The sequence below is a fragment of the Spea bombifrons genome, chromosome 2 (genome assembly GCF_027358695.1).
Source record: "Spea bombifrons isolate aSpeBom1 chromosome 2, aSpeBom1.2.pri, whole genome shotgun sequence".
NCBI lineage: Eukaryota > Metazoa > Chordata > Amphibia > Anura > Pelobatidae > Spea > Spea bombifrons.
The window spans coordinates 22251611-22395789 of record NC_071088.1 but is presented as its reverse complement, the minus strand read 5'-3'; the positions used below and the strand labels follow the sequence as shown (position 1 = coordinate 22395789).

The 144179-nt window shown below is 39.0% G+C and overlaps 5 protein-coding genes across 5 annotated transcripts; 4 read left to right on the top strand and 1 right to left on the bottom strand.

Moving 5' to 3' along the window:
• Positions 1-9127: 9127 nt before the first annotated feature.
• Positions 9128-33403, top strand: WDR81 (WD repeat domain 81). The gene is made up of 11 exons (XM_053457095.1): positions 9128-9240; positions 10370-13925; positions 15905-16012; positions 17009-17184; positions 18001-18182; positions 20037-20202; positions 21141-21306; positions 23582-24241; positions 27078-27223; positions 31203-31382; positions 32593-33403. Exons 2-11 carry the CDS (start codon positions 10436-10438, stop codon positions 32917-32919), a joined length of 5601 nt encoding a protein of 1866 aa, XP_053313070.1. The 5' UTR covers positions 9128-9240; positions 10370-10435; the 3' UTR covers positions 32920-33403.
• Positions 33404-44123: 10720 nt separating this feature from the next.
• SERPINF2 (serpin family F member 2) lies at positions 44124-53324 on the top strand. The gene is made up of 8 exons (XM_053457100.1): positions 44124-44247; positions 44671-44728; positions 47969-48407; positions 49507-49647; positions 50087-50290; positions 51223-51365; positions 51990-52194; positions 53006-53324. Exons 2-8 carry the CDS (start codon positions 44675-44677, stop codon positions 53320-53322), a joined length of 1503 nt encoding a protein of 500 aa, XP_053313075.1. The 5' UTR covers positions 44124-44247; positions 44671-44674; the 3' UTR covers positions 53323-53324.
• A 12815-nt stretch (positions 53325-66139) lies between these two features.
• SERPINF1 (serpin family F member 1) lies at positions 66140-86150 on the top strand. The gene is made up of 8 exons (XM_053457104.1): positions 66140-66296; positions 79223-79305; positions 80494-80677; positions 81046-81201; positions 82031-82234; positions 82691-82833; positions 84661-84871; positions 85134-86150. The coding sequence occupies exons 2-8, from the start codon at positions 79231-79233 to the stop codon at positions 85397-85399; spliced, it is 1239 nt and encodes a 412-aa protein (XP_053313079.1). The 5' UTR covers positions 66140-66296; positions 79223-79230; the 3' UTR covers positions 85400-86150.
• Positions 86151-86200: 50 nt separating this feature from the next.
• On the bottom strand, positions 86201-92943 carry SMYD4 (SET and MYND domain containing 4). Its single transcript, XM_053457106.1, has 11 exons — positions 92868-92943; positions 92078-92200; positions 91875-92019; positions 91156-91245; positions 88492-89464; positions 88025-88207; positions 87717-87871; positions 87497-87644; positions 86954-87070; positions 86744-86867; positions 86201-86547 (listed from the first exon to the last, which is right to left on the bottom strand). Exons 2-11 carry the CDS (start codon positions 92182-92184, stop codon positions 86403-86405), a joined length of 2187 nt encoding a protein of 728 aa, XP_053313081.1. The 5' UTR covers positions 92185-92200; positions 92868-92943; the 3' UTR covers positions 86201-86402.
• Positions 92944-93143: 200 nt separating this feature from the next.
• Positions 93144-115811, top strand: RPA1 (replication protein A1). Its single transcript, XM_053457099.1, has 17 exons — positions 93144-93311; positions 93909-93956; positions 94141-94219; positions 95788-95896; positions 97247-97335; positions 99046-99126; positions 100183-100303; positions 103009-103111; positions 105739-105807; positions 105935-106127; positions 106219-106358; positions 106865-107013; positions 108483-108615; positions 109217-109393; positions 111581-111688; positions 112635-112721; positions 114696-115811. Exons 1-17 carry the CDS (start codon positions 93276-93278, stop codon positions 114804-114806), a joined length of 1833 nt encoding a protein of 610 aa, XP_053313074.1. The 5' UTR covers positions 93144-93275; the 3' UTR covers positions 114807-115811.
• Positions 115812-144179: the final 28368 nt, after the last annotated feature.

Genomic DNA, 144179 nt, shown 5'->3' with positions numbered 1-144179 from the left:
AATTCCTTAATTTATTATATTCTCAAGGGTATGTTTTTGTCTGTGGTTACGCAAAATGGACTGTTGAATATATAGGCTTTTAGTTTTTTTTCTCTTTGATAACTATTTGTTACTGTGACAACTGGCATTCACACAGGCTCTCGTTTGGTATTAAGCCAAGTTCTTCAACTGATACAAACATCTACATTTTTCCTATTCAAAAGAGGTTATTGTCATTCTCAGACCCTAAGAAACAAGCAGTACTGACAGGTCATGGGGTTCCTTAACCACTTTGCCTAGCAGACACTGTAAACACACGCTAAACAAAATGCTGAATGTTTTGGTGTTCTTTGTGCAATGAAGTATGGGTACGCTTAATAACCCACTAATGAGGCCATATACACAGGATCCACGGCTGACTGAGAGCAGACTAGCTGTGTCAATGACCACAACAGCAGATGGTGCTTGGTGGAACTGAGCTTTTATCAGTCAGATGATCTCCTGATGAGCACTCTGTGGATTAAGTCACAGGTATCATCCTAGTAATAAGTCTGTATACTATTTCAATCATTCATACCCTTTTTCTAAGTATTAACAGTAATTCATGGTTGATTAGCTCTTGAATGCTCATCCTGAAAACGAAATGTTAGCCTGATACAAACGATTAAGACCTACTACCGCCATAATATGATCCAGACCCCAACGTGCCACCTCCCATATCACACCAGAGACAGGGGGGTGACTGACACTTCAACAGAGGTTTCTAATGATCAATTGTACTGGAACAAACACATAGAAAATAGGCACATAACTGTTTGATTGCTTCATTGCTAGATTGGTGTATGCGATAAAGTCCAAGACAAAACCTTGACACAATGTGGGGATCCAGGTATTTTTTGGCTCCAGATTGTACACCAGAGGACTCAGCGATATACCCCTACCAAGGGGGTTCCTTAAAATTGGGACTTTGTTATGAAGTGTCTGAAACACATCTGGGCTTCCGATTTGTTTTATTATACGCTATTGACTCTGATCACTGTACTGTTAGACATTCCAGTGGACAATCATACCAGCTACCATGGCTGGTCTCTGAAGGATGAAGAAAATAGCAGGCAGAGGGCCCAATCTAAATGTTTTTAAACTATTAACATAAGGCTTTATGCTCTTAGTTATATGTAGGCCACACGATGTCTTTATTTTGCATTTTAGAACTGGTTATAAGGATGTTTTTTTAAAAGTTGAAGGAGACAGACCGTTCTGTCCTTGAGATGCTTATGGCACAGTGACGCCCTTAAATTGTACTTTGGAAATCTCTTTTACCAAGGATGCCATTTAAGGCCAGTGGATGATAAATCACATGCATGCTGACACATACTACACTTTTACAGAGTGCGGCCCCGTGCAAACATTATGTGGAAGGCACTGCTGGGCACAAAATCACGGTTCATTTGTCTCAGGGGAAGATGGATATTTGCCATTTGGCCTATTTAAGAAAAAAAAATATGAAAAAACAGCCGGTGGGTGTTGAATAAAAATAATTCATGGGCGAAGTGACATTTCCTTCATAGCAACCAAAAGAACTATTGCACCTTACTGTACCAATCCATTGATTACTACGATGATAAGATACATTTTCAAACTAGAATTGTCGTACATAACCTATACATATTTAGTCAACACTTGTCCTCCGGACAAAATCTATGAATGATCTGGGCGCATTCCTTCTCACATTTCTTCTCAGCTTTGCGGCTGAATGTGGCTATGGAAGAGTAAGTCAATTTACTTTCATTATGTCTGTAGCAGAGTGTCTACTTTTTAATAAATTCCAAGGGCTAGGGCACATAAAAATAAGTAAGGGCCAGTGTTATCTACTGATTACCTTTGATAGTTTTAAAGTTCTAATGGATTTAAGGCAACATTTCATAACACTGCACTAGATTGGGTTTCAGATCATACTAACCTTTGTAAAGGTTCAGAAAATATGTTTTAGTTAATAACTTGTAGGTTATCAAGATAAAGATGAGATCAAGTTTCAAAGAGTTTGTAATGGTTTGATGAAAACCTATCCAAAACAAGTTGTTTTTATTACCTAAGGTGTGATGACATGTTTGACTTTGTCTTCTTTGATTTCCATATTTCAAATTGTTTTAGGTTTAGACAGCTTTGATGGTTGAAGGAACTTAATTCCTAGGTGTGGAATTTGAATGGCTGCTTCGTAGAGGGCTTTAAGCTTGGGGCTTAAGTGTTTGTTAGCAGCTTATGATAGATCTGGATGACAATGCCTAGGAGAGTTTTAGGTTTGGTGTTACAGGTAATGTAGTTTCTTTGTGCCTGGTGCTTTTCTTTCTTAGGAACTAGGGAATTAGGTGGTCGCCATATCATGTTTTATCTACTGTTATTCAAGAGAAGCTGGGCCGTCGTGGACCAAATGATACCTCGGACAAGTATATTGTATGGCACTCCTAGGTAGCATTATGTTTTACATAGTTAGTGTGTTTACACACAGCAAACAGCATACGCCTAAAAAGAAGTTAGAAATACCCTGATCAGAGACATGCAGTTTAACTTAATTGATATTCAGCGCAATATGTATTTTTGATATTTTGTTTCAACTAAAAACTATATTCTGTAAACCCGATAACCATAATTTTCTTTATCTGAAAATGAAAGTAAAGTGTTATACAACTTCACTACGCATTAAGAAAAGTCAACCCAAATTTTATACCGCAACAAGATCTGAACTGGCCCTGCAAGATCATTAATGTGTACATAGTTCAGTGAGTGAGTTGACATTTAAGAAATATCACTGACTAAACTATGCATTACAACATTAGCTCAGCTCATGTTGTGTGATAGCCCTGCCTGGATTAGTTCTTCATCAGGTAACTTTCCTACAAATACGCCAATCGCAGACTTTAGGCAATAAACCGTATTGTGGGAGCAGGGGCTATGAGCTTCCTCTGCCATGGCATTTTGATAAAAATATTGTTCAGGTTGGTTTGCAATTAATGTCTCTTATAGTTCTCCAAAGTTGATTTTTGGCACACAGCAGAAGATTCTCTGGTCCTCTTAACCACTCTACTGCCGCCTTGTGGGCTCACACAGGACAACTGAGCAGTAAAATATGTTAATTCTTCCGGCAAGGTACGTGGTATCAAAGAAAATAAAATACTGAAAAATCTATATGTCCAAATGTAAGCGTGACAGTACTCTTTCGTAGCAGGTATTTTGAAAACACTTATGCAAAATAAACATTCAGCAAAACTTTTCAAAACTAACATTGTAGTCTATTGCCACAGCATATAGAGAACATGTTTAAACAAATCTGTTAGATAGTACAATTAGGGGTTTGCCTAAGTGGAACTGCACCTTTAAATCTTGATACATCTTAAAGGATGGTAAAAGTATTAGTCAAAATTTCAGGTTAAAGGAATACAATGTTGGACTGATTTGTCCATTACAAGCTTTATGAATGTAAAGATAGATGAATACACAGGTTCGTAGTCATAACAAAGAAACTTGCAGACTGACTAAACCAAGGTCAGGCGTTTCTGTAGACAAGGGAGCTCACGGAGTCTGGCTGCTACATCATGTCTGAGAAAACAGAAGAATTTCACAATTATAGAAATAGACCAAGGCCACACAGGTATGGCAATAAAGTGACTCACAGATTCGCTGGATAAAAACCAGACGAGTCAAGGGGAAATGCTTTGGTGAAAGAAAACAAAGGCACTCATAGACAGCGGGAATGAGGTTTCATATTAAACCTATGTGTCTATGGTGCGGTAAACTGAATTGTAGTCTGGCTGACAGCAACCACAACAATTCTCCTGGGATTAAACACATATTTGTGCCTAGGTCATGAAATAGAAATCCATGTATGCATGAATGTGTTGCCGTCATAACCTGTACAATGACCCAAAACCCACTCCAAACCCCAGGCCTCAACCCCACCAAGAACTGGACACAAGACCTTGTTTGGTATAAACCCCCCTGCTGTGGCAGAAGATAACACATAACTAAAACTGCTTCTGAGTAGGTCAGGTAAGGAAATGGCTGCCTATGGAAGGGGCCCTATGCCCAAGTAACCTAGCCCCTAAAGACCCTCTCCCTACAGATACCAACCACTCCCACATGCCCCACACTCATACATGGCCCTGTCTACCAGGGGGCTGCTCTTTTTATAGCAGGACTTAGCAGCACTGTCAAGATTTTTGAGCGCTGTCCTGTGTCGCGGTCGTAGGATGGTTGGGGAGATCCTCTGATCTTCCCCGAACAGCCAAGGGAGCTGCAAAATAAATGAAGGTTTGTGAAGGTTTGTGCCATTTCTGCACAGCCTTCCACTGCAGCTCACACATGGCCCACTCGCGACGCTCTCAAGCCACAAGGCAGCTCTTTGAGTATGTTGGGTGGGTGGTCTAAGCCCCTTCTTTAACCAGTCACACTCTCAGCTCCCAGCTTCAGTCTTGCCCATACCCGCCACTGCCCACATCCACCAATGGTGTCTTTATCTGAACAATTGAAAAGAAAAGCTGAGGGTATGAACAGACTAAGCAGGCGCTTGCAGGCAACCTACGCAAGCAAAGCTCCTTCTGTTTTTTACAGGACAAGCTCACCGGGGTGGCCATTTAATGTATAGTTGGCGAGTTTGGATTTTCAAGTCGCTGTTACTTCAGTGAATACAAAAGAAAATACATAAATGCAAACTTAAATTTAATGCAAAAAATGTTTAGTTCTAACCACAAACGTTTTCTTGTATCATCTTAAGGTGCACCTTGAAACATCCTGACTACCAAAAGACCGGATAAGTGTCTGAGAAGCACATGTTTAACCCCTTCGCGACCTTTGCCGGTTCAGGACCATCATAACAAGAAGGTCACTAAATGACCTTTGACGGTCCTGAACCGTCAAAAAATTAAATAAGCTTAGAAAGTGATCAAGGATCACTTTCTTCGCTTAAACGGCCTTGCTGCAATGCCTCGATGTCGAGGCATTCAGCAAGGCCGAGATCGGCATCGGGGGCCATGTCTGGCCCCTCCCCGGGGCGTCAACAGCCGCCATACATTGTATGGCGGCGGACGCCTGTTTCAAAAGCGTTTAGGAGGCGATCAACGATCGCCTCCTAAACTTAAATGGTGTCGCTGGAATGCCTCGATCAGGAGGCATCCAGCGACACCAAACACTTAACCTCTGGGTGGGCTGTGACCGCTCCGGAGAGCGGTCACAGCCGCAGCTGCCGGTGATCTTCACCATCCGCAAGATGGCGGCGGCCCGGGAAATAAAACAATAAAGAAGAAAGAGTTCGCTAGACGGTCTCCAGACCCTCTAGAGAACTGGCTCCACTTGCTGGTTGAATACAGGTACTGCATTCAACCATGCAAGTCAATGGAGCCCAGCTTTCTAATCACTATGTGATTAGTAAAATATTCAAAAAAAAAATAAAAAATGGAAAAAAAAATTAAAAAAATGTGCTAACATTTAAAAATAATTATGCAGTGATGTCACTAGATGAACCATCCAGTACCAGCAAAATGTGTAAAAAAAATATAAAAAAGTATTAAAAAAATAAAATAAAATTAAAAAATAAAGTTTATTATTTTGAGCAAGTGCTAAAATTTCTCAAAAATCTCAACAAAGAGTTAAAATAAAAGCACTTCAAATACCCAAGGGGTGTCTAATATAAAAAAAAATGGCTGATGGGGTAAATTGGAGTGGCCTAGCTCAAAGATAGGGCATAGGTACAGACTGACCAAAATGGAGAAAAAAAGCGCACTTCCCAAATGTGGCATTTTAAATCTCAAACAACCCGACAAACCCATGCATGTGGGGTATCGCTGTACTCAGGAGATGTCCCTGAACACACATTGGGGTGTTGTTTGACAGTGGCATATACCAGGACCTGTATATCTATAACTAAAATACAATTTGTGTGAAAAAAAATAAAAAAAATTACTATTACAAAGTTTGACAAAGTGTAGTTCTATAATTGGTGCATGGAAAGGGTTAAAATAACAGCATTTGGAATACCCTGGGGTGTTTAGTTTTCAAAAATATATGGTTTGAATGGGTTAAATTGAGTTAACCGGCTTCAAAGATGTTCCAAAGAGGAGATGGAGGCAGAATGACCAAATGACCACCTGAATTACGCATGCCCCAAAAGTAGCCTTTTACCAGCCAAACAATCTGACAAACCCATGCATGTGGGGTATCGCTGTACTCAGGAGATATTGCTGAACACATATTGGGGTGTTGTTTGATAGTGACATATACCAGAACCTGTATATCTGTAACTAAATTACAATTTGTGTGGAAAAAAAAATAAAAAAAATTACTATTACAAAGTTTGACAAAGTGTAGTTGTATAATTGGTGCATGGAAAGGGTTAAAATAACAGCATTTGGAATACCCTGGGGTGTCTAGTTTTCAAAAATATATGGTTTGAATGGGTTAAATTGAGTTAACCGGCTTCAAAGATGTTCCAAAGAGGAGATGGAGGCAGACTGACCAGATTTGTTAAAAAAGATTTGGAAGTCATAAAACGCTGCTTGTACTTATTGCCCTATAACTTACAAAAAACAGCATAAAAACATTGGGTATCTCTAAACTCAGGACAAGTAGTAGAATCTATTTAGCTAGTTTTTTTACTTGCTTTTTTAGGTGAGTAAAAGATTTTTCAAATAAAAGTCATAAAATGTTTTTTTTTTCAATTTTTCACCATGTTTTTTTTATTTTTTTTATAGTAAATAAGATGATACGATCAAAATAATGGTATCTGAAGAAAGCCCATCTTGTCCTGAAAAAAACAATATATAATTTATGTGGGTACACTAAATGGGTGAGGAGAAAATTACATCTGAACACAAGCACCACAAAAGTGTCAAATCAGCCTCGGTCCCACAGGGTACAAAACGAAAAATGAGCCCGGTCCTTAAGGGGTTAATCAGATGCTATGTGTGGAATTTGACCTGAGGCAGTCCTACTGGTTCTATAAGTTATTAGTAGTGCATGCACCATACAGTCCATTATATATTATTCTCTGTCAATGGCCTTTACAACTTTTAACACACTTTAAACTTGTGGATACCAACCTACGCCTAGAAAAACTCATCTAACATGAGACACAATTTTAAGTGGTCCCTGCCTAACATGAGAGGGCAGGTAAAGGCTTTTTATTAATGTAAAGGGGAGCTCATTTTTCTAGTCCTGTATATGGCATATTTATATTATCAGTAACAATAATAACAATATAAAAAAATAACAAGAAGGAGAAGAGAGTCCTGCTTTTGCGGCGGGAGGTTACATGAAGCAGCAGCGCGTACAGGAAATACATGATGTGGCGAGACTATTTTACACAGATTGGGCATGAAATGCTTGTAAACCACATCCTGTGTCTTTCTTTGAAATAGCAAATGTTAAATTTGTTTCGCGCTGTCCAGAAATATGTTGGTCATACATATGAACCTACTATACAGTATATAATTATAAGGGAAAATCAATGGGTAAAACACATACAATGTCACTTTTTTTGTACTTAATATTAAGAAAGTTGGAAAAATGTCCAGATTTGTATAAATTTAGACAACGACGACTAGTGAAATGATTTAAAAGTATTTAGAAAAACCGAAAGACGAGCCAGTACCGATTGGGTTAAACAAACAGATTACAGAACTAAAAGGGTCATTAGTATTGCAGCAAAAGAATGGCGGACCACCCAACATTTTTAATGTCCAAATCGGGACATCTGTGCTGAGGGGTCGGAAGAGGCTAGGATGGAGAAGGTAAAGGTAGGAGTGGGCAGGGTCAGAGAGAGTGTGCAAAGTGGGTGGGGCTAGAGGCTGGAACACCCGCCCACTTTACCTGAAAAGCCACCTTGCGCAGAGCGTTGCGAGGTGGCAACATGGTGGCTGCATGGACGCGTCAGTGCATGATGTATGCAGCGATGTTACAGTTAAAGCGACTTATTGAATGCTTTCTCGCAGGAAACTGAAAATGTATTGTTTTGAGGAATTTCAAAATCAATCAACATCTGTGTTGCAAAAGACCTAAAGGGACACAACATTTTCCAAAGATTCTTTTAGAAATTGGAACAACTAAAAACTTCAGGGACTGGCAGTTGCTATGACAACAGAATGGAGCAAAATGGAGACGTGAGATCTGTCACATGAAAAATTAACAAAAGACTGACATTCAATGTGATGCTGGCTGGTTGTCATGACAACAAAACGTCATTGCAAATCCCTGTTATTCTCGCAAACAATTACCTGACGCACGATGACCCTTAGCCAGCTTGTCCCAGCACTCTCAGGACACACAGGCATAATGCCAAAATGTATCATCAGTTTAGAAAAAAACACCAAAAAAGTTGTATTCGTTAATAAAGTGCACTGGAGGAAAAAGATGGAAACTGAAAAAACTGTATTAATTGGTTATTCGAAAATTAATTTACTAAGAGGGTGACAGATAAATGGAACAGCCTCCCATCAGAAGTGGTAGAGGTTAATACAGCGATGGAATGTAAAGATATAGGCACTGCTCCTTACTGGTATCCCTTTTGTGGGATAGAGTCCCGACATAATGGGTAACTGATTTCAAATGTGTACGGAAAAAGGAGATACAGCCCCATTAACCGTAAATAGATTCTTTAGTTTATACCTTTTATTGGCCAACACAGAAAATTTTGTAAAGTTGCAAAAGCTTTCAGGACCTCAGAAGTCTCCTCTTCATTGCATCTGTGCGCTACATGTATTTCAATGGCCCAAACAAAAGTATACATTTTTATCTCTGTACAGCAATTCGGGAATGACTGCAGAGATAATGTGTCCTTTTTTATCATTTTGTACAAGTAACCCAAATAGCAGTTCCAATTCCACACTCAGACCCAACTTAATGATGCATTATATATATATGGATATATATGGATATATATTTATGAATATATATATGTATATATATATGTATATATATATATGTATATATATATATATATATATAATATATATTTATATATATGCACGTTGGTCATAGTTGCAATACAAGTAAGCTGTCAGTTACACTATTAGCAAATGGCTCAGCTCCCGCGATCCCCTCATCGCTCTCCGGAGCTCTCTGCCAACCACGTGACTGGCAGCCTCCAGCTGACGCTGCCCCGGTCACATGATTTGTGTCAGCTGATCCAACATGGCTGAGCCCAGTGTAGTTCGATCACGATTAGCTTCTTCTTTGCACGCAAGCTGAAGCTGCGGTTGAGGATAGGATCGTGGGGTAAGACTCCATGCTGCAATAATCCGGACAGGTGGCTTGTTTAGTACGGGGAGCTGTCAGTTGTTGCTCTTATCCGGTGCAGTTGTGTATTCTCCCCCACCGTGTTTATCTGTGATCTGTCAGTGAGGCTGATCCATCCAGCCTGAATAATGCAAAGTATGTATGTGAGCAATCATCCTTCTGTAGAAAAGTTTAAATGAACAGGTTAACAGGGTATTTGAGTGAATGGGCAGATTCTCAGTTCACACACTGTGGAGATGACTTCATCATATTCTCCCCTGCTGTGATGTTATATAAGACTCCCTGCCTTTGCTACCAGTGTGTTATGGTTGATACCCCTGCATGAATGCAGGTGACTCAATTAAATGTATCTTTAAATAATGACGAGTGGAGGTTTTAATGAGGACAGGCATTAGGGCCATTACATAGAATTATCACGACTGGCTATTAAAGGGTTAATATTTTAAGCGTCTCAGCGTCAGGTCATTTATAACGTTCCCAGACATGCTGATTACACTTCTTTATGAGGCTGTGCGCGATATCCAAAGCGTCGGACTACTAAACGTTTAATCCGCTGGACAATGAAAATGTTAAGACTTGTATTGGTTTTACATTTAAGGGATATTTATTTTTAACGTTTTCCTTCTTAGTTCGTTGGGTTTTATGTATCCTGATGCCTTAGAAAAGAGAATACTAACGTCAAAATGATCTGGCACTCCCATTCTATGCTATTTAATGCCCATTAAGTAAAATGCTGCATTATGCTACAGAGTACAGAGCGTCTTTTATGGTTCAAATATTAACAGCATATAGACCTTATTTAGTTTGTGGCGAGTTGTAGTTATTTTGTGTATTATATTATTGCTTAATTGCTGATGAATAAAAAAAATAGGATAGAAAGCTATTTATCAAAAAAATAAACATCAGATTAGATAAATCCTTTAAGCAGGGGTCTAACATATTTAATTTTAATATTGTTATTAAAGATATTTATCATGAGATCAGAGAAATACTTTTAACGTTTAATTATAATATTTTTGATATACGTATTAAATTTTTTTTTATCATGATATCTGAAAATTCCTTTAAGCTGCGGCCCTTAATATATTGTTCTTTTTTCTTTCTTCAGTGTGGGCCAAACATGAAAATGTTACACAAAAATAAAGTTGGACGCTAACTGTTATTCTTGACCAAAATGGAGCTGGCCATTAAAAGAGACTTGAACATTGACCAAAAACAGCTTATAGCTGCTGAAGATGGTAGCCATGTGATTGCATTTGTTTCTCAGAAATGGTTAGTTGCTCTGAGGGAACGGAAAGCGGTGCCTGTGCAATGCCCAAGAGCGGACGGCCTCAGCAATGTGGAAATACAGACTTATTTGCAACGATCGGTACAAAAGTTACCAACTGGTTGGACCAGAATAGAGATTCATGGCCTCAGAAAGGATAGCTTAGACTACCCGGTGGCTTTAAGCAATGACTTTTCACAAGGCGAGAATGGAGACTCTGAATCAGTGTTTAAGTTCATGCAGAATGTTGCGCAGCAAAATTATAAAAATTTGTGGAACAGGGCAAGGAGGACTTATGTGGAGCAGTATGAGACCACAAACAAAATGCCAAGTATCCAGGCCTTGGATGCACTTAAACTGTCTCTGCAGAAGGTTTATGGCTGTTCCTTTATTTTGATTAATAAGGTTTCAGCAAGTTTGTCTCCTTCCAAAGACTGCAGTGGTTGTGCTGTTGGTCCCCCGTGCTCTCCTAATGTTGTCCCAGCTGAAGCTCTTCTGGAATCTGTTGATATGTTGTATATAATCCTCCCGTACATGCAGTATTCTTTGTATGACGTTGTCACTTTTAGCCCGGCTAAACTTGCAAACAGTCATGCCAAAGTCCTCTTTATTCTTTACAATGTACTGCAGGCACTGAAGGCTTGTCACAAAGCAGGCCTGTCCTGTGGTACAATCTCTCTAAACAATGTTGCTGTCGATGAGAAACTCTGCAGTCGGCTGAGACCTAACTTTATCGATTATGAAAGGCAGTTTGATAGCACATTAAACAAACGAGAAGCACCGGCAGCCAGTCAAGAGCAAGCGAGTGCTGTGGGTCTTTGTACTACCTGCAACAATGAGCTGAAAGAGATGGTGATAGCCTGGATCCAAGGAAGACTTGATAACTTTGATTACCTTATGTATCTGAATAAGCTGGCTGGTAGAAGGGAGGGCGATCCAAATTACCACCCAGTTTTGCCCTGGGTTGTTGACTTCACTACCAAGAATGGAAAGTTTAGAGACCTTAAGAAATCAAAATTCCGCCTAAACAAAGGGGACAAACAACTTGAGTTCACATATGAAATGACAAAACAAGCATTCGTAGCTGGGGGAGGAAGCACAGATCAGTTCCATGTCCCTCACCACATTTCTGATGTACTGTCTGACATCACGTACTATGTATACAAAGCTAGGAGGACCCCAAAGCCTGTGCTGTGCAATCACGTACGGTCCCAATGGGAGCCAAATGAATACCCAGCAAGTATGGAGAGAATGCAGGGCTGGACCCCTGATGAGTGCATACCAGAGTTTTATACAGATCCCACCATATTTAAATCCATTCACCCTGACATGCCAGACCTTGATATTCCATCTTGGTGCAGCTCATATGAGGACTTCATCAATGTTCATCGTGCTCTTTTAGAAAGTAGGGAAGTGTCTCAGGATCTTCACCACTGGATAGATCTCACATTTGGATACAAGTTAACAGGAAAGAATGCAGTGAAGGAAAAGAATGTTTGCCTGCACCTGGTGGATAATCATACTAACCTGACTTGTTATGGGGTTGTACAGTTATTTGATCAACCACATCCAAAACGGGTTTTTGGCTCAGGATACGCTTTATTCGAAGCTCCTACGATATTTCCATCCAGTAAACATAACAATAAAGTTATTGTATGTGAAGATAAACAGATTGTCAATGGAAATGTGATAGAGGCTACTGTTTGTGAGACCCTTTGGACTGGTGACAAAGTATCCGCTGGTGATGAAGAATTAGAGCAAGGTATGGAGGCTCTAGATTCCATTGGTGGAACAGTGAAAGGTAGTGACCAGAGTTCTATCCCTTCTCTACAAATTACTAGCCCAACTACCTTCAGTGGGGAAAGCAGAATTCAGGCAAGTCGATTAAACAAGCAAAGCAGACCGGTAACATGCAATGAAGAGAGTGATGGAAAGTGCGCCCTTCCTGAGGGATTTAACCCTTTACAGATCCTGGAAGAACTAGAAAAACTGGACAACTTTTTAGTTCGTGGCTTGCACAGCACCATCCTGCCGGTGAACAAATGTCAAGATAAAATTCCGCTGAGTCTTTTAGATTTTTTTCAGAGAGATATCCAAGCTTTGGGCATTATGATTGCTGAGATAGTGTTTTCACCAAGGATCCGTGCCAGAACACCCAAACCTTCTTTGTTGGAACGCTATCTCCTAGTACGGAATCTTTGTAGGCACCATCACAAAGATATTCCAACTCCGCTATTGCAAATGCTAGAGTGTTTGCTGCAGTTACACACACCAAAAGATATGCTACTGAAGGATATGAAAGATGGGGCACGTGTTCACCTTTTTGAGTTCCCACATATTTCTAATGGCCTTCCTCCACCTTGTCCTTCACAGCTCCTTAGCCCTTTTTGTTCAATCATCCCTTTCCCTACATACTTCCCAAACCTGCACAGATTTATTTTAACGTATCAGTCAAGAAGAACAGAGGATGAGGGCCAAGGTCGTGAACTGGTTTTTCAGCTATGGCAACAAATGGATGGTATTCTTTGTGACATCACGCCTGAAGGATTAGAAATTCTTCTTCCATTTGTTTTGTCTTTAATGACTGAAGAAACCACAGCGGTCTATGCTGCTTGGTATCTTTTTGAGCCAGTGGCCAAAGCTTTGGGTCCTAAAAATTCAAACAAATATCTTCTAAAGCCACTTATTGGTGCTTATGAAAGTCCATCGTACCTTCATGGAAGATTTTATCTTTATACCGACTGCTTTGTAGCCCAACTAATAGTGCGTTTAGGTTTGCAAGCATTCCTTACAAATTTACTTACCCACGTACTGCAGGTTCTTGTTGGGGTGGAGAGCTCAAGTGATGAAGGCAAACTTTTGTCAGGAGCAGCAGAAGATGAAGAAAGTGGAGGTGACAGTCCAGTAACATGTGATTTTGAAGGAAGGCAGAACAGTGTAGATCACAGTACTTCTTCTCATGAGCTTCTGGACTACACTTCTGGGGTCAGCTTCCATGATCAGGTTTACCTTACAGAAAATGAAGATTTCCAGAGTGGACTGTACGTCAGTGAGCCACTACAACCTCAAGAGCCAGAGTCTCTGAGTTTAGGGAGGTTGAGCGACAAAAGCAGTGCCAGTGAGGTTTCCCTTGGTGATGAAAAAGTCACAGACTGTGATTCCCTTCGTGATAAGGGAAGTCTGAAGTCAGGAGACAGCAGCCAGGATTTGAAGCATAGCGAAGAATCTGAAGAAGAGGAGGAACAAGAAACTTCTCCAGGTCCATCAGAGTTGACGTTGTCCGTCATCACTGATGCATCTGTTGACACAATTCAAGCCAATGATAACCAAGACCTCAATGACGAAGAGCCTGACATAAGTAACCATAGTGAGGAAAAGGAGAAAAAGATATTAATTGGTAAGAAACGTTGTACTGTCTCTTCTGTGTGTCCATGTTCTGTTTAGTCTTTTTCCTCAGCGCTAGGCTTTTGCCTTTTAGATTAATGCCACCATACACTTTGTTGCAAAATATTCATGTATGGGAATGGTTCTTATCTGCCCTCCAATTCTATGTTTCTGACCCATCTGTATGAACCCAACTGTCACAACTGACAATAATGGCAACCTCTAGGTCTGCAGATTAAGGAAGTTTATTGACACAAAAAGATAAAAACCAGTTTTTCTGGTATGCAACTTCATTTTAAGCCAAAGGGGTAACATGTTTTAACGTTGGACTTCCCCTTAACGTTATACAGTCGAAAGACTGAATCAAATCTTAATTGTTTTACTTCTAACGGATTTATAGAGTTATCATAAACTTGGTCTGTATTGTCTTGGTAAATTGAGTAACGTTAGGGAAGTCTAATAAAAGATGTCTTCCGAAGCTTTGCAGCAGGGGTTGGTGGACTTGCCTTCACCTGCCTCCAGCAGCACTTCACTGGCTTATACCACGTAAAGCAGGTAGCTGTTTAGCAACCAAAGATGGCTGATGTCTCTTGCAATCCTTTATTGGTACCCAGAGAGATATATTTTGGCTGTCCTTTGGCTCATTCTGAGGCCTAGATAAAGGTATTTATAAAACAAATGTTGTTAGAAAAATGAACATAAACTATAAACCATAATAAAGCATCATGCTGTATTTATTTTAAAGCTGGACTAGTTTAGGACTTTTATTTGCATTTAAGTTAAATACCATACTGTATAATATACCAGTTTTGTCCTTGTTAGAGGAGAACCTTGTCTGGTCTCGTGCATCCTCATATTCTGGGGTGTTTCTTGTCTGATAAGGGCCATGTTAGCTTTGCATACTATATGAATAACACAATAAGACTTTTTGTTTAGCAATAAGAAGTACTTCTTGTAACGTCCGCTCTTGGTGTAGTAGATATCCTTCACACCCCATTTTTGTATCTCACTTCTACACAGCTGCGGTTAGAGGGCTGTTTTTCTCTGAACCCTGGTGCTTCATGATCGAGAGAACTTCTGTTTTTTAAAGATAGTTCTGTATTTGTGTGTTGACATTTGGAAGGGTAGTAAAATCATAACTGTTATATTGCACGCCGTCTATCTTTTTGTGAGCAGAAAAACCGCACCTACAAAACTGTTCAAGAAAACGCACTGATAATACATTTCTCGAAAATAAGACTGAAAATCAGGGTGTTAACTGCAACAAGCTCATTGGAATCATTACTACTAATCTAATTCAATATTTTTAGAAGAACATATACGATTATGTACTTGGAACCACATTATACGATAGATATTTTGGATAACTTTGTAAGCCTTGTTGCATATTCCTGTTTTATGATTTTTGCTATAGATCATCTCATCAAGGTTTATATTCTTTTTTTTTTTTTCTTTGTAGAATTGTAATAGAAACCCATAGTGTTGCGAGGCATAAACTTCCTAAAACAAAAAACAATCCCTTTTTTATGGCACTTAATAGTTTACTTAATATATTCCAGGTTCCGTAGAGCTAAATATTTTCCAATGGTCTGGGAAACACACGATTCGACCTTAACGTGTGATATCTGTTATGTAGATCTGGTGATTCTAGGGACAGTGTTTCCGGAGTTCTTCCTTTCATCAATCACTCCTACTTAACCGCCTTTCAGCATTGCTTTAACCCTTGTCATGTCACAATGGTGTACAATGTACATTTTGGCTGTGTTAGAAAACGTACAGAATGTAGTGTATTGCGTAAGAACGTTGGTTTGCATGGCAATTGTACCATATTCAGAACTTTTGCCCAGAACTTGCTCTTAATGTAGTCCTTTTTCTCTCTGTAACTGTACTTAGTTACTGAAACCCATTGTGAGTATATTACTGATGATGTGTGTATAATCAAACCATATTATCAATACTGTGTTTCTATCAAATTGTTTATTTTTGTTACAGATACTGCCTGTAAGATGGTCCGATGGCTCTCGGCCAAACTTGGTCCAACTGTGACCTCCCGGTCTATTGCCAGGAATCTGCTGAGGTTGCTCACGTCCTGTTATGTTGGTAATTCATTGTTGCTGATTTCCCATGGGGACCCATCATTACGATCATTTATCTAGTTTATTCCATAATGATATGCTAAAGTTAGACAGACGGAATTGTCTGTCAATTGCCTTTCTTTGTAGAAGTCCTTTGGGCTGTAAGAAGTTTTATTTTGTAGCTTGATACATTAGTGGGCCTTTGTTTCAATAAATGTTATAATAAATAACAGGGTTTTGGGGCTCGTTTCTGATGCTTTCACCTTGCTTTGCTGCTGTTTTAACCCTTTCCTATAGTACAACTCTCAACTACTGGTTGCTAGTACCATTGATTTGTAGCTCCGATTTTTCTGGCTTTTCAGAACTTATATAAATTGATAAATGTTGTAAATCAAATTTTTTTGCAGCGTTTTATTATGGGAAGGGTTACAGGTATGACTATTTCCTTTATCCTAACCAGGTCCCATGTCTGTCCTCCCAATGCAGTTTGTTTGGGGGAGAAGGATCCTTGTTCCTCTTAGATTCTTCCCTGGTCCCCCAGGCCTCTTTGTGGTTATCAGAGCTGTGTTTTGACCAATGGGACTACCGTGGGCTCTGTACATGTGGATTTCACTGTACAACTTACGGGCTCTATTCACTAAATAGCTTGCAGGATAGTGTCTTTACCTAATTGACTTCACTATGCATTGTGAAGGTCCAAACCCATTGAACTTCTGTTGCAGGAACAGCTTGGCCCTGTTTAATGTGGAGTTATATAATAGTAATTTCGTCAACATAAATGCAATATATTGCATTGATCAGTTGGTGAGGGAATTAATCTGCCCTTCTTGCAGCAGAAACTTGTCAGTGTTGGCCCTTCATAATAAATAGTAAAGCGATTGAGCTGAATCCACAGCTTTTTGCTTGTGCCGGTGCTTCACCAGCCGCATACAGGAATGTGAAACGCCATTCCCAGTAGCCCACTGGGCTCGTTGCCCACAAGAGTTCAGCTAACTTTTTATATACATTTTCTTCCAATCAGGTCATCAGAGACAGCAGTTCCTGCCTAATATAGAGGAGAATAGTCCATTAAATGTTAAGAGGCCAATATGTGGCGACCAGGTATCGAAGCCTGTGCTTGACTGTCTCATGTATATGGCCCACCTTTACGGAGAACCATTTTTAACCTATCAATTCTTGCCGTATATCAGCTACCTGGTGAGTAATACTGTTTGATACAACAGGTTGTAAAACCTCACCAATCGAGTAAATTGTATTTTTTTGCACTTCCATGTTATCGCTTCCTCTTTCCGAAACTTATTTTTGTGTACTTGTTTTTTTGTTTTGTTTTTTTAGACAGAAGTGCCTTTCGTACAGTTTGTTCTTGCGTACTGTGGGGATATCCTCTAATTTGTCTTTTACTGTACCGTTCCTATTAATATATCTTTCTTATCTCAGTGGAACCGCTTGGAGTGCAAGTCTAGCTGGGAGACAGGAAACAGAAAATTCCTGACTCCAAGTTTTGCGGTCGTTTCACAAGTTATAGCAGAGTGCTGTATACAATTAAAATCTTATTTTTTTTTTATCACTTAATTGCACCCTCCTCATTCCCATGTTACAATTCTTCCATAGAACCATACAATTATTTGGGTATAATGTTAAATTTGTGGTTCAAATCCAGAAAATAAATACTCTTAGGCTGTCCATCTGTGGTTCTTTTTGGCTGCCAAGTACCGTAACCTTTTTCTGCCCTGGCATTATGGGAGTATCAAGCTCCTCACACACTTTGTTCATTCTATTATGTAAATAGAGGTTAATACCCCAGTGAGGGATTTTAAACATGTGTAAGATAGGTATATAGCTATCGTGAATCTGAAGACAACACCCAACACAACACAGCAGGAAAAATGGCATCAAGTTGCGTGCTTCCATGTTTAAATATAATGGAAACAATATGTGAATAGAAATATCCAATCAGTTCATGTTTTTCATTTGTGACACGTGTGAAGACATGGTTCCGTTCTGTACATGCAGGTGGCTCCCAATAGCTTGTGCAGACTAAACAGCCGAAAAGAAGCTGGGCTGTTGGCAGCAGTGACTCTGACCCAGAAGATTATAGTCTACTTATCAGACACCACCCTGATGGACATTCTACCCAAAATTAACCAAGATGTGTTGCTGCCCGTTTTGGGTTTCCTGACGTCCACCACTGTTGGGTAATGTACATAATGTTTAGGTGCTGGGTAATGATTGCAGTCTTTATGTAATACCTTATCTGGGTTCTCCAAGCCAATCCACCATATTTAACATTATATTTAATATATATTATACTTTTTATGTTCGGATAAAAATGATTTTCCAGCAGATGTTTGACCACATCTCCTGCCATCCTCAACCATTCTTGGTATTTCAGATGATTCCTTACCGTTATCTGTGAATTAAACGTAATGTTTATATTAGGCATCCGGTGTATGTGCCAGCATGAGACATGGAGTTGTAATTAATACAACATTGTAGGTACTCCACTGGGATGTTTTGTTGTTATATTTGCAGCCAATAACATTGTGGCATTTTAGTGCAGGGGAAAATGACAACCGATATTCTAGAAATGGGCAAATAAATTAACATACCCTTGGTTGTGTTGATAGGTGTAATATATTTTGTTTGTCAGAAAGTGACAGAAGTGGTCTTCTACTACGCTAAACCAGGTAGAAGCTTTATCTCTCTACTTACCAAAGTCTACAGACCGACAGGGCTGCGTGGCGTTAGCAGGAGACTTGTGGTTTTTAATTTCGCTCGATTCATTATGCATTATAAAGAGCCATCCCTGGCAAATTTCTCTGCAAGAAGGGCTGCATAGTGCAATCGGTGAGGTGACTTTCAGGGGATCTTACTGATTTCATTCTGCTTTATACCGGGCCTTCCAAGCTGTACTTGGACCATAAGCTCACTTGGTTTGGCTCTTCATGTAAAGTGAAATCAGGCAGATGAATCTGCAGCTCTCCTGCCAACACCATCTTTAGGGAATAAATCACTCAATAGAGCACTTCCAGAAATAAGGTTCTGTATCTGCTGCTTTCCAGAAGTGCCTGCCATTTCAACAATTGTAAGGAAGCCACTACGGAAGCCTTACGGCGATCAACGTTCTACAAAGCCTTGTGGTTTTATGAAAAAAAGATGGCCTTGTAAATGAAATACTTTATTATTTTTGAAGCAGATATTTGAATTTGAAGCCACCGCGAATCAGTACTTGATATTTGGCATAGCACATTTTGTGTTGTTAGGTAGGTGGGTAGGATGGTGGCTGTTACTACCATTTATATTCCAATGTATCCTGAGTGCTTTATTTCTTAATTGATTAAGCACGTTCCTCCATGGATGGGAAGCTTCCGATCTGGCTGGTGCTCAGGAGTTGCTCTGTCCAGAAGATTTAATTGCATATAATGTTAAATGCAGGCTCCTATGTCGGTGTTCACCATTTAATATGATGATGCTTATCAGGGACATAGTGCATTCCCATTAAAATGAAAAGTAAGGTAATTTCCTCGGCACGGAGAAGCATCCACATTGCATAATGATTAGACCGTGCAGCACCACTTAATTTAACCTAATGTAACGCGTGAAATTTATAGCACACATTAGGAAGCCTATGTTCTCATCCAGGCAAATGTACTCTGACACTAATAAACTGAGTATTGTGGCTAAGGTCATGGCGGTAACATGTTTGATCTCTGCCGTGATTTTCTTCCTTTGAAAAAGATGTCATAAGCGTGCAAAAATATTTGCACAAAAATAATGCTTTAAGATTCTTTTTAAGGTATTTCATTTCCTTTATCCCCATTTTATGGGGAGAGATACACATCTTGCTTCGTTCTGCATCATGATTTATTTGCAGTGCCAATACTAGTTTTGTTCCCTGATTTGTACATCAGATTTGTACAATTTCAAGCCTACATTTTAGAAATATTCCTGCTTTAACACAGGTTCTCAATCGGGTTTATAGCCCTTTTAAAGCCTTATATTTTCCACGTCTGCCTTTTAAATACATTTAAACGATGGCTTGTTTACAGGTTCCCCAATGGTGCCCAGGCCCGGATAGCCCTGTGCGTAAAATGCAGCAGTCTCATCTCCCTAATCTGCCTTCGCATAGGACGAGAGATGGTTCAGCAGCATCTTGGTGATGCCCTCCGGATCTTCTTTAGTAACTTCACCTTACTTCAGGAACTCCGTGAACAGGTATGAGTGCTCCTTCTACCAATAAAGATATAGCTGTATTAGCCCAAAAGAATATGGAGTGTTTAGGTTGGTTCCCTTAATTGGGCCACTGTTTTTGGGACTCAGTCTACTTCTACCAATAACGCATTGCTCCGTATCGTTCTTGAAACCATTGCGTATTGGTGTCAGCCCACGCTGTTCTCCAGTATTCACATTGACCTAAATGAATGTCATTAGTTGAGGTCTATTTGGCAGAAAGGATTGTCTGTTGCGTTGATCCTAGCCAGTGGGAGCTTCCAGATGGGTAGTACCTGCTAAATCTCTGCTGTTAAAAGCTTTGTCACAAGTTTTACACTTTATTTCGCTGACGGGAATTATACACTGCCTTTTAAATAGAATATATCATGGTGACGGTGCTTTGAGCCCTGTTGGCTCATTGCAGGCTTTCGCAACATTTCATCATTTCTGAGATATACCATGAGAGGTCTGATCAAAAGTCAGAATGCCAGCTGTTTTTGAGCCAACCTCGGGTATCATTAAAGAGAACAGCGCATCCTTCCTTGGGACGCTTCCAGTTTTGCTGTTGTCATGCGGTTTTGTTTGTGTTTTTTTTTTTATATAGCTTTCCCTGATTTCAACTCAAAATAACCGAGGATCTAAGATAAATTATACAACCAAAGGGTTAAGGTACTTCAAAGCTTGGCTTGGGACAGAACAAATAATCTAATACAGTGGATACTTCTGTGTGCGCAGAACCCTTGTCTTGTCGAACATGCCCCAATGCCCATAGTGTATCTACTATATATATATATATATATATATATATATATATATATATATATACTATATGAATGCAAGCAATATAAGGACAGACCTTAGGAGTATCTGTACTGTGTGTGCCAATGGATAATGTAAAATAGTGTAATTTCTATCTGCTTATCAGACATTGTCTTCTTTAGGGCTTTTTTTCCGAGACTCCTAATAGCTCAGAGGCATCTGTACAAAGTGTGCACGGCAAAGATGGGACCATTTGCTCGGTTGATCTTGCTTTGCTAGAGGAGCTGGAAAAAGTCTACAATGCAGAAATGGCCTATGCCACCTTCGTCCCGTTCTCTTGTCTTATTGGTAAGTATCTTATTCTGACGCACTGAAATCATCTTTCAAATAGGTAGATCCTCGATAGAGGGGTATGTTAAGTGGACCCTGGTTACATCAAACATGGAAACAAGATTACACCTCTCTATATATGTGTATATAATTTAATTCAAAACATACAGAGATGTTTGTGTATTACAGACTCTTTACATTGTCTGGGTTTCTCTGCACCCAGAGCCCTCTGGATGCCTGTGTCTCCCCCACACAAGTTTGTTCCAAATAAAACAAATACCAACTTTTGTTTAATTTTTACCTCGGTGAAAAATAAGTTTTCTTTTCTGTAAATGGCAACAAATCCGTTACATATTTCAAATTTCTTCCGTATTATGAAATAATCCACAGGGACTAGTGAAGTTGAACATATTGCATATGTTACATTTGTTCCACCTAAAACAAAACCTCATCCATATCAAAAGTAACAACATTAGACACATTGTGACTTCAAGTTGGCAGAGGTGATTGGTCGGATACATTTCTTCTAAATGTACTGTATGCACTGACCCCATCGGACGCCTCGTTCGAGGTCTGACGTGCTGTTAATGCGAAAGCTCGACCCCACTCTAGCTTCCCGACTATATTCCAAAGCAAAACCCCACATCGGTCACTTTATTATCTGTACCAGAGACAGACTGCAGGACGGATATTGCATTTTATTCCTCTAGCACCAACAATTTATGCAGCGCTTCTTACAGTACATACGTTCAAGGGGTCTGACAATACTAGAACTTACTGACAAAGAAGGGCCGGTGCATGAGGTAAAGAAGGTCCCGCTTACAACCTAGAGGAAGTTTTTAAAAGGCTACAAATGACCTATAGTGCCTGGTAATACCTTGATATTAACTTTTTTCTGACTTAAGACCATTTAAGGTAGGTGTGAATTAACCATTGGAATCAGTTTCTATAAACAATATAAAGAGTTGTAGGTGGTGTGGAATGGGTAAAACTAGTCTGCCTTCTTTAGTTTGTCTAATAGACTAGCTAATCATTACCCGATACATAAGTATTGGCAATATCGTGTTTATTAAAGGGAACAATGTAATGGTTACACTAAAAATGCATTCAGACAAACCCTACCATTATGATTAAAAGATTGTATGGCGAGGAGTTTCAGAAATACCAAGGCATAAGGTTTTTGATATTCCTGAAGTAGCTCTGTTGGTAGCCTGGCATAGATCTGTTTGTAGCCAAGGGCAATCACTGTGAATTAAGATAGTCTTCTGTGCTGTAATGTACTTGAAAGATTATGAAATTCCAGCAGGGCTTTTGAATCTTGGTATAGTATTTTCTCATCTTGTCAGGCTTAATGAATGCAAGTGATGACTCCCTGCACTGTAGAGTCAATGCAAAGAAGTTCACAAGGGCAGAAAAAGAGAAGTAGATGTAAGATACCAGAAGGAAACAGAGGGTGTAATATCTATGTTGGACACTAGGGGTGCTCTTGTATTTGGTTTTGTTGATACATGCTGCAAGGAAGACCTGTTTTAGCACAAAAGACAGTTTGGTAAATTTTTATGTTTTTAATGTTTTATTTGGTAACAAAAATGCATGGCCACATTCAGACTTAACTCCTAGACCGTATGCTCAATTGTTCTTTGTTTTCCTTAGGTAGGAATCCTGCTTTAAGGAATCAAATCTAAGGGCATGTATAAGATAATTGTATTATTTTTGGTATAGTAGTATGATTAATAAAAAAAATAGGGACCATAATGAATGATAATTAGGCAGGTGTAAATTAACTGGCAAACTGAGTTTCTATGAACAATCTAAAGAGTAATACTGTGATTCCTTTAGCCTCTTGAGGGTTGTGTATTTGTATTGCAGGAATAGTCTGCTGTACATAGTGTCTTTAGTATACAGAATAATTGTGTGAAATGGAGAAAACTAGCCCGACTTCAGTTTGTCTAATAGAATTTGAAAAAAAGCTAGTCATTTCTCCGTACGCGAGTATATTTGCATTATCTAGTTTACTAGAGGAAACAATGTAATGGTTATCTTTTATTTTGAGCTGTTAGTCATGATTTCCTACCATGGGCAATGTTTAATCAGAATCCTACAAGCTCTAAAATCACCTTTGAACACCTTCATTCTTGTACCATTAGTGAGGCCAGATGAGACATACTCAGAACCAGTGACATGGAGTAGAAAACAAATACAATTTGGAATAGAGTGAAATCGCACAAGAAAGGCAAGTCAAATATGTCTGTGGTGATGCATGTTTATTTAGACTAGTCTGTTTCTTTTAAAGGTGATGTCATTGGTCAGTTGGTTCCTAACCATGCTCTGATTTGGAATCTGACAATGGCCTATCAGGAAGCTGTGGTTCCAAAGGAGATGGACAGCCATGTACAACCCCTGGAAACCAGCACCAGAATCCCACTGCACAGCACTGAGGAAGACACTCAGTCAGGGACTTTCGGCAGTGTCATGGTTGGTAACCGAATTCAAGTACCAAAAGATATCCACTACCCGGTATCGAAATCATCGTGCTGCAGTCCAGTAATGGAGAATTTTCAATGTGATGAAAACTCTTTTAAGCAGGACCTTGAAAAGAGTACACATGGACTATGTGGAAACTGGTTGGCCTACTGGCAGTATGAGATTGGTGTCAGCCAACATGAGCCTCATTTTTACTTTCATCAGATTAAGCTCCAGAGCTTTGTAGGCCATTCTGGGGCCATCAAATGTATCCATCCTCTAAGTGGAGAAGACTTCTTCTTGAGTGGAAGCAAAGACAAAACTGTCCGCTTGTGGCCTTTGTACAACTATGGCGATGGTACAAGAGAGATTGAACCACGCTTAAGTTACTCCGAACACAAGAAGTCAGTATTCTATGTGGGGCAGCTGGAGTCTGTGCAGCAAATAGTGAGCTGTGATGGGGGAGTCTGCATATGGGACCAATTTACAGGTAGGCATACATGTTGGTGAGGCAATTATAAAGGTAAATATGTATATGTGCTAACAAAACAGTTTTACCTTCTTAGTATTCATTACTGCCATGAACAAACTTGTAGCTTTGGTCATTTTTAAAACTATATTTGTTTGTTACCTTCTTGATGAAGTCTACCATACTGGTCTCAGAAGGGTCCTGACTTTTTGTGATACCTTTTACTTGGGACAATAAAACCACAGGGACACCATGCCATGACATCAACTACATGTAAGAAATTTGAACTAATAGATAATGTGAACATGGCTGGCGATCCTGTGACGTGGGGAAGACCTTTCTCCTGCATCCTTGCTTGCACAGTCAGGATTGGATGTACTGACCTAATGCTCTTTCTGCTGCACGCCAACAGAGGAACACATGTTCTGGAGCATATCTTTGTCAGTGATGTAACAAATCAGATTGCTGTCCTTGGCCTGATGCAGGGAGAGCCACCAGCCACCCCGCACTCTGCAGAGCACAGCCATGTGATGTCATATCCTGGCAGTCTACATCTTAGGGACAAACAGAAGTAGGTCTGTGCTATCTACCTGCGGCCCTAGGCCTAGACCAATTAATCCAAGGCCAGAATACGCTGCTGAAGGGGGTTGGTTTAAAAGACTAATGAACTTCACCCTCATTATTTCTGTCGGCTACTGTATGTGTATGCAATATTCCACGGATAAAGTAGTCGAGCAACAGAAAAATGGTCCATTATTGACCATACAATGTGCACATGATTGGCTATGCCTGTCTGGGGCTTTAAAATGTAGGGTTAAAATGTTATGGTTCTCCAGCAACTATTTAACCATCTTGCATCTTTCTTGTGGGGTCAACCTGCCAAGATATCAGCATGTGAACACTTGTGTATAGTCTCTGCTCTGCGTGATCCTTTGAAATTTGATCATGGTTCTTCTGAACTACTGTTTTAGGAATGTGGGAAAATAATATACCTAGCCAGCTCAGATTTTTTTTGTTGTTGAGAATAATAGGCTAGGGCTGATCCAGTCTTAGACCAGTGCCAGGGGAAAACTGGCAAGGCTACAGCATTGTACATGTTTCCTTTCTCAGTGCCCGAAGTCCAGAGGCACTGTAGTGTTAAAGCTACTTGAGTTGATTATATGGTAGAAAGAATCGAATTCATCATTTTAGCACACAATGTAAAGCATTTGCATGTTTGGGTTCAAAGAAATTTACAGTTTTGTCTGCTGGAAAAAAGTTAGTTGCAGACTTGCTGGCTTGATATTTGTAGACTTAATTAACCATTGCAAATTCATTGATGTTATTTACATCGGTGAAAACGTGTTTAAATGTGCTGATTTCCATAGTTTGTGTCCCTTTCCCCCTCCACCAGGGATTCTGCATCTTAAAATCAATGGGTCAAGAAATGTTTTATCAGCAGCAATTTAAATTTTTTACACACAATTTATTTGTGCCGTTTTGCTGGGTTTTTTTAACATGTTCATAAATTAATTTACTCCTAATGTACAACAATGCCCATTATTATAAGTATTATTTTACATGGGTCAGTAAACCTTGCTCTCAGCAGGCAAGCAGTGTTTCAGCTATGCACAGATATCTGGCAGTCCACCCTGACATGAGTCGGGCAACGATGTTGCGTGTCTACAAACATTGGCTGTGCTCAGAGTCAGTGGCATACATCTCGGGGTTCATCTTTGATGCCACTCATTAGGGGGGGTGTCACACTGGCACACAAAGGCCTCCCAGAAATTCCCACCTGCGGGAGAGGTAACAGGGACAGGGAAGTGGTTGGCGGAGACGGTAGGGAGACATTGAGTGAGCGTGAGTAAGAGTGTGGCTGTTTTATACATTTTTAAAGTGTGAGGGTGCAGGGTTGGCTAAGTATAGGTTTCGTCCCAGGTGCCAAATACTCTAGGTACTCTCCTGCTCCCAATTAACTTGTCTTACTAGCCTGGTAGACATGCTGGAGTGCCAGTGAGCACAATGGAGGGTAGCTGTCCAGCTTTTTCAAAACACTTTTGCAGCACTATTGTAAAACAAATTGCCCCTATAAGTATTTCTTTGTTCATCGCTTGTACTTGGTTTATATCCTACTTTTGTATATCTCCCTTCATATGAAGATGGAAATATGGAGGCAACCGCTACCCACAACGTGGATCAAAAGACAGTTGTACAAAATGCTGTCAGAAATACTTGTATTATGCCATTCTGATGCTGTTCTGCCATCTAGTGGGACAGGGTGTGTTGCCAGACATTCCAAATTAACCCATTATTATGTGTTAGATTGCTCCCTCACCCTAAAATATGTGTGACCATAATAAGAGGAGTTGCGTGGCTATAAGTGGTCTCTAGCGCTACAGGCTGATGCAGTCTGCTTAAACAATGTCAACAAAAACAGGTGCAAGTTTTCCCTTAGGACGTATATTTAAGTCTAGCCTTTTTTGCAGCAGGGTGAAAATGGCAAAATCTTTGAACTTTAGGGTCTGAAAAACCTCAGTCCTGAATGTTAAAGTGTGTGTGTGTGTGTGTGTGTGTGTGTGATTATATATATGTATCTATGGGTATATACACATACACATATATTTGATGTTTGATCATTTGCAATGAAAATTGCAGCCAAATCATTTTTGCCTATGTTACCTTCCAGTACTTGCATAGATGCCGAGATTTTGTAACTTGTGGTTTTGGCCTAAAAATATATATATGGGAAAAATTCAGTTCACTTTTGCTTGGCGGCAGAGATCTCATAGATCACTAGAGCACTGCATTGTTTCCAACACCATTACATTGCATATATAATGTCTTTGAAAATCTTCTTGCTCTTTATCACAAATAGGTAAAACTATTCGTACGTATGAGGCAGGGGATACCAAAGTGCCGGTCACTGCTGTTGCCGCAATGCCGCCTCCTTATTGCAGCGTGACCATAGGAAGCTCCGACTCTGTCCTTCGTTTCATCGACGTCAGGAAACCAGGTCTTCAGGTAACTGAGCGTTCCCTGTACGGGTGAATTAAAGTGAAGAGGAGGCATGAGTAAGCAGCGAGGGACATGGAAGGCCATCTGCCTATTCATATTAAGATTCTAAGTAGCTGCAAGCAGAAATAAATCTCAAACTGTTGTGAAGACACTCTCGTTATGAAGTTCCATCATGTTCCATAGCTCTCTACAGTAGGCACATGACTAACGAGGAGAGCATTGTTCTAACATGCTTACCCTAAGGTGTAGCTCAGTGATGGCGAACGTTTTGGGGTCAGACCCCAATTTTCCGCAGGAAACCAAGTTGCAAACCTCAAAGGAGGTTAAGGAAGAAAAGGGCAGTGGCACCAGCACATGGGTTCCATGTATCTTACATATATGTGCAAACACCTTGCATGTACCCTGTTTATCTACGTGTATATAAATATACAATAAACAGGATGGGTGCAAGGTGTTTGCACATATGCGTCATATACATGGAACTCGTGCTGCTGCCACTGCCCTTTACTTCCATGAGAGAAAAGAAATGTTGAACATAATGACCTCCTTGATAAATCTTCCCTTTCTTCCCGTCTCTCTCTCCCATTCTATCTATCTCTACCCTGTATCATGTCTTAATTCCTGAGGTCGTAGATCTGTTCCTGCAGTTCCAAGTGCTCCCTGATGTGTGTTTTTTTTTTAACATGATTATAGAATTGTTTGGGCTTTATTAAGGGTTTCAGACATTCAACTGTAGTAGCCATGTTTAGTTCCAAGTGTTAAATTCAGCATAGTAAGTGGTGGGGGAGGTAAAAGTAACAGAAGAAAGAGTGAAAGCCACAAAACCAGTACCAAAGAATAAACCTAGCTTCCATATAATTGAATTGATTTAATGAATATGTTATAAGAAGGGGCTGTTGACATAAAAGATGATGTCATTGCCACATCTACTTCATAAAAGGCTTCTGAAGACTAACTATAAATCCTTGCAATTATTGCTTGCAGTGTAATTGCTGGCATTTAATGTCTCTAAAATTAGCTTGTAATAAGTCCTGAACCCTTAAAGGATTCCGAGACATTTACAGGGAGAATAGCTGGGATCAAGAAGAAAGAATGGGGACGGTGAGATAATGCAGGCAAGATACAATATTGTAAACGTAAACGAAAGCGTTTTCTATTATATTTCTGTTTCTTGGAATCTCTGGCCATGTGAAATACCAGGAATTCTTAAATCATGTGCAGGCAAAGCTTCAGAACCAATGGAATATTGTATGGAACTGTCTGCGCAAAGGAGGTTTGTAAGATAACCGTCCAGAAAAGTAACAGCAAAAATAAACTTTTTGTAAATGTTTTATTTATTGAAAAATAAACCATATTGATGCTTAAGGAAAGCATGTTTTCTGTACCAGAAACTTGCTTTCAAATGCATTTGATTTTATTTCTCTTCCCAATGTCACTTGACATATTCCAAAAAGTTCATGGTAATGACACTTTCTCTTACTCACCATAGATCCCTTTATACTTGGCTCTTTCTGAAATAAAAATATACGTATGTATATGTATGTATACTCTCTCTCTCTCATATATATATATATATATATATATATATATATATATATATATATATATATATGTATATATGTATATATATATCTATCGTATACTAACAATTAATTTTAGGACTAGCTTAGTAGAACGTGTTCTAGAAACTAAATATTAATACAATGGCAATTATTTTACTACAACCCATACCTTCTAAGTGCCCTTCTTTCCTCACACAAAGTCCCTACTTTCTAGGAGCTTGTAATGTGTGTATATATACATTATATATATATATATATATATATATATATATATAATATATATATATATATATTGTATATAAACAGCAGTAAACATCTTGAAAAATGTATTTTGTTTTCACAATGAATTTATAATCTTCTAACTACCTTTCTTAATTTAAAGAATTGGTAATAGAACCCACATCCCCAAATACAATTTGAAGTATACTGCATTTATACCACCGGAAAAAAATGCTATCTTCAATAAGGGTGTGTTTTGGTGTTTAGCATATTTGCGTGTGTGCGATACATATATGTAAGCTTGTTTGAGCAGGGCCCTCCTCACCTGTTGTCTCTGTCAGTCAATTTGTTATGTTATATACTACTTATGTCCTGTCCACCCATTGTGCAGTGCTACGGAATTTGATGGCGCTATATAAAACAATTAATAATCATAATTATCAGGGGCGTAACTAGAAACCTCAGGGTCCCGGTGCAAGAATCTGTTAAGGGCCCCCCCACCCCAACCCATCTATCCCTTTTTCACGATCTACCCACTCCCTCCCTACCCCCCTCCCCTTCTCACGATCTACCAACTCCCTCCCTACCCCCTCCCCTTCTCACGATCTACCCACTCCCTCCCTACCCCCCTCCCCTTCTCACGATCTACCCACTCCCTCCCTACCCCCCCCCTTTGCAGGTCACTTACCGCCAACTCCTGTGTTGGGAGCGTGAGGCGTTTGTCTCGGGTGCCGGCGCTTCACTGCTGAGCGCCGGCATATGACGTAATTCACTCAGCGTGAAGCGCCGGCACCCGAGACAAACGCCTCACGCTCCCAACACTGCACTCTGGGCAGCGCTGAGGCAGGCAGCGCTGAGGCAGGCAGTGGCGGCGGCTGCGGCGGGGAGCGGAGGCATCCTGGATTTCTGTCAGTCAGGGGGGCCCAAGAGTTGCCGAGCGGTCGTTTTCAGCAACCGCTCGGCACCCCTTGGTCCCCCCTGACTGGCAGAACACCAGGGCCCGATCGCAGTCGCGACCCCTGTGACGCCGGTAGTTCCGCCACTGATAATTATATATATATATATATATATATATCTGTGTATTCTCCACAAGGCATCCCTGCACCTTTGTTTTTTGAGTTTTGCTAAAGTTTTCTTTAAGAAATGTGGCAACGTCTGCTTTTGGCAGCTTCTATATATTCTAAGGAGTGGAGAGCCTCCTTTTTTGCCTTCTACCCACATCTGGATTCTTGATGTGTGCGTATTCTGAAAGTCACACTTTTTATATTTACAGAGAAGTTTCCCCCCTTTGGCTGTAGAAGAAAAAAAAAAGCATTCCAAATCTCTGGTTTCTGTTTTGTGAAACACCTAAGTAAATAGAGGTCTAGTTTTAATAGTTTAGTTGTTTATAGTGAGTATCTGTTTTTTATATTAATTTGACATAAAGCCACATGTAGCAAGAACTGATCATATTTAAATGTGTTTTTATGTTTCCAAGATTCCAATGTCCTATGCCAGATTTTTTTTAAGGGGAAAGCATACATTCCTTGGACATTGTAGTGAAACCATGTGCTTTTTCTGTTTAGTTCTAAATATGTCCTATAAATATGTTGATAATATGACTGCAAAAGCCAGGGACTAGAGTCGTATATACTAATATATATATACATATGTATAGATGTATGTATGTATGTATGTGTATATATATATATATATATCTCTATCGTAACAAATAGTTTTTTTTTTTTGCCTCTTCTGTTCCAGTAGCGAACCCCCTATCTAGCTGTGAGCATTACTACACTTACTATGGTGAATACGGTCACAAAATAATTATCCTCTGGGGATACTTTGTAAGAGGTGAGATAGACTTCAGAAAAATGGCTAAATAACTTTTTGCCATCTTATATTGCTGTCTGTGGGTATGCCTCCCTAGCTCGTAAAAATCTAACGGCTTCCTAAATTATACCTAGATCCTCAATATGGTTAACCTTTAGAGCTTGAGCCCTCCAGCTGTCATGGAATTACAATCTCCATAAAATCCATCTGCAGAATGGCATAATACTGGTAGAGCAGTTTCACGACAGATGATCGGCTACATGGTGGCTCTGTCTGTTCTGAATATATACTCGATAGGGTCTTGGCGCTCTTCAGCTGTCATAACGTTTGTTTCTTATGTTGGGCTAACATGTCCCTGTCTGTCTTTCTTCCCCTCTTGTATCCTCCAGCATGAATTTAAGCTGGCAAGCAATGTCAACGCAGGGCTCATCCGATACCTGGCAGTTAGCCCCAATGGACGTAGTGTTGTGGCAGGGTTTTCTTCTGGGTTTATCGTGCTGTTGGACACCAGGACAGGCCTAGTCCTGAAAGGGTGGCCTGCCCATGAAGGAGACATACTGCAGATGAAGGTAAACCTATATTTAGGTATAGTTGTGTGACATTTTATTTGCAGCAGAAGAGACCTTCCCTTCCTGCAAAGGTTTTCATGGAGCCACACAATACTCTTATTTCATGAGCATTCTTTCAATGGGGTAAACTTCGGTTGTGCCATGTTAAAGAATGTTTAACTATCTTGTGTGGCCCTGCAATATTAGCCCCTGGAGTCATTTAAAGGACTTTTACGTCTGTTGTGTGCTGGATGTCAAAGGCCAAAATGCGTGGGCCGCTAAATCAATATGCAAACATTTTTCCAAGTTGGTTTGAACATCACCTCTGACTACACTGTGTTTTGTGTTAGTGTGATATTTTTGTTAAGTAAATCACATTGCCCAAATGGAAACCAATAATTTCCTAAAATAATTTGAACTCTACCATAAAATGTAAGGGTATCAGGGGGTATACTAGGGTATACAAAGGGTCCATATTCTCATATCATAGCTTTATTGTTGGGCATCCTGGTGGCACTTCATGGTCAGGCCATAAAGCTACCAATCACCCGAAATGTTTCAATAAAACATTTTATTGTACCAGGCCTTGTTAATATTTACAAATATTGTTGCTACCCCATCCTAACATGTTCTTAATGTGTAAGTAGTCTTCATCTTTACATTATTAAAAAAAAAAAAAGACATCCAAACTTTCTTAAAACAAAAAAAAGTGCTTTGGTGTATTTTACTGAGTTATACTAATGAGTAACCCTTCTTTATATTTGCTTGCCCTAGTGTCCGCTGTAACAGTTTGCTTAACCTGAGTCAAGGTGAAATAGGATTTATACCATGAATGCTTGTTGTTGCAGTTAAGAGATTATTATTCTGTTTTAACCTAAAGAAGATACCGTTTAAAATGGCTATTTATCCATTTATGCTGTTTTTATGAAAACATTTAAACATATACAACTACATTTTACGATCGTCAACTAAGTTGATAGTGTATACAGTTTTTCCTCTGCTTTAAAATTGTGATAGAATAGGTTTGTGTATTATAAATAGTTACACTTTTGACCTGATCATAATAGCCCATCACATAGTGAAGATATGTGTTTGCCTATCTAATCACTGTAACTTGCTTCTGAGTTTTGCCCTGGGTTTTTTATTGTTTTATTGTTCCTGTTTCTTCTTCTCTGGGTTAGCGTTTCATGTGAACATTGGTTACCCACTGACTATGCGTATTGTTCTGCAGGCAGCTGATGGAAACATTGTGGTGAGTTCTTCCTCTGACCACTCGCTGACTGTCTGGAAGGAGCTAGAACAAAAACCGTTGCATCACTTCAAATCCAACTCTGACCCCATTCATGCATTTGATCTGTATGGCAGCGAGATTGTAACTGGCACTGTAGCCAACAAAATCGGCATCTATTCCCTTCTAGATTCGTCATCTCAACCGAACAGCACCACCAAACTTAGCTCTGAGAACTTCAAGGGGACGCTAACACATTTAGCAGTTCTTCCCACAAAACGACTGCTTCTTCTTGGCTCAGACAATGGAGTTGTCCGTCTTCTGGCTTAGAGGATTATTGGTTTCATTCTAGTAAACCATGTCAACTCAACCGTGATCTCGAGCTGTTTAAAATTGCATTCATAAAAGCCATAGACTTGTAACAACCAAGTATTACTACTGTTTGTCTAGAGGGACCAGCATTTTGTGAGCAGGACATGGATAGATGGGGTATTTTTATTCATAAAGCATTATAAAGAGGTTCTGGCCGTGACGGTGCTAGCCTATGTCCTGTTTTATTGTAGATTGTTCTAAATCTCTTACTCGCAGGAATTCTGTGCATGTATCTTACAATACTGAGTATAACATCAGGCTCAAAGCTTCTTGTGAACTATGTTCTGTGCATTGTTTAGGATACACATAGTATTATATCAACAGTGGTTTTTATCCTTCGTCCGTGAACAAAGCTGCTGCCACTAGAGTTGAAATCTAAAATATGAGTTGTAGATTATGCAGATGATAGAAGTGCCTAAAGTAATAATAAAAAAGTATAAACTAATATCATTTTATCATAATTATGTGGGTTTTTTAGCATTAGTTTTTTTTGGTAATACATTCAATTTATTTCCAATGGATTTGATTAAAACACAAAGAATTTATAAAAATTGGAGAATCTCAGAAAATGTCCAATTCTCAGGTGTTATTCATATTTGTCTGAATATGACTCATTATCCCAGACCCAATCCAACCATCTTGACTGTTCTCTGGCATCTAGATAAGGTGCACCTAACTGTTAACAGGTTTTAATTTCTAGAAATTACTGAGAAGGAATCATGGAAGGTGTTGCTGTAGGTCCAATTAAATACAACATAAAATAAAATATGCCAAATATCGAATGTACAAATTATACAATTTTGTCTTAGATATGGGAAAAGTATTAATCTATTGTAGAACTGAATACATGATGTACAAACACACTGGAGCAATTCTAATACATATTTTCATTATAGTTTGGCATACATAATAGCTAGAGAAGTGATGCCCAACTTTTATTCATGCACTCAATATTTTTATTTTAGGCAACTTGGATACCCTTGAACCTTTTTATAAAGAGTGGAGTGTACATAATTTTTTTTTTTTATTTTTTTTTACGAGTTTGTGATTTGTCCTATATTAGATATGGAAAAATTGTTTGGTGCATTAACCTCAAAGCACATTAATCCAAATTCCAGACAAGCAACATATTTAAGTATCTTCTTAATTGAATTACGTAATCTCAATCCTAGAGGTTTAGTTTACATTAAAAAAAAAGAAAATAGTTTGAGTATTTTCTATAACTCGTTAATTATAAGGATGTTAGTTTTAATGAATGCATGAGTGAAATGCTCTATATAATTAACCTTATAAATCTCCTTTTTGGTGTATTTTTATGATTTACATTGAATTATAATCAGCCAAATTGTTAGTAAATGTATTGGATTCCTTGCATTAATATACCTGGGGCACCCCCTCCCCAATACAGCACACCCCCTCCCCAATACAGCGCACCCCCTCCCCAATACAGCGCACCTCCTCATGACTCACTTCAGGACCAGGAAAGCAACATGGGACCAGACCGAGGAATTACCCAGACTTATCTATTGTATTTGTATTGTAAGATAATAGTTGATCTGTTACAGGAATACAATAAGAAAATAAACCTGTCTTTCGATATCATACACACTGCAATACCTTTTTATTAACCCATTAAGGACAATGGGCAGTCCCTAAACCCATTGAAAACAATGCATTTTGAGCCCGTACATGTACGGGCTTTGTCATTAAGGGGTTAATATGATTGCTAGCTGATGGGCTAGCACAATATACAGACCTTTCTCAAAGTACAAACAAGTCTGTTGTGAAACTCTGAAGGGGCACTACCATGACGTATGTGTGAATGCTGTGTAATAGAGAGAGCAGTGTTACTTAACCTTTATTAGATCTAAGGGCCACGAGTAACCATTCAGTCAAGCTTCACAATATTAACTTTCAGTGCTATAAGAACCCTTAATTCAACTCTTTCCCAACAGCCTTTAATTACCTAAAACAAAGTGGGCATTGAAGTACCCCTTCTGATACCATTTTAATTGTTAATTTGTGTGTGGAAAGACTTATAAATACCAGCAAGTTGTAAAGTCAACTTTCAAAGCATTATTCTAGGATGACATTTAACATAGATATTATTAAAGTGACTGTGGTTGCAAGGTGTACTTTAATTTTAAATAACATCATTCTGTGTCTTTATTGGAATGTTTCCTATAGTAAATACACATCCAGCAGATATAAACAATGCTGGTTGTTTAAACTATTAAAAACATTTGCGTAGGTTATTCAAGTGAAAGCGTGAATGATTATCTTCTGAAAGCTATTTGAAACATCAAGTCAATGGAGGATTTAATCGATTTTAGACGTGCTTTATGTAGAACAACTTTGCGTTATCCAAAAGTAATGCCGCAAATATATAAACTTTACAAATATCATAACAAGTTTAATTTCTTGGTGAGTTAAAACATAAAAGAAACAAAACAAAAAAAAATATAACATATATACGCTACTTGAATAATAATTCAAATGAACCAATATGATCAGGTCAGGAAATGCTGTACGTCATTATTTATGATAGAGCAAATGGCCGCCTGTACAAAGCTATGTCCGTTCACGTTTTGTATTTTCATAATATCTGAAAGTGTTATTCGCAGGTTCTTCCTTCTTAAACGGAACTTAGACTCGAGATGCTAGTGCTGCCTAGGGTTCTATCAAAAGCTTATGTTATACTATGGTTGCACATAAGGCTTTCACCCATGTTGAAATGTTCAATGGATAAGAATATATTTTTATGTCTTTGTTTTGCTTACGTTAACATAAAGAAGGCCGTAAACCCACTTTTTCGACATGCTCTCCGATTCTGCTGCCTCCTAGAATATGTAATTTGCTGTAACATAGAAGCTTTTTGTTATCTACAAACTTATATTTTTATCTATTGAAATCCCAAGAATATGTTGTGTACGTTTTTGCTTATTTGTCTCGAAATCAAGGTTCGTTTGAGATATTCTTTTTCTGAAAGCCAATTAGGATTATGCAGTTTTCTTCGTTAATAATTGCATTGATTTATGTAATTAGTTGCCATTTGTGTGCCAAGAATCAAGTGTCGGATTGCATTTCACCTCTTGAATGCAGGAGGGGTAGGTAGGCCTAAGGATAAGGGTGAAAATATCCAAATTGCATGTGATGATCGAATACATAATATATTTATAAAGTTCAAAGATTAAATACTTTTTTTTATCATCTATTATGTTCTCCTTTGTGACTGAGTAATAAACAATGCATTTGATTGTACAAAATCATTATCGAGCAGTACTTTATCGAACATATAGTGCCGATTTTTTGCCTGTGCTCTTCTCAGATTATAGAAACGTTTCTGATTTTTAAGATCCTAGTTTAAACAACACTTGCAAAAAGCATCATAAAGAGGGGAAAAAAAAAGGAATCGGAAAGAATCTAATCTTTAACTTCAAATGATTAAAGAACGCGTATAGAGGTAAGCATGCTGTGAAACGCATTGGAATCCATGAAAAATGTGGTCCAGTATGCATTAAGAATAAAAATGAGGGAACTGACATATTAAGTTATCTGTGTGATATTGATGCCAAACACATCCTCTTATCCATATTATAGGTATGCATCAAAGGAACAGAATTATATACATTATATGCACAAGTTAAAATAAAAATCGAAATGCTGAATTGCAATAATAAGTAAACTGATTATCACATGATATTATTATAATCATAAATGTGTTTTCTATATTTACACTAACATTCAGAAGTTTGGGGTCAATTAGCCATTTTAATGGAAACCAAGGACATTTCCAGCTGTGCTAACATAATTGAAAAGGGGTTTTTCTGATGAACACAACGTGTCATTGGAACACAGGAGTGATGATTGCTGATAAAGGGTCCTCTGTACGCCTACGAAGATATTCCACTCAAAATTAGCCCTTTCCAGCTACAATAGTCATTAACAACATTAACGTCGTCTACACTGTATGTCTGATCCATTTCAGGTTGTTTTAATGGACAAATTTTTTTTCCCAAAAATAAGGAAATTTCTTATGACATTTAGTGTAGAGTTTTGTCAATTTACTCTCCAGACCTGAGGTTTAGAATGCATGGTTTGGCTCAAGTCTAAATATTCTACATCTTGTGAGAAGACCCCCCAGTTCCACTTAGAAGTATTTGTTCAGCTTGTATTCAGGTATTTGCAGGGTTGGCTTTTATTTTGAGAACATTCGAGATATTTACCATACTTGGGTTTTTAGGTGAATTGTGAAGATGTGATAGTATCAAGTACCAACCCCAACAAGAGTTGTCTTCTCAACCCTTCTATCTACCGTTAACGCCATCTAACATCCCCCCTCCTTTGAAGAGCCTTTAGGAACTGATTGCAGTGATTTCAGATTTCAAGTATCATTTCACATTTCAAAGGTTTATATAAAACAGTTTCCCACCATGAAAACAAAAATGCAAATAACTATAATTTCATAGAAAGACTGTCAATGCCACAGAAATATGTCACCATCTTACAAAAGATTTCATATAAACTTCAATTACAATGTCATCTAATGGACTATCTCTGGTATATTCTTGCAAATAGCTCCTTTGTATGCATAATTACAGCCTCCCGTTCTAACACATTACATTAAATTGCTCAGATTTAAATTTATATTTAAGAACCCGGTAATTGAAAAAGAGCTATTAAGTTTATTTACCAAAAGAGACTTTTTTCAGGTTACATCTGTATATCATACCGCCTAGCAATTTAAGTGGCCAAATGTGACATTTCTTGGGATGTAGCTGGAGGCATGGCTAAGGAAAGTGCTTTAATAAGGCCTGTGCTGTAATATTTTATGACTTAATGAGCTCTTTAACTTACCTGGAGCTTTAACATAAATACCTACCTACCCAGTATCCTCTGGCGCTCTCCATCCTCTTACTCTAAGACCTGGAGGTCTCATGGGGCTCAGAACATTGCATTGTCAATGCGGGCAAACTAGAGTGCCAAGCGCATATATACGGAGGCCATGTATTGGAGAAAAGGCCTTATATTTTGGCAATTTGTGACATCATGCAGGGGCTGTCCGGCACCCCATACAAAAAGTGCCTTTAATATCTTCAGAGGATGTCACCCTGTTTGGTATGTGGTCCAGCTAGAAGAGGTGACACGGGGGTGCTGTGAAGACTGAAGAAATGGCAGCATGGGCAGACTGAGGGAACAAGGATGCAAGGGCCGTCATTGAAAACCCAGTAAGCTTTCTAACAAACTGCATCACCTAACGCTAGTTAAGAACACAACACTAGGTATCCTGCTTACTACACAGCTATACCGCCAAAAAATAACTCCACTAGAGGTCTCTAATGGAAATATTAATATTGGAAAATGTTTAAAAATAAATGTGACTTTTAGGACTGTAGAATACCTAGCAAACTACCCTGAACTATTTTCTTCCTAGAGAAGAGCGATAGAGAACGAAAGGTGGATGGACTGATTTAGTTTGTAGACAGTTTGAGGGACAGTTGGCTGGCATGTTTGGCCCAGAAGGCCAAAGTGGCCTTAGTTAAAGAATAAAAAAATAAAACAGGTGAGAGCAAATGAAATGGATTAGAGAGGGACAAAATTTAAAGGACAAATTTAAAGGTCTTCTCCTACTGTTTCACCTCCTCTCAACCACCGACTAGATTGTAAGCTCAGAAGCGCAGGACCCTCTTCTCCTTTTGTACCAGTATGCTATTGTTTGTGATTTTAATTTATTTTACTTTATGTAACAGCGCTATGTAATCTGCTGGCGCTATATAAATAAATGTAATTCCAGGAACATTTGCCACAAGGACCAATGGTGTCCTGTAACACAGTGTGGTTTCCCTGTTGGTTTTCATGATTAAACCTTTAGCGAAAAATACTGTAATAAAATGAAAAATCTGCAGAGCATTATTTGCTAAACTTCCTAGAGAGTGCAATTACTGTAAGTGAAACAGGTTAATTAAATATGAAGAAATACTGAAATGGATTACAAAATAAAGAGGATGGGAAGAAAGCTCAACCACCTCTTGCCAGCCGCATATGGCTAGAATGAATTATGAAAAGACAAAACGATTTGGATAAAAAGAAAAAACGGCAGTTTCTAGGTAGGCTGACACAATTTTTACAGTTCCATATGTAGTCGGAGGCTTTTCTTGACCTCAATTGTCTAGGGCTAAGACACACGATACATGGCTTAGATTGTGCTATTCGGTGATCAGGCTCTCCAAGAGGCCACTGCTTTATAGACTGGTCGGAGACATCTCTTATTACCCTATGGAGTTCTGTTCGAGTAACATTGTATGAAGTTCTTACCATGAATCAATGCATGTAGACATTTAAAATATATTTATAAATGAGTGCTCTATAATTTCAAATACAATAAAATGGGCAGATTGGAGGGAAAAAAACCTACCTGTTATGCATGTTGAAAAAACACTCAATGTATAGGAACTGAACAATGCAATTTATCTCATTACATTGTAAGCCAGCGCCTACATGCCTAAGCTATAAATTAACTTCCTTTCCTTAAAGTTCTTAGCAAATTTTCAACTGAAGCAAATAATATAGGAAAATGATTAGGTACGTTAGTTTTGAAAGTCATGTTATTCTGATGACATTCCACGTGTTCCTCCTTGTTTTTGTGTCTGGATGAATAGCTAACTGATTAGGTGCAATTATTTAATCATATTTAAAAATCAGAAAGAACAGCAGACTGCATAGACCACCACCAACCCCCTGATTGAAGCCTCACTCAGTTCTCTGACAAAAGAAAGTGACATAAAGATTTAAACACTAGCTCTCTGGTACGTGGGCTCGTACCTTGCACCATTTCCAATAGGCAAACAAGAACAGGAGGACCCACTGAAGGCAGGATTTACTGACAGTTTTTAAGTGGCTTTGGGGTTTACTCACTAAAGGGAGACTTGGGTTTGTAGGAGAGTTGTGTTCCACGTCTTAGACTTCACTGTTCAGTTTTGAAGATGAGCCCCTGTTGCAGAAAGAGAGTAACTGGCCCTGTATGATCCATGTTAAACCTATGAGATATCTCCAAAGCCTTCTTATCTGTTGGATTATGTAGTATACAGGACCAGTTCAACCCTTCTTGCTGGAGAAACCTGCCAGTGTTTGTTCTTCATAATGAATAGAATCTTGGAAGATGACTCCCTCCCCTTGCCAGCCATCCTTTGGGAAGACAGTTTTTATAAAAGTGAATACGAGAATGTGTGTGACTATTGTGTGTAAATGTTTGTGCATATCAATGTGACCACGTGAGTGGGATCATTCAACAAATATATATACAAATATGTGCAGCAACTCAGTCCCCACAATCACAAAAACGTACATTACCGATAAATTGTTTAATACCACGTTCTATTATAAAGAGGAGGGTACATGATTTAAATCCTATGTGGATCCCTGAATGTTTAAATTATAATCTGATGTAGCACTTTGACATATCTGCTTATCACATTGTACTGTATGCATATCTGATAACTTGCCGGGTATCACAGAATCTCCGGGTAAATCACTGATTTCCCAGGGCACTGGATTACTATTTTCCATATGCAGGCTGTGGAGTGGCATTTAGTTACACCCACTCCTGATCTTAATTTCACAAGTTATAACCCACTCCTGATCTTAATTTCACAAGTTATAACCCACTCCTGACTATTCTCTGTCCACTTGCTACCTTTAGAAGTTTAACTGGGCTAGTCCTGTCCCACACTTGGCTAGCTCTGCTCCCTAATCATTGCCACATCCACCGAAAAGGGGATGATCCAGGGACGTTCCAAAGTATTGCCAAATCCAATGGAAAATGCAATGAATTTAGGGAGTCCAAACCTTTACTCAGCACAAGCCTACGTGTTAGTAATCAGTATGTCCTCTACCAGCCTCCCTTACAACCCTTAGTATGTTGGTGTAATACGTGAGCAGATGAAACTCAACGTGAGCTGGCGAGCGAATAGGTCCCATTGGCAGGAGACAAACTACACGAAAAATCCAGACGAGGTACAAAGGGAGAATCCAAGAGCAAGGTCGGGTCACGAGGCAAAGGGCAGGCTGCAAGTAACACTGGCCAAAGTCACAAAACAAGGCATGGTACACGAAGGGTCAAATAGAGGAAAGCTTGGATATAGGAAGAAACTTCAACTGATACCTGAGCAAAGGTTTCTGGGAGTGCAGGGCCTTTATTTATTTTAATTTGGCTCCAAAATGACGTCTCCGTGGTAACCTGTGGGCACGTCCTCCTCTCCACTGGCCTCCATCAGCAGCAGTGGGGGCGCGTTGCTATAGAGACCCCGCTTGCTTCAGGAAAAGAGGCGATGCGTCTGCCCGCCGTGGAAGCCTGAGAGCAGGTGAGCATGCGATTCATGACAGTTGGATAGGCTATATACCCCTAGTATAATAATAATAGTAAATGGTTATTTACCACACTGTAATGTGCTACTGTGGCCACCAGAACATAACTGTAACCACACTGGAGGCCACCACTGCTCAAGAGAAAGGGAGATACTAATAAGGTTAAAACAATTAGACTATGAGGCAGACAAATGGATCCATTAAGTAGTTTTTTTGTGACTAAGATGTTTTGAAAAACAATATTTTGTATTTTACTCCCTAAACAGTCATCAAAAAGACTGTAAGCATGCACACTTTATATAAATAAATAAATATTTGGCCTTTTGAAATAAAGGCCAAATAGTCTTTATCAGTCTTGAATAACATTTAACTTTAGATTCACAGTAAACTTAAAGTATATATTGCCAATAATGTCTCTATTGCATGTCTGTTGCAAAGTTGGGGTACCTGCATTTTAGAGGGGGTTTTATGTGTGGTGTGTTACTCACCATGGAGAGTATTTGCACCAAGATCTGATATCCAACCAGTTTCATCCAGAAGCCATGTTTACCATCCTCCCCACATACTACAATAGCGACCCCCTACGGGGCTGAGGTGGGCCCAGTGCAAATACTTTGCAGTGTGCAAAGGAGGACCTGATGGAGAACTGTGTGTGTTTTGCTGTTACTATTTTAAATACCTGTGTGTTTCCCATTAAAACAGAGTTCGTGATTTTACCCTCAAACATCTAGCCTTGGCTGATGTTTCTTGTAGCGGAGGAAGCTGACTTTAGCTGGTATACCCATTCAGGGTACCGAGATCCGTTACAATATCCCTAACATTTCAGCGTCCAAATCCAATCTCCTTATGCTCCAATGCTCTCTTGCAAAAAAAACAGGACTGTTGGGAGGTTGCTTTTGATTCCCAGATGTTAGATTTCTCATTGTGTTGACTGTCAGACAGTAACATTCAAGCATACTAACATGCACATATTTACATACATACATACATACATACATACATACACACATTAACATACTGGCACGCTCTACCCAGGCTGCGGAGCTGCATATCTCGGTCTTGCTTCAGTTTCTCTGATTTGCTACAATCCATTCCTGGATTTCCTTATGCTCTGTTCTGATCTTCCATTCCTTGCTTCCAGTTCTGCTCTTTGCTTCAGCTCTGTTTCCTTTATAAGGTGTGCCCCACCTGTTATGTTTGTCTCAGTCTGCAGTCTACAGGTATGTCTCTTGGTTTGGCGTACGGTACCGCTGTAGACAAGGTTTAGTCTTAGGACCCACACCGTATATTGGAGTGCTTTGGCGTAGTAGTGGGCTAAGCATGCTATGGCCATAAGATGTGATGACATATCTTGTGGTCCTAGGCTAGTCCTGTGGTTTCTGTGTATTCTTGTCTTGTGTAGCCTGGTTAATCCAGGCAGCTCTGTGCTTTGCGGTCTTGTCCTGTATCCTCGGTAGAGGGTGTCCTGTTCATGTTGGATCTTGAGTATTCCTTGTCTTGTTCCTTTTTGTGCCCTGTATTATGTATATCTTGTCTGGTTATGTTCCTTGCTCTGCCCTCCCTGCTTGCTATGTTTCTGTTGATAATCTGCTTAGCTTCCATACTCCCATCCTGCATGATTCCAGTGCTATGGCTCATGCCTGCTTCAGGGTGCCTGCCACAAGTGGTTGGCGGAGAATGGTGGGAGATGCTGAGAGATAGAGAGGGAATTTCTGGGAGACTTGGGACTTCTGTGTACCTGTGGTGCCCCCCTGATGCGTGGCACCGGGCCCCCCACCAAAGCACACGACTGCCTGTAGGATAAGGGGATACACGGAAACCTATCAGAATCACTTGTTTCCTATATCCAAATAACAGATTAGACAATTTACAAGTCTGAGATTATGCCCATGCATAACTAATAACGGCAGCCTATCTTTGATGGAGGCTTCTATCTCCTTTTGTTGTATCGTTCTTGACACTATGATATAAAGACTCAGTGTTGTGAAAGCAAATGGATGACGTGAATTGTAGACACATGAGCCATATGATATGATGTGATATATAATTATGTAAGAATACCTTTTTAATGCAATGTAACATAAAAAAATAGCTACTAAGAGTCCTTATTATCGTTTATAAGGACCAGCTCTTCTGACCAGCAACCAAGGCTGGGGGGCATTACTCCCCGGGCCAAACATGCCATTCACCTCACTTTTAAACAGCAATATCTTGATTTAAAATCCTTATATAAGGAAAGGCAAGGGGAGGCCATATTCCACTCACCCAGGGAAGAACACGCCCAAGAGATTGCTACTTCTGGGCCCTTTCTTAGAAATAAATCCTACATGTATAACGAAATATTTAACGTTTCTGAACGGGTGGAAACATTGTGTAGTAAAACATGACCACAAAGGGTTCTAAAATTTAAAAACCTAGTATTGGAGCCCATCAGCGGATGGGGGAGAAGCTTATCTAACACAGGTTTATCCTATTATATCATCCAAAAGCAATCTAATACATGGCCCAAAGGTGTGGTTTTTTTTCAATTCCAAATAACAAAGGTATATGGAAATTCCTGGCTGAATTCTGGCAGCCTAATGCTTTTTAGCCATAGATAATTAAACTCTAGATTAGTTGCTGAAATAAAACATGTTTAGATCCACTTGTGCAGTTGTGTATTCCGGAACACAATAGGCAGGTTTCATTCCTCTTCAGAAGCAATCAGTCCCATCGTTGTGTACATGGGGCCAAAGTGTACTCGTTTCTCAGCGTTCAAATGGATTTTTCAGGTCAATATTTGTTAAAAGAAGTCAAACTGTGAAACAAACAGGAAGTTTCAGAGAGGGTGTCCTCATAATTGGGAGGCAACATAGAGTGACTGGAATTTGCCCCTTTCTGGTTAGATGTCCCAACAGGCAGGCCAGAGCATCTTACTAACAGGTAAGTAATGGATTGCCTCTATTAATTCTGGGGCAGTTCCAATGAAATTGAATGGCATGATGCCTAATTGCTTATCATATTGGCAATGAGTTTTTTTTTTTTTCCTTCTGTTTTTTTCTCCCTAGTTTTGCCATTTCATCAGCAAAAGCACTTAAACGTAATTGGGTTTTAAACCTGTGTTTATTAAAAGAACTCTAACGCCCATGTGCAATTCAATGTTTGCTTGGATGTTGCATTTCAATGTGACGATTGATTAGGTTCCATTTGGTGGCATGGTTACTGTATTTTACTTGGCATAGGGAGCGGTTTCTTAATGTTAATCCATGATAGATTGTGCAAGCCAAATGACTCTCTCTGCCTGGTTCGCAGTTACCGAACAAAGTTACTTTGTACTGTGTTTCAAGCAATCCTCTTCTCTTCCAGGATCATGGAAAAGACGTTGATCTTTCTTCTGATAATACCTGGGATATTCTCTTCAGCTGTAAGTTTCCTGTTTTCACAAATCTATTTGCATTTTGGGAAGAAAACAAAAAAACAGAATTAGATTTTATGCCTGATCGGCATACATATGGGTGCATATGATCGCAGGTTTGTCATCAAATGTATTACTTTGATAGGTGATAGTTCTGTATAAACAACTATGTAGTGAATTTTCACATGACCAGGTTTAAAATATGTAACAAATGTTTAGACACAGAATTTATTACAGATAAGAATCTTTCGGCCCATCTAATTTGACCGTTTTTTTTCTGCTCTAAAGACTCAAACTTTAAGTCCTTGGTCTTATTGTAGATTTAGTATAGTGTGATAGTCATGTGCCTAGCTATATATCCTTCATTGTATTATCCTCTACCACTTCTGCTGGAAGGCTGTTCCACCTATCCAACACCCTCTCAGAAAAGTAAATGTTTGTCAAAATGTAGATGTTCTTAGTAAGGCAGACAGAAATATCACAAATGTGATTAGATTTTGTTCTGGATATTGCATATGCACTTAAGTCCTGCATATCATGTCCCTTTAGAGGGACTGTAGCACATCAGGACAGAATATTCTTGCATCCATGCATGAGGCCTCACTTTTTGATAACTGGATCTTCTTCTTGGTATTGGTAACTTATTAGAATTAGTTGTGGAGTCTTAGCAGTTGAACTGCATCTGGCGGTCTTAGTTGAAACAGAAAATTATCAACATGCTAAACATGTCCCACGTGGACAAGTGGGTTTTAATCATTTGCGAGAGATAATTCTGGAATTGTACAATGTCATTCTATAAATGTATAATCAAACCATCGTGTTAATGCTTTTATTGATTGTACTACAAGATGGTGATTGGGGAAGCTGGGTGAAATTTGACTCCGCTACTTGAGACCGACAACCCCAAAGCATAGCTAGAACAGTCTATAGATGGAGTAAAAGTAATATGTAAACCTTATCTAGAACATTATTGATGATGATTATAATAGTAGTATTGTTAGTATTGTATTGTATTGTGCAATCATATTCCTGCTGGGTAAACGGGAGATAACCGTGCATAACAACAATTTGGGTGTAGGGAAACAAAAGGTTATTCAAAGAGCTTACAATCTTAAAATCACATTTTAGTGGAAAACTATGTGTATTCCCTCCTTAGCCAGGCAGAAAAACATGTTTTGTGAGGGGTTAAGGTGGCTATCAGGGCAGATCTGCCACTTGCGCCCTCTAATGGCAGAACAGTGTTTTATGGGAGGCACTATGTGTGCTTTTCGGACCTTTGTATATTGATTGCTTAATAGACTGCGGAAGCCCTTGCAACATTCTAAATACAAACGAACAAAATAGATTAAACAAAGACCATAGGCTGTGCTACCACTTAAGCAGATTAAGCAACTGCTTAGAGCCTCTCTAGTGATCTAACTGGCCCCTTTAAAGAGCAAGGAGAACCTATGACCACCTATGCAAATGTATCCCACATACCTCTTAAAGTGTTTTATTTTGAAACTTGCGTATGAATTCTGTGTTCATTAGTTCATGCTGAATAAGTATTTTAATAAATTGTCATAAAGATGAAGCCAAGTTAAATCTTTTTCTTATGGCCTCTAAAAATTTAGAGCTGGCCCTGGCTAAAACGAGCTTGGGTTCCCTTTCCTCTCCACGACAATGCAGACTGTCTATAGATCCACACAAATAACGCATGTGGCGTATCCCACCACGTTACCATTCAATGACGCCATGCTATAGTTTTTTCACTTCTATATTTATCAGTCTTTGTACTTTTTTGGGGGTTTTTATTTATATTTTTGACCACACGGTACTTCTGGATTTCCTGCTACCCTAACAACCCCCACCATTTGCATGCTTTGGCTAAACAAATAATAAAAGAAAAAACATACATTTTCCATCTCGTTGCATCAAAGGATCCTTTATGCATGTGGTGCAGATGGTAGCCACTTGTAATTTTTTTTTATATTCCCTCCTTCAAACAAAATATAGTATAGGGGTGGGAATATACCCCTGGCTTACGTGAAAGTGTATTTTCTGTTCCACGCACAGATGTTGCCACATGAATCTCAAACTTTCTGGGACTTCTGTGATGTCGAAATGGATGAATACCATGCAATGTTTCTCAACAGAGCAATATGTGCATGTGTGTAGCCAGCTCAGCCTAGGCAGTTCCTGTAACACTAAACATTTTCTATTTTATGATCACTGTGATGATGGTACCAATTTTTATAAGCAATATGCTATAGTCTAGATAACCCTGCACATGACTAGACAACCGAGAACTTGAGGGTTTGGTGGTAGGTTAAATGGAGACACATTCTGCATGAAGCAACCCTACTGATTCATGGCCAGATCTGGTGCTTGTTGACATGTAATGCCTGTATAGTGTTTTTATTTTTTGGGGGCTGTAAGTGATCTAAGACAGGTTTATCATATCAGACTTGATGCCGCTGCATTGATAATATAAGACCTTTGTTGTCCTGAGACTACATGGGACAATATCTCATCCTAGGTAGTCTTTCTGGCTCTATGGCTTCTACAACTTCTTAAATCTTTGTCCTTTCATCAGGACGCATTCCCAAAATGTCTGGGCTCAGCTTCTTGATTGTATAGATTTGTACTTTTATATCGTGGAGAAATAGTGCTATGCTCAACAAATGTAGTTCTTGCATGTTAGTTGGACATTTTACCTTTTTTTTTTTTTTTTTTTTTTTTTTTTTTTTTTTTTTTCCCCTCCACACAAGGACTATGCATCGCTTATTTTCAGCCAGGTCACAGCTTAATTCCTTTTAGCAAAAAAACCTAGCAAAGGCTGCAGTTGAACAACATCATCAGTATTTTAACCTGCAACTCGCTTTGAGATCCATGTGTGTTCATCAGCATACATCAGCCCTTTGTGCCCATAGAACATCAGTGACCAGGCACAGAAAACTATCAGTGCTGTCATTAGGCGTTATGGCAGACCAACACCAATGGAATCTTCTCTATGAATTGCTGATTTTGCTCTACAAAAAGAATGTGTAGAAATAGTTCTGACTTTCATGCATATTTAATGACTATATTTGCAATGTACCATCTTCACATTTAACCTTATATAGCCAGATTGTTATTTTAATAAATCCGTAATCCATAGTAGTGTGGTAATCCCTTTTTTACTAAAGATTTGAAATAGAGCGGAAAGCAAGATAATTTTCTTTCCAAAAATCCCTAAAACTACACTTTTTTTTCTCTTTGAATCATAAGGAATTAACTTCAGGAGATGCACTTGACACAGAAATTTCAAGAACAACAACTGTTTGTACAACATGTAATACAGAAATTCCAAGCTCTGGTGTAGCAGATTCTACTTCTGACAGCTGGTCAGATATTCATCCATGGGTAACCACAGAGTATCCCACCACAGCAACCACCACCGAAGAGACAACCACCACTGAACCATCAGAGCATTTAGAGAATGAACCAAATAAAGAAACATCAAGTGAAGTTGATGACCAAGATGACTCTAAGGACCATGATGACCAATGTGATGAAAATGCCCAACCAGAAGAAGTAAAAAAGTTTGCAGAAGCCATGATGGATTTCAGTATTGACTTATTAAAGCATGCAGACCCAGAGTTAAAGAAGCCAAATGTGGTCATATCTCCTTTCAGCGTTGCCCTGGGACTATTACAACTTTCACTTGGTAAGATCAATATTTGGGAGCTATTTTTTTGTATGGTGTGATGGACAAATATTAGCCTCCCGTTTAATTACAAAATTTTGTGTAGTAGCACCAAAACTATTTGCACATAGGACCACTGAAGCAATGTTTGTCTGAATGTAAGGATAAAATGACTGACTAAATGTTCCCAGGATTAAACTGTACAGGGTCAATCCTCACCCATTCCCCTGCCAACAGCAAATACACTGACAGCTATCCAGAATATCTCAATTTAAGTCACCTGCGCTCAGCTCCAGATTCTAGGGCATATTTTCTAAAGTGAGACTTTGCAGGAGAGTAGACTATGTAATAAGAATAGTGAACCCCAGTCTATGACAAGGCCTGAGCTACCCTCATATTGCAAGGTTAATGTGAGATTAATTTGAATACAGTTTTACTGACTGAACTATGCATTATATAGGGTTAGCTTAGCCCCTATTGTATGAAAAAAAGATGGCCCATTATAATGCATAGAAAAAATCACTTCTGCTGTAGTGATTAACCCCTTCTGTTTCTGTATGTTTCTCTCAATTTTAAAGTCTTTGGCAAAGTAACCCTTATAGTAAAAATAATCAAAACTGGTCTGTGAATGAGTTCAACACAACTTAGGGATTGTACCCTTAAACTACTGTTAACTACAAACTTTTAAGAAGGCTATTAGTTGAATAAAATGTGAGGTTTTAGAGAAGCTTTGTATAGTCATTTATTTATTTTTCATTGCAAGTGGATCTCCATATTGGGTAAACCTTATGTATTTTCTTCTTGACTTCGCCAGTCATAATGCCATGCCTTGCTTTTTTTTTTTTTATGTAAGGCATGCAGTTCTTCTGTTGGTATGGTCTGGAACACCTGGCAAGGTGTAACGATTAATTTATGGCTGGTGACCAAGTGGAATTCAGAGATGGGAAGGAGTGAGACAGATTCTTGGTTTGAACCACGAGTGAATTCCACAGTACCCAACAATTAGTACTGTGACATCCTTCTGGACCTTCTAAGATCCAGTGGGGCTCCAGCTTATATTATGGTCCATCTGGCTCAACCACATCTATGTTGACTAACATTTGATACTCTGCATTTTTAGGAGCTGGTAAGGACACTGAGAAGAAGTTACTGGAAACACTCCATGTGCAGTCTCTGAAATGTCTTCACAACACGCTGAACAATGTTAGAGAAGAGTTGAAGAAGACTATGAAAATGGCAAGTCGCATATACCTAAAGAAAGGTCTGTAGAAGAGGAAATAATGGCCACACTATGACCAGTTGTTGAACTAAAGTTGCTGTTCCACTTAGACAAAATATAATTGAGCTATATAGTGTGTTAAGCAAACAAACCCTTGCAGATCTGTCATTTACCTAATCCCTCTGCCTATTTAATTAGATTGTTGTATGGTGAGAATCAGTTTTTGCATTTCTGTCGTTACTTGGAAAAAAAATTTTCTACATGATTAAAGAATTATTTTACAGAACTAGGGATGGTGTCTCTAGTTCTGCTTTGAGTTTTAGAATTGTTAGCTTAAGCAGAACAGCACACTTAAGCCCCTTCCTCTTTTTCTTCATTACATCCCCCAGAACCTTGTAGAACCCTGACATCTTATTATGCTGCTAACCTGCAAATGTACATCACAGTGATGCCCATAACTGAGCATTTTATTTATTTTTAGGCTTTAGGATTAAGAAATGTTTCCTGAAAAGGTCTGAAGAATGGTATGGATCAAAAACCCTAAATTTAGCCAGGAACAAGGACGATAATCTGGAATCCATAAATAAATGGGTCCGTGAAGTAACAGAAGGAATGATCCCAAAATTTCTTTCAGACATGCCTTCAGATGTTGTGCTAATGCTGCTTAATGCCATGCATTTTAAAGGTAAAGCATACTGTACACATTTCAAATGGGCCACAATGTTTTTATTTAAAAAGAGCACAGTAGGTTGTGGAGAAAGTAGATGATAAATCACTTTATAAACATTTTATGGATTCTAAAGGCTCAAATCTTACAAAAAGGATACAAAGTTTACATACTGCAAAAACGTAATCGCCACTCGAGGTACCCCAACATTTGAGCAGTGATCCAACCCTCGATAAACATTGGGGAATATGGAGCGGTGCCTGCCTTCTGTGCCTCTTTACTTAGTGTTTTGTTGCAGTATGTAAGCTGTGCATGCTTTTCTTGAGATTGATTTATTAAGTTATTGTACCAGATACGTATTTGGTGTTCTTTCTTTAGGTGTACAGCTCAATATTTACTAGATTTGGTACCTATTTGATTTGCAAGGAGACAGTTAGTTGTACCTTGCACCTCATTATTTATATTTGCCTCTGCTATCTATATATCTATATATATATATATATATATTTCTGAGTGCCCTCTGTATTTTTTGATTATACATAGCCCCATACCACCTGTTGTGTTCTGTGATCATACCTGGAAACGTCCCTAGTATGTTAGCCAGGAATTCTCCCTATCCATTTGGGAGCTTGGACAGGGTGCAGTTGGGCTTATCCATTTAGGTTGTGCTAGCCATGAGTGGGCCAGGGGTATTCCCCAAACCTGCAGAGGGACTGGCAGAGATGGGTGCACTGAGCTTCCCTATGCTAGGCTCAGTGAACCATTGCAAGCCATGCAAATTTACACCTTAGGATTGTGATCAATACTGGAAACAATATTTAAACATCTGCTCATTTATATCATTAAAGTGGAGGTCTCATTAACTATACTTTAACCCTAAATATGTTCTCTTGCTCTTTAATTGATCATAACACCAAGAATAAATAAATCACTTACTTTTGTATACGTAGGTGTTTGGAAGAATAAATTTGACCCCAACATGACTGTCCAGGATGTGTTTTATGTCAGTGATGATCTTACTGTACCAGTGGATATGATGACTGCCCAAAAATATCCACTCCGTTGGTTTCTACATGAGAATCTAGACAGTCAGGTAAACATAAATCAATCCAATATATATATTTTATAATCTCTTCATATCTTCAAATGTTTTTAGCTGAAGTTTTTTTTCCTCTAAGTGACCCCAAATCTCACCTTCAGATATACAGTATATTCCGAAAGGCCAAATATCAGCTTAGGGTATTCCTTGAAACTTTCAAAAAAATTCAGTGGGTTTCCTAGCGGTCTTGATTTCTCCCAAGTTTAATTGCAATTAGAATTGGAAGTGTTTCTGTTGATATTGTACTATTTACTATGACACAAACAACTGAAAATAACAAGCAGTCCATCACATAACAATCTGACCTGATGACGAAAGACTGCTCAAAAGATCTAGAAGCAAACAAGCTTACAATATGTATTCTGGAAGAAATTTGTCACCAACATTAAAGAATATTTCTAAAACTAAAAACAAAGGAGGAATAATAATGCTAATTGTGAAAAAGAAGTTAAGAATGCTTCCCCCATAGTTTACTTTACACATAAGACGGGCTATTAAAGTACATTACACATTTAAAGCTCTAAACACTATTATATGGCTTTATTTAGTGTACTGAGCGGAATACAGGATTTGGGAAAATGCTTTAAATTATATTTGTTTCTGTCTTTTCCTATTTAGGTGGCAAAGCTATCTTTCAAAGGAAACATGAGTTTCGTTGTTGTAATGCCACTCCATTATCAGTGGAATCTCTCCAAGATTCTCGACAACTTTAATCGGACGGAGCTCTATAGCAGATTTCCGAAGGAGAAGCAGACCTTCTTAAGAATGCCTAAACTACAGCTCGACTTTAAACTGGAGCTCAACAATGCCTTGAGTACCCTTGGTAAGTACAACTGACCTTATTAAAATCCTTCGGTCCAGGAGGGTTTCATAACCCAAGATATTCTTTTGTCATTTTTACAATGTTTGAAACCACGATTCCATATTTGATGAACCTGCACAAATTATACATAATTTTGTTCAGAAGTAGAGTCTTCTCTTAAAATCAGACTTATATAAAACATAATATTTTTAGTGATAATGAATAAAAAAAAAAACTTTTTGCAACTTTACTTAAAATGTCTTGACCCAATATATGTTCAGCAGCATATCCTTAGTCATACCCCCACGTATATATTTTTTTTATGTTCAAGAGGGCTACATCCATGCTTTACATATTACACTATATTACATATTTTTATACTATTGGCTTAAGGGGTTTGGGGGTAGAGAATTTTTTTTTTTTCTTTTTTTTTTTTTAAATGTAGTTTTATAGTGGTAGCGCTAAGGTGCAAAACAGTATTTTTTAATTTTCATTTCACAATGCAGTATGGCTCATAACCCCGATGGGGACCTCCCATAGTGACATCACTAGACTTCCAATTTTATTTTTTTATATATATATATATATTATATATTTTTCCTCATGATCTGTGCTGATTACACTGTGATCAGCAAGCAAGGCTTTATAGCCCTGAATTGATTGCAATATGCACGATCAGCCAGCAGAGGGAGAGCCTAGCAGAGGATCTCCTGTCCTCTCGTGAACTTCCAGGGGAAGTCAGCACTGACACCTCCCGGACGATCCTGCGTGATCAAATGATCAACATCAGTGCTCATGGTGACTTAATTCATTTACCCGATTTATATTGCAGGCCTTGGAGAATTGTTTCACCATCCAGATTTAAGTGGGATCTCAGATGAGTCCTTGTTTGTATCCAGTGTTCAACACCAATCCAGTCTGGAGGTGAATGAAGAAGGTGCCGAAGCTGCAGCAGTGACAGCAGTTATAACATCGCGTTCGCTTGCCTCTTATAGCATCAACCGCCCTTTTCTTTTTTTCCTGTTTGATGACGCAAGGGGTCTGCCTATGTTTCTGGGTTATGTCCGTAACCCTAGTCCTGGCTCATATTATAAGAAAAAAGAGTTCCGTTTCCAGGACAAAAATGGAAAGGGTTCCATACCAAAGTAGGGCTCATGTAAAAACGGGAGGCTGAGCATTTCTTGTTGGATTATCATCTCCATAGACTGTATCAATTTTAGGACGGGTAACAGTTTTGGAAATCAACTTTTTTATTTAGTTCCATTTATTTTAACTCTGTAAATGGTGGGAGTGAGTGTCGTATATTACATTGTCACTGTTTGTCTGCTTGATAGATGTTACAGTTCATCAATTCTATTGCCCGTCTCTGCCTGGAAAGTTTAAAAAATAATCTCTGAAGGTACAGGACAGTTTTAGGTAGACAAACTGGTAGTGCTTTATTTCATTCTCTTGTTCAGCGTTTTATATTTTGTTTAGCCTTCCCTATACCAACTGGAAGCCCTTTGGGGATATTTCATATTTATGATTTTATGTATGATCGACCTGTGGGCTGGTTGAATTTGTTTTTGACTTTTAATAAAATACTTGATGCAAGATGTATTTTATATATTTGCAGCCACTAATCGGTATTCTATGATGCTATGTTGGCATCCACATATTATGAAGCAGGATTTATACACTTCATTGACTGCAACAGACACATGTACATTAAACATTAATGTATTTATCGGTTGATTGGCGCAATTTTGGAACATCCTCCTAGATGTCAGTCAATCCTTTCGGTCTGTAGTTCACCAGCTGCCAATGAACTGCTCCTCAAATTATACATTACATTCCACTGGTCAACAACATGGGAGTATGCTTGCCCAGTAGGTACATTCTTCCAGTGTTTCCATGCTTAGTATAGTTCTGTTATAAAGCATTACCTTGATTCATTAACGCGATAAATAACTTTTGTAATAGTAACAAAATTGGACCATCTAGCATCAAATCATTTGAGGTATGTAGATGGAACACTAGAAGGTGTGTGTGCATTGCATGGGCAAACTAAAAAGGGGCAACATGACTATTTTATCCCCTGCAACCAAAGGAGAATTATGTACTGTCAAAAGTGCCTCACTCCTTTTAAGCAAACCCTGTTTTGTAGAGGTCTTGCGTTACCTGAATCAGGAAAAAGATGGCCACCGCTGACAGTATTTGTCTGTCTATCATCACCACCCTTGTTGTATTTATGTATTTGTATATGTTTTCTGCACTCCCATTAGGAATTCAAATTAGATTTAATTAATATCAGATTGAATGTGTTTTTGAAAATCGATAAATTGTAAGATCTGTATGCAGATCTGAGCATAACAAGAGAATAAAAGGGCTGTTCTCAAAATATGTACTAATAAAATAAAAATGACTTTATAATGGCACCCGAAAGAAAAATATTAATCTCTAAATTAAATTTTATGTAGAGAATGCTGCCAGGGAGTGAAGCGGTAAAATATACTACTTAGTTCATAATTTATTATGGAAAACAGTAAATGCACAATAAACAGTCATTAACATCCAAAAACCTATAGGGGTAATGCTGGATGGAAAAATTAATGTTCCTAATCAAATAACTTTATAAGCCATGAGAAAGAAATGCTCATTTCTGCAATAAAACATTCACAGATTGTCTTCCAGCAAGGCAGCGCTTACTTTGAATTAGCATTGAGGTATTTGTGCAGGCCGGAAAAATATCCGGTGGGCCGATGGAGTTGCACACTTGGGTTATTGCTACTCCAGTGGCAGGGCTGGGCTGTCGGTAGGTATTCGGACCCAACCAGCCCACCGCAAGTATATCTTGAAGTGTCAGGGCTGATATCTTCAGTCTGGTCTTGTATTTCTTTATATACCTATCCGGAGATTTAGGGTTTATTTAAGTGGTAAGAGAGTTGTGGTTTCAGCTCCCTGAATTCGCTTTGTCTCATTACGGACCATCTCTGGCACATTTCTCTGGAGCAATGGCTGAGCCAGCCCTGCAAAATACATAGTGAGGTGAGAAATCTCACCGATTTAAATATCATTCATACAGGGAAAGCCAAGCTATTCATGGAATAGAAGCTCACTGGGTTTGGCACGTCGTAATGTAAAGTAAGTATGAAACTGCAACTCTTCTGCAAACTCCCTCTTCAGTGAACATTCTATTGAGTGTGGCAAACTGTGGAGTGTTCATGGGGAAGGATAAGGCTGGCAATGGGGGCAGGAGCCCCCTTGGTCTCTCTATCCTAAAGATTTTGGGTCATGACCTTTTCTGTGTATTTTACTTGCGATACCATTCACCCAGTATCTTTATAATGACTATATCATCTGTCATATATTTTGGGTTGCTTCATTACTGGGTCGCTTTGCAGGGCTAGCCTCCTCAACTGAATGTTACCAGCCTGCTCATCAGTTAATTACAAAAGTGCCATCTACAGCAGACCAGGAATAGCAAGGAAAACAAGCCATCCCCTCCTAGATCTGATTTTAAATCTTGTATTCATTTGTGCAAATGTTTAAAATTCACATTGAAATCATATTATGGACATCAAATCTCCCTAAGCAACAACCTAATAGCCTAGTGTCTACCTACAGATATTCAACTTCAGGTTCTTTGTAGCAAGTATCAATGGACTTCTGATAAAGAAGCGCGTTAGGTCTTCTATATACTCTACAATCAGAACAAGCCTTTTATTGTATGCACATTCAATTATTTTTATATTTCATCTGAAGAGTCCTGCAGTTTCTAGCACCAATATTAGTTTTTTTGTTGCTAAAGTAGATGCAGCTGATGTGTAGTACGTGAACAGTGAAAGTTTGATCTTCGGCATTTGTTTTCTATTTGTTGACACAGGGTTTTCATTAGTGCTTGAGCTGGGAACCTGATTCCAAATGAATTTCAGTATCCATACAACCCTGCCAGCTCTCATCTCTGTGGCATACTTCTGTGCCAGCTTTTCCGGACAATGTTTGCGTAAACTGTGACTTTACTGGAAGGTTACAAATCATCTGGTTCACTGACAATAGCACTAACCCCAGGGCCAAAGATTACATTAAACTCAATATATTACTATTTTAGTGTGGAGACCATTACTTTAGAATAGGGACATAAGGAGATGCCACTGTTTATGTTATCATGATAATTTGTAAAACTTTGAATCTAATCTTATTGATGGCGCAGTACATGCAAATGGTTTATTTACGCTCTCAACAATTGTGTTCATTGTGAAATAAACATCATATAACATAATGTAAACATTATGATGCACTTAATGAAACTAGGCAAAAACCCTCGCTTTCTGGCATAGTCTCTGCAGGTTTAGTCCTGCCTAGAGGTACGAGTGCTAAACAACATCTAAGATAGCAAAAACAGTAATAATAATTTCCTCACTCGACCAAAAAAATACAAATGGACCATTGATACATTTGCACAGATATCTAAACAGTCATTTGTATTTATAAGGAGCTGAAAATGTAATTTGCTGTTTTTATGGAGGCCATAAAGCAGATCTATCAACCTATTACAAGATGGTTATTGGACCCAACAGAACCTGCAGCACCGGGTTTGCAGTGTACATCGCTAAGCCCTTCGTTGATTAACGGCATGTTCATTCAAATGTGCTTTGATTGTTCCGAAAGCCCTGCCAAAAAGCATTTGACAGGTCATCTTCTCGATTATTTCTCAGTCAGACATTTCCAGCCCAGATGACAGTTATATATATATTCTCTCTGTCCTCTTGGTGGTCAGTATATGCTACATTAGATGCAATATCGACAATCCAAATGTTTATTTTTTATGTTTGCGTGTTTATTTTTCTTCTCTGGTTACTTAGATGTGTTGTTAGATGTGGGAAGATTCATAATTTTCTTGTCTCATAACCTAAAAAATATAGCATCCAAGCACTGGAACTTTTTATAATGAGTTTGTATCCAAGCACTGGAACTTTTTATAATGAGTTTGTATTTTATGGATCCCCTATAGTTGTGCTGTGGGCTGTGTGTAAAGGTAAATATATGCAATAACACCATAAAATGAAAAAGGATTACTGTAGAATATCACATGCAATAATCCCACTTTGCATCATGTATCATGGATATTACGCATTGATTGCATACAATAACTAAGATTTCCAGATTTTCCATATATTAGATAGGGCACTAATCTCAGTATTCTGTATGGGTGCAGTGGGAGGTTAGTGGAAATAGGTTTAAGCAAAACCTAAACACCCTTTTGCATAATTAAATTATCAAACAAATCTATAGCTTGTGTTTTTTTGTTTGTTTGTTTTTAGGTTAGATATTTGGATTAACAGTAAGATATCTTGACCTAGAAATAGCAATCTAGTAGAAAACCTGAATGGAACACAACACGTGATCGTCTTCGTCTACTAATCTCCCTGCTCCCTTCCCCATCTAGCCTACCTTATCTTCGCGGCATCGCGGGAGTTGACGGAAGCGGAAATCCGTAGGTTCGCCGTCAGGGGTTACAGGGCAGTGCGAGTGAGCCTATTGGTCGCCTATAGGGACCTCCTCTGGCATCAACCAATTGGGTTGATAACGGGAGCGGAAATCCGTAGGTTAAAGGGCCATGCAAGCGACCAATAGGCTCACTCGCATGGCCCCTTAACCCCTTGAGGTGCAACAAGTTACGGCACAAGTCTGTAGAGCGACCAATAGAGTTTGGTCGATACTGTACTCAATGTAAGGCAAGTTAAAGCAAGGTTAAGAGTCAAAGGAACAAAGGTACGAAGGTGCAATCCCAGTTACAAAGTCCAAACACCTCTGTACCCCTACAACACATGCTAAGTGACTCCACTGCCCCACATCTGGCTTTAACTGGAAACCACCAACAGCCTGTGGTTTCCAGAACATAAGAGTAAGTCCAGGACTTGGGACTAAAGTCTTTATTCCTGAATTGTCCAGGTTACACCGTGACAGATGGCATCCCTAACTGATTGACATCATTTTTACCCAACTGTTTTTTTTATTCTAAATATTAAAGCACTGTTTGACCATCCTCTTTTTGTTACTTTTGTTACTTCCAAAAACCTGCTTGTTAGTGGAGAGTACACTGGGAGCATTTTCTAAAATTGTGCAATATGGCTTACAATGATTATTTTGATTTGTGTAGAAAAATACAGTAAATTATACCCTTAACTTGTAAACCTGAAATTTATATTTTGAAACATGTAATTTTTAAGAAAGCCACACTTTTTCTTTTGAACACATTATTTTTCTTGCAGTATAAAAGTATGTGTGTTTCATTTGTTTGTGATTTCTTGTAGTGGGGTCTGCAATGTACTTACTGGCTTCTTTTGTAACATGACACATACTGTAAGTGACAATTAGAGTCGCTCGTACAGACCTTTAACTCTTGGAGCGGGGAGACCACGGTCTCCCCAGGCCAAGTTCCGCCATCAGATGTTAAAGGTCAGTGTGAGCGACTCTATTGGTCGCCGTCAGGGGCCTCCTCTGGCATCAACCAATTGGTTGATGCTAGAGGAGGCCCCTGCCGGCGACCAATAGAGTCGCTCTTATGGACCTTAACTCCTGACGGCGAACCTATGGATTTCCACTCCCGTTAACCCCTGCGATGCTGGGGAAGGGACCAGGGAGATTAGTAAACGAAGACAAACACGAACATTCTTCATGTTGTGTGTCTTCGTCTTCATATATTTTTTGCCGCTGCCACATTCGCTTCTTTGGTATTCGGGCTGAACACGGAATACGAATGCACAAGTCTAATATTTACATATTGCTGACCAGCAGAAGTAAAGCTTGCTCTGCAAAAATATAAACTAATATATTGGAAGCAAGTGCTCATTTATAAATCTCATATACTGCAGAGGGCAGCACTTAATGGTCAACTGTGCCAGTCAACAATATGTGAAAATTATTTGTCTTCTCGACATGATTGTCAGTGTGAATGGATGAGTATTTGTGAATGAGTATGTGTGAATGGATGTGCACACATGCTAACACACAATTAGACATACACACTCATGGTAACACACACATACTTACACATACTAATGCTAACACACACACTCATGCTAAGGCATACTTACACATATACAATTATGGTCACACTCCCTCTAACATCCACATACACACGCATGCTAACACATGCACATTCATGTATACATACATACATACTCGCTTCCTCGCTAACTCCATTATAATTTCTCTCCCTCCTCCCCTGCCTGCCTCACTCCCTCCACTCAACCTCTTACCTTCCCACTTCCCACTTTCACTGGGGGGGGGGCACGTAACTCTGCCACATTCCCGCTTCCATGAGTGGATTAGTCCGGGCGTTGTTTTTGGAGAGTTTTGAAGAAGCCCAGGGGGCTTGATTTGTAGATACTGTCTAGTTAAATTCAAACCAACAGTCATCTTTTGCACTATAAGAGTCTGCCACTATTTTTAACATGTGATCACTTACCGTGCCAGGTATTATTTTAGATACAGACACAATTCTTACGAGTTTGAAGAAAATTGAAAAAAATGCCCCAAACACATCTGGAATGTCATGAGCTGCCAGAAACAGAAAAAGGTTTCATTTACTCTACATATGAAAATTATAATCCTGGAATTTTAAGGCTGCTCACCAACAACTGGCCAATACACAACTGGTCATTACTGGCCAATACACAATTATAGTCATTTTCTTAGAATGGAGTGTGCTTTCATGCTCTTTGTATAAAAAATCATAGATAAATCTTACAATAAATTTTAGCTTCTGATACATTAACAAATTGCACCTCCAATAATTTCCAAGAACAGGAGCTATTAAGGAGCTATTTAATTCAAACCAAAAATACATGTAACTACATAAAAATACAAAAAAATGCTGTATGACTAAGATATTACATATTGTTCACACATTATGTATATTTTCACTAGAGTTGGTGCTGGTTGATGGTGAGCATGAGTGCATACTAGGGGGGCGGGGAAGAGAGAAAATGCACTGGCGATCTGGCAAATAAGGCAAATGCCAGATGGGCTGGTGGCGCCACAAACTTACCTTTACTGCCGCTCAAACATTAGACCCAAATCCTCATGTAAGTCATTTATTTGTTGCTGGCCTTAAAGCGCCAGGACTGCTTTTAATCCTCATTCTAGCCCTGGTTATTAGATTGCTGCCTTTAGCCACAAGACGTTTGTGGTGTATGTTGCAGACCTGGCATCACTGGCATTTATAAAAAGCAGAGGGGGTGCAATAAATATACTATAAATACACATGTATTATTTAATAAATAACTAATCTAATAATAAAACATAAAATAAATAAGCCAGATATGAGTGCACTATTCAGATGCTATTAATTTATTTATTGATTCATTTATTTATTGAAGAGTGCACTCATGTTTGATTTATTTTATTGTTTACTTATTTAATATATGTGTATTTATGGTATATTACTTGTTGGTTTTTATAATTGTTGAAGTAAGGATCTTTCTTAAAACGTGTCAGCAGAAGATATAAGTATTATTTTTTAGTTTCTTTTATTGGTGATATACATTTGAGTAGGTTCTTATTTAGTTTGCTATGTATTAGTTATCCTAGTTATTAATTATTTTTGAATTATTATTTTATATTATTTAATAAGAGCTGGTTTTGTAATTTTACCTCCTGATTTTTGGCCTACCTTGTATAGTTATCACTGACATTTACACTGTTTAACCTGAGGACCTTTGATGCATAATTCGGAAGCAAGTTGCTATGTTGCATCAAAGTATTCACGGTTTTTGATAATAATGAAGGCTAAAAAAGGTGAGAAGATGGCTCCAATAATTCGAGATACTTGAGTTGCAAGCATAGTGTGCACTTTCCATTTTGTGTCCTCGAGTGAAATCTGACACATCTGGACATAAAAGAACACAAACTGATTTTGTCAGCAGAATGTCTAAGGCACCTGACAAAATCTATTTACAACGATGGAAAAGTAAGTTTGTGCAGGGGCGTACCTAGAGTATTTGGCACCCGGGGCTCCTGTATGTGGCACCCCCCCACACACACACTTTAAAACTACCTGGCCGAAACTGAATATGACCCCCCCCACACACCATAAAAAAATATAACACTTTTATTTAAAGTAAGTAACACACCAAAATAGGACAAAACAATTAAATAACAATATATATATATATATATATATATATATATATAATTGTTAACAGCAATCACATTCCTATCATGCCCAGGCATACCCAGATTCCAGGAGGCACTCGCAGACTTGGCATGATAGGAGTATGATTGCCCTATCTACCCCTTCTCGCTCCCTTCTGCCCTATCTACCCCTTCTCGCTCCCTTCTGCCCTATCTACCCCTCCTAACTATCTACCCTCTCCCTCTTTGAAGTTCACTTACCTTTCAGGAGTCCTGCGGTGGGGGTGCAAGGCCTCTGTCTCCCAGCTCTGCCACTGTATGGAACAGTATAGAGTGATGGGAGTTATGATGTACTTTAGAGCATAATTATATAATGAAAAATACATTGGAAATAGTACAGCATAACACCCATCACTCTCACACACTTACCAATCCACACGCATACCAATCCACAAACACATACCAATCCACAAACACATACACCAATCCACAAACACATACACCAATCCACACACACACCAATCCACACATATACTAATCCACACATATACTAATCCACACATACACCAATCCACACACATTCACCAATCCACATACACCAATCCACACATACACCAATCCACACACATACACCAATCCACACACACACATACCAATCCACACACACATACCAATCCACACACACATACACCAATCCACACACATACACCAATCCACACACATACACCAATCCACAAACACATACCAATCCACAAACACATACACCAATCCACACACATACACCAATCCACAAACACATACCAATCCACACACACATACCAATCCACACACACATACACCAATCCACACACACATACACCAATCCACACACACATACACCAATCCACACATACCAATCCACACACACACTAATCCACACATACACCAATCCACACATACACCAATCCACACACATACACCAATCCACACACACAGGGGCGTAACTAGAAGCCTCAGGGCCCGGGTGCGAGAATCTGTTATGGGCCCCCCCCCACCCCCCAAAAAACATGATTTTTACACAACAATTTTTTTTCCAACAAATTACATATTGAATCATATTTGTCAAATTTTTCAACTTTTTACAATAACAGAATACCACATTACAATCCCAGGAACCAAAAGTGTTAAAAGGCCAAAATAAGTAGCAGGGAATGGACAGAATATTAACTCCTCACCATCCATGTATGCTAGATAAAGATTACATCAGAGCTCGGCAGATGTATGAGATAGAATCTTTTGTGATGGGATTGGAAGTACATCGATACACTAAAAAAGTAATGTCACATCTGAAGCCACAATTTAGTGCCACTAATCATTTTTAATAAAATATGCAGATTGAATATTTTGTCCACTGAAGTGACTACAAATTCAGAAAGGGCGTTTTATCTCTGGGTAAAAAAAATTGCCTAACATTAGGGTGCAGTCTTTCCTCCTTCTGACCCTGACCATGGTACTCTCCCCCTTAATCATCCCCAGAGTCCCCTTGTCCCTCATTCACTAAACCATACCTCTTACTCCCTGTAGTTCGTGTATAGATCAAATAAACAACACATGTAAACAGTACGTTCATGTATAGATCAACTGAATAAGACATAAAAACCCTGTATTTACAGGTATACATAAATAAGGCTTAAAAACAAATATAGATCACCCTATCACGTGATATGTGTTCAAATTAAAAAGTGAAAATTAAAAATAATAAACAAGACTCCCCTAGCAATGCACTGCAGCAACCCGACAAAACACTCCTCAGGATGTTCAAGACCAGACGTAATCAAAGAAAAAGGGACGCATATACATAGGGCATAATCAAAGAAAAAGGAGCGCATGTACATAGGGCATAATCAAAGAAAAAGGGGCGCATGTACATAGGGCGTAATCAAAGAAAAAGGGACGCATATACATAGGGCATAATCAAAGAAAAAGGGGCGCATGTACATAGGGTGTAATCAAAGAAAAAGGGGCGCATGTACATAGGGCCCCTTTTGTACATGCGCCTCTTTTTCTTTGAATACATAAATAATGTATGGAAGCATAGCATAGCGGATATAGATCAACAGAATAACACAAAAACCCAGCATTGCAGGTATAGATTAATTAGAATTCACATAAAAACACGGCATTAAAAGGTATAGATAAAACCCACTAAATTACAGGCATAGATCACAGGTTGCACACCCCAAAACCAGCCCTGGCCTCCACACTGTCCACATAGAACCTGACCAGCACCCAGATAACACACGTAGGGTTTGCCATCTTTGTCCCCAAACAGCCCATCCTGTGCCTGGCTGGATGGGGACAAAGGTGACACTGGGGAGCTGAACTCGTGTGTCTATATATAAGTGTTTATATATGTGTCTAGACAAATATATCTATATAAAAAGAAGTCTAGTAATCTCCATTTTTTAAAATAATTAAAAAAAAACTTTATGCAGTTTGTCCCCCTCCACAGACACACAGATAGATTTCTTTTTATATTTATAATTTAATTAATAATTGAATAATAATTTAATGACATATACACACATACAATTTTTTATTTTTTTTAAATACATTATTTTACTGACCTACCTACTTCTACTTTGGGGCCCTGATAGATGCAGACTGCTGTATTATTTTTAAACAGAATGTCAGTGAGTGACAACATCTGGTGCTCCAGCTCCAGCAGTCTGTGTGAGGGGGCGGAGCTTTCACCCCTCATGCTGCTCTCATTACGGTGCTCCTGCAGTCTGAGCATGAGGGGGCGGAGCTTTCACCCCTCACACTGCTCTAATCACTAGGTGGCCGTTGCCAGCTCCGTGGCACGGCTTGCCTTATTAAAAAAAAAAACAAAAAAAACGTAAAAAGGTTTCGGGCGGCCCCTTGGCTTGGGCCCCCCTTCCACCGGGTCCCGATTTCGGGTGGCCCCTTGGCTTGGGCCCCCCTGCCGCCGGGGCCCGATTTCGTGCGGCCCCTTGGCTTGGGCCCCCCTGCCGCCGGGGCCCGGTCGCAGTCGCGACCCCTGCGACCCCGGTAGGTACGCCACTGCACACACACATACCAATCCACACATACACTAATCCACACATACACCAATCCACACACATATACACCAATCCACACACACACATACACCAATCCACACACACATACACCAATCCACACACACATACACCAATCCACACACACATACACCAATCCACACACATACCAATCCACACACATACACCAATCCACACACATACACCAATCCACACATATACACCAATCCACACATACCAATCCACACACATACCAATCCACACACACATACCAATCCACACACACATACCAATCCACACACACACACCAATCCACTCTCACTGTATGCTTTCCTACCTTTCCTCTTTTCTCCTTACAGCCTCTTTTTCCTGCTCTTCGCTCCTCTTCTTCTTCAGTTCTTCTGTCTTCTTCCGGTTCAGAGGGCACGGACAGCGGTGGGCGCGGCTTCAGTGTTGTGCGCCGGGATCTGACAACAAACCCCGGCGCACAACAGCTGTTGCCGCGCAGATCGCAAGGGAGCGGTATCGGAGGTCTTTAACAGACCTCCGGCTGCCTTGAGTGATTTTAAGCCGGGTTCAAGAGAGATCCTTGAACCGGCTTAAAATCACTCAAGGGAGCCGGTGGTCTGTAAAGACCTCCGATACCGCTCCCTTGCGAGCCTGCTCCTCCAGCGGCGGACATTACTGTCCGTCTCTGGAGGGGTGCCGGGTGCCGGCAAGTTGGCACCCCCCTGATGAGCGGCACCCGGTGCGGACCGCCCCCCCCGCCCCCCGCTAGGTACGCTATTGAGTTTGTGCCTTGCGTTCAGGAGCCTTTGGAAGCAACTGAATTCTATGTGGAAATGTTTGGTAGCGGTCATTTTATTTCTTCCAAGAGGGTATTACATCTAAAAAAAAGTATTCTCAAAATAGCCTTACTGCGTCCAGGTGGCCTTTATCAGGTAATCTTTATTTGTAGAAATAACACAATTACACCCCAAATTAATTCATAGTTTAAACTATTATTTTCAACCAAAAATTACATATAATATTATATTACATATAACTGTAATTACTTTCAAAATATTACCCAAGGATAATTCAATAAAACAGCTGTATTATAATGGTTTTTAAACGTATTAATGGTTTAGGATAAGACAGCAAATAATATGTTACATTATAATGTATGTAAAATGTATAAAATAATGAAACATAAGTTAAGCAATATAATTAAAATATTGTATTAGATTGCAGATGATGGTGCCTCCAGAATAAGGTTTTTTAACTTAAAAATGCCAATTCCTAACAAAACAGACAAACCAGAAAAAAACATATAGAGTTGTACCATGTAAGCTGTGGAAAGAAAAAAGAGCAAATTTGGCAAAGATGATAGCTCTATTGGTTCCAAAGGTTCTAAGCTATTGAGACTGTCTAGGCATTCTCTATATAAACCATAAAACTGGAGTAACAAGGTTTTTAGATTGTTGTAATATTATTATTGTAGCCATGTATAATGCTGGATCAGTAATATACACAGCATTGTTTCACTTCTCCCCTGGTGCCCATTGTCTGGTGAACATACACAGTCTCTCTTTTTCAAATAGCTCTGTTAACTGGTTCATGCAACTTGATCCATGTAGCAGAGTGAGCTTCTCCCAGCAGATGGAGGTCTGGGGAGCACACATCTGTGAGCTTGCTTTGTGTTCTTACCCTGTGAGAATTCCCTGGAATGCCACATAAGATCAGTTACATGAATCATTCCCTCCCATGCCCTGGGGATTCACTCCAGCTGTGCTGTCTTCCAGGGCTCCACCTCACTGCACACAGCAAAGCCCAGATAAAGAGCCTGCAAGGGGGCTCCCCAGCTTCAGATCCACACAGCCACCTCCTGAGGGTGGGAGCCAGGAGCAGGCATCCTGTCCCAAGAGACAGAACCAGTGGTTAAAAGGAATCATCCTTATTAAGGTATGGCTGTTACTTTATTGTCCAGTAAAGACCAGAAGTTCTGGCCATCATCTGCATACAGAACTTCAGAAAGTAATAACAGATCAGAGTTAAGGCACAAGGGAATTGTCAGGGACAAAGATGCCACATTAAGGATTTGGTAGTCAGCCCAAAAACCCAGATTTTTTAATTTATTTGTGGCTGAAGATGCATTCCCAAATGTTCCTATATGTCCCCCCCACCTCTGCTGGTAGTTATTCTTTGTATCTACCAATTTTTTTTAAGACATTGAAGTGGTTAAAGCATGTAATAGCTTCAGAACATCTTGCCACTACTCATCACACATAATAACAGCACAAACATTTGCATGCTTTGCTTTCAAAGAGGTTCCACAGCATCTGCAGACGCTCTTCTTTAACTTATCAGAGTAAATCTACAAGATGAAGATTGATTAAGAAACAACTGAAGGTTTTTGGAGATATTTGAAATCATAATAATCCTTAAACGTCAGATATGAAGTTCTGCTGTGATGGAAACATTTTAAAACACACTACTTGTATGGTGGTTATATTTTATTATTTAAGATTAATATTATTTAAGTGTATAATTTATACTTTTCATTAATTGTATTACTTAAGGTTCAGTCAACTGCAAAACAAAACAATGATATGGTACACAAGTTGTACATTTGGCTTGGATAATGAGAGTTGTTGAAATATTCTAGTAGTTTATTGGGCTGCTGTGTGAGGATTTGAAATTTTTATGAAAAATCAAATTTTCCATATTTTCATTGTACACAATCTATAAAAGCAAATTCTTTTCTCTGTTTTTTACCCTATATATTTATTTGCAGATAATGTTCTTTTACTGTGCATTTTGTATTTTCTTTTTTTTTTGGAAACAGTCATTTATCAAATAATGTGTTCTTTTCAACGCCTGTTTTTTTTTTCTTTCTCTTTTTTGCATTGAGACTTTGTAACTTTTCCAAAATATAGCAGTTGTAGGAAATACATTAATGTTGCACCTTTCTAACTATGATTTATAGTAAAAAATACTGGTTTGTGTAAACGCTGCGATGTTGCAGAAAATTATATTTACTGCTGAAGCAAAAGTGGAACTTTTTGAGTTTCTTGAGTTTTGCTCTTTCCGTAATAATGTGTGCATGGTGTTGTTAATGATAAATGTTACCAAGACGTATTAGAAAACAAGATAAATCATAATACGGTTTTAACTTTGAAAGTAATTTATTGTTGTAGGAGCAGCCAAAAAGGAAGTGTGAATTGTATTGATCTGCAATTTCTAATCTTGCTAGAAGTCAGGCATGATTCTGCTTGTCCACCATAAGGGGGCTACAACTTGTACATCTGTATGAAGCCCAGCCTCTAAAGGGGACCATGACAGTAAGGGTAGTACTAAACTCGTTCACTCTTCCCACACCCCTACCTCAAATAATGGGACTTGGTAGGGGCTTTTGTTTAGTCAGGGTGAGCTGTACTTGTTTAACATGGAAGTTAACGTGAAAGGCACCTAGGGGATGGGCTGTGTTGGCATGGGTGCCAATAACCTAAGGAGATACTGGACCTTAAATGATTCCTGATGGGGACCAGCTACCTCTGTGGTTAAATAAAAGTCCTTGAGCACTTCTGTGGCTGCAAGTGTGCAAAGGGTAATGATAGTATCCCACGATCCCTATTAGGGATTTGAGTAAAGGTTTATTCTAGATTTGGACCCCATATTTACAGTGCATTTTTTCCACTGCTGGTTTTGCAGACAGTCTGATATATTGGACGCTCTACCTGAGGGCACAGAGTAGCCGGTACCCAGTAATCCTTCGTTAGTGGACATGTTGAAGCTGTCCCTAAGCAAATACTTTCATGTTTACTCCTAAGAACTTCAAATTGTAATTATTAGTTTGGACATTCAACAAAACGCCATCATCAAGGAGTCCCCCACTGTAAATCCAATTTCTATCCTTCTACCTAGGAATCCTGAACCATTTTTTGTACTATATTTATAATACATAAATAATGTTGGGTGACAGATGCTGTCTGGCGTTCAACGAGTTTTGAAGGCTATCTAAGCACAACCGTATTTGCCTTGGGCACTACCCTAGGCTTGCCCCGGGGCAGTGTCCCAAGCTGCCCCCTCCATGGCAACCATCCTAACCGCACAGCGTAGGAATATGAAGTTAAATGAACTCAGATCTCCCATTGTAACAGCCATATTACGCAGCAACACAACACCAGGGGCCCTGATCACCCCATTGGAACTGACACACTAGGCCAAAATAATTTGCTGTATCTAGGTAATACAACTGATGCGGAAACATAGAAAGTCTAACAAAAAACAAATCATCTTTACTAAATTTGCTCTTTAAAGCAGATGATTTTAGTATGTTACACTTCTGGATTTTTGTCTTATTTATTACTGAATAAATCCTCTCAGTCAGCTAGATAAAACATTGAGGCCTTGTCTAACTACAAAACGCACATATTTCCATTCTTGAGAATGATGCTTTTTAAGTCCACAGGTAAAAGCAAAAAGCATAAAAATAGCTCCTTGTTGACTTAAAGAGTAGCTCCAGATTAACCCCTTAATGACAAAATGTTAAAAAAAATGATACTATATTATACTGTGCTATCAAAATAATATTTTCTAAAGAAAACCCTTGTTTTCCTGAAAAAAAATATAATGTCTGTGGGTACACTAAATGATAAGAAGAAAACAACTAAACACAAATAGCGCAGAAATGTTAAAACACCATTGTCATGAAGGGTACAAAATTTGAAAAAAAAAGTCTGGTCACCAAGGGGTTAATCCTCTTACATCTTACAGAGCATCGCAATTGCTGAGTATTATGCGCACTTCCATGTGATCTCGAGACAAATTAATGGTACAGAAAGCAGGGGTACGTACTACTTCTGCTGTTTAACTATTTTATCTCCACACGTCTAACGCACTGCTCCAACTGTAAGGGTTAAAATTGTGAGGACCAATCCTGACTGTGCTACACTTTCTAAAATGCCACAGACTACTTTGCGATTGCCTTTTTATTGATACATCACTTTAGAACTGTGTGAGATTGAAGATAATTATAGTAACATACTGCAATCCCATCACTACTAATTACAAATGAGTTAATCTCAGTAGGATCTTTTGAACTCCTCCACCTCTATTATAACCTACTGTTTAATGAACAGTAAGGGCTTAGACAAAGAAATCTATTTATTAGACTCTACTGTCTATAAAATGAAACTAATTCTTAATAACCCCAAAGCAGCAGCACTAAATCACGGGGAAGGATTGGTTTTATAAATCCACTGCTATTTTCTCTACAAGATTTTCTGCCATGTAGAGCCTTAAACCGGTTTGTATGGAGGTGGACACGAGAAATTATTTTTAAGAGTATATTATCTCATTAAGGGCTTTGGGGCAAACCACTGGGTGATTTTTCATTTTAATTAAGAAAAAAAACATTGTTCTCATTATAGAGACTTTTAATACTGGAAAAGGTGACACTTAACAACAAGTTTATGATGGATGTTAATGAATATTCTATACATATGGAACACATAGATACACACAATAACATTGTAAAAGTAATGCATTCATTTATTAGACTATTTCTGCTCTCGGAAGTGCTTAATTTTACAAAAGAGTGTTATTTTGTAATGTTTCCAATGGAAAGATAGCTAGATAATAACATTTATGATACTGTTATGGTTCTAGTGAAAGCTTTTCTGAGCTCCCACACTGGACCAATTCACAAATAATGGTCTATATTATTATAGATTAAAGTTATGATATCTTTAGGGGTTAAGTATAAAAAGTGATTCTCGTGCTTTCCAACATGATTTCGCAACATGATCCTACCCCATTGCAACCAACTGAGTAGTCCAATCATTCCTTCGATTGCCAGAGTAATAAGGTCACTTTTCAATTTTGACAGAATAATCATTGCCTCCCCCAGTTGTCGCTGTTTGACAACATTCAAGTTTGTGAAGTTCCAGATCTGGTAACTATAGCAATGATATCATTTGTTCACCCCAAGGATGAAAACCAAAAGCAATGAAGAATCTGATGGTTTTTATCTTGCGCCATCCTCTGCACAGCTTATTGATGGTGTAAGCAAGCTGTGCCGAGGGCAAGACAAGATCTTGGTAAGATCGAGACATGCCAACTCACTGAAGTTAAAACATTCAGAACCTAACGCATGAGGGAAGGGGTTGTAGATGAGGTACAATACTGGAACAAATTAGTGCAATTACCATAGCAACCAGTTGAATGTTCCTGCTGATTGTTCAACATTTATGACGTTTATTTTATGTGCAGCCTTAGCGTTTACGAGGCATGAGGAGTGCAGTTAACCTCCGCATCCATTGTGCGTTGCCCCTAATGTCTCATGTAATATGTGGTAACCAAAGTAATTTTTGGTACACAATAAAATATATTCACTAAGGTGGACCTTTTACTCTTGAGCATGAAAAGCAAGGAGGTTGCGGCTCATAGAACGTTACCGTTGGTCTCTAACATTTCTGACCTTTTAAATGTGAGACTCTACCCTGTCTCGTATCAAACTCAGACTGCCTCTTTAATAGGTTTGGTTGACTCCTAAGTTGTCTTTGCATTTATAGAGCTTTGTAGTAGAAGATAAAACGTGGTTGGACCACGCAGGCTTTCTATTCACATACCACATTTAGTCATTGTGTTGCCATAATACCAACATAATACCAACATTAGCTGCCAGCAGCACAACTCAGCAACAACTTGGCAGCTCACACAGATCCCACTAAGTTGCATTGACCTAGCATTGCACTCGACAGGGCGTAATCAGATCCGAGATGAGTTTACACGTCAAGTTCAATTATGGAGAGCACCAAAGAGGATTTTAGTAAGGATCGTAGCTTGAGTCTAGTGCCCATGTGGCATGTACTAAACAGACATTTATGTATATAGATGTGTAAGAGAACATGTGCTATACAGTTGCTGATCAGGCATCCTGTGAAGAGTTACAGTAGTTTAGGGGATTTTGTGACTGACCTTCTTGATATATTGCTTTTGAAGCGGCATTTTAGAGAATGGCAAATCAGCATGTTTTTGTTACTCTTGACCTTGTGTTAATCACTTTATCTACTTTATCATCACATAGCCCCAGGTAATACAAACCATGTCAGAGATTGATTAAAAATACGTTGTTCCAACATGTCCTAATTCACTCATTAAACCATCTGATGACAGATCAGCTTTCCTGAATAAACCAAATATCATTCTAGAATATTCCTATCCTGTTCAACTACATTGTTTTCCATTTATCAGTCCTTTACTTTTTAAATGCTCATTTTGGCTTTTGTTTCTACTTTGCTATTATTTCATATAGACCAGGGGTAGGCAATCTTCAGCTCTCCAGATGTTGTGAACTACATTTCCCTTAATGCTTTGCCAGCATTATGACTGTAAGAGCATTATGGGAGATGTAGTCCACAGCATCAGGAGAGCCAAAGATTGCCTACCCCTGACCTAGACAAACTCTTTCAAGCCCTACTCAGGGCCTACTCAGATACCCAGATCACCTATTTACAATTGAGATATTATAATGAGTTAAGAGCTGTAGCAAAAAATATTGGCTTGTGCTTTAATAAACACATTTTAATGGCGCATGGCAATGTAGTGTAGGAATATAGCACATTTTATTTCACTTATATTCTTCTAGTTAGAAAGGATAATTAATTAAATCATCATTGCGCCTCTTTAATAGAAAACTGTGATTAGAATGCAAGTTTCATTAACTGTTCATGAAACACTTCAAAATAATTAATAATTATACAGCAATTCACAACAATGCAACAACTATAACATATCAAGTATAATAATAATAATAATTTTTCTATTTTAGGACACTTATAAAGTACATCCGTCACGTACAAAATAGTAGGATACTGTGTAAACTTTTCCTGCAATGGTAAATTTCAAAGGAATAGATGAGCGTGTACTCAAGATTTTATGGTAAATGCTTAAGTATTTTGAGTGTAATATATCCAGAACATTAAGCTGGTGGGGGAAGCAGATATTCTTTGCACACTACATGTGTATCCATGTAGAACTTCCTGCTCAGTAACTTCCAATGGAACTTCCTTCCACTGCTTGTAGGGAAAAGACATAACACGGATTTTTTCTTTTCACCATATGGACGTATCGAAAACCTTTTCCTACACAAAACTGTGTATTTTATCTGTATTTGTACTTTTTAACTTAGGAAAGAAGACAGACACTTCACATATGGCCCTTTTGCACTCGATGGGTCCCTGGTCTGGAGCACTTTGATGTCTACAAATTGAACTGGGGTGAACCAGAGGTTCCAGATTAGACTAGTTTTCTCAGACACGAAAAAAAGATTTGTCTTGTGGCAAATTATGTTCTGGCAGCAGCAGAGAAATATGTGATTAAATGTAATACTATCTCCCCACTAGCATTGCAGATCTGTGCCTGACAAGTCTTTCATTATCACAGAAATAGTTTCAACTCTCTGACATGTTTTTTGTGGAATCAGCAAAATGATTTCCCTTAACTTGCACTTCTGTAGTGGAAAAGACTTGAAACGATGTCATATTCCAAAGAGACTGTGGGCTGCCTTTCCTGTGCGGTTTGGCCATCTCTCTGATACCATATTCGACGCACAGAAAGGAAATATATATTTTAGTTTTCATGTTTTTTGGCTCATAAAGCCAATCAGATCGACATATAAAAGTGAGAGTTTCCTGTCCGCCTTACAAAGGCAGCCTGAACCAATCAACAACAATCAGCAAATTAACAACTGGACAGAGATAACATAATGGTGAGGAATAATCATCCAGATCCTTATACTATGTAGCTTCTCTCATATAACCTGATAATATGAAGCTACAGTAGCTTCTCTCATGATTTACACATAATGCATCTTTTTAACATGGATCTATTGATTATTTTATTCCGTAAACAATATTACTCAATTGTATTTAATGTATAGAACTGTAGAATGTAGGATTTGGGAAAAGTGACATAATACTGGGCTACACTTGCCAAAGACTGGTGAGCGGCATATAGAATTCATAGTCCATTTTAAATGGCCAAATGCTAGTGGTATACTTGTAGTTTGGTATACTTGCGGTCAGTTTCATTACTAGTTGTTCTTGTCTAGCTTTTGTCAATCTAAAATATCTCATCATAAGGGCATTCAGAGAGTTAGATAAAGAGTCAGAATAGAGTGACTTGGCCAGAGGGAGATACATTACTCACAACTATATAATGATTATTTGGCAAATAAAAAAACATAAAATGTGGATTAAAGAAAAGAACCCATGTGTTTTTCATTTAAGGCATTTGATGGTAAAAGTAACCTCATCCTTCTGAAGTTCTTCTCTTTTATTTTAATCCTAAACAAACAAAAAGTTTCCGAGCTCATCTGTGTTGGATTTGCGCAACGAGTTTAAGCAAATCCAAACTGACCACAGCTCTGAAAATGAAATGATAAATGTCCAAGAACGATTCTCCTAAGAATAAGATCATAAAATAGCTTTCTATCCTAAGGCGGCCCCATGTCCTCTCTCAAGCAGATTATTTTATGGACACAAGAAAAGGTCAGAGGAAGCAGGGGAGACATTTTAATGCATGAGCGAGATTAAAACAAAATAACAGCTGGAGGCATGAGAAGGAGACTTTTTGGACAAGAAGATGAAATCATCTTTCATTCAAACCCCAGTCCCAAACACAGAGATGTATTGAGGTTGTGAAAGTTGAAGCCACACAGACCATCTGTGCGTTTATTAGGATTTTCCTCCCGGTTTAGTTTTCAAATGCATTTGAATTTTGCTCGGTGACCCGTAATGGAAAGTCAATACAAGTCAGGAACACTACAAAAGCAGCCGGAAGACTTATTTCTACCATGGATAATCCAAAGCAGGTATTTCCCCGAGAGGGTTAATGACCTGTACATTCATTGTAAAGAATGGCGGAATTTATTGCCCCGGCAATGAACAGAAGCAACAATAGTTAACTAGAATGTGAGGAACTTTAATGGTAGTGTGGGCTCCACAGGGGAAAAGTAAATTGCAAAACAGCACTCAGGGTGGATTTATAAATCACCTATGAAAGCATCGCAGTTTTTAATGAGCCCCGCTGATAAAAAGGAAATTTGCATAGGTCTAGAATATACGAATATAAGGTATGTGAGCTGCATGTAAACATGATGAATTATAAGAACACAAGGTGTCTGGCAATTGATGTCGGGATCCCAGCATGGAGGATGGGCATGTCAAGCATGCGCAACCGTATTCTGAAACCTCTATGCGAGTAGCACAATCTCACGCTAAGCCGCACAGAACTGAACTGATTCTTATGCATATATCAGTGCCATTATCTATAGGGAAACATCAGCTTTGATATCAGCTTAGCAAAGTATTTAGTAATTTAAAGGGTTAATCACACATAAAATCTACATATCACAATATATGTTTTTGATTGCTATGACAAGCATAATGTAATTTATGGGACTTTGGTGTGTCTTGACATAACTGGGGTGTAGTTAGAAGTGTGGCTCGGAGAGATTTTTATGAGAATTTTAGACCTATATCAGAAGAGTCGCTACCATATTCACAGAGTGTTTATAATAAGCTTGTCAAGGCCCCTTGAAGAATGAAACCAATGAAAGCGAGACAAATTTAAATATCTGTAATGTAATTTTGTTCCAAATAAATAAGTGGATTCTTTCTATTACTTATGTTAAAGATGGAGATCCATTAAATGTTTCCCCAAAACATATCCTCATACCCGACTACTAAACACCTGGATATAACATCCATGGTGTAAATGGACCGGTTGAGGAGATCAGTCATCTGCCTTGTAACTGGCCCACACTGGAGGGTCAGATCTCCCAAGAAGCGCTCGGCCCCCTAGTGTTATGATGGAGAGCTTGCCCCCTTTTGTTGACCTGCTGCTTTAGGTCTAGTCTGCATAGTCCAGAATAAGTTACTGTTACAGTGGTCAGGATCCAGTTAGTTGATTTCTTGTTTTGGATCATCTTTAACCCAGCTACAAATTGTAAAGGTTAGAACGTATATAATAGAATTCATTGTTCTTGTTGTACAGTGAGGGTCTCTGAAGGTCAGTATTCTACAGCCAAACATTACTTTACCCAGAAGAGTTGGTTCTACGTTCTCCTTACCTCTCTAACTAGGTATGATTGCTACACAGAACGCTTACCCACGGGTGTTACAGCCATAGGGTTACTGAATATATAAAATTGTTATTGTCTTCCCAGAAATGCACGATTAAAATCCTTTGCAAGTCCTTATGTCTATTAAAAATGATGGCAGTAAAGCAGTTATCATTGTAAAGCTGATTAATTATTGTGATATACGAAGACTTGATCCAATTAATATTTATATGTTCCGAAGGCTTTCTAGGTATAGTTGTATTTGTATCCTGTCCTACAATATCACAAGTCTTCTATATTATCGCTAAGCGTATAATTAGTGCCAGAAGGCTCTCTCTCTATTGCTATGGCTAGTCAGCTTATTCTGGCTGCTCTCCATGGTTCTGAAAAGGGTAATGGGACATGGAAGCCTGATAGCCACACATTTTCTCTCCTGTATGCAATCCCTTTTCCATCATCCTTATAAAAAGCCTCTCTGTTTTGTTTTTTAATTCTTATTACACTAATTATGGACTGCAGCTATTCCACTGTAAAAACAGACCGGTTCCATTAAGCCTTTAAATGGTTAGATGCTTGGGAAGCCATTATTCAATGAACCACCGCCATTTGCTCTTGATATGGAGTTCAATCTAAAATGAAAAATACTGAATGATATTTTAAAACTCTACTCAACGTTAGGCCACAGATAACAAAACAAGGTTTAGTAGGATTTTTTTTATGGTGGCTCGCAAAGGTCAACCAGCCTCTCAAGATGAGTCAACCTCCCAAAAAACCATTACACAACCCAAACAAAACAAAAATCATGTTAAATGCCTTTGCCATATAGCACCCTGCGACTACTTCAGACTATTGATGGCATAACTAACCTTGAATAACTAATATTAAATTAGGAAGCTCAAGATGGCTCAATTATAATACCATATAAATTATTAATTATACTGTATTTAACAGCATTATAATCCACAGTGCTGTATCATAATTTATTGGACAAGGATGTATGAATTTGCTAGTGGGTGGCTAAAGAGACTATTGTCTAATTTTTACAAGGAAACCCCAGCTCTCAGCAATATTATATCTAGAATATATCAGGTTGACAAAGATTTCAATGTGTTTATGGGGTAAATAATCAGCGTGGATAAAGTATTTTGTGGCTTACATATTACCGTATTGGCTCGGATATAGGCCGCCCCCGTATATAGGCCGCACCCTAAAAGTTTGGTGCTTTTTTAAAGAAAAAGTTTTTTTCTTTAAAAAAGCACCAAAAAACATGCTGCCACTCTGCCCCCCCCCGAGATATGCTACCACTGTCCTCCTCTGCCCCCCGAGATACGCTACCACTGTCCTCCCTCCCCGAGATACGCTACCACTGTCCTCCCTCCCCGAGATACGCTACCACTGTCCTCCCTCCCCGAGATATGCTGCCACTGTCCTCCCTCCCCGAGATATGCTACCACTGTCCCCTCCCCCCCCGACTTACCGGAGCAGACTCCCGGGTGTCTTGCGGGGCCGGCGGGGGACATCTACGCGTATTGCGTAGACGTCCCCCGCCGGCACCGCAAGACACCCGGAAGTCTGCTCCGGTAAGTCCGGGGGGGGGCAGTCCGCACGATGCGCTTAGACAACCTCCCGTGCCGGCACCCCCCCTCCCCCGTGGGAAGTGCTGGCAGGGGAGGCTGTCTGAGCGTATCGGGGAGTAGGATGCAGGTCCCCTGCACCGCTGCGGGGGATCTGTATCCTAACCCCGCTGCCTGTCCGGCGCCCGGGACTGCATGTCCCGGGCGTCGGGCGCTAGAACCCGAATATAGGCCGCACCACCACTTTAAAGACTTAAAGTGGGGGAAAAAAGTGCGGCCTATATTCAAGCCAATACGGTATTTGTTGGAAGTAAATATGAAGTCCATGCATTTCTATGGTAGAGCTTTTACAGTTTTGTTGAAACTTAGTATGGGCTCAGCCTTCAGATTTTGTATTAGCGTAGGAAAGCCCCTGGGATGGGCACAGCTCATATATATCCATATATGTGTGTTCCATTGTTAGCGGTATTTGTGTATCACGGTACATATACGCCATACGGTGTCTGCCATAAAACATATTGTAAAAGAAAAGCTTCTGGGACATGGTTGCATTTTTTTCTTTGGCTTTGTTCTTGGCAAACTTGGCAGTGCAATCAATCCATTATGTCGTGCGAAATTATAGCGGACAGCAGCATGCAATTAATAGATCTAATGTTATTTGATGTCAGGCACACGATAAACATAAATAAGTTGATTTCACAGGGAGGAAACAGACCATGAAGGATGAATATGGGTCACTGGCATTTTCATTTCCCCAGAAACAATAAATGTTCGCGTCATTGGTACATAATGCAGATGCTAAAGATACTCTTTAAACGGAAAAGGTTTACCTGTAGCTCATCAGCATTATGTGTATATCAATTCTACGAAAGTTCAGAGCTAAAGGGCCACAAATGGGCCGTCATTTTTGGACATCTCAGCTTGAGCACATGCATCTCTGTTAAAAAAAAACAACCCCTACCCCCCCCAAAAAAAAAACAAAAACCATGAAGTAACTTGTTGGTAGGGAAGAATATTTGTGGGCCGTGAGGACTGTAGTTGTATGGTGCTGAGCTAAATCCAGTTCTGGTCCTCGTGTTACTTATGGTTTGTAATCAGACTATCGTACGAAGCGTACTGCTTGGAGATACTGTAGATATCGTTGTGGTCATTTTTTAAGGAATAAAGCTATTTTAACAATATGATTGGACAGTCAGTGATTCTGCCCCTTTATTTTAGTAAAATAAACATTGTTGATTTAAAAGCACCGCTCATTTACTTCCCCAGTGGCTGCACCTTAACTACCACTGGTCATCGGTGCGCATGCTGATATCTTTTGGAAGCAGACACTCACCATCTCACATTGCACTCAATTGTGCTTAGAATGCACTCAACTGGCATTCTAACCTTTTAGATGGACGAGTCTATTAGCAATGAAAAGAGTGTCGTCGGATAATTGCAGTGCTTCTCATACAACAGAGAGCAACACTTCACCATCGCTCCTCATTTCCGCAAACAAAGAAAATGGAATAGACTGCAGAGAGATGGTTGATTGATTAAATTGTTAGTCACCTTTAAATCTAAATGTGCTCATTCTCTAGATGCAAAGGCTCATGGAATTAGATTATATGGTATTCAACCTAACAGGGGTGTAACTAGAAACGTTGTACACCGCTACGGAATTTGATGGTGCTATATAAAACAATAAATAATAAATAATAATTAATAAATAATAACAAAATAATAATGAATAAATAATAATAATAAATTGTCCTGGGGCCCCCAACTTTAACAGCTGGTCTGTGCCAGCATTGCGCCAAAACAACTTGTCTGTGCCTTCTTTGTCCCCTGCCCCCCCTTCCAACATACACTCTGGCACACACATGTAAACAAGCTTACACAAATGACATTCATTCATACTCACTAACACACACTCCATCTCTCCCCCACTTACACATACATACACGCTCACACACACAATTACACACCAGTGCGGTCCAGGTCGGAAGGGCCCTTTCTAAAGAATTTTGAACCGGTACGAGGAGACAGGAACAAGGGGTCACAGGAGTCGCACCGCCCCCCCCCTTATAGTTACTTGCAGCTCATCAATGCATGGGCCCAAAGAGCAGGATATGTTATAAAGTGATCCTTAGCCTTTGATATAGTTTTAATAGTTTTGAATGTGTCTCATTTTTTTTTTTTTACAGCACATACAATGCAGATATACTTGGTATTCCTCCTCGTTGGAACAATCTTCTCCTTTACCAGATCTCAAGATGCTGCAGAGGAGGTGAGAAACTCACTATCAATATTTTGCTTCTCCGCATTGTAAACAATCACAGATATCATTAAGTGAATTGCAAAAATTCGCACATGCAATAAAATTTGATAATTTTGATAAGTTGATACGTTTTGTGAGTTAATTTGCATTTTATTAACTTGGCCCAGAAGCCAGAGGAATAGGACATAATAATTGTGTTATTTACATTAATTACATTGAATGGACTCCGACTCTTCTTCATGATGGTGTTCCTTATAGGAAACAATAAAATAAATGGAATAATATGGATTATTTGGGGGAAAAATCATCAAAGGTGATTTGATGAAAATACGTAAGCAAATCTAAAGCAACGTGCTGTGTACCATTTAGGAACAAATAGTGAAAGCATCATGATCCTCATAGGTAATTCCATCATCTAAGTGCACGCTACAAATTTATTTTCATGAGAGAGTGTCTCGCACGGGAGCGCTAACGCGAGACATGATGAGGGAATTTACAAAAGGTCATTGTGAAGAGCTTAAGCTGTATTGAAGACCCGCAGCTTTGGTACTAATAATAAATTCCCAGAATTGTATAATGTTATAACAATACTGCCTCTAGACTGTATTATAACCGATACTAAAGAAATATCTCGGGTGAAGGCTTGTTGCCAAAGACAGGAACCACACGCTGTAAGAGTTAGATAATATCATAGATTTAAAGTAGGCCAGTAAACGTAAGTACCAGGGCACAGACAGACACAAAAGTGAGCAACGGTACTGAAAATGAAGGTAGAGATGAGGAACGAGGAACGTGCAAGACCCAAGGAGGTTCATAACGCTATGGGACACTAAATCGCATTTTCATCACAAATCCTTTTCCTGTCTAACCCTAAATTAAGTGCAGAGAGCGCTTATTGGAACCAAAAAAAAATAAAAAATCAGATTAATGACCTAATAGGAGGTTAGGATAGAATAGCCAGGAAAATTTACCCCTCCATTCTATCTAGATCTAGACCTAACATTAGAAAAGGTATAATAGGGAAGTGGACTATGTTTATAGCTCAATTAAAAAGCTTAAATGATATCACTTCCTATGAAAACCCTATCCTTCTGTCTTCGAACGTTTCTTTTGGCTGTAAATTTACATACCAGATTGAAATATGTTTTGCTGTAGGGTTCATGGGATTTTAATGTCCATCAATCTAAAATGTTACAGGTTCCCACTACCCCAGTAGAGGAAGAAGAAGATCCCTTTTACAAGAGCCCTGTTAACAGGCTTGCTTCATCAGCATCAAATTTCGGATATGACCTTTATCGTGCACAAGTGAACAAGTTTCCGACTAGCAACATTTTCATGTCACCACTAACTATTGCCAGCGCTCTGTCCGGTATTTCCCTGGGTGAGTTTTATAAATATAGGAGTAACGCAAAAACACGTGTATGTGATCCTAGAAATGCAGCTGTCTACATATTAAATACATAGATTTCATTGTGTAATCTAAGTGAAACCCTTACATATAATGTAAAACCATAAACCAGTCCATCACTAAAAAACATTCGTCACTTGTGTTATTATTATTATCCACTTAGTTATTTAGGTTTAAAAATTTCCAGTAGTCATAGTGATAAGCTCACTTTTTAAACTTTGCACCAGAACACTTTATAATAAATAACCTAGAGGGCCTAAAATTATACCGTTGGATGTTGCCCCTTTTTTTTCTTATATAAAGGCACTGTTATGATATTGTGTTTCATTCGGTATTTACAGGAGGTGGGCAGAGGACAGAGTCGTTGATTCATCGTACCCTCTATTATGACCTTCTCAGTGACCCTGAATTACATGCCACATACAAGGAGCTACTGGCAAGCTTCCACTCCGCTGACAAAGGATTTAAAAGCACATTCCGAGTTGTGCTAGAAAGAAGTAAGATATTCTCTCATAATGGAGTTTGAATGCAGTAATTATTACATAATTACATGTTATTGCAGTATTAGCGCCGGACTGGTGATGCCTTGGCACTTTAAGGCCGGCAGCCACCTGATGACGGCCGACGGCTTGATATGCACGGCTGCACGTCACGTCTATATGCTTTCATAGCGTGTGGCTGGGCATATCCATTTCGTGCCTGATATAAACTGCTGCCCCAAGGTATTGATGAACTAAAATGCCTATAACCCTTTTCTCAGCTAGTAGATGAATTGAGTTTAAGGTGCTGTTCCACCTTCCCTGCTGAATTTAACAATTGTGTAACTAAAAGCAGCATTAGAAACCGTGTACTGCTGAAAACCCCCCAAAAATGGCAATTATTTAATCGTGAACATTTTTCTCATTGATTATTTTTGCAAGGAAGACCAACTTGTCATGTGACGCAAAGGCAGGCACTGGAAGGGGTTGCAATACAAATAAATAAAGCTTCCTAAACTGTATTTTTTATATTACTAATCATCCAGAGAATAGGATAAAATGACACATCTCCTAGGTTTATTTCCTGATCATGCTGGAGGATGCAATTAATGTTTTGCCTCAGTGGAACAGCAGCTTTCTCTTGCCCCACCATGCCCCACCAAAATATATACATGTTATCATAAGATTGGCGGAACAGTTCAATTAAGCCCTTAAGGACAACGGGTTGCATTGTGAGCCCGTACATGTACAGGCTTTGTAGTGAAGGGGTTAATGTGCTGGGTATGATGTGTGCCAATTTTACTATATATACAGTACATTGACAGCACATTTCTGATTCTGTGATTAGGGCTCAGGATGCAGATGAGTTTTGTAACTCAGATGGAAAAGTTCTACGGTAACAAGCCAAAAGCTTTGACAGGAAGCACTCGATTAGATGTCCAGGAAGCCAACGATTTTGTACAAAAGCAGACTGATGGAAAAGTAGTGAAATTTTTTAAGGAGATTCCTTCTGGTGTTAGTATCCTCCTACTTGGAGCTTCATACTTCAAAGGTAAGTCTAAATGGACATTAATTAGTTTACTAATAACTATTTATATGCTCTTACAGGGTCTACTTGACGTCCAAAAAGAAATAAAAGTACTGTGTGTCCGGGACAGTTATTAAAAGTCAGGGATTTCACAGCTACCAGAGAACTTTGTAGTATAATTCTAAAAATAAAGGAACCATGCAAAAAAACAAAACCAATTCAAAATTAATAAATATATATACACAAACAGCAAGCAAGTGTATTGATTTCAGTGGGAGTGCTGCAGGGGCTTTGCGTAGAGACGGGCTTGGGGAGGTGGAACTGTTTTACAGCATTGGACCCCATGCAAAGTAGACCCCAATGTCCATTTTAAATATGAGTCCTTCTTCTTTCTTTGGTATACAGGGGACTGGATATCTGCAACGCAGGAGGCATATATATATATATTATATATAACATCTCATCTCTGAATTTAAACAGGTCAGTGGGCATACAAATTCAATCCTCGGGAAACCGTCCAGCGTGATTTCCACATAGATGAGCAGAACTCCATTTCCATTCCAATGATGACGGCCAAGAACCTCCCTGTGAGATACGGCCTGGACTCGGATTTCAACTGTAGGGTGAGACATTTCCATTCTCAATTTCAGTATTACGTATTATATCCGGGCTGGCCACCTAACTGGCTAATCTTCAAATTATAAAATATAAAGCTTTGGATAAACAGTTGCAAGCAAAGTATATTAAGGACCTCTTTAAATCTTCCATTTTCTCATACACAAAGACAACTAGGGCCCAACACATTTTTAAAAACACATAAATAAGCTTTAAAATATCTAACGCTGCTTTGTAAGCAGAAAATGCCAGGGCATTAGCACAAAAAGTATGGGGCATATTTAAAAATGGGCAGAGCGTGATGGAAATGGAAATTTCATGAGGGGTAACGAGAACTTTCGTGCTGGTGGGGTCTTTAGCAACCTCTGCTACATACAGAATTTTTATACCTATATACAATGCAGAACCTGGAGACCTGCATGTTGGAGATTTCAGGCACAAACTACTAATAGCACATAGGCCTAGCACATAGGCCACAGAATTATGTCAGGGCCGGGCCTGTTGCTCCATATTTCGCATTCCGACCCCGAACCTCCGTTTTTACTCGAGGCATTTTCTTCATATTCATGCCCAGCTATTTACTACACCGCTGCTTATATTTGTTAAGCTTTATCAAGGCCGCAAATTGCTAGCTTTTTATTATTTTTATAGCATAGTATGCTGTGTGCTTTCATGCACTCTCTGCAAATAAAATTGTCACATTTCATTTTTTTTTGCCTTTAGACTTTATGGTCGGAACAGTGCTTTTTTGAATTGAATAAAAGTACTTGGATTCCCAGTGTCACTTTATTGCTCATGGAATGTGTCACTTGATATTTTTTTTTGCCAGGGTTGCATTAACTGATTAGCATGGCAGTACATTGTGAACTGACAACATCCACATCAGCAATTCCCTACTAGTTCCTTTGTGAATACTACCACACAGCTTTGAGGAAAGAAAATGCTCTCTTATTCACATTTAATGTACAATATGTACTTGCTTATTATAGGCCATTACCAAAATATGTACTTGGTAGCGATGCTTGTAGAAAGCTGATTTTATTCTGTATATAGCTCTGAAAAAATAACCAATATGGATTACTCCAGCTATTTTAAATTGCCAGAATATGTGAAAAATATTTACCAGACAATATAGTTCTAAGTCTGAGAAAGAAACAAACTGTGACTTGAAAGAAAAAATGCATTAACCAACATAAAATAGAATTCTGCTAATTAATGTACAGCATATATTATATAAATAATACAAAAAATACAAGCAAATATATTGTTGATTTTTATTTTATTCACATTTTATTCTACCCTCATTTTAATAGCCTTATAGAATCTGCTGGGACTCTATAAAAAATAATTATAATACTAATACAGTACGGGAAAGATTTACCAAGTATTGAAAAATTGTAGAATATTTGCGTTACGAAAAAACTAAAAAAATATATGACGCCGTGAGGTCAGCTTAAAAATGTATTTATAAGGCAGAATTTCAAGTAATTGTCATGGACAAAGATAACAAGCATTTCATTTAGAAGAGACCTGTACTTTAATTTTTAAATTGATATTTATCTATATAAAGTGATGATTGATGAATTGGTTCTTTTTGTGAAATAAATGAGTGAAAGTATTATGAGATCTGCGACTTTCCATAAACATTGCACAATGTCACAAACCTTTTTCCTAAGTGAGTAACAGAAGTCGGCACATATATATATATATATATATATATATATATATAAATAACTTTAGTTTTGCTACCATTTTAACTTACATTTAATTAAGAAAAAATATTAATTCTATTAGGATACATTCATTTCCATGTGCACATCTCTCTCTCACTGCAGATTGTCCAGCTGCCACTTACTGGTGGGGTCAGCATCATGTTTTTCCTGCCCCTCACGGTCACCCAGAACCTCACCTTGATTGAAGAGGGCCTTACGTCTGAGTTTGTTCATGATATCGATCGGGCACTACAACCTGTCATCGTAACCCTCAGTATTCCAAAACTGAAGATGAATTACGAGGCAGAGCTTGGAAGTACAATGCAGGAAACGAGTAAGTTTTTTTTCCCCTATATAAGCCATAATGTCTCATTCTTCAAAGTAGCTCAATAACAATAATGAACCCAGTAAAACAGAAGCATTGCTTTTTCACTTTCTCAATCTCTCTCAATTGGATTTGTGCAAATGGACCAAAACCGATGGTTTAAAAATCGTTTTTTAATCCTTTCCTTTTCGAACAATTTTTGTTTGCTGCCCTTTTCAGTTTGGATGAAAATCAAACGGCTAATTTGTTTCATGCTTAATGTTTGTTTCAGAACTTCAGCCCCTCTTTGCATCCCCTGACTTCAGCAAGATCTCCTCCAAGGCAATAAAGCTAACCCATGTGGTGCACAAGGTTGCCATGGAGCTGGGTGAAGATGGCGCAGACAGTGCACCAAATGTAGACCCCAGATCTCGTCCTCACACAACTCTGGAATATCATTTGGACCACCCCTTCCTGTTTGTTCTCCGGTCTGATGATAATGGTGCTCTTCTCTTCATTGGAAAAGTTTTGGACCCAAAAGGACTTGCTCGTAAATAACGGCCTAGTGCAGTCCTCAATTAATGTTTGACTCTTGCCGGACTGTAACATATTGCTTTGCAATGTATTTTAGTTCTCTCAACAGTCAGGTTTTTAAATATTCCGCTAAAGTTTTCACACCAAGACTTCTGAAACATCTAGTCTTCCCTCCAACCCAACAAGGTAACCATGCCAGGTCCCACTGCTTTCTAAATTTCAAGGTGTGTTATAAAGTAAACCAAACCACAGATTAAGTAGTCACTTTAATTGGCTTTAAAGCAAATGGGCCACTTTAACTTTCTGTATATGATAGATGCAGGTCTTATGCATGCCATTAAAAAATGAGACAGAAAGCCCATATCCAGTTGAGAAAACTATGCCAAAGTTGCAGGGTTGTGTATGCTGCACAAAGTCTTCTTTTCAATCACAAAACCTTAAATGGTGCATAAAACAGTGTGACCGGATATTAGCAAAGAGTCCTACACTTACGAAACGGTGCTAGAGCTTTCACCAATGTGATATTCTTCTCTACCCTATGCTGAAAATAGGCCTCATTTTCTCCAAATGCTTTACCTTTACTCTTTGTCATTGGTACTGATGCCAAATTGAATAAAATAAAGTCACTGTCTGCATGTGACTTTTCCCTTAGTGTCCCGCTGGTTTGTTTTACTGGTATTTGTTCGAAGGGATGAGGCATCACGCTGTGATATTTCTCCACTATCAGCCAAAACAATTCAATCTAATAAAAGCTGTTTTATGTGCTGCTCAGGAATGATTTGTCCCCAGCTTTCGCCTCTATCAGGAAAATAACTCAGCTCCACAGATGTGATGTTTATTAAGATATCCAGCATCCTGGACAATCTAATTAGGTACAGACAAAGCTTTGTTATTTACACAAAGACACGTTAACTTCATAAGAGAGGCGTTTCTGTGGGGTGATAGGTCTATAAATAAAAGAAAATTTGTACTGGAAACTCAGTAGACATCTCGGTCCTTGTTCCACCTTTATACACAGTCACATCCCCTATGAATCGCTGAAAGCAGGAAGCTGTAATAGACATGTTCTCATTTGTTGCAGCTCCTGCACCAGAGAGTGATCAGATCCATAGTTTGTGGACAGAATTTGCTGAGCTTTCAGAATAGTTGTCATAGCATCAGCAACTTCACATCTACATAGGGAGGAAAAAAGAACCAAATGAAACTGAATTCTATTACTTATGCCAAATGTTGTTTAGCCTTTAGCTTATTAATTCCCAAGCAGAGTAGGGTTGATGATTGATGAACAGTGGAATAAACATCATACAAACCATTTTCTGCAGTCGTTTACAATTGAATATATCATACTATAAGTTTGGCTACTCTTACCCATTGAATAGGATCTGTGCCAGCTTGAAGAGCTCGTGTCCAAGCTCCAGGCTGGAGGAGCCGTAATGATTTTCGACAAGTTTAATACTTTTTTGAAGGTGCAGCGCTGCCGATTTCCAGTTACCTGCAGGACAAAACACACAAGATGGGGATTCACAATGTTTTGGCTCCGTCAGCTGCACAGCAAAGGTTACCAGAAACAACGCGTACCTTTTGTAGCTTCACATTGAGCAAGCTGATCAAAAATCTCTCCGAGAAGCATATGAGATGGGGAAAGAAAACGTGTTGCTTCAGACGAACATGACTTCAGTATCTTTATGGCCACATCTGCAGATAAAATAGTGAAATCTTAAGCAACATCTGGTTGTGTTAACTGCCTTGCAATTTAATGCAATTGTTCAAGTGCCAGCCTCTAAAAGGTGGTGGGATAATAATCAAACACTTATGATGGGAATTTTGATGAAATGGCCAGAGAGAATATGGGTTGGCCACCCATATTACAAAGCAGCAGCTACAAGGTAGAGTGAACAAAGCAGTATTCCAGTGTAACCGGGAGAATGAAGCAAGGTTATTTAGCTTTTACTGTTCCCTAGAAGAAAAAAAAGGACCCTATAAAGATCTAGTGTTTCAGAGTCACGCAGCCGAGAACATTATTTTTCACGTTATAGGGAAATTCATAGCATCACAAATCTCTTGTATTAACAGCAAACAAAAGTGCTAATACCCCCGCAATCACTACCTGTGCCTTGTTACCTATATGGTTATTATGCAGCTGATCTCTTGCCATATGAACCGTATGCTCCAGCTGCTGCAGCCTGACCAATAAGTGATCCCTCTTGATCTGATGAGATATGGATCCATTGGTGCAGGTTGCATTAGGACATTGTAGCTCCTCTTGTCCCTGAAGAAAAAGGAAGCTGGTTATGTTCACACATCACTACAACTTTGTTGCAAAGTGAAAAAAAAAACTAACCTTCAATAGGGATTGGCAAATCGCACAGCAAAAATCAGATTTTTTTTCTATGGAACAGAGCTCCTGTATACAAGCTTCACATTGACAGGCGAAGAAATACTGAGCTTTCAGTAACTTCTGACGTTCTCCTACAGCTAGACGCGAACTGTGAGGTCCTGATAGGCAAAAGAAAAGCAGAAAAACAGGCATAACTCAACGTAACACTGCTATATTCTATTTTTCATTTCCAGATTAATTTCCTTTGAGTGAGGAACTCTCCCACCAACCCACACACATAAAAAAAGGCTTGTGTTCTCCAAACTTCTCACCGTAGCAGTGAGTCACTTCCTCGCCTCTCCGGATTGGCCGGCTAGCTCGAACTACAGCGCACCTGCCTCGGAAGGACACATTGGTGTTTGGGTCGCAGGAATGATTAAGTAGGCTCAGAACTGGATACATTGCCGTGGCAAGCCGTGACCTCCTTGTTCTTTCCACAGGGGAGGAATCCAGTGCTAGGTGAAAAACAGGGCAAAGATTTACAGGTGTTACTAAGGCTTAATAATAAAAGAAATCACTATAGAAATAAGAATGGGTACTCAAGCTTGTTTCCAAACACTGTAAAAAATCAACTTTTTTATAAGAATGACCAGATTTGTGTTCAAGTCATACAAAGCACCCTCACTGCTGGTTTAAAAAAAATACAATACATTAGATGGAAAACAAGACTGACACATTTAAATTACACAGGTCAACAAAACAAGAACAAAAATATTGTTATATAGCCTTAAAGCATTACCCTCATATTCCTCATGTAGAACAGTCACAGCCTGTGCATTGCACTGAAGTTGAAAAATATGTCGAAGGATAGCAGGTCCGAGAACCCTCAGCTCTGGGTACGAGTCGTTTTTGGCACCTACTCCCGTTGTGACTGGTTTTCCATATAAAAGCAGTTCTGGAGATTCTCTCAGTTTGTCAACACATAGCTTCTTGCATAAGGCTGCCGCTGTGAATCCACATAGAAGTCTAACCTCCTCTTTGTGCTGTTCTACATGCGGCAGAAGATGAACTACAGCTTCATAGTTGCTACAGTACTTTCCATCAGTTGTACCCTTGACCGTTTGGTCTTGTGTTCCGCAACCTGCAGATTTAATGTCTTGTATGTGCTTAGAAACTTGTCTGATACCAGCCACCAGGACCGCTCTTAGCGCTGTTTGGCAGAAGACACCCAGTGCAAGGAGGACTCCTCCCAAGGAGCACTCGGCATAGTGGTAATTTTTCCAGGCATTGTCCAAGCATTTACGACTGCAATATTTAGCAAAACTACAATGCTGACAAGGAAGGGAGGCTACAAGTCTTTGCAAGCAGTGGTGACAGTACAGATCACAATTTGTGATGGTGATATCCCACTTAGAATTCTTATTCAATGCATCCCTGTCTGGAATAATCACACTTACATAGGCATCTTCCCAGATCATGGTCTCTCCCTGCTGAATGTCTTGAGAAGCCACTAAATGCCGTCCTTTAGAAGTGCTGAACTGAAGCGTTAGGGAACTGGAAGAATTTGTTAACCGTGAATTGCTGTTAAGATGCAGTTCCTCCAGTTTATCAACCAGGTCATCTGTACAGAGTCCTCTATTGGGCTGATCACACTTGGTGGAGGACGACTGCCTCAGCCTTTCTAAACATTCAGCCTGCCGATGAATAATTTTGTTCCTTATTCGCTCAGGAATTCCATGCTCTTTTGCACGTTCAATGTCCTCCAAACATGCCTACATGACAGAGGGAAACAAAAGCATTGCAGATAAACCTAATTGTTTGCATTAAAAAATAAACTGCAGTTTACCATCTACCCTCACCCATGGTGGGAAGGGACTAATTACACTTACATACATTAGCCTGTCAGCACAGTAGTTATTTATTTAAGGACAATTACTGGCATTAATGATCTTAAATGTCACTTGGTTCCTCCAATAAACAAGAATAGTTTTAATTCTTAATGGAATTAATTCATACTTATCACAACAAATGTTAAACTGATAACAAAGAATCACACTCTGTTGGCTGTTCAGGCCATTGCAGCTCTACCTGATCACCTTTCCTACTGTGATCAACAAGATTGTATGTACAAAAAAAAGGACTAAGACAAGGGTTGTATGTAGTAGTATGCCCTACAGTGAGCTGAGGCTGGTAAACCTCTATGCATTGAAAGCAACATTGTCCACATGTGGACTCGCCTTTTACTTTTTGGGACAGCCTATAGCAATATAGCAAACAAACTTGCAAAAGGAACAAAATTATTTCAGGGTATAGCTACAGTTAGATCAGAAGCTAAACAGGCATGTTATATGAGAAATGTTGGGATAAGAGGTCAAAGTATAAAACTGAAGGATCAGAGGCATTGATGTAATGTAAAATATGGTCTACTTCACATAGAAGGTGGTGGGTATATAGGACAGCCTTTCGGGAGATGTTAATTCCTCCTAAGTATACCTCATTCAGCAAGTTGCAGTTCCACAACAGCCTGAGAGCTATCTGTTAGCAACCCTATTATTCTTCTTAAAAGAATGGTAAGAGTAAAAGTATCAAGAATCCACAACTATTACCATACATACCAATAATAAAAATGTGATTTACAAATTTGGTCATGTGAATCAACAGCCTGCTTTTTCCAAGATGCAGCGATAGCCTGAGGAGAAAGCGACCAAATTCCGATAGGTGGTTCCTTGCGAGCTGCAACATAACCTCTTAAATTGTTTGAATAATCCAATGAGATTAACAACCCTGGAAACCATATCTAGGTCCTGAAAAGGTCAGCCTGTAAACTTGTACATTTTTCTAGTCCCCCAAGCATACTAGGTACATATCTAGGCATCTTTTCAAATCCAAAGCACTTTGCTTGCTCATTAAAACGAGTGCAGATTGTAGTTAATTAATTTTTATAGAATCTGTGAAAAGTCCAAAAGCACAACGGTAAGGAAAAATTTAGAAGCCTAGTGAGAGCTGCTTTGTCCGGAAGGAAACAATGAATGTTTGGAGATCGTTATTACTGAAGCTTTATTCGACTTTTTCTGGTCAACTCTGGAAACCCAAATGAAAAGGAGGGAACACCAAGCCAGATAAAAGTTCCAAGTCTGGTCAGGTGTCTCAGTTGTAGCTATTACACGAGTTCCCCATTTAAAGCAGAGAAGTTGGAGGTGTACTTCAGCCCAGGAGAAGGTCTTCTGAGAGGTATCCTCCAGATACTTGCTTCTTGTTCCTTCTAAACGGTTGAGATGATGTCTGCTACCACAGTACGTTTGTTGAATTAAAGGCAAAGTACAGTTTATGGCCCCAGTGCTCACCAAACCACCAGTAACTCTGGAATAGGCAGGCACAATGGATTCTTCCGGACTCCGTGTCTCCATCTAAGCCCATTTGGCATTGTAGAGCCACAAAATCAGAAGAAACAAAAAATACTCACAGAATAAAGAGAAAGGTGAAGAAGAACTGCTGATCGATTGGCATAGCATACTGCCATGTCTTCAGTGCCAGGGTTGGCATGTGAGATAGCCTGCAAAAAAGAAAAAAACTTCAATGCCTCAGAACATATTATATAAGCAGGTCATGTGCCAGGATAAAATGTAGTATCATTTATAAAGCCATTACTATATAAGCGATTGAAGGGCCCCTACATGGTAATTCTAGTGAACTTCAGCCAGTGATTAAACTAAACTTTTAAGCAACTATTTCATTTATGGTTTTAAGTCAGTAACATTCTCATAATGTAGAGGAAAGTAGAAAAAGACATTGTATGATGGTCCTACACCAATGATATTGGGGAAAAGGCATTTGAACATGATGCTATAAGAAGCTTTAGTCCAAGGGGCTCCCTCGGCCGCCTTTGTCTATCTGAGCGTGACTGGTTTTGAGTTCCAGCTGGTGCAGAACTAGAGGTCGTGTATATTTCATATAAAGATGTGAAATAATTCAGGTACTTCTATATTATCCAGGCACCACCTATGCACAAAAACCTTTAAGGTACTCACTAGGTGGAGTCTGGATAATACACAGGTATAAATGGCGCATGGATAATACCCATAATTCAGTTTTGAAAACCTATGCAGACCCTGTAAGCCAGACCGATGGAGTTTATGAAGCATGTTGTGTCATTGGGATTCAATGCATTTCCCAGGAACGTACCTTTGAATACAGAACCGCTGCAGCCGTGTACTGCTTTTTTCCAAACCTCTTATTTCCCTCCTGCTTATAGAAAAGTACAGCACAAGGGTCTTTCCTCACACTTAGATCACGGGACAGCCTGTCTAAAATGTCCTCTTCTGCTTGCCTGTGAAGAGAAAATAAAAGTAGGTTGTACCGCGTACGCTCACAACTTTTCATTATACAGTCTCATTGACCAGCACCACTTCCCCTTCTCGTAGGAGTCAAGTTGCGACCACTTCTGATGGACCCAGTCTTGCCACTCTTGAACGGGATGCTCCATTGCGGACATAAGATCGGTTGCCACACTAAAGTAAAGTTACAGATTCAAAAATTATTAGGCAGAAATACAAAGTAAACTACTGGGGGTTTCTACACATCCAAGAATCCAGATGTTTTCTTAGCGCCTAATCCGTCTGACAGTTAGCGGCATCTGTGTATCCTTTTGTAGTTGTCAATATTCAGAAATATGTGACGTTTGTTTTATATGAAACCACAGACTTTTAGACAGCCAGAAAACCAGCTGCAATAAGGATTTTAGCAGAATGAATATGAATATACTTAAAAAGCATTCCCAATGCAGTGTGACAAGAGTGCAGGGCTGCTTAACAGAAGCTCAGGCAAATGCACTACCATCTAAGACAATTATAGAAGTCACAGGTTAGAATATGATGGCATCCATAGCATCCCTGAATACATTATACACATCATACACCATTCCATCGGTTGCCATGGCGACAAGAACACTGTTCAATACTTGGATCACCTAGACTTTTACACATAACTCCCGAATAACACACTTCGGGGGAAATCGGGCACGCCATATAAAAACACCAGACACGCTTCTGTAATGTGTTAACGGAATTAATATTCCAACAACCACAAAACCGCGAATAAGCCAACTGCATTTCTTTTTTGCGCGACACTGATCGCTATCTGGCGAAACGCCAACCCCGTAGGGTCTGCGATACTCACATTATGCCCAACTTCGTGTAGCTGAAATCACGTGGCTACTTTGGCGACAGAGTGACGTTTGTAACAGAGCAACCGCCATCATTGATGCTGGCACTTAAAGGACCATTACAAACATATAGTAAAACGAAACGATTGATAGTCCTTAGCAAACAATAACGTATATATAATACATTGCTGAACTTGTTCTTACAGCACTAACATATTCTGCCAGGGTCTAAGAAGGACGCCTCGGCTTCATTCTAGCAGGTCGTATTATGTTGACGTCGAGTCCTGCGACGCTCGGCGTGGAATTTGGCGCCAGGCAGTTGAGGGTGAAAGTAAGCGCGCGGGAGAGTTGGACAGCTGTCTGTAGGTATCATTGTCATTGCACCGGCGCGAATACTAAGCAGGTCCGCAGATCGGAACGGAATGGCGATGCCACAGCTAAGTGAAGGCGCTATTGGGGTGAGTAGTTCGTGAATACGGTGTCTGTATTTATGGCGCACTTATGTTCATGTTCATGTTTAGCGGGATGACGGAGCACTTTAGGGGCACCCGCCGCCGAGAGCGCGTTTAACTTCAAAATCCGCGCGGTTCAGTTTGCGTGTTAAAGGACCAATGCCCCAGTCAGGGCCGTATTTATTTCTCTTATGTCGCACTTTCTTCCCGCACTGAGTGCCATCTGCTTACTAAAGAAACTTGACAGAGCTTGCAGGAGAAATAGCTTCGTTGTATTCTTTATACTTCAATATCGTTATGAAGAACCGGCCCCAGTGAGCTTTTCCTGGATAATGTATCGTCAAATCAGGGAAGGTTCCTGAAAGTTTCCTCACTCATTTAACTATACATTATGCAGGGCCAGCTCAACTCTTTTTGCTGGGGAAAGTTGTGAGCTTTGGTGGATATACCCCTGTGTGTATATAAATAAATCTGAATTTATATATGATGCGATGCAGCGAGAACCCCACATGGAAATTCTGGCTGGTTGTGGAGTGTACTGTTTGCATAGACATGTAGCAATAATACACATTACATTGCATAATATGTTTATGCTTATTTCAGGGTATCCTGCAAGGAGATTCTGTCTCGAAACCAATCCTGCAAGTCATAGTAAGTATTACGTTGATGTAAATTCGTGTATTTGCAGATTTTCTTTCCTGGTTAATACCCTGGCATCATTCTCTTCGTGGGTAAATTTAAAGGGGTATTACTTTCAGCGCTGGCCGATGTGTAAACATTTCATCTATTCTTTTGTTATTGCATAGTAACGGGTTTTCTTTTTTTTCCCTCTTAGAATATTCGTCCTATTAATACGGCAACCGGCCCCCCTCGTTACCGTCTGCTGATGAGCGATGGCGTAAATACACTTTCCTGTGGGTATTGGTTATTGTTTACTAAATGATACGTGTGATAGTAGTAAACATTAAACGCAATTTGAGGCAGAAAAAAGAAGACATTCTGAGCATTTTCGATTCTCACTTTTCCCCTTTTGGATAATTATGTTGCACAAATGAATCGAACATAATGTACTAAATAACTTGCTGTAATTTATGGCTTTTCAGATGATAAATTACATCTTTCAGGGGGGGGGACTAAATAGGTATTATTGAATCCTACAAAATGATGTATTTGCCATCTATGAGCATTACCATCCCGAGTACTGTAACTTCCCTACAATCTTGGTGCATACAAGCTATTCATAAACGTAAGCCTAGTTTATAATGGTACGCTTGTTTGTAGTTCTAGTGTTAGCGTGTGTGTATGGCCTTAGCATGAATATGTGTGTCCGCATATAGCATTAATGTGTTGGCATGTGTGCACATGAGCATAGAATGTTAGTGTAAGGTGTTTGGAGCATAATATGTTAGCGTGCGTCTGTTACTGTATGCTGTTAGAGGGTCTAAATGTATGTTAGTAAATGGCAAGGCTCGACAAACCACCTCCGTGTAGCATATTCATTATTTTAAGCCTCCTGGCTAAGTGATACAACTAAAATGCCTGGATGTGATGCTAGATGGCACTACAGCGTAAATAAAAGATGCATAATGTCTTGGTAAACGGCCGTGGTGCAGTATATAAAACACCAGAGACAGGACTTATTTTACCTGTACGTCACTACTGTGTACATTCTGTTTTGCTATTAATACCAGGAAAGAGTGAAGAGCACCAATTAAACTCATATTTGTGACCCATCGTTAAACTTTAGTTAAAGCATAAATTAGAAATGAACAATTCTAGTAGGAATCGTGTTAAAATTGTTTTGGTAGTGATTTCACAGCTGTTTGCACTTTAAAGTGCATCATATTGAAACACGATTAGCTAACGTTTGTATGGGCAATAAACATTTTTAGGATACAAATGGAACCACAGCAATTGAGCTGGCAATATACAAAATTATCAATAACTTGGACAAATGGAAATGCTGGTCCAGTTTTTAATTGGCACAATGGTTACCTATAAACCTTCAAATGTTTAATACATTTGCACTCACTTGTCAAAAGGTCTTAGGCTGTGGGGGGGGGGGATGTATTATCCTTCTACATATGCTGATGCGATACCAACTCATCAACTTGCTACGCAGGCTGCTGTCTAAGCCAGCAGCGTCACCCACAGCTCCACAGCACCCGGGTCCTCCTCCGCCGCCTCCCCTTCCCGTTTGAGGCTGCTGTTTCATCTCAGAAATGTTATCTATTTTTAATTCCTGCCATAATAGTATACGTATTTTTCTTATGTGTATATCTCTTCAGACCCGTCTTGTTTTATAATAACAGTATTTATATATTTTGTCTGGTGTGTTTTCATGTTTCACTGATACTTTAACCCTTGTGTAAGCTGCGGAGAGACAAATATGACTATTGGGAGTCCAGTGTATCTTTTTTTTTTATTTTGTTTTTTATTTTTTGTTATGTAAACCTCATGTGTTTCTGCTTTTTCCTCACAGCCTTCATGTTGGCAACCCAGCTGAATTCTCTGGTGGACAGTAATCTCCTCGCTACCAACTGTGTCTGCCAGATCTCCCGGTACATTGTAAACAACCTGAAAGATGGAAGGTATTTTTCCTTTGGCAGTGGTCACGCCATTGCTATTCTTCATATACTTAGCTCTGCCTCTTTTCACCTACTTTGTATGTGTACAATTTCACGTACAGGTGTATTGTTCTCTGAGGGATGTGCTGAAGCGTATCGATTCTTCTAGTTATTAATATTGTATGGTTAGCTGGATGCCTCGTGCTGCATGTCAATGGTGTATGTGCTACTCTGTAATTAAATTAATTGAACACAGTTCTTTATTCCTTTTGGGGTTTTATACTTGCTTATGTGGGCCCATAAGCAGCCTTTTGACTAGTGATGTTTTGCATGCCTCCCTCTTTTGAGCGGGGATAAAATGAAGTAAATTTAGAAGATGGATTTAATAGTTTCAGGGCAGTGGGCTTGGGAAGTAATTAAATATAGCTTTGAAATTGAAAAAGCACATTTTCTTTTGAGGCGAGTAGTGATTTTTTATTTTTTATTTTTTTTTTTTATGGCACAGTGGGACAGGATCAGTATAATGCAATTATTGGTTTCCTGTGTAATATTTACTTGCTACCAATGGGCCCAATCAGCAGCATTGTGTCTGTTGAATAATAATCTGACCATCTGGCTTCCTTCATTAAAGAGTTCCATGCTAAACCTAAGTCACTAAAATCTTGGGGGCTTGCATTCAGCAGTGTGTGCTGTCTGGGGTAGTTGGAATTCTTGACACCTTTCCTCTTTTATGGATTGTAACTCTTATGGCTTCTGTCTTCTTCTTCTGTTTTTTTTTTTTTTATAATCTTTATTACATTTTTAATATAAATATCCAACAATGTTGTGATGCTTACAACACATCATAAAACAAAACATCAACATTCACCTAAGATCCATTCGAACATGTATAAGGCTATCTTTTTAAGAAAGTATCTACATTTAGTTTGTCAGTTTATATATGCAACCTTCCTAGTATCTAAAGCTCAGGCAAGTTATTAGTGTGGCAAGGGCTCAATTTTCATATAGCAACCATTAACTTGGCTTCTGTTTTGTGCAGAAGGGATATGATGTAACTTCTAAATGGTCTCAAATTACTTAATCCTAACAGTGACCCCCAATGTATAAGCTTAATGGCTAACATTTACCTCAATTTGGATAAGGTTCTGCTTTCTAAAATACTGGCTATCACAGAGAACATTTTTCTACTTGATATTAGTGCTTTTTTATATCCTTATTTTTTAATTGGGTACCTTGAGAGATCCTCAATTGAATTGAGTTGACAATGGAAGTATTTGTCAGTCACTATCAGTCAGTCTGATATTACTAGTGTTTGCACTTTGTAGTTACGTGAATATTGCTGTCTATTATTTCTCTTTTGATTGTCGCCACCAGACGAGTGATCATAGTGATGGAGATGGAAGTGCTGAAGTCTGCTGATGAGGTTATGGGGAAGATTGGTAATCCTCAACCATACAATGACGGTACAGTAAAAACTGCCTACATTGTTAATTTTTGTTTTCTGTTCTATAAGATGTGTGTGTGTGTGTGTGTGTGTGTGTATGTGTGTATGTGTGTGTGTGTGTGTGTGTATGTATATATGTGTATATATATATATATATATAATTACACACACACGCCACTTTATTAGGTACACCTGTTAAATTGCTTGTTAACACAAATAGCTCACCAGCCAATCACATGGCAGCAACTCAATGCTTGTAGACGTGCTCAAGGCAACTTGCTGGAGCATCAGAATGGGAAAGAAAAGGGTATTTAAGTGTCTTGGCACTTTTTGGTCCCCTTAGTACCAATTGATTATCGTTTGAACACGACAGCCTAACTGAGTATTGTTGCTGACCATGTCCGTCCTTTTGTGACCGCAGTGTACCCATCTTCTGATGGCTACTTCCAGCAGGATAATGCACCATGTCACAAAGCTCACATCATCCCAAACTGGTTTCTTGAACATGACAATGAGTTCACTTTACTCCAATGGCCTCCACAGTCACCAGATCTCAATTAAATAGAGCATCTTTGGGATGTGGTGGAACGGGAGATTGGCTATAATGGATGTACAGCCGACAAACCCACAGTAACTGTGTGATGCCATCATGTCCATATGGACCAAAGTCTCTGAGGAATGTTTCCAGCACCTTGTAGAAAGTATGCCACAAAGAATGAAGGCAAAAGGGGGTCCAACCCAGTACTGGCAAGGTGTACCGAATAAAGTGGCCAGTGAGTGTATGTACCCACATATAATGTGTGTTTTCTCAGAATAAAAACTTGCTTGTGATATTTGGTACCTGTTCAGAAAAATGATTAGGCCCATTAACCTCATTTACAAGTTTGATGGAATTGTCATCTTCATGCGGTGAGTTTTGTTTACCCGTCAGTGTTCCTGCTACTGTTCCTGGCAGGTTAACGGATGTGATTATGTATTGATTCTGAACCCCACGATAACTCATCTGCGATTATGCCGTCTACGTATTGCTACATCTGTTGCTCAAAGCCATCTGCTCCCTTGAAAAATGTTACAGAAATGTATCATTTCATATGTCAGTCCCATTGAAATAGATTGTGACGCAGCAACTGTATGTGGTATAGTTTTGCACCATACGTTTTTATGAGGGAGGAACAAGGCCTGCTTCCAAGGTGTGATGTGCTTGTTTTTAGCACCCGAAAGTCCTATACTAGAAATGTCAACTTATTTTTACTATTTTAATCTTCGTAATATATGAACCTTATGATTCATATGCAAAGTGTTCAGAAATAAGCGTTTTATGTTTAACCGCTTGCTTAATCTGTTCATCTGTAATTGTAAAGTAGTTTCTTTGTAAGATATTGGATGCAAAGAAATGCTGGTGTAGATTTAGTATTTTTTGTCTTTTCATGCTACAAGTAGAGCAGATGGTTTTGGGGAAATTGTTAAATCTATTGATTTGTTCTATATTGTAGTAGGTTTCAAGTCTTTATATTTATATGCTATGGCACTAGGCCTTATGAAATTGTGTTATGTCCTTTATCTTTTTTGATTTACAAAGTTCCCCCCCCCAACACATTAATACATTATTTGAGTTCAGCAGCTCCTCTCTGGAGGAATTAAACATAAAAAGAACATGTGAAAACATCTGACAAATATATAATGGCTATATTATGGGGTTTTTTTGTTTGTTTTATTTTATTTTTTTTAGGGCAAGCTCAGCCCCAGCCAGCAGCCCCTGTCCATACCCCTGCTCCTGCCCCACCGGCTAGCAAGCCAGTGACAAACTCCGGTGAGTGTCTGCAACTGTTATTGAAGTGGGCTGTGTCTTTGCACCCACCCTTTAAACGAACTGATCAGCAGGGAATGTCTAATGCTTACAATTGCAAGTATTCATCTGCACAGTGTAATAGGCATTATGATCCTATTATGTATGGGATTCACCAGAATGAGGAATCTCCACACACACCAAAGGAACTCAGGTGCTTATGATTCTATTATGTATATGGGATGTCTATTATATAGTTGGCTTCAACCAACACATTCTCAGATACCCCTTCATTAGCTTTGGTGATTTTTGATGTTAGTAAATTGAACCCTCTGTTTTGCCCTGCAGAACTGTTATGTCCTTTCTCTTTTCTTATGAATTTTGCTGTGTTTTAAGGGGTGGGGCGTTCATTTAATGGTGCCTGGGTGTCCTATTCAAAAAAAAAACAGGAGTATAAAAATGTTATTTTTCTTCATGCATAAGATAAGGAGTAATAGTCACAAGCACATGAATAGCTCAGATATGCCAACTGCCTCACGCCTTTCATGAGGCACTTAATATAATAGGCATTAATGTGCATATGATGACCAAGGTGTCTCGAGAAAAATAAATGTGTATCAGTTAAGTGACAAGGAGAGGACAAGATTGCTATAGGGCACTACGGGTTCTGGTGCTGCCCCTTCTCATACGTAATTTCGTTTCATAATTTTAAAGACTTTTTTTGATATTTCTGGATGTTTTCCTTTTGGTAAGTGCATTGCAGTTTGTGTCATAATGTGTGTGCTTGGAGGGGGGGGGGTGTTGTAAGCTTTTCAGCAGTGCAGACCCTTGAAAGCTCTTCATTTTATCTGCATGTTTCCTCTTGGGTCGTGTGGATTCCAGTTATTTTTAATTCAATATATTATTGAGGCTTAAAAGCATGTGTTTTCTGACTTCACAAGGAGGTTGAGCGCTACACTTAAGTTGGCCTATATGTCTCTAATAATTCTGCATCCATGAAGTGTATGTTCTTTATTTCATTACCTATAAAGAGTTTTCTATAGAATTTTAGTTTATAACTTTTTTTTCCTCCTCCCACAGCCCCTCTGGCTGCTATGAACCGATTTTCAAAACCATTTGGAGGTGGGGGTTTAGTGAATACACCTGGCGGATCTCAGGGGAAGGTGGTACCGATTGCCAGTCTCAATCCATACCAGTCAAAGTAAGTGCCAAATCACTTCCAAAGAATATGCTGAATACATAATTTTTATATGTTTGCTATAATTACTTCTGGACTGGACGATTATTGCAAGAATGCAGCCCCGAATCAAATGTTTCTTATGCCGATGAGCTAACAAATTGAATGGTTGTGTCACTGACAATGTTCCTTTTCACGCTTTTATGGTTTCTCAAACATGTTATTTCATTTTAATGTTCTCGGTATTACCCCTCATTGGAGCAGTCCCGATATATATCTCTATATCACTGCATGTGCCCCTTGACGCTTTGCTCGTTTAGGAAACATGCTGACAGTTTATTGTGGCTAAAGGCTGCAGGTTTGTCCATGTTACAGAATAAACCAGAGTTGCCAACAGATGTTGAACCAATTTAATTTAACATGGATATAGTTGGAGTTGAACTCTAGGGTGCTACTTTTTGGTGTCCCTTGTATCAACAGGTTTTTGTCACTTTGTCTGCTGTTTGCACTCTGGAGCTGAAGCCTTCAAAGAAAAAAGTGGCAATAAATCTATTTTCATGAAATACACTCCTGCTCTGAAATTAATATAAACTCTTATGTTCAGATCTGCTCCTGTTAGAAGGTAAACAAAGTAAAAAATAAATAAGTCATATGGGGAAAAAATAACCCAAAACTTATTTTAATTAGTTCTAGTATGCACCCAGCTCTACAACTCATCCAAAATCTCGCTCCATTAGGGTGCGGGGAGACTTCTGCAGTCCCGTCTTTCTACATTGATCTAGACAAGCCACTTCTTTACAGACCTTTCATCTTGTCGTAGAAGTGTTGCTACAAAATTGGAAGCATAAAATCATCTAGAATGTTATTTTAGGCTGTAGAGTTAAGATGTCCTTTTGCTGGAGCTAAAGGAAAAACAGCGGCATGCAATTACTTCATGCATTTGCACTTCCCAGAGAGGCAGGTGGTATTTTCATGGCGTTTGGTGAAGCTTACTGTGTGTTCCAGCTATTCAGTGGGCTTTTGTGCCAAGCTGTTTCCACTTTGGAACAGCACTTGACAGTAGACTGAGCAGAAATGGACTGACATGATGTAACGGTGACGTTCTGTGATGGTGCCACGCAGGCAGTTTTGAGGTACAGTCATGTATACTGCCAGTGTTTGGCTGTGTGCTTGAATTTGTATAGCTGTCAACGATGGGATTGACATTTTTTGAATCCGCTAATTAGAAGGGCATTCCTCATAATTTTTGCCATATGGTTTATGTACAACTTATTGCACAATGTGTTGATTAGTTGTCCCTCTGTAAATAGTCCTTTATTCCCAAGCTCATTTGACCGACGTACTTACATGGGTTAAATTGTCCATATCCTTGGCTTGGTTTGATGCCTCCATTCATTTGCAGTTTGAACACATATTTCCTTTACTGCCTGGCTCTTTAGCATCATCATTTAATCTTTTGTTATTTTTCCAACAACATAAATAACCAGAGGTCTTTTATGCAATGCTTTCCCAGCATAGACATTAATGTAGTACATATAACGTGGACATTATCTAATTATTACTCAGACTATTATTTCCACTGCAGTAGTTTGAGTGTAAACCTTGTGCGGAATATTGGATTTTCTTCCAGAAACCAGTGACGTTGTGTAATGCTTGGGAGAAAAGGTGTTTACAAGCTGCTAGCAATTGATTTTGTAGGTTGTGCTAAAACCTGTAAAAGCTTCCTGCGGTACCTTACTATTTTTCCACGACTGTGTGCTGGAAATCTTACAATAACTAGCCAGGCCTTTTTGGTTTAAAGGAGTGGAAACGCCTCTGGTGCAAATCGTAATAGTATTAAAATATGTACACGTTTACATCCAAGAAATACTTTGGATGCCTGTGGCGTCTGAGATGATGATGATGCAGTAAAGAACACACATAATTGAAAGCTTTGCTAAACTCTTCTATACCTCTTACACGGGCATGACCTGTATGCGAATAGGCAATAGGCAAGCCATGTTTTTATGCGTTAAATGGGAGAAAAGAGTACAACTTTGCCAATACAGAACATTGCGGTGTGCGTTACCATAGTTTAGAGGACACACGCGGCAGGGTGGGCATAGCGCTAGAAGACTGATTTGGTGCCGTAATAATTTGTGACCTGCCCACATCATGCTGCTTCTTTTTTCCTTAAGGCGTAGGTTATGACAATGTTAAACTGACTAAAGTAAAGGATCCATTTTGAATGTGATGTCCTTTCTTATAGTGGTCCGTGTTCTGGGAGTAATAAACCATATGTATGTGTATTGAGTTCTTTACCCGTCTGTATTTTAGGGAGCAGCAGCAGTAGGGGCTTCTGAGGGTCTTCACTTTCCCGGCTTGCTGAATCCCTCCTCTTCACGTGTTTCTTATGAGCGAACAGATACCCTGTTATGCTCTTGCATTGCATCAAGATATTTGATAAATTCAGCAGTTAGAGCAGCTGGTTCCTTGTGACTTTACCCTATTTATCAGTATGCAGCTGACCTCTTTTATTTGTTTCTTTGTTTTTCTTTTTCCTGACTGTTTGCTCATTAGTAGCTTGATTTATAATGGGTACAGAAATATTTTCATGTGTGTCCTAAGTGCCGCCGTAGGTAATATATTAGTACATTGAAACACAAAATGTTTTTATACTCTGCTAATGTAAACTGTCATGTCTGAGCTATACCTCAGGTGAATGCCAATATTCTTTTTTTTGTTTTCAGGTGGACAATTCGTGCAAGAGTAACAAATAAAAGTCAGATCCGTACGTGGAGCAACTCCCGCGGGGAAGGGAAGCTGTTTTCTATTGAGATGGTGGATGAGAGTGTAAGCGGACGGTGCTCAATTATTTCTTTAACACATGTGACAGGCATTTCTAAATGTTGTCTAGCCACTGCCAGATAATTATTGCCATTTGGGAAGGAGCCTTGGGATTACATCATCTACAGCCTTTACTCTCCCACTTGGCAACATCGATTAAAGTTCCAAACAAGTATAAACGCACTCATCTGTAAAGCCATCTTTGCCCTTTTCAGTGTTTGTAGGATTTGTTAAGCAGCTTTGTAAATTTAGACCTTTAGTTACGGGGCTGCTGTTGTAAGTTTAAAGTGATAATGCTTCACAACAAGCTCTATGTTGAGTTATAATTGTGTGCTGACGCGTTCTATGTCTAGGTGTTTTCTGTTGTTTGGACAGTACACATCTAGTTTCAACAGGCAGAATCCAAAACTCATACAGCCAAAGCATTGCCTACTGAAAAAAGTCCAGTGTTACAACCCGTAGAACCTATCTGTAAATGAACCAGAAAATGTGTTACGCATGATGTATTTTCAGAGACCTGTCAATCAACCCTTTGAGCAGCATGTCATGTATGTAAAATATATCTAGCCCAGTCTGATGAAAAAAAAAACATATATCCAGCCTTTTTTTGCAATTGTGTGTGCCAGCTGTGCAACCATTTATAAATCTTATGACAATTATCAGCTCCAGGAGGCATAAAACGATCTATAAAATGTTAATTTGTTAATACATCTAGGGAATCCTATCGCACAAGCCTCTGCATTGCACACACCTGTTTATATTTACGATCTTACCATTTGGCTGGGAAACCTATAATTTTCTCAAATATATTCAGATAATTAATCTTTTCTATAGACAATGAGAATGTAATGTGTGTGTATGGCCAAAGTTTCACATATATACATAAAACACAGGAATTCTGTCTGCGTATACCAACTCCCCAGTCCTGTTACACTACAGGAATGTATTCTCCAGAATATGTTTCACTGATCACCAAAGAAGAAAAATCAGTATTGCCCCATTAATGGCAAATCTCTTAGATGGTTTGCGCTGATTTAGTTCTTCAGCGAGTTGCCTTGAATCCAGGCAGTGACTGAACTCCACCGAGCAGCTTGGTGCATTAAAACCAGCGAGAAGGGCCAAGTTCACCTCACTTTAGCAAATATTAATTTAGGGCTTTTCTGACTCAGCCTGACCTTTGGTTAGTTTAATGAAGAATGTGTCAACATTGACATGAACTCTATAAACGGCTCTTCTTGTAAATCAGTGCATGTTTCTACCTGTGATAGTCCTCTCTAATATTATGAATAAATGTGCAGTGTGGGGCTCTAGTAAAGATCTTGGCTGCATGTCGGTAGTTAAAGGTTTGTTTGAAGTCATACTTTTTGTATAATTGTAATTTTTTTCTTTGTGATAACCTTTCATTCCTCCCATAATTCTGTTAGAAGTGCTTAATATCACTGGCATTAATATGCCAAGCTGCTACGAAACACACAGAGAGAGAAATGTGTACACGGTACAGCCGCTTACCCAATGCTGCCTAAATCTGCTCCCCGCTACAGAGGCGGACAGCTTGCTTTTGTGGCTGGCCTTCTAACCCCCTTAATCATCTGAGAAGTACAGGACTCGTCATGCTTTCTTTCTATTCTTGGTCACTTGCAGAAGAACGCAGTGACTAAAATGTTTTTCTGTGCAGATGTTGTTTCTCTGATGCAAGAACAAAAATCTGTTATCAAATAATTAGCTCTCCTTGCCCTGGGTAAAGAGGGGGTGGATGATTCACGCCTGGGCAGCGATTGCAAATGGTGACATCTTTATCATCAATTAGGTACAGAAGTACTTTGTAGCCCACACATCACGTGCGGTCTAACGCTAATTAGTTAATCGTATTCATTGTCGATAGAAAGAAGTATTGTCTGAATACATAGTATGCATGTGGCTGGGGAACCTATCTTGCTCGGATAGTAAATACTAATAGGTGTGTGCTATGTAGACACTAAATAACGAGTGCTAGGATTCCCAAGATGTGTTAAACATTAAAATCTTTACAGATCGAACATTTCATGCCTACTGGCACTAATAATTATCAGATTGTATATATTTGTTTAAAAAGGCTTTCTAATGACTTGTGCACGGGGCGCTCAAAGTTTGGATAAGGCCATCCCTGTTCTACAGTCGCAAGAATATAAGATTCATTAGTAACAGAAATATATTCTTCTTGCTTTTATTTAAAACTGGCATTTGTACAACTTGAAAGTATGTTACAATATTGCCCCAGATGAAGGGCTGCAAGAGAAATATTAACTCATAAAAATTTCCACAAATTATCTCTAGCAAAGATGTATTTAATGTAACAGTGATCTTTAGCAAGGCTGGTGGACATAAATACTACTGAATGAAATCTACATAGAATATACATTTAAAAGCTGGAAATCGAGATTGAATCCCACAGTGTTTTGTGGCAGCACATCACAACCAATCGATCCGTTCTGAAACATACCTCTTGTTCATCATGTTATCTTTGGCATCGTTGAATTATTTTACTGTGACCGTGCCATGCACAAGCCCCTTAGAGAAAAATATCTCCGGTGTTCAGGGACGGTATACTGCAAACAGCAACATAACACATTTTCTCTTGTTTTCCTCCATTATAGGGAGAAATCCGTGCTACTGCATTCAACGAGCAAGTTGACAAGTTTTTCTCCCTCATCGAAGTGAACAAGGTAGCTGCTTTTATTCTACTCCCGCTGTCTGTGTCTGTGATAAGATTTTGAGGCACCTTCGGCTTCGAGCTCTCAGGTCTTGCCGTGAGTGATTTTCTAATGACAGTGACATCTCTTGTCTTCCTAGGTATATTACTTCTCAAAAGGCACTCTAAAGATTGCCAACAAGCAGTACACAGCTGTAAAAAATGACTACGAGATGACATTTAACAGCGAGACCAGCGTTATCCCCTGTGATGACGCCTCTGATGTCCCTACGGTGCAGTTTGAGTTTGTTCCTATTGCAGATCTAGAGAGCAAGAATAAGGACACTCTGCTAGGTTGGTACTTTCAGAACTTTTAGTATAATTAGTTGTTTGGAAGAAACTTGCCCCTGTTGGCCCTTCATTGGTCAATTTATCTTTCCTGTAGATGTCATTGGAATTTGTAAGAGCTTTGATGATGTCACCAAGGTGACTATAAAATCGAACAACAGAGAAGTATCAAAAAGAACCATTCATCTCATGGACTCCTCTGGCAAACTGGTTTCAACCACCCTGTGGGGAGAAGATGTAAGTGGATTTTAATCTGTACCCTCCTCCATTTTATCAAAGAATGATCCAAGAGGCATGGACCTTCTGGGCCACAGTATAGATTAATGTCTTATGGTGTCGGCAAGCTTTCTGTGCTGTGAAAACACTGTGGGCCATGAGTGCCTAAATGACATGTGCTCATGCAATTGCTATTGGCATCCTCCAAGTTAGCGCTCTGTGGTGGTTGGAACATCATTCAGATGGCGGTGGGAGGCACGTGGCAGGCATTTGTGCAATAAGTCATCCTGCAATCTGTAAATTAAGGTTTCTGTCGCTTATTCACTATAGCATATTGTATGTTATATAAAAACAAGACTCCCCTCCTCACCACTTCTGTGCACTTTTCCCAGTATAGATGTTTATAATACGATATGTTTAGGCCTAATTTTGATTAACAATTTGTAATAGTTCTATCTGTTAGGACTCTACTGACTTAATCTACAGCTTATTAAATGTGTTTTTATTTATTGTCCTCTTTTCGACAGGCAGATAAATTTGATGGTTCCAGGCAGCCTGTTGTGGCTATCAAAGGAGCTCGGCTCTCAGACTTCGGAGGACGATCCTTGTCTGTTTTATCATCAAGCACTGTGATGCTGAATCCAGATATACCTGAAGCATTCAAACTCAGAGGATGGTAAGAGATGAACAGTCACATTTGTTTTAACGAGTAAGAAGCCATTTCAGTGTCATACATCTAAAGCATGACTTCTGAATTTACACACTAGTGGGCAGTGTGTCAATGCTAAATGTTTAACTTTGCTTTCCACCTTTAACCAGTGTGTTGCCGCATAGCCTTCAGTCTGTCATGATTTCCCATAGCAAAAACATCAAAACCCAGCTGAAGGTAAAATTGCAAGCCTTGCACTTAAGGAACTCTGAGCAAAAGCATACGTTACTGTTTCTATTAGTAAAGGCATATTTACTAATGCCTCTGTGCAGTGCAATGGGATATTTGGAGAGACACTTCAGTTGTTCGAGTTTTTGTTTTTTTTATATTTATTTATATAAATACTACAATAAAGGCAGTCATTCTGCAACCTGCGAGACTGGGAGCTAAATCGTCCTATAAAAACTAGAAAGTTAAGGTTTTTCACTTTTTAGATAAAGGTGCTCGGTAATTAAAATGGCACATAGATGTATAAAAGAAAAGCAGATTTACAGGATGTTACGTTACAAAACAGTAACATTAAAGGTAATTGACACTAGCAGTCTTGTTCTGTAGTAATGTTCAACCCTGCAATAAAATGAGTGCTTTTAAAATAAGTCCTGTTGAAGTCATAGCAAATTGTGTGCCCTCAATGCAGCATAATTTCACACAATTATTTTTAGAAGTACACCCCATTAACAGTAAATGCATTAACTAAATGTTTTCGTATATTTAATGTTTCAGGCGTGAGGTGATGCTCTGCCATTGTATGTCCTTCAATACAAAATTTATGAATCGTAATTAGTATCTCATTCTAAAGATGGAATAGAAAAACTTTCAATGCATAAAATATTTGGTAAATATATATTTTAATTGATAAATTAGTGAAGACATTAATTCATTTAATAAGCTGATAAATGTATACATTAGCAAGTTAATTGAAGAATCTTAAATTGCTAAATAAATTGACATGCTTACACTAGCGTCTCACACTAATACACATCTAAAATTATATGCACACATACAAACACCATACACTACTAGACACATTTTATGCTGACATACACTCTCGCTAATGCCCTATACTAGCACACACACGCCATGCGTGGATATCAAGCCGTGTATTAATGTGAATCCGCCTGTTTAGCACTCAACTCCTAAAGTGTAGTGAAAAAATACAGGTGTGTATTGCCTCCGCTCTGCAGGATGGCAATAATGTAAGTAATTTCTCCAGCTTTCTATAATATACCTATACATCCATTGATTTTTATATTTATATATATATATATATATATATATATATATATATATATATATATCTATCTCTATCTATACCCTTCTCTGGCTGTATTGTTGGTCGTCCCTGTGGATGTTCTGAGAGTTTTATTAACAGAATTCTATATGTGCCAGGGACATTGTGCTGCACTGGTACTGATAGAAATCCTCTTCTCTTCAAGGTTCGACTCTGAGGGTCAGGGTTTAGAAGGCACATCTATTTCTGAGTCAAGAGGTGGAGGAGCGGTCGGTGGAAACACCAACTGGAAATCTTTGCTGGAAGTGAAAAATGAGAGCCTGGGCCACGGGGAAAAAGTAAGGTTACTAAGCCTCAAAACATGTTCTGTGTATAAATCCATTTAGGATAATGCAACAAACAAGCTGCTTTTTTTGGCTTTTGTTTGTTTTTTTTTTTAGTGACATTTTACAGTTTGCCTTCTAAGCTGTGATCTTTTATGTCCTGCCCTTACATTTGCAGATTGGTTAAAATGAACAAAATAGCTTTGAAACAATACTTCCTCAGGTAAAAAAAAAAAAAAAAAGTATTTTAGTAATTGAGTGCAAAAGCATGAAGTATTCTCCTCTAGAGTAGCAGGAAGGGGAACCAAGTCTGTTCAGCTTTGGCTCGCAGACACTTTTCACCCTGAGAAAATGATGCAATTAGATTGTGAGAAATGGTCTGCTCTGGTAGTTCATTTGAGTTAATGGAGCCCAGGAGCAGCGTCTGGAGTGGATACATGGGGCTGGGAAATAAACAGGTTTATAAACAGCACATTGCATCTGACCTTTCATGTGTATTTTGCTTGCACAGCCGTGTATCTATAACTTAAGTTTGCTCCCGTGAACTCTTCAGTGTTTTTCTTGGGACCGACGGCCTTGCAGCACCTGCTTCAGCTCTCCTGTTTTGATATTTCAGGCCGATTATTTTACCAGCGTGGCTACAATCGTGTATCTCCGCAAGGAGAATTGCCTGTATCAGGCGTGCCCTTCGCAAGACTGCAATAAGAAGGTGATAGACCAGCAGAATGGGCTGTTCCGTTGTGAGAAATGTGACAAAGAGTTTCCAAACTTTAAATATCGCCTAATCCTTTCAGTGAGTATAATTGGTTGTTTATGCCTTTTTTTGTGTAGGTAAATACTGAAAAATACTTAATGTGAAACATTCCAGATTATGCCTGATCCTAATGCTTATATACAACCTTTTTTTTTTTCTTTTTTTTTTTTCCCCTCACTTAAGTATTCATAAGCACCTCTTGTCTTTTATGCTATATGTGTGTGCGGCTATGTTCTAAGTTGCTGCGTTAAGTGAAGATGTGTGTGATAATCACTCTACAGGGGAACTACACGCTGAATTATATAGGTGGTGTACAGGACTTTACAACGTCTTACATGGGCTGACGGATTCTATTGCAGTCTCTACAGCAGGTTCAAAGGGAAATTTGCATGAAATAAGATCTTCCCATTTTAAACTAAAGGGAAAGGTCCTCTTGTAGTTTGATTTAGGACCACTGGAATTCTAAATACAAGTAGCCATAATTGCTTGAAGACCATGTACATGAAAGCAAAGCTAATTTTGGGTCTGTATGTCTTTAAATTCCCAATAGTGTGTGGCTTTTTTCTAGGTAAGTAACGCTAATACAACGTTAGACGCAGATATGACAGAGGCGTTACAATATGTAGAATATATGAGCAACTTCATGACCGGATTATACGGCTCGATCCCCAAATGAACTTTCACAAGAAGCTAGTGGGACAGCTCAATATGATAACATTAACCTTTCTACTGCCAGCGTTCCGCTTAAATATATTGTGTACTTTTTTTATGGTTATTTTGAAGTCAACTATAATTAAACATAATGACGGGACTTCAAAGTTAGGAAAAAACCCTCTTTATTCACAAATTACATTGGTGCTTTGGGCTCTAACCAAGACAGTTTATAAAGATTTAGGTGTGTATATGTAGGATGTGTGTATTGTATTATATATTTATATATTAATTTAATTTAGTTGGAAACTCATTACCACCCCAGCACATGGTAACTCCTGCATGATGTTGCTTAAATACGCCTCACTCATGCTGTCATTGATCCAAACTGCAAGATATAACGCTCAAATCTCCTGCCAAGTTCTTCCTCTGAGAAGTCTTTGTAGTTGTGTGAAGACCACAAAAAGGATTCTGTGCAATATTAGTACAGATGTCCATGCTGTGTCTTTGTGCAGCTAAATTATCAAACAACTTGTTCTAGACACTATAATGTCTAACTTATTTTTTTCCGTTGCCAAACTACATTGTTTTTGCCGATTGTTGCGGGGTTAGAAGAGGCAACTTATCAATTCCCGTTTCCAGGTTGGCATTCACTACACTGAAAGCAGAGATAAACTGAGCGTTATGAAGATAAATTAACGTTAAATGTTTGCGGAGAGCTGAAAATCGCTCTTACAGCCGGGATCCTATATTTAGCTTTTTTTCCTCAGGAGCCATGCCCCGTTCTTGCTGCATTAGTGGCGACGGCTTCAAAAGCAAAGCTTATTTCTGCCGGCGTCTGTGAGATGAATTTTATATGTGCGAGCGCAAAGATAATTCTAGCTCCTGCGAAAGGCTGCCAGTTCGCCACATGCGGCCTCACCACTTTCATGCAAGTGCTCGTTGGCCCTGACCCGGCGGGTGGAGAGTGGCTTTTTCTCTCTCCCCGGCTCATTATATTCATCAGCCCTCGGCAGCTGTGACGCCGTACAATCAAGCTGTTTAATGCCTGTCGAAATCCCTAATGATCTTCAATGGCAGTAGGATGTTGTGGAAAGCATAAAGGGCTGTTGGTGAAATTTTAATGTGAATGCTTGTTTTATATCGTGACTCGCTCGCTCTCCTTGCCCGGCACACAGACATTCCATTAGAGGAGAGAGGTTCAAGTACCCTTTTCTGTTAACCTGCTTAGGACCGTGGTACACCACAAGCTTTCTATGTGCAGCTCTCGTAATGGACACTGATGTCAGCTGCTATATTTATCATCCAGTCTTATGAAAAGTGCTTTCTCACTGGCTTTTTAATTGCTCTCTTCCCATCTCCATTGTATCATTGCTTGGTTACATGCCAATCATTTATGGGAGTATGTCGTCTAAAATGTATGGTTTACAAAGCTTTTCACATCTTCCTTCTATCCCCCTTTAATGTCATTGGTGTACTGAAAGAAACATGAGATTATGTATATATATGTGTATGTATCTGTATATTATAATCCAATATATAGCTTGTTAGTGGTCTCATGATCGTATTTTCCAGGCAAATATTGCAGACTTTGGGGAGAATCAGTGGATTACCTGTTTCCAAGAGTCTGCAGAATCTATTCTGGGCCAGAATGCTGCATACCTTGGAGAACTTAAAGAGAAGGTAGGCTTGTTTAGATGTGTGAACTTGTAACTGTTTAATGTAAATCTGAACAGGTGTATAAGCCACAGGCAGGATGCACAGATCCCCACCATCTGAATACTATTCACTATCGCCACTATTACACTTGATGAACTGTCCAGTACGTACGTTCCCTAAAACTCATTCAAACTAAGTTTTCTATACTCCTCTATTCAAATTAAATGTGCTGGACATTCAAAAAAGTTGTCTGACTCTAAATTAAATTGAGTTCGCACCACCTCAGCCCTTTTTTCATGCGCAATACATATCATAGTTAACTTTGCATGGATGCTATACATTTTACCATATGCAAATCTGTACAGAGCGTATACAAGTATATTTCCTCCTCCCAATAAGTAATGTCATAGTATGAAGATTGAAACATGTTTCAGGATACTCTTAAATCCTTGGAAATGAATATGTTCATTGCCCATCTGCTCACTAATGTCTTTGCAGTGGGTGAACAATATTTACTTGGTAACTGTGTGGAGAGAAAGAACACCTTTTTTTTAAAGTAGTTTTTCTTTGTATCATGGATTTTGATACATGCATTCTACACCACAGTGTAGGAGTTTCTTGATGAAACAGTCAAATGCTATTGAGCGTAAATGATTCTTGCAAGCATTTTGCCCATCTTGAAGGTTTTTTGTCTCTATCAGAATGCTAACTGCTTTTCACCATCTCTAGGAAAAAAAAAAGTGCTCTCTGCTGCTTTTCATTTAAAAGTAGTCTGTGGGTGTCCACACTTACAGCAAGCACATTCTTTGTTGAATGAATTCCCTCTGGGATGATAGAAAAGGACTTTTTTTATGGTGACTGCTGAGCTATTTTGACAAGTTTAAAGGTGCAATTAGTTCCCGGACAGAGGCAGCCCTCTTCTGACAGCTACGTTCTCATCGTTCTCTACATTGCTGTTCTCTTCTTGCAGAATGAACAGGCTTACGAGGAAGTTTTTCAAAATGCAAACTTTCGTTCATATACCTTCAGGGTTCGGGTCAAGTTGGAGACTTACAATGTAAGTACATACCAAAAGTTAAGTGTGTTTGCTGGCTAACATCTCTGTTTGAGCGCCCCTCCATATTGCTAATGTTATGACCCATTTGTTAAGTACCAATGTTTACTGGAGGTTTGTGCCGCTATTATTACAGATTGGAGACCCATGCAAATCTGTGAATGCCGCACAGTTATATGAATGGCCTCAATATTAAAACCTTATAACTGTTACCCAACATCCCAGCTGTTCACTCATCCCACCAAGCATAATGAAGGTTGAAACCCTTCTACACATGTTTTCAAAGAGTGGGGCTTTTGTATGTCTCATCATTTGTGGTTATGATCCCTGTACACATTTTAATGAAAGCAGCTACTTAATATAAAAAACAATTGTTTCCAGTGCAGGAATCGGCCCAACACCCAAGGCAGCTCCCTCATCACACTCTGTTGCCATTATGTGTCTACAACTCCCATCTCACCCAAACCAAATTGCTGAGAATAGATGGAAGTTGTAGTACATAAAACCAGGTGCTATAGTTTTGAGTTGGCAATGGATTTCATGAAGATTGTAACAAGGCTGTGACAGATGCTTTAAGTTCTGATAGTTTATCTGTATAACACGTGTATCACCAGGATTTCCATATTTCCTCCCTTCCAAGCACTTTTATGGCTCTCTATGCCACAATAATTTGCAGCGGAATGTACTGGAAACTCTTTCTGGCTCCCATTTGCTCTCACCAAAAGAAATATATTTTACCACATGCCTGCTAGTTTGGTGACTACCCACTGTTCTCTTGAGTCTTTGGGAAAACAAAGTGGGTTTAACTGAACATTAAGTGTAAATAGCTTTATGATTATTTTCAGATATGTAATTTCGCTTGATTTTTATTTTTTTTTAAAATATCCTGGTGTACTAAATTATTGAATATTTTCTATTTGAATGTGAGAAAAGGGGGTAACATACATATATATATATATATATATATATAACATATATAGGGGGTAACATATACAATATATATATATATATATATATATATATATATATATATATATATATATATATATACAATATATATATATATATATATATATATATATATATATATATATATATATATATATATAATCCACACTGCCTTGTCGTTGACCCCTATCTTTTTGTTTTTTGACCCTTGTGCCCCCAGCCTGCCCCTCGTTAAAGATGGCCATAGCTAGCTGGCCCCCTTGTGTATTGATGCTGCCAGCACAGATAAAATGCTGCCCTGCAGGATGGGGTCTGCACATCACTTAAGCCTCCCTCTGACACCCCCCCCTTACACATACATGCTATCACACACATATTCATTAATTCACTCATTCACAAACATTCATTCACAGTGTACAGTGTGTGCGAGCAACGCACAGGTTAGCAGCAGGGCCCCTGCGGACGCGGGTGCTGTGGGCTTTTGCCCTTGTGGCTGATTATTTTCTGCGTTTTTTTATTTCGGTATTTTGCCAATTATGTCATTTTCAGCCACTGATATTCCGGTGCATCCCTTGTAACAGTTGAAAGCGTCAGCTGAGGAGAATATTTAGTCATTGAAGTGACTTCAACAATTTAAACATTTCAAATATAAACATATGCACCTCATGGTAATATGACATAAATATGATAGTTTGTGTGTGTGTATATATACACACATATACTCTATATACACACACATACACTCTAAACTCTTTACCTTTTAATGTCTGTGTACCACGCAGGGTTGATGTGTATTAGTATTTTTGAGGTGTGTATTCCATTTAAAGATTTATAGTCATAAAATATTTAAGGAAATATATTTTTTTTTAGTTCACTTTTTTTATTGCTAAGTTGTTGCAATATAACATGGAATACATTGTAAAAATAAATGAGAATACCCTCTAGTACTTGATGCTTAATCTTATTACAAAGAAAAAATGTTCCTAAGATGATATTTACTATTTATCTTTGCTCGACTTTTCACAAAAGGATGAATCTCGCATCAAGGCCACTGCTATGGATGTGAAGCCCATAGACCATAAAGAATACTCCAGACGGCTGATCATGAACATAAGGAAACTAGCGGCCCAGGGAGTCTGATTTGCAGTCTTCGACTACAGGATAAGATGTTACTGCGACAAAAGCCTCCGTGGAAGCGCATTACTGCAAATCTAAAGCACTCCGGATTCTATTTAGACTTATCACATTAAGAACGTGTTTGTTTGGATCCACCTTTAAACTACACAGAACATTTCAATTTGACTTGGGTAAAAACAATTGTTTGTCCCGTGTAATGCAAAGTGAAATAAAAATGCAGAAAAGCACGGTGACAAATGCAGACAATTGTCTATCAGTATGGTTTAGGTAGATGGGGGTTGCAAACGAGGTCTGCTTGTTATGACATCCGCACCCTTACCCATGTGTAAATATGCTCTTCTAATTATAACCTTAATCTTGACCTACTACGCTTCTTCAAGTTGATAATTCACATAAAGGTTTAATTACATTCAAGCAGGACTTAATTGGCATCCAGAGAAGTAATTGGTTGCTGCTGAGCAAACTGATGCCCACCCACAACCTGTCTTAGCGCACCGAAAGGCTCCTTAAGCTCTTGGCAAATTCAGGACACTTTCCTCCCATGAAAACCCGCTAGTGCATATCTCTGCTGTGCGCCTCTGCTTGAAATGGGTAGATATGCCATACTGTTTGCAAACGCTTAGAATGACAATATGGAAGAATTATTAATCAAAGACCTATCTTTTCTATCTGAAGACTTTCCTTCGGGGTTTAATAGACTGAGTCAGATGGTCTTGATATTAATCAAAATTGTCTCTTCTGAGGAGCTCTGATAAGCATTGACTCTCTGGCCCCCGGGGAAATCTGGCCAACTACAAAGCTTTGCTTTATTTTTCATTTAAATTAATATTGTGCTTTCTCACTCCTCTCTTTTTTGACAGTGTGTAATTGCCAAAGTTTGCATTCCATACATTTACAGATTTCTCAGTGTTCTAGCTGCTTTACATGTGTGCTTTTTGATTTGTAGTGTACCTTTTTCTTTCTTTCTCCCATTTTTGTAATGGAATAAAGTAAATGTAGATAATGCTATAGAGGGCCTTTCGTTATTACATCACGTTTTGTATTGCATTTGTTTCCTTTTAAATAACAATTCTAGTACTCGGCATTCTTCCATTTTCTCTTAAAGGTAGTAGTGAAATGAGGCCAGAATAACTGGCATTTTTCAGGCTTATTACCATTTGCTGTACTAAGATAGGATTCTCAGCTTCTCCTACCTTTAAAGAGCTGATGCAGCACCTTTTTTATGCTTTTATTGACATGTGCACAACCCTCTGAAACCAAGCAGGATTTAGAATTTGCCTAGAATACTGTAATTCTGCTAGTGGGATGCTTCAGTAGCGGTTAGAAGCCCCTGTGAGGGCTTCATTATATTCACTGCATGTCTCCCGCCACTGCAGACCTACTTGCCCTTAGAAGTCTGTGTACCAGAGATCCAGGGCTGCACTAATTCAGATCTCTGCCATATTATTTCCCTAAAGTCCACATAGAGGTCTAAACGTCACATGTTTGGGGCTATCATTGCGGTTATTAAAAAGGCATGGTGTGCAGGCATGCCCTGGGCTTACTATAAGGCAAGATAAACAGGCACAGCACTATTTTGGTCACATATAAGGTTTCAAGTACATTTTGTACTAGTATATTAACGCGCTAGATTTTTTTATTATATATATCTCCTACAATACTTTTATATAATTTGGTAGAATGTGCTTAAATCTCATGAATAGAATGAACCCCAAGAAAGTTCTTAAGAAAATATGCAAGTATGCAAAGTTTGAATAATCTTCGCCAAACCTTGTTTCATGGAATGGTGTCCCCCCCCCGCTCTTCCTAATTGCTGATGGAAAGTGTGTACTTAACGATGCACAGTCCAGGTTCTGCTTTTCAACACATTTGTTCTGTAGAAATTAACATGTGTATATATCTGAAAATGGCAGTTATCTCCAGTTGTGGTTAAATTTGTGTAAAATGAAATTAGTTACTATAGTGCTCCATTTCAAAGCAGACAGGTCAATTAATCGCTTTCTAAAAGATTCACCCGCGCTAATTAACAAGCGATCTTGTGTATGTGGATAACCCGCATACCTGCTCTGTTGAGGTTCTTTGAAGACTGATGCTTCATGGTTTCCCTGATTTCAAGCATATACCAGTAGTTTTAACATTGACCATCTGCAGTAATAATTATGCATATGGATAATCATCATTGCCTATGAGAAGATTTTGGACTCCTTTTGCTCATATTAGGAGTTAGCATGGTATTACCATGAATATCTGTCAACCGAGGGAAAATTGAGTGAAAACATTATAATTCTAGACTGTACAGACACATAACATGGTGAATGTGGATACACAGGTCATTGGGTTCGTTAAATTCAAATATTCGTAGAATAAGGACCAGTTTCCTGTACTGTTCAAATAGATGATGCATATTAAAGTACTTGAACCTACAGCTTAGCTGTGTTCTATTTGTGTCACTCAATAGAACCCCCTTTTGTACATGCCTATATATATATATATATATATATATATATATATATATATATATCCTTACACATAGTAACTGCTGCATCCCCCACTTTCCTTCTGTATGTTCCTTGTGCCCTGTGTCTCCCTTGTTGTCCTGCGCAGTGTCGGGGGGGGGGATGTTTGCTGTTCGTTGTAGGAGCCGATCAGCTCGCCACTTCGTGGGACATATTAGGGGTATGGACCTGTCAAAACGCCGGTGCCCTGGAACGATTGATCTGCATTAATCCGGCCCTGCTGTCAGGAGATGCTTGGCTAAACACTTCTGCACGACAAATAGTTTGGGAGAGGGGAAAGGGACGAATGCATACAATATACATTTTTGCTAAATGGATAATACGAACAATGCCTGGGCAAAGCATGAACCCTTGTACAAGAGAAAAACATGGATTTGTGAAAAAGTTATGGTTTGTGTACATTTTACACAATGTATCAGGCAATTGGTTTTTGTTATTAAATATATATGATGTGAAAATACCTGTATAATGGCATGGGGTATATTACAAGGCTAAGTGCTTTCACTTAATTCCATTTCCAGTATACGTTTCCAATGTGACAGGCCTTTGAAGCGTTTGATGGGGCAAATATAATCTTTGTCTATCTGATTGAAATGAGCTTTGAACAGTGTGTTCTAGGGGAGCGCGTGTCTGATGTTCACAGAAGAAATTCTGCTTTCTTCTTTTTCTGCGCTTCACACAACGGCATCTGAGGCTGAATCTGCACTTTAGCAAACTCCCCGCATCCCTCTTAGCTTCGTTTGCTCTTGAAACACCATCTCTCTGCATCCATTTTTATTTACTACCTTTTTTTTTTTTGGTAAGATACTGAGAATTGCAGACTGCTTAATACCCCTCCTCTTCCCTAAATCCACCCCCCAGCCGGAGTCTTGCCGAGAACTCGGCTGTTCTGACCTCGCTTAGAAGCGCATACTGTACTATGATCCTCGGCACTCTCCGAGATTGACAAATTACAGGTTGAAAAGCAGCGATCAGTCTTTCTATTGTAGAAACCTACCTTTTTATTTCTAAACCTTCCAACCTCCAATTTAAAGCAGAAGCGGCTGGAAATCAGGTATAGCTGTGACAGTTTTGTGCCCTGACTATCGTAGTCCTGTCCCAGAAGATAGCATGTATTATCTGTACAAACACCCTTCATATCTATGACATGCAATATGGCATAATGCTTGTATAAAGTAGGAACTTGCTGTTCCTGCTTCTTTCAAAGTGGCAACAAATGTTACACCTTCATCATCAATGACATAAGTCCTATAAATAATTAGTTTTAAAGCGTATTTCTTCTATTGGTTTTTATGGTCGCATTTTGTCATGATTTGTAATCCTCTCTTTAACATGGGGGGTTATGCTGCTTCTTCAGGAGATAGCATTGTAAAGTATTATGCCCCAGGCTACTGCTTCTTATACGCACAAAGGTCACATGAAGGTGACTGGTTATTAGACCAGTCTCTAGCTGCAATGGCTGTGATATTATGCTATGAAATTACATCAATGATAAAAAATACCCCTCTCTCAAAATAAGATGAATCACTATCATTTTAGAGAAGAATAGGTAAAAATCACTCTATCATTTTTGACTACCTTTGTGATATCTCTATAGTGAGCATTACCATTCTTTTGTGTTTTGGCCCTTCACAAGCCACTCTGTCTTCTTTCAGATTAGAAAAAGCATCACCACGATGATTCGTATTAAGCCATTTCTGCCGTGAGTTCCGAGAAATGAAAGAAAAAGGGTTGCCACAATGCCAAGACAAATCTTTGCTTTTCAGCTTTCGCAACAGGCATTAGTCCTGTTAGACTACAATAATCTCGGCAAATGCCCTTTACAGTATTGTTTCAGCAGATAACACTGGTATACATTAACTCCTGTTGTCTGCGTGTGCTCCTCTCTATTCTGAGACAGGGGAGCTCTTTGTAGCTGGCAACTCTTCTCAATCTCTCTGCTCTGTTTACAACGTTCTTTTATGCCTGTTTGCTTTATCAGCCTCACCTCGGCTTTTACTTTATTTGAGCGGCTGAGTTTACAAAGCAGTTTTCAACACGATTAGCTCCGTATGAGAAAATAATATGGCAATTAAAAATAAAACGTGATCACTGTGCCTTTTATGTTGAGTGTCGATCTCCCTCCTGTCTCGTATTGGCAGGTGATAGAGGAGAAAATACGTAATCTGCTATCTGTCCGTGTTGGGAATGGTTTATGCTTTCCATTAGAACTCAGCTGGTCCCCTGTGCACTGCACTCACTTCTTGAACTGTCGGGGCAAAAAATGCTTTTCTTTCCACTGCAGAAGTCTGTCGTTGCAAAGTATAAATATTATTGATTCTGGTATTTAATACACTAATGAAAGTCGCTATTATTGACTTTGTAATTAATATGCTGTCTCGGAGTAAAGTTCGACTGGGGCAATATGTTACAACACAGCTCAGATGTTCTACACTGTAGGTTTTCCTACACAAAATAAAGCGATTGCCTGTGTAATTCTAAAGTGGTATTCTCTTCTCCTGCGTTCCCTGGAGAAAGCCACTTTGGCTCTTAGCAGACGGATTGAAAGATATGTGCTCTCTCACATAGACAGACTTGGCTTGAGCCGTGGCTCCTTGCGGTGTCTTCTCTAAAAAAAGAAAATCTTTACAAAATAAGATGGGAGTGTGATTATATTATGGATAAATTCATTTTTTGAGATCTGTTGCTAATGATTTTAAATGATTTGCAGGTAAAAAAAGCTGATTGTCCTTGCTGAATTGTAAAGGTCATGTCCCCGTGTCTTCCACCATCAATGGGTTCGACACAAGTACAGTTTGTTCATTCAGGTCTTGGCTGGACCTTGGACTAATCAGTGCAAGAACAATGTCCTAGCATGTGAGGATCACCAACTAAAAAGGATTTAGTCATTGAAATGTTCCATATTTGATATAATGGGTTAGGTTTCCTAAAAGTCTCAAAATATTTACAGTAGATTTTACAGTGTTTAAGCTACATCTAATTACTAAGTCGGTGTTTTCAAAGTAATATCTATTGCTCCAGAAATGTCTGACTGAGGATTGCAATTGTGCCGGAGCATTAGAATTCTTCTCATGGCACTTACGGATTTTAAAAAAAAGGTGTGTGTGTATATATATATATATATATATATATATATATATATATATATATATATATATAACCCTCTTTGTGTGTCATCTTTTTGGGGGAATCTGATTATTTAGCCTGATTAAGCTATCTCTCCCATATCTTTAGGTTGTCAATTACATCAGACCGACTTTAATAATTGGGGTGATTAGAAGGGGGAAACTTCAGGGCATGTTCTGATATCCGTTTTCATTATAGTTGTGTGAAAAAGAAAGCACACCCTATTTGAATTCTGTGGTTTTACATATCAGGGCATAATAACAACCATCTGTTCCTTAACAGGTCTAAAAATAAGGTAAATACAACCTCAGAAGAACAACACCACATGATTTGTCATGATTTATTAAACAAAAATAAAGCCAAAATGGAGAAGCCATGTGTGAAAAACGAAGTACACCTTATGATTCAATAGCTTGTAGAACCACTGTTAGCAGCAATAACTTGAAGTAATTGTTTTCTGTATCAGTCTCTCAGATTGCTGTGGAGGAATTTGGGCCCGCTCTTTACAACGTTGCTTCAGTTCATTGAGGTTTGCGGGGCATTCGTTTACACACAGCTCTGTTAAGGTCCCGCCTCAGCATTTTAATCTGGTAGAGGTCTGGACTTTGACTGGGCCATTGAAACACATTGATTATTTTCTTTTTCAGCCATTCTCTTGTAGATTTGCTAGTGTGCCTGGGATCATTGTCCTTTTGTATCAAAATGTTTGCCAAGCTTTAGCTGTCGGACAGATGGCCTAACATTTGACTCTAGAACACTTTGCTATACAGATGGGTTCATGGTCCTGTGGCTGCAAAACAAACCCAAATCATCACCCCTCCATCAGCATGCTTGACAGCATATCGGCACAATATGCAGTGTTTGGTTTTCGCCAAACGTGGAGCTGTGCATTCAAACATTTCCACTTTGGTCTTGTCTGTCCAAGGGACATTGTTCCAGAAATTTTGTGGTTTGTTCAAATGCAATGTTGCAAGCCTAGGCCGTGCTGCCATGTCCTTTCTTGAGAAAAGAGGCTTTCTCCTGGAAACTGTTCCAAACAAACCATACTTGTTCAGCCTTTTTCTTGAATGTCTTGAATGTTTTCTACTTTTGAATCTTTTTCACTGTAGAATGATGGACTTTAAGTTGTTTGGAAATGGCCTCATAACCCTTCCCAGATTGATGGGAAGCAACAATTGCTTCTCTAAGATCATCGCTGATGTCTTTCCTCTTTGGCATTGTATTAACACACACCTGAATGCTCCAGACCATCAAACTGCTAAAACATCAGCTTTTATAATGGTGGTCACAATTGCTGATGGTCACTTAATCAAGGGCATTTGATTATCAGCACCTGTCTGCTACTTAGCATCTTAATTCCTCTGGAAGCAGTAAGGATATATTAAGTTTTCACACATGGTTTCTCCATTTTGGCTTTATTTTTAAAGATGTTTGTTCTTTTTCAGACAACTGTAAGTGAACTTGTAACTGTATTATCTCCAATTATCTACCCTGATCAACAAACAGGAAGCCACGTATCTGGGTTTTTAATAAAATCATTTAGTTATGGTAAAAGCAATTAACAGCCTGTAATGCTTAACAGGGATTATCATTGAAACATGTTACGTTTATGGAAGTTGAGGACTAGAATTAGCTGAAAACAAAGTTACAACATACTGATATCGTTCATTTCCTAGAATTCTGCCATTTTTAGCAGGTGTACATTGCATAAGTAATCCGTTTGTTTTATTTTTTTGGTTTGTGGCTTTTTAAATCAAAATGTAGAATACTGCAGATTCATTGTGCTGATACCCTGGAGAGCCAGCTGGCTTTGTAGGCCTGCTGAATTATCAGCCCAACTATATGTGCTCCTTCCAAGTTACACCCACGGCCGTGGATGCTTCGCAAAATATTTGGCTGGCTATTATGACAAAACGTGGTAACACATTTTGTAATGCTAGATCACTATGCGAAGAGCTTTGTTTCATGGTGGATAGGCACAGAGTTTGGTATTGCATTTGCATCACTATTGACACAAGTCTTGTAACTTTTTATCAACACCCTGTGTGTTTTAGTAAGCATAATATGAACCGGCATATACTATTCTCCTAAACATAAGCAAGACTGCTTTATTGGGCTGGAGTTATAGCTGCTTACCCACTTCTCAACCAGCACTTAGGGGTTTTCTACTATCTATTGATTGCATCATGTATGAGAAGCTCTGAACTGCAACCTATATTGTCTTTGTGAATGTTTTTGAAGGACTCACGTGAATCTCAAAGTTTAAGATGGTGCATCAGTCCCTCTTAATGATACATTTGGAGGCAGAAACTTCATATAAGGATATAAGGCAATATTTTATATATTTATATATTCTCTGAAGAGAAATAAATTATATTTATCTACTTATGGTGATGTTGACAATATTGAACTTAAACTAAAAATAGTAGTCACAGGCTCACAGCATGTGGCAATTAAACATATGGCAATTAAACAAGAAGTTTAACTGATGATCTTGGTTTTCTCAATATTTCATAATATTCACTTTCATAAATTACCCTGCATGAAAGGCTCATTTTTAAAGCATATGATGAAGATGGAGAATTGCTCCAAAGAAATGAAATGTTATTGAATCGACAAGCATAAGTGACTTGAAATGTGACTTGAAATGTGGCACCGAAATCAACGTGTCAGCGGGGTTGGTGTAAAGCGGATCGTCACTGGACTCTGGAGCAGTGGAAACATGTTCTCTGGTGTTATGGGTCACGCTTCACTATCTGGAAGGCTGATGAATGAATCTGGGTTTGGCTCATTCCAGGAGTACACTACCTACTGGTAAATATATCTGCTTGGTGTAGGAGGGATAATGGCCCTGTTTTTCAGGGTTAGGGCTCCTTAGTTCCAGTGAAGGTAATGTAAATGCTAAAGCATACAGACATGTTAGACAATTGTATTCTTCCAACTTTGTGGCACCCATTTGGAGGAGAAGGTTCTTTCCTGTTCCAGCATGACTGTGCCCCTGTGCACAAAGAAAACTTAATAAAAACAAGGTCCATGGTTTGACAAGGTTGATTTTGAGGAACTTGACTGGCCCACACAGCCTTGACCTTAATCACATTGCAAGCCAGGCCTTCTTGTCCAATATCAGTGCCTGACCTCACAAATGCTTTTTTGCCTAAATGGGCAGAAATCCCCACATAGCTTTGGTCATATGGTGTATTTGTTTTTAATTATGTAATGCAAGATGTAATTGTACAGTTAGAGGTTAAAAATAAAATTACATTGCATGATTGAAGCGATTGTGGCATTTTCTGTCACATTTTCTGTCACATTTTCTGTGCAGGTGTTTAAACGGGATACTACTGTAGACTTGGGCACAATGTCCAAAATAATTGTGGATACATTTTCTGTTTTGTTTTTATAGACCGGTTGAAAACTGGGTACACTGTATATACTTGCTTCATAGAAGAGATTTGACCTAAAATAATTATAGCTAGACACTGGAAAAGTAAAAAAAAATGCTCTCTGGATTGAGTTTAAGGCTCAAATCGAACACTAACTACATAAGGAGAAAGGTCTCCTCACGGGTAAATTTTATATTTTAGCTAATAAAGCCTTAACTGTATGGGAATCTCACTTAGAAATCCTTATGTGTCTTCATATAATTTTTACCTTTCATTTTGCTTCACTGCCTGCTGCTAAAACTCCACCTTGATGGAGTCCCTCCAAGCCAATCCCTATTTTTTAGACATTTAATTTTGTGCAAGAGACTCTTTTGCGACAACACTAGATTAATAGTATTTGTTGTTTGTTTCTCTGGTTGTATGTACATTTATTAATAATTAGCTATCGGAACCCCTATTATGGGACTCTATAGCTATATGTCTATTATATTTTCTTTTTTTGTCATGTCTTTTCTTATTATGAAAATAAAAAAAAATAGAGATTTTACCCATCTGTTAACAGCTGTTGTGAAACTACAAAGCATGACAGGTTAGCCATAAGCAATGCAAGCAATAGTTTTCCATTACCTGTAAGCTACCTGTTTCCCGCCTGTACAGTATATAGGCATTTGACTAAAGCTAAATATTACCAATATAAATGATACATTTAAAAAAACGCATTGTCCTTGAATAACAGGTCACAATGGATGACTTAGAGATGTCACCTGAACTTCTTTATTGCAGAGCCTCACAATTCCAGTCCAGATAAGTCTGAGACAACCATTCATAATATTTGATGGACTTTCTCATTGACTCCAAGTCAGTTCACTTTATTGACAACCCCTCAAAGAAAAAGAAAACACTCTGGCCAGTACAGTTGTTTTGTAGGTCTCTCCAGGGTGCATTTTCTCTGCAATAGAGATTATTGTCAAAGGTGCTTGACAAGAATGTAGGGAAACTATTCTTTATTGACGAGATATTATTACTTATGAAGATAAATCTGTCCCAAAAACAAAAACTGACACATGCTTGCCATAAATCCTTTCAGTAGAGATGTACCCAGTGACAAAACAAATCTATGCTGACATCAAAAGTTGGGACAAACCTGCCATATGTCTGTCCAGTGGACATAAGCTTAGGATGGTTGGCGAAGATCCCAGTCATTTGAGAACATTTAGAAGAGGGCAGGTTTTCTAAATGATTGATTTATAAATACCACAATACTGTGAATTATTCTTCGTCATACCCATGCTAGAAAATGTGCAGTGAACTATTCACATTCTGCTTTAAACCACATAGTAGAGTATACATTACTTTCTAACTTGAATAACCATGTTATATTCCAACTCTTAACCATGTTGTAACTGACTTCTATGCAATAAGCTGCCAACGACTGGTGTGTGGGGGGATAGGGAATGGTAACATATAGCCATAGACGGCTATACACATGGCTCCCAGGCCTGAGGAAGTGCATTTAAAGGTAAAAATCAGCAGAGGGTTACCTATAATATTAGGCAACCATCCTATATGTGGCAACCCCCCCCACGCTTTCAAATTAAAAATATATTTAATAAATTAAGTTTAAATAAATAACATTTACTGAACCAATAATAATGCTTTCTATAATAACAAAAGCCCCAAAAACAGTCTGTTTCTGCAAATTGGTCAATTATTTAATCAAAACTATATTCATGTTCACTATACAGAGCCAGACATTGATACAGCATAACTCCCGTCGCTATATACTGACCCAGACATTGATGGTGGTACATCATGAATCTTATCACTATACACCGAGCCAGACACATGCAGTAGTACAGGTAACTCCCTTCACTATACAGCTGAAACAGACAGCAGTACAGCTCTTATCACTATATACTGAGCCAGAACAGATGGTGGCACAGCATAACTTTCTTCACTATACAATTGGCCAGAAACAGACAGCAGTACATCATAACTCCTACAACTATTTACTGAGCCAGACACAGATGTGGGTACAGCATAACTCCCACCACTATATAATGAACCAGGCAATGACAGTGGTACATCATAACTCCTATAACTATATACTGAGCCAGACATAGCTGGGGATATGACATCATATACCAGCACTCAGCTTCAGTAGCTGGCATGCATCGCAAGGAAGCAGAATATGGAGGTCTGTATCAATAGACATCCCACTCTCTTCTTTTTCTGTGTTCTGGTCAGTGGACGCGGCTCATTGCTATAGGGCCAGGATATGACATCATACACTGGTGCACTGCATCAGTAGCCGTCGCGTATTGCAAGGGAGCAGGATATTGAGGTATGAACAGACCTCCCGACCCCCTTGATTTTTGGCTGGTTAGAGGGAGATCCATGATCTAAAGTGAAGCTGAGCCCCTGAAGACTCAGTCCTGTATTGGTGGTGGTGGTGGGGGGGAATGGTGTGCCTTCTGGCCCCCACTCCCCCTAAGAAAGTTTTCTTGTACGTGAAGACTTCAGTGGATCTCCTCTTGGGGAGATCCTACAAGATCCGGTCCAGGAAGGGGATGCATATCCTTTCGAGGAATGCATGCCCCAGAAGATGAAGGTTGGGGACTCGGCTCCACTGTGGCTCCCACAGTTTGGAATCACCTTCTTCATGACGCACAGTAGTAGAGATGGAAGAACACGACCTCGGGCTCTCAAAAAAAACAAAACAAAAAAAAGTTGGGTCAGTTAAACTGTACACTTGAATCTTGTATGCAAAATCTACTACTTCCATTTAATATTGAACACATTTCATTATCAGTTTTTTTCAGTTCGATTTTAAATTAACCTACCCTAGACTGAAATAACTAGGGCAGAACTACGATTTCTTAAATGGACTCGTGTGATATTGCATGCCCGCATGTGTTAATGGAAGGAGCCCCCCTGAATGCTGGTAAGTATGGTTTTACAAATGAGTTGCTGTCTAAGTCTATTGCTTATAGCACTTGTGTGTATGAGCTATCATGGTTCCATGAGTGTTTTGGTGTTTTTGTCTGTCCTTTTTTCCTGTAGTCATTGCTGAGCTATGTTAATGTTAAATTTCATGTGAATAAATATAACGGTGAATTCTGAATGTTTTATCTGTTTTGTTTTACAATGTCAAAAATTATTACATAACGAGTTATTTACATCCTAGATTCTGATGCTAAGAATATCCATTTTTGAGGCATTTTATTATAATTCTTCAACTCCCCAGTGTATGGCATAATAATTGGAGATGCTTCTGTTACCATTAAAATGACAGCTTTCACAGATAACATTACTGGCGCTCAGATGAGTTAGTTATAATGTCTAAAAATTAACTGCTAGTGCATTTCTTACATTTTTTTTTGTATTTCTAAATATCTTCATCTTCCTCGCTCGGAAGAAAAAAGTAGCATATAGCAATAATATTTTTCCTCCCTCCATTGCATTGCAGAGACAATGCAGCAGTTTATAAAGAATTTGTCAAGAACAAGTCCTTGTACTGTGAAGCTTGCAATATCTTTTTAATGTCCGGAGAGATAAAACTTGTTGTCCAAGGTCACAAGCAAATTCTAATGACTCTACAAATGTAACCTGTTCACCTGTAGGCTGATGTAGGGATATTTTACACCAGAATTATGTCAATCCTAAAAAAAAAGCCTGATCCATTCTTACAGGACCTTAGACTAACCTCTTCAGGGGACCACATACAGTAGATTAAAAGCTCTTATAGGCTAATCAAGAACAGTGATAAATTCAAAGCTGTGTTTTAGTCACTAAAGTATATATTTATCATTTTCACTGGGAGTTTAAAACACCTAATGTTTTCTCAACAGGGAAAAAAGCTATTGACTCCTGAAAGCGGTATGTCAAGGGCAGCTACCCCTTTTTGCTATTTGGAAAAGGTATCCCTTTAGTGCTGTCCTATTCTTTTTAAATGCATTGTATTTTTATTATATATTGACAAAGGAAAAAGAATACTCGGGGGACACTTCTAGAAGGTCTAATCAACCCCACCTACTCCTCGGCCTCCATCCATACAGTAGAGTGACAGGAAATTATGCCATTTTATGACTAGGCGCAGTCCTCCATAATGTATGTGTCCCAGTTGGATCCTTATAACCTGTTCCTGTTAATATTGCAACTATTTGGTGAAAAAAGGATGCTTTCTGTCCCACATTTTTTACACATTCCAGATCATACTCAATCCCACAAGGCCCTCAGCCAATCATGAGCGTAACTTTCCAACAACTTTCCTCCATTCCTCCAATGGACACCTCTAGCACTAGAACCTTATCCTAAAACAATCTACACATTGTACCCATTTGTTATCCAAAAGCTTTTTACTTCATGGACTAATTCCAAAGAAATTCTCACTAGGGGATAATAAGGAAAGAAGGAAACATTGACTTCCTTTCTGCCGAGGTAGATATGATATAGTCACAAATCGGAATAACTTATAAATATCAACAAGGAAGTATAAGTGATAGGTGGTTCTCTGTGCTGGATTATTTTAGCAGCAGTTCCCCTCAATACAACAAGAATACTTGTCCATACAAGGTTATGTAAGGACAAGGCATCCATATAACTATCCATCTTTTATCCCCCCCCCTTGTATACTTTGCGTGTGGTCATGATATAATCTCCATTTTTTAGTTAAGTCGCATTTTGAACCCCTGCCATGTGTCTATACAAAAAAACAACTCTCTTTGTATTAGCAAAGTATTGGCTGGTTGTTTATCGCTCAGCTTAAAGTATAATTCTGCTTCTCATCACCGCAAGCAACACAAGGCATTCACAACATGATGTTCAAATGAGCCCTCAAGGGCCGTAATTCTACCAGAGTTTTTAAAATTCTCTTAATTAACACACAATTAAGTCTGTGTATCACCAAACAATCTGCTCTTACAATGGAAACACTCCTTGTCGATCACCTTAGAGGGCCTGGAATTGCACTGCCCTCCTCAACACTATAAACTAATTAGTGTGTTACGCTAGCCACCGGTTGTCAAGCTCTTATATTGATGTGTGTTGAGCATGGCTCGGGAAACAAGCATTGCAAACTCAGCCAAAATAATAGGTTGACTCCAATAATACTCGCATAGAAGTGTATGCAAACACTTGGCACTTGCTCTGTAAAGACTGTTTTGCCCCGCCACTCAAGTCTGCGTGAAATTAAAGATAATTCTTCAAATTGACGATTATCGGATGGCATTGATCATATATCCTATCTTGTAGGTGCCAAATGCACTCAGATAATGTATGAAAATATTGTAATATTAAAGGAACAAATAAGCTTTCATCATTGATCTCTGCATTCTCTTTCGGTGACCGAACAATAACGAGGCACAATGGGTCAGATACAAGGTTCTCAGAGAGTAAAGACAGGCAGAAAATGCCTCACAGTTTCAGGCTGCATTTTCAAGAACAACTAGAAATTTCCCCTAACCAACTCAAGCAGAGGCCAGACATTGATAAGAGATAAGAAGTAATTAGCACATGTTCCCCTATTCCACATCTAATTTGCTAATGTCCTATACAAGATCCAAGGTCCATTCATCCTTGGATGCCCTTATTGTGTTTGTCCCTTGCCACTTTAACTGTAAGATGACTCAACCCTTCTTCAACTTCATAATTCCAAAACATTAGATTATTCTATACCCTAAATAGCAACTTTTTAAATTCAAACACATACCCATCAATATCTAAAAAATATCTAGTCCACTCCTAAATGATGCCACACTACTTGCCTTCACAGTCTTAGGACATAAATACGGCCCTCGGAATGATTTTAACTCTTTCAGTACACATTTTTGAGCCAGTTTTGCTACAGTTATATCTAGATGTCACCTTATAAAAGTTAACCCCTTAGACAGGGAAACCTTATTATTTAAAATTTACTCTAAGTTAGGAAATTCAGTTTAAAGCAAACCATGTGTTATATTCCATGCTATAATTGTACTCCCAACTTATGTGTATTTGCAGTGACATATTCTGGGTAAGGTGGACTGGGCCTAGAGCAGCAGGTCCAGGGGGGCAATGGTTCCCTCTGCTTCCAAACCGGGGGCAGATCACCCTCTTGGGCCACCACACTCCCCAGTATCCCACTGCTCGATGGGGAGATCTTTTATTCACACTATGTAGGCTGTGCCAACCATGGGGGAGTTCAGAAGAGGGCTATACCTATAGCTGGTGTGACATCGGGTTTAGTCTGTCTCTGGCAACAAATGCCAAGGTCAGTCACAATTGAATGTATTATTGCATAAAATCCTTGACTGTCTAATGTTGTTGCTCAAACTCACATTAACTCAAAAGGTTTTTAAAAGTAGCATTTTTGTTAGCACACACTGCCATTGTCTCCAGGCAGTCTAGCAAAGTATACTGCGTTATAAGTATGCTCTTAAAAAGTGTTAGCATTTTTTTTTTTACAATGTCACTTCCTGAATTCAAGATCCATATTTACTTTGACAATTAAAGAATCACTTCAGAAAGAGCATGCACTGAAATACTATTCAAATAGTATCATCTGACAAACACCTTTATGGTTTAGCATTTAAATTATTAACAAAAGACGAGAGAGAGAAAGAGAGAGAAACATTTTAGAAAAAGCATAACTGCTGACTATTTCTAACCACATTTCACACATTATGAAATTATGTAGTGCATTATGAAAAAAGGATGAGTAGTTCTGTGAATGTTGAATTTAGTCCTGAGGTCACCAGTGTAACTTGGGTAATAGGCTAACTGTACAAAAGTAAAAAGTAAAAGTAAAAGCTATATACACCGATCAGCTATAACATTATGACCACCTGCCTTATATTGTCAGTCCCCCTTTTGCCGCCAAAACAGCCCTGGCCCATCCAGGCATGGAGTCCACTAGACCTCTGAAGGTGTGCTGTGGTATCTGGCACTTAGACGTTATTAGCAGATCCTTTAAGTCCTGTAAGCTGCGAGGTGCAGCCTCCATGGATGCATCCTGGTGCCATTTGTTCTCCAGGTAAGCAACCCACATGCACCCAGCCATCCATGTGCTGTGTGAGAAAACTTGATTCATCAGACCAGGCCGCCTTCTTCCATTTCTCCCTGGTTCAGTTCTTATGCTCACATGCTCATTGTAGGCGCTTTTGAGAGTGGACAGGGGCCATCCTTGACCACTGACCGGTCTGCAGCTACGCAGCCCCATACACAACAAGCTGCAATGCACTGTGTGTTCTGGCACTTTTCTACCAGAACCAGCATTAACGTTTTCAGCAATTTGAGCTACAGTAGCTTATCTGTTGGATTTGACCACACTGGCCAGCCTTCACCCCCACTTGCATCAATGAGTCTTGACTGCCCATGGCCCTGTTGCCGGTTAACCGCTTTTCCTTCCTTGAGCCACTTTTAATAGCCACTAACCACTGGAGATCGGGAACATCGCAATTTGGCCTCTGTCAAAGTTGCTCAGATCCTTATGCTTGCCCATTTTTTCTGCTTCTAACAAATTAACTTTGAGGACGAAATGTTCATTTGCTGCCCAATTTATCCCAACAACTGACAGGTTAAATGTTAACAACATTATCAGTGTTATTCCCTTCACCTGTCAGTGGTCATAATAGTATGGCTGATCAGTTAACGAATTGCCCCACCAGGTAAAATTATTCATTGGGTCAGGGGTTACGAAAAGTGGATTAAAGAACAGTGCTCGCTAAACTCTAAAGGAGGTTACTGGCCAAGGACAGGACATAACCAGAGAAACTCAGAATGGTCATTGTATGTCTTTGTCCATCATGTATCAGGACTTGCCTGATCTATGTCTAACTGGTATAAATGTGTGCACAGATATCCATCCATGTTTAAAAGTACCATTGGCTGAAAAAGTATGACAAAATCTGTTTGGCCACTAGATTAAAACTAAAACTATAAAACAAAGAGATATCCTACACATAATCATGTCAGAAAACACACTGCCATGCTCCAAGTATTCATATCAATCACAGCGCAGATTAAAGATGCTGTTGCATTCAGCCAGATATGTTCATACTGAAATACTCATACGTACTTCCAGGCTGAAAACAAATATTTGCCTATATTATGGGTAAATAGGAGTTGCTAGTGTGGTGATATCAGGAGGCAAATTAGCTCAAGACTACTATTTGAAACACAACTCAAGTATGCAGACACATAATTATTACATATATGACATATATTACGCGAGTAATGAATAGGGATAAAGGAAAAGATTCACAATATTTAAGATAAAACATTAAGATTCTTGATTAGGTATGGTTTAATGGCAGTACAGAGCTTTTATGTTGGTACATGGTTCCTGCTCAAATGAAGGCTATGTTTCCAAACATATCAGATGACAGCTGGAGAATGTGCCATATAAAAGGTACCATGCTCCACATCTAATGTGATTGCCCAAAAACAAGGCTTATGGAAACAAGTATTTCAATTTATTATTATATGGCAAAAGTAGATTTACCTTTTAATCCCAAAGTAGCTCTTCTTGATTTCCATCCAGAAAGAGTTAATCTTCTTTTGCATCACGACCACTAAACAGACCACTAATGGCAAACACGTTTTGGAGGCTTTGCACAAAATAACACACCTATACCAACACACAAACAACTAACATGCCTATACCAAGTAACAACATTGTCTTTTGTGAAGATTTAAACCTCCTTGGAAAAGTGGGTAGCAACCACGCAATTAAGGTTTATTATTATCTCGACGAGAATACAACAGGAGATCTACCCGTTAGACCTCTTGGCTAACCTTCATTCTTTGTTTTTTTCACTCATTTTCCTTTTTTCCTGTTTCCAAATCACAAATGACTTAAGATATGTGGTTTATCACTAAAAAGTGAATGATAAAAAAGGCACTAAGATTGTTGATCGGGTTAGGTTTAATGACAACACAGAAATGCTGTTCATGGGCTTGATAGGTTTTGATCTTTTGGTCTTGATGTTTTGGGCACCATTTTCACAGTGGTGCACATGGATAGTTGTATGTAATAATTATACATGACATGCCTCAGACAGAAGTTACAGATGGGCCTGCTTGCTCGAAGCATCCATCATGCCTCCTGGTTATTGCCCCTTGATAGGTTGCTGGAAGTTACAATTTCCTTAGTGCCAATGCTACCAAACGTGCCACACAACACAATGGGAGAGGACTGGCGCGTGTCGCTGCTGCAATGGATTTTACTGCTGTCTGGCTGTCAGCAGAGTATTTAACCAACAGCCTTTCAATGTGTTTTCTGCCCTCCCTACCCAGCTAGCTTGGCCTTTGGAGCTTAGTTTTGTGATTTGTAAGTCCACTCAAGCATGGGTAAAGGCCATATCCCTTGGCTCAATGCCCGAAAGGAACAACAGAGGCCTCATGCAAGGCTAGCATTAAGTGGCAGTATCAGACTGCAGTTCATCTCTGGCTAATGACAGGGAAGACACTTCAACTGAATGGCCCATGCGCTCTAATGCTTCTTATGAAAGCAAAAGTGCAGAAGAGACGAAAATATCTCCCAGTAAAAATTTCTCTACCTTCTAATTGAGACAATTTATCCTAATTACTACTCATAATGTGAGGGAGGTTTCACAGGGGATGTCCTTGATTAAACATTAAATGGCCTATTCCTGAGAATGGTTATAATTTGTCTGCTGCAACTTTACATTGGGGAGCATTCCAGTGGTTTTCTGTACAAGCAAAGATAATGCAGTCTGTTACCTTTTTCTGAAGTTTTTTTTTTCATTTAACCCCTTGAGCATTTGATGGGCAAAAAAACCCAAAACATTAAACCGTATTGGCAGTTGAGAAACTGAAATTACCGGTATTTATATGTCTTTGCCTTGGTGCTGATAATGAGATGGTTTTGCTGTGTATCAAGTAAAATCCTGCAATCCTTGTCAGAAAAATAATCAATTAACATGTTTTGCTGCTGGAAACTGTTAACCATATCTAATTAAAGGGTCAAAGGTGCAGCTCTCTAGCGGGTGAATTTATGAACTCTATATAAAGTTGTATAATTAAAAAGAGAAGCGTGATAAACAGTGTTTAACAGTAGTGTTTATATTTCAATTTTCGCTGCTATATACTTTTTTTGTTAGACTTTTCTAGCCCTAGTCTTTATATAAAGATTTTATATACCGTATTTGCTCAATTGTAAGATGACCCCCCCCCCCAAATCTGAATATTAATTTAGGAAAAAAAGAAAAAGCCTGAATATAAGACGACCCTATAGGAAAAAAGTTTTACTAGTAAATATTAATTCATGTAAACTATTTTTTCATATTTAATAAAAGCTATGATTGAGAAAAATCTTTTGTTTTGTTTTTATTTCCTTTTATTTGCAAACCTGCCCCCCAGTTATGCACATCTGCCCCCAGGCTTGCCACTCTTCCTCCCTGATATGCCTTATACCCCCCTAAATGCCACTCTGCCTCCCTGATATGCCTTATACCCTCCTATATGCCACTCTGCTTCCCTGATATGCCTTTAACCCCCTTTATGCCACTCTGCCTCCAGAAATGCCTGAGACCCCCTTTATGCCACTCTGCCTCCAGAAATGCCTTTTAACCCCCTATATGCCACTCTGCCTCCAGAATGCCTTATACCTGTTTATATGCCACTCTGTCCCATGACATGCCTTTCACCTCCCTATGACGCCGGTGCTGTGTCATAAAAGCTACGGCGGAAGTAGTGCTGCGGGGACTTCTGCTCTCTGGAGCCAGGGAAGGTATGCGCAATGCACATAGACAACCTCCACTGCTCGGTGATAGATGCCCCTTGTAAGTGCTGGTAGCAGCTGAGGTTACTAGACAAGAGGATCCGGGTCCCCTGCAGCGCTGCGGGGCATCTGGATCTTAGTCTCATAGACAGGCCTCATTTGAGGTCTGATTAGAAGAGGACCCCGATTATAAAAAAAAACAACTCGTCTTATTATCAAGCAAATACGGTAAAATAGCAGCAGACATTTATCTTTTATCTGTTCTATAGAATCATTTGGTCTTCATCACCACCCACACTCCCTCTCCCTAACCAAACAATAGTACAGTTTGGATCTGCAAAAGGTAGCAATCCTACCTTCTAACTAGACTGGGCAGGAAGAGTCACAAAGTATGGGGATCGTCCCAGCTAATGGCACAAACCCTGCTTTTCATGTATATTACCCATTGTCATAATTCTCCACAACACTGAAAACATGAGAAACAGAAGTTAACATGCACACTGAGCATGATTTTGTGGACAGTTATTGCAAGTGTCCATATGGCTAGAAGCCAAGCGTGATTTATTTATAGAGGTCCAGCAGGTTATATAGCACTATATATAGGGTTAGAGTCCTGGTCAATTGGACACACTATCATCCATGGAATGACCCAATGGAAGCAGTTGTTGAATTTATTATTATTATGATTATTATTATTATTATTATTATAAAGCATGTCATGTTACTAATGTATTTTTGCAATTATATATAACATATTTATTATTTTGTGTAAAATACCATCTGTAGGTGAATGTTATGGTGTAATATTTGTTAACCAATGATTTTTAGCATTTTGTGTGAGTGTCACTCACACTCTTTGTACATACATATAATGCATCCCATAAACACACATTGTTCTTTTCATACATGTCTGATCTCCCAGACTGACATGTTTCCTTGGACTCGGGGCTTAGGCTATTCCTCCCTAACACCCCTGGTATGTACTTTATATATAAAGTTTTTTAATTAATTAGAAATGTATGTTTTTCTTTAGCACACTCATTGCTTTAAATGAAAAAAATCACAAAGAGTATGTCTGTATGACATTGAAACACACTGATTCTTGTTACTAATGCTTGAAAGGGAAGCTTTGAGACGTAATAGTCTATCCTGGAGATCACTCCCTACAACATGCATTCGTCCTCTACTCAATTTAATTACAAGACAGACAACAGGAACAATAATAAGCATTTAAGTAGACCCATTATACACAAAACGCCTTATTACTTCTGCTTCTTTAGGCAGTTAACTGCTTGTTTCAGAAGGAAACACAGAGGAACATACAAAAGGATTAAACATAATTTTTGGTGCTATTTCTGTAACAATAGGCCAAAGGGAGAAACTATTCCGTGTTGGAATGCAGCAATGTAGGAAAAACAAATTAGGCAAATTTTAAAAAGGTTTGCAAGTGGAGATGGTATACTATATGACCAAAAGTATGTGTACAGTCACCACTCCTAATGATTACCTTCAGATGTTTAAACCACATCCATTGCTAACAGGTGTATAAAATGAAGCACATAGGCAGATATCTCCACAGACAAATATTGGCATTAGAAGGGTTTATACTGAAGAGCTCAGTGACTTTAAACATGGCCCTGTCATGGGATGCCACGTTTCCTACAAATTCTCACAATATCAGTGATATTTCTGTCCTGCTAGATCTGCCCCGGTTCACTGTAAGGGCTATTATTGTTGTGAAGTGGAAACATCTAGGAGTAAGAACAGCTCAGCCCTGTAGACGTACGTACACAATGTACAGGGCCGGCCTTTGGGGTGTGCAAGCTGTGCGGCCACACAGGGCCCCATGGCAGCAGGGGCGCCATGCGGCTGTCTCATCACCAAGGCCAGGGCTGCGCCAAGGCAGATGCACAGGGTGCACAGCAACTGGGCGGCAGGGAGGGAAGGAGATAGAGGGTTGCCGTGTGGTCGTACATGAAAAAGATTTCAGCAACTGCTCTGCCCCTTTGTCTCCTCTGCTCCCTACTGCTGCCCTGGCTGCAGTGGTGTGAGGCCTTGGTCACGGAGCGGTGCTTCATGATGAGCACTGGAATATGACGTCATATCCCAACACTCAGCAGTGAAGCTGCACACACAGCGAGACTAAAGCCTTGCGCTCCTACCGCAGGACTTCACCAGGGTAAGTGAACTGCAAAGGGGGGTAGATAGTAAGAAGGGGGGAGAGGGGGTAAATAGTAAGAAGGGGGAGAGGGGGTATGTAGTGATTAGAGGGAGGAGAGGGGGTAGATAGTGAGAAGGGAAAGAGAGGAGTAAGTCGTGAGAAGGGAAAGAGAGGAGTAAACATTGAGAAGGGTAGTAGAGGGGGTAGACAGTGAGTAGGGTAGGAGAGGGGGTAAATATTGAGTAGGAGAGGAGAGGGGGTAAATTGTATGAACGAGTGAGAGAACTGAATTCATGTGTGGATGAATTATGTGAATGAATTAGAGAATGAATGAATTAATGTGTGGATAAATTGTGAGAATGCATTAATGAATATGTGTAAATGATTTGTGTGAATGAGTGAGAGAATAAATAATTGTGTGAAGGAATTGTCTAATGAGTGAGTGAATGACTATATAAGTGTTTTGTGTGTATATCATAGATTTTTTTGGTGTGGGAGCGGAGGGAGTGATTGCATGCTAGGGTGCGTGGAGGGGGTGCACAGGAAATAATTGCCTAGGGTCCAATTTTTTCAATATTTAAAGGAAAAATGTTTTTGTTCCAAAGATTGCACTGACCTGTTAGCTGTTTGTTTCCTATATTTAATGTACAATATTGTTATCAGTGTTTCCAGTTATATTTTATTGTACTTGTTTGCACTTGCACATAAATATTTTTTCCCTTTCATTTTTGTCGAGGGGGGCGCCAGAGAAGTAGTCCGCACAGGGTGCCTGAACACCTAAGGCCGGCACCTGACCACGTAGACCACGTACACTCACACAGCGGGACTGCCGAATATCTACCCATTTAGTTTATGTACACTTGATTAATATCTTTGATGCATTATTGCAAGCATGAGTTTTACATAGCATGTTAAACACTTTCTGTTATATCAATAACTTTTTTACAACCAAAGGCCAAAGGAAATCTAACATTATTAATGCAATCATGATTTAAAGTAGAAGACTGTTATATAATGTTATATATTATATTATTACATTTATTATAGAATATGATGCATTAGGTATGGTAGTATGTGTTCCACAAAGTCATTTATACATATATACCTGGTCAGCAACAAAGTTTAACTATGCTGAGGCAGGGTTCCTTCTCTGCTACTAGCCACCTAACTTTTGTTTTTTAAATGGTCCATATAGTACAGCTTTAACAACACATAAATCAGTCATGGAAGGCTTCCTTTAAAATGTGAAATATCTTTTCTGTCATGCTTTGCCTTTGAGTTTGATTTGTATGGAAAAGAATTAGAAAGATTGAAAATTGAACAGGATAAAGCCTTTCTGGCCTTTAGTGGATTTTGTACTATGGCAGCCGTTATCTTCATCGGATTGGAGTGGACATTAAGTAGACTGCCATATGGGACATATCAGCCTTCTTCCAAGGCCATCTCAATTACCAGAAGTTCACCGTGACCAATACTGTAATTATATTATGAAATGAATTTCTTTCAAAGAATGGCAGAGATATCTAACCTGCCATTTTGTCCTTTTTCTTTACAGTAAAATTGTCCCTGTTTCAGCAGTAGGATCAGCCTCTAGCTGGGAAGTTTTTATTGTCACCATGGAACTGTTTTCATCCTGAATAATTGAAGCAATTTCTGAATCTATTTCAAAACAGGTTCATATAATATAATATATTCAAGAGCAAGAGAATTGGTCCTGTTACAGGTAACTACATTTAATTGCCTCAAAAGGCCTGGAAAGGGCTTTGTTTATTTCTAAGGAACATGGATGATGAGGAAAGATTGGTTGAAAAGACCAACGCAGGTTCTGCTTTCCTACATCCTTTTAGTAATAAGGTATTATCCGATGGGGAAAGTTATTCAACCTTTGATAAGTTACTCACATATTAACAATAAAACACATACTAGCTTATTCATTGCTTATAAATTTTGAGTAAAAGACTGTGTTGACGTCTGTCTGCCGACATCACAACGAGTGTAAGTTGGTAAACTAGTTCTTGTTTCTCTTTTACAATAAAGGTGTTCAGCTGGCAAGACCTGAAAGGTCTATGTATTGTCTTAGATTGATAAAAGTCACTGAGGCTTGCATTCTGAGAATCAGAATGCACACTAGATGTCAACTCAAGTGGGTATCACCATCTTTCTATTTGACTTAATGGCCAATAACTCTTCTTTACCTTCCAAGTAATTGATTTGAAAGGATAACAAGCTAGAGGAGCATTAGGCACAAAGATAGAACTATATTTTACACTGTGAGGAAATTACTTTGATAGTTATGGTTGAAGCATTTGGTTCCACAATTAATGGATAGATGAATCAAAATCAACAGAGGCTGAAGCTGTGGTGGACCAAGCTTTAAAATGTGATTTTAACAATCTGTGTCTTTAGAGAATGGGCATCCATTGTGAAAGGTTTCCTAATAATCACTTAAATAATAATTGCAAAAATAATAATTTTTGGAGGGGCTCACTTTTTGATATTGGCTCAAGATTGGTTGTAATGTTATAACATGACTGGCCAAAATAGTTGGAATAAAATTTGCTTCCTACATTTGCTACTCTTAACTTCTTTACACCATCCCCAAATAAATCTGCTTTATGTTACTGTTACCTTTTGCTTGTAGCAATTTATGGGAAGTGAAATGGCTAAAACTAATCTAACAAAGAGGGGAATCCTTTTAACTGGAGCACAGTAACTGAACGGAATTACTGAAGCTATTGACCTTGGTGAGTTATTGGTGTATGGGGTGGCTTGTTGATGTGTTCAGAGTGACATTGCTTTCTTTAAGCTGACACAAATTCTAAAATTCTGTAAACTGAGGGAAAAAGTACTGCAACTGTCCTGCCATCTCCTTCTTTATTACTATTTATTGATTTATATAATGCCATCATATTCTGTAGTGCTATACAATGAGTAACAAGGAAGTTGTGCAGCACATAAAAATGTGGACTTACAGGAACAAAGTAAGCGGAGGAGGTTGTTTAAACGAGCTTACAGTTATTATATGAACAGTGAGATAATTTTTATAGTATTTAAAAATAACAATTTTCATATCACTATACAAGATGCGTTATACAGATTATCTCCACCTATATTTATAACATAGAGACCAAAACCTTTTTGCTGAACCCAATCATTAGGATAATACTTTAGTACAGGTATTGCCACACACACATATTTGCACATTGATCTTGGGTGGGAAGGTATATTTTATGGAATAATAATTTAAACAATAATAATATAATTTCATTATACATTTACCCACTGAAACATATTATATAATTTAGAAATCATGGAAAGTGAAATGAATCATTAGTTAACACAAATTGAGTTTACTATACATTTAACAGCTTATAGCAGCACTAAGCAAATGGTAAATGTTTTAAAAAAATATTGTTTAGGGTGACCACATGTCCCGAAATGCCGGGACAGTCCCGCAATGCAGCTTTAAGTCCTGAGCCCTGGGCAGCCTTTGTCTGGGAAAATGCATTGTCCCGGAATGAGAATTCTGAGTGAAGGAGGTCTCAGCCAACCAGAAGGGACTTTCCAACTGAGACTGGCTGAGAGTTTAGAAGCCTCTACTGATAGCGGAGTCCCTCCTTCACACCGAGCTCTGTGTAAGCTGCAGCCAGCACCAGGTATTGGTGTGTGACTGTGTGTATCTAATGTCTGGTAATAGAGGGGTTCATTCTCTGAATCTACTCCTGACTGGTAATAGAGGGGTTAATTATCTGAAACTGCACATGTCTGTAATTATTATATGTATATTATAATATAAATATATTATTACATCTGAAATCAACATGGTTCCCAAGGCTAACTTATAATATACCGGTATTTAATTTAAAATGTATTTATGTGTAAGTGACAGTGTGTGCATATGTGAATCAGTGTGTATGTGATATATACTGTATATATATATATATATATATATATATATATATATATGATGGGCGTTCAAAAGGTTTCTGCACTTTTATATTCTTCTCAGGGAAGTTTTAACATTTTTGTTGAGTTTACTTTATGTATCTGATGCTTTAAAAAAAATACTGATATGTGTTTCTAGACTGTCTGTCTCTCAATGTTTTGTTATTGTAGCAGTGCCCCTCTTCTCAAACATATCCAGAACCCACATTAGTTCATAAAATCATGAATCCGGGAAGGCCAACCTGAAAGGGCAACAGTTTCCAACAAGATGTTATATTAAAAAGAAGCAGCAGAAGAATATCTATGAAAGGTACTACAATAGGTTAAACTGTGATTCTGGTTATTACCAATGATTCTTGATAAATTGCTTTAAATTATATTTTACATAGGCTCTAAAACTCATCAGCACAAAATAAGAATCTGCCTTTCAGCAAAAATTAACAGACAAAGCCTCTGAAGGGAGAACACCCACCTTTTTGGCAAAGGATTTCAGGCCGTCAGAGCTTAGACACATTTTTATAAAGCCATACGCTGCTGGCATGTAAACAGGTGATTTTTATTAATATAATAAAAATGTGGATATAAGGGCTGGGGTAGGATAGCATTCCTAGGAATAGGAGCAGTCAGAGAGTTCAAAGAAATGTCTACTATTAACGGAGTTGAGTGGATATACAAGTACATGTCGGTTTATGGGGTGCTAAACAAATAGGTTTTCATGCATATCATATTTTCACACTTAAGGAACAAGTTGGGTAATACTCATAGATGATATAAGATGGGTTATAACTGGAGAGTGTTAGCTGTAAGTAGCGTAGTAATATTACTTGCCGTTACCTCTTCTCAGTACAGGCAAACAGCCAGCAATTGTTTCACTAATGAAAGGAACAGGAAATGGCACGGTTCCAAGGCAGAAGTAAACTCTCAGGACCACAGGTGATAGCAGGAGCAATTAGATATCTACAAAGGGCAAGCACCCTCCTGAGAGCAGTAGCCATGGCGCTGAAGTTAGAAGTTTAACAGAGTAAGAACCATGCTAATTTGTTGTTGGTTTTACATTCAATTCTCTCATGGCACTTGCTCATGAGGCTGTGATTGTGTGAGGTGTGTTTTGATAGAACAGTACATACCATGTCATGTTATATATTCTGTTTCATTCAGTGGAGGGCAGACACCTTCTGGCCCGGGGGCAAGTAAAGCCAAGTTGTGTCATCTCATCGGGCCCCTTGTCCCCACCCCTAACATGTGCACTGGCACACCTATTTACAAACACATTCTCACACGAACACACACTTCCCACTAGCACACACACACTGTTTTTGTATGGAACTATGCGGCTGTAGTAGGGACATGTGAGGTGAAGGCACAGTTTGAAACAATTGTTTAATGTCTCATGTATTAGATATTTTGGACACTCTCTTGTTTAATGGATCAAGCAACTCCCTTCAAAATCTTAGGGCATAAAACACTACCGTACCCAAACCTATTTTTGACAAAATTTGTTAACTTTAACCCCATCGAACACCTTTGGGATGAACTGGAAAGAAAATTGTAAGCCAGACCTTTTTGTCCGGCGTAAGTGCCTGACCTCACAGCTCTACTGGATTAATAACAGAAACACCCCAAAATCTTGTAGAAAGCCTTCCAAAAGGAGTGGAAGCTGTTATAACTGCAGACGGGGGGGCCATCACCATATTAATGTCTATGTATTTAGAATGTGATGTCATAAAAGTCTCTGTTGATGTAATGGTCGGGTGTCCCAGTACTTGTGTCCATACAGTATATTGTATGAGATCATTGCTTGGCTACAGCATCTTATTATTCCATTTTGAATTTCGAATACTGCTAGTAAATTCTGCAAATTTGGAAGCCCGGAGTCAGGCTCAAATTAGGGCAGTTCCACCGTACTGTGTACAACTGGGAATTGTGATGCATGTTCTGTGATTGTTTTGAAACATGCCATCTTGAGAATAATCAGAGAAATTCAATTATTTTACTTTGCATTGTAGAGCTAGTATTAGATCAAATATGAGAACAAGCACCATCTGCACACAATTTTCTTAAATCCTACATGACATAGCATTATGTTTTTGCACAAAACATTCTGATGTCTTAACAGGGATAGATGAGCCAAGGGAAAAAAAGAGGGACACAGGGATGTTGATCCCATTAGAATACCCTGCCCCTAGTAAAGTGGCCAAGGGGCTGTTATCACATCACACCTATCCCCTATGATGATTACACCCCTGTCGAGGACCCCTATGCATCTGATGCGAAGACTGGCTCGGTTGCAAGGCAAAAGTTCATTATGTCGTCAATACGTTTCTTCCAACATTTAAGTCAAATGGTTGTTGTAATAAAAATACAAATGTGTGTAAGGTAGAAACATCAAACAGGCCTGCAACTTAGCTAGAAATATTTCACCTACAGTGCAGAGTTCCAGAACGCTACTGACAGAAGATAAGGAAGGTGGAGAAGAGTACAGTCATCTGAATAAAGGAGTTGATTTGGAGGTGGGACGGGAGAGATTGCTGGGAGATTAAGCAGTCATTTAACTGCTCTTCAAAATAGATGAACAAATGAACTCCATGTGTGGAGATGCAGTACTTTTACACTGTCTGTAAAATGTATATCCACCCAATATCAATCCTAACACCCAATATACTTTAGGGGAGAGTATAACGTTGTTGGACAATCCTTAGGACTCTTGGCAAACTGGTGATGGATGTTTTAGTAAAACATTTGGAGAGACAGATTTTTTTAATTTAATTGTGCATTCACACAAAATACATTGTTTTTTCAAGGACAGATAAAGCTTTCTTTTGATACAATTTTTGGATCTATAGTCCAATATTTAGTATGAATAATACATTAAACGAAAGTTTTCAACCCCCACATTTTTCAAATTTTTGGATAAAACTTATGAAAATGGTCCCCAAACCAGTTAAGTTGACCAGCTGGTTTTACTAATCAGTTTAACTGTTTTTGATTTGTTCCTCTGAATTGGATCCCTGGCACCTGCAGTCACAGCACCTGTTGATGTTAAGCCGTGCTGGAAAATCTGTCTGTGTTTTTACTACATTGTCACTCTCGCCACCCTTTCTGTACTATCATGCATTCACACTTTCTCTAGCTGAATATTTCTTCCTCTTCTTTCTGGAGCAGAACGGGCCTCAGGCCTGTCTACTCTGCCAGACTTTGACTTAATGTTTCTACCTGCAATCCCCTGTTATTGATCGTGAAATATGCTTGTTGAAAATACACTATAAACAATGGGAGTTACTTTGTGCATGGAGTTACTTTGAGCAATGCAGCATTGCAAGTTGGAATGTACCCTAGCAGACTGGCAGTGTGTTGTGTAGATGCCTCCGGGCGGATTTTGAGTTCTAGCTGTGTGTTTGGGCAGACAGCATCATTCGCAGTAATCTTTACTTTCGGAAGCTCTCCTCAATTATCATAGCGGGAGAGGTCTGGAGCAGGAAGCTAAGATATGGGCGAATCCGCTTTTGATGTGATTACATGATG

Coding starts and splice junctions, on each gene's coding strand:
- SERPINF2 (XM_053457100.1), top strand. CDS start 44,675: ATGGAAAAGACGTTGATCTTTCTTCTGATAATACCTGGGATATTCTCT. Junction 48,408..49,506: donor ACTATTACAACTTTCACTTG/GTAAGATCAATA, acceptor CTGCATTTTTAG/GAGCTGGTAAGGACACTGAG. Junction 50,291..51,222: donor TAATGCCATGCATTTTAAAG/GTAAAGCATACT, acceptor TTGTATACGTAG/GTGTTTGGAAGAATAAATTT.
- SERPINF1 (XM_053457104.1), top strand. CDS start 79,231: ATGCAGATATACTTGGTATTCCTCCTCGTTGGAACAATCTTCTCCTTT. Junction 82,834..84,660: donor ACTCGGATTTCAACTGTAGG/GTGAGACATTTC, acceptor CTCTCACTGCAG/ATTGTCCAGCTGCCACTTAC. Junction 84,872..85,133: donor AAGTACAATGCAGGAAACGA/GTAAGTTTTTTT, acceptor TGTTTGTTTCAG/AACTTCAGCCCCTCTTTGCA.
- WDR81 (XM_053457095.1), top strand. CDS start 10,436: ATGGAGCTGGCCATTAAAAGAGACTTGAACATTGACCAAAAACAGCTT. Junction 17,185..18,000: donor TGCCGTATATCAGCTACCTG/GTGAGTAATACT, acceptor CTGTACATGCAG/GTGGCTCCCAATAGCTTGTG. Junction 21,307..23,581: donor CCCGTTCTCTTGTCTTATTG/GTAAGTATCTTA, acceptor TTTCTTTTAAAG/GTGATGTCATTGGTCAGTTG.
- RPA1 (XM_053457099.1), top strand. CDS start 93,276: ATGGCGATGCCACAGCTAAGTGAAGGCGCTATTGGG. Junction 93,957..94,140: donor AACCAATCCTGCAAGTCATA/GTAAGTATTACG, acceptor TTTCCCTCTTAG/AATATTCGTCCTATTAATAC. Junction 99,127..100,182: donor CAAGCCAGTGACAAACTCCG/GTGAGTGTCTGC, acceptor CTCCTCCCACAG/CCCCTCTGGCTGCTATGAAC.
- SMYD4 (XM_053457106.1), bottom strand. CDS start 92,184: ATGTCCGCAATGGAGCATCCCGTTCAAGAGTGGCAAGACTGGGTCCAT. Junction 88,208..88,491: donor TCTACATGAGGAATATGAGG/GTAATGCTTTAA, acceptor TTTTTCACCTAG/CACTGGATTCCTCCCCTGTG. Junction 87,071..87,496: donor GCTGCATAATAACCATATAG/GTAACAAGGCAC, acceptor TTTTATCTGCAG/ATGTGGCCATAAAGATACTG.